Here is a 144,179-nt window from a genome sequence, read left to right on the forward strand (position 1 = left end):
AACAGCTGTGCCAATCTTCCTCTACTTTGTACGTGATTTGTCTCCACAGTATGGCTGATGAGGGGAGTAGGTCTGCACCAGGATCTGAACCCTCCAACCCTAGGCTGCCTAAGCAGAGCGCACGGAACTTTAACCCCTCCACCATGGGCCAACCTCAGGTCTTAGTCTTTTAGTCATTATTTTTGTTATTTTTGTGGGGGAGATGAATGGTGGCACCTCCTAGCTCTTCATCCTACTCTCCAGCCAACTAATACATTTTCAAATCACATAAATAATACATGAAAACAGCATTGTGAAAGGTCAAACAAAGACGATATATAGAGTAAAAATTTAAATTCCTGTCATTGGAAATTCAGTGTTTTCGTCCAGATTATTTCCTCTGTGTTTATACAAATTAAATATATTTTGTTTTATTTCCAAAGAAGAGTAAAATGCCTATTTTTTTCCTGGAACTTGTTTATTTAGCATTGTGACATGGAGAGCATTCAACAATGCTTCCAGTAGTATATCTGTTCTCTGTGATGTTGTATACCTTAAGGCTTTCACTGGAAGTAAATGTGTTCATTGACTGTCAGCCATTTAAGTGTTGAACATAAATGTGTGCATGTGTAACTGTTTCTGCATGACGAATTTCTCCTCTAGAATTGCAGAGTTAAGTAGTGTGTATGAATTTTATTTGAAAGTGTTATTCCCATTATGCTCCGTCAAAAGTAATTTTCTCAGATTCTGATGTTTGACAGATCTTCTGTGGGAAAATAATTAATTGATTTAATTTTCATTTCCCTAACTATCAGTGATTTGCCATCTTTTACATGTTATAGGTCACTTTTACTTCTGTAAATTTCCCCTTCATATCCTTAATCTATTTTCGTTTTGGACTATCTTTTTGTTTCTGATTTGTAGGATTTCTCACTATATAGTGAATACCAATCCTTTTTCTGTTACATGTGTTTCAGGATAGATTTGAGGAAAATTAATTCAACCCTATATGCATGTTTTAATATAATTGTGTACCATGGTACAACATTATTTATATTTTTCTTTGAAAATATATCAGTTTTCTAAATGAGATGTGTGGAAAAGTCTAATGTAAACTTTTCCTGTCGTTTCCTTACTGTCAAAGTTTGAATTCTTTCTAAAAATAAATTCACGCGTTAGACTGTTTGTTATGATACTTTGATGATGGTCTTCTTGGTCAATAAAGACAAATATGTTTTTCTCAACCTGGGCCATTTCAATCACAAAGTGATTCTCTGATGTGTTAGTTTCGGAGGGGGGGGCTTGAGAATCCTTGTGGTTTGATTTATCTATTTTCTCCCCAAATTGCAGAATTTTGTATTCTTTGTATTGTTATCAATTACGGTCAGTCACATGAGGTCTAGGTTTAAAAGAAAATGGTGATTGTATTATTTTTTGTCATACCAAAGGATTTAATGTTTTTATATCATGTTAATGGCAGAGATAGGACAATAGGCTTCTGAGGAAAGAAAGAATGAGACATGCTGATCTAGTATGGTTATAGAGTACAGTTACTATTATTTCAAATTGTCTTCAGCAAACAACTAATTTGCACAATGAATTCATAACATATCTGTAAGTAACGAAGTGATTCTGTCTTTTTTTGAAGGCAGTGGATATATGTACATACACACATCTGAAGAGAATGAATATTTAATAAATCCCTTTAGAGTATAGTCTCTATATTATCACAACCTAGAAATGAGACTTTACATTCATTATCAAAGATTGAAAGTGAGAGTGAAAGTAATGAGGTGAATCTTTTCAAAGGACTGTTAGGTAAAGAGTGTTAGCTAGTGAAACCAAAGGCTCTCCCAAACAACTTAAATTCATAGTAGAAAGCAGTTGGCAGTCACCATATTTCTAAATCCACGTACATTCTACCGGGAAACGACTTAAGCTGAATGAAAACAATGTTGTGCCTTGTCTTTAGGCTGAAATTGATACTGAGGCTGGATGCACAGTAAAGTCCAGTAGCATTAGTGGTCTCCCAAAAGTAAATGAAAGGGTGAGACTTTCTACACAATTGTAATTATTGAATCATTTCTTTAGCAAAAGGTAAAGCTACAAATTTCTGTATCCACATGAAGTGAAAATATTCTGAGTATTGGCAAAATAATATTAGTACAGTGAGTAGACACCTTATGTTCTTGTGTCCATGCACACTTTTAGAAATATAAGTAAGCTCAATAAATTTTTTTGGTATAAATTGTGAATTATAACTGTAAATTTCAATATAAACCCATATGGTTGCATTTGATTTTTATTTTCCCCCAGTTTTCTTTCTCTTGCCATGAAATATTTCTAACTCTTAAATGTGTATTAAATCCCTTGAAAACAAATTTTCTGAGAAGCTAAGTTTAGAAAAGTCATTTGGATATACGAGGAAGGGACCTTTACATCACAACTTCTTGCTGGAGTAAACTGGAGCAGTCCCATCTATGGGGCATATCAGCTTTAGCCCTCAGATACAACTATGCCCTTTTTTCCTTCTTTCCTAGTTTAGCCAACTTCTGGTAAGAAAACAGACAGGCTTTTGTGATGACAAATACAATAGTTGCTACACAGGTCAGCAGGAACCCAATCACATCCAAAGAGTGGTACTGGAACCAGGTGAGGTCATGGCTGCAACCCGAAGGTGTTTGGCTCCTTTGTGGTGCATGACAAACTCGATCCAGAAAACAACTTGATCTAGAGGCTTCACTGGCTGATCATGGTGAACTCTTGATAGTTTCATGGCATTCTCTTTATATCTAAAGCAGAAACACAAAGTTAGCAACACTGAAAGGAAGTCAGCTTGCCTAAACATATTAATCACATTAACAACAGTTCTATTCATTTCCTGGGTGAGTGCAGTTAATATTTATAGATCTCTACAGTATTCTTTGCAGGGGGTGAGACTCAGGTTATGCTGGAGGACATAACAAACCTTGGGGCAAAGGTGAGCCAAGGTATGTTTAGACCAGGCACATACAGGTCCCTACATCCTCTTATATAACTCTCACACTGAGACATCTGACCCTTTCACCCTCTTTCTTCGGCAGGGTTCTGGGGATGTTGAAGGAGTGTTAGTCAGAAGAGGGTCTTTCTTGTCTATTACAGTGGGATTCACCTTTCCCAGCAGATTCCCCTGGGTAAGCACAAGCGTTATGAAGAGAGCCAATACAGCAACTAGTAACAGCAGTTTGAGCAAGGAGGACCCTTGGCCTTTCCTGCAGGGGTTGCTTTGCAACTCCCGTGCTTTGTGAGCCCTGACTGTGTCACTGGGCTGCAGCAGTTGCAGGACGGCGTCCGGCAAAGACCCACAACTAAAAATGCACAACTGTGTACCGGGGGGCTTTGGGGAGAAAAAGGAAAAATAAAAAAATCTTAAAACAAAAAAGATGATAAACAAAAGACAAATGATCTTGTGCTTTTAAATACGGATAATAAACACTAGTATCATTGTAAATTCTACTGCCTCTAGACTAACAGGACATTACATTTCATGTAGGAAGTCTCCAGACAAGAGAGCAGCATTGTGTCAACACAAATCTATTCTGATTTATTTTGGCATTTTCAAATATGCTTTCTGTATTCTCTCCTCCATATTTTCAGACCTATTATATTAGCTCCATTTCATTATCTTTGCCTTTGTTTTTCTGACTTTAGGGACTCCTTCCCTTTTTCCCTTTTCATCCAAATATGAGTGACTGTCAAGTCACACTTTAATTTCTTCCTTTACTTGAAAACAGTGCCTTTAAATTATGATCCTTTTCTTTCTAGACATTTGCAACATTCCTTATGTTACTCTTCCTCCCTCAAAACTTACTCATAGAAAGTATATGTTCTCAAAGTTTCTTTTTTTTTTTTTGAACTTTGCTTTGTAGAATGCCTTCGTAATCCAGTTACGTCATATTTTTTTTTAAAAGTTTTTACCAGGAATTCTTAATCAAATTACAAGTAGGGAAGGTGAGATGAATACCATGGGATAGATTTGTTTTCACACTATTAATAATCTGTTGACCTGAAATGAGAGGTGATTCTTTCTGAAAAATAATTTGGACACAAATTCTAGGAAAGCACTGCCAGCAGAATTGCTGTATCCTTCGATTTTGGCAATACCCTTTTGATGGATCTTCTGATGTGTTACCTGGATTCTCCTTCTGGTCATATAAAAATTGTTCCCCAGCTGATGAGAAAACTGTCAACTGACACCTCTTGTTGACCAGGTTTCTTTGAGTGCTGCCTCTGCTGAAGAGAACTATCTAGTCTAAAATGATGTCTCCTTCCTGGGGAAACCCATATCCAATGCCTGGTCTCCTTATTTCAATTTGGGACCACTCTTAAAGGTGGTCTTAGCTTCAGATCTCCTAGTGGGTTGGTTGAGACCTATGCTGAAACTTTATTATGTCCCTATTTATGTCACTGTCCAACTTTATTTCTTACCCTTCACACTCACAGACTTCGTTTCCAAGAGCAGTCATTAATAATCTCTCTGTGAACTAATCTCCAGCTCAGTGTCTGCTTCTTGGGGGCACTCAACATTTGATAATGGATACCAAGGGTAACATGAGAGAAGACAATGAGATCAGATTTTGTAGCTTATCATTCACTACCAGTTGTAATGAGGACTCTATTGTTAGTGGTAGGTGGGACACAAATAGTCTCAGAACGACGTTAACTGTGAAATTATTACTGATGTCACCAGTGACGGTGAATTAGGACCATACATTTTTGGAAAGCAAGGCATTAGCAGTTGTGATATATCAGGTATTTGATAAATATGGGAAAAAGGAAATTATGAAGATAATGGAATTAGATGATTGCTTCTACTGAATTCATGTTTTGGAGAATATACTGGAAAAATGACAGCTATTAACTGTCAAAGGAAGACTAACTGTGAAAGCCACAGAGGAGTCCTTGGCAACATATAAAGAGATTCTCATCAATTACAGAAAGCCAAAAAGACCGTACCATTTTAAAAATAAAATTTTTGCAATTCTACTTAAATTCCAAACCTAGTCTGATCTCTTACCAAGGTTAGGGCCTTACTGGAGAAAGAGCAGAACCACAAGACATCTGATACATGGTTAATTGTACATGACGATTTTGAAATCCCAGATTCCCTTGAACCATCTGAGTCCACAGAAGTGGCCCACTTCTCACTGTGAAGGGATAGCCCTTCTCCATTGTTTGAGGATGATGTAGTGTCTTCTACCCACAGGACATCATGTGTCCCTCTCAGCATCTGCTCTTACCTCCTTTCTTGGCCATAGGCCAATAACCAGGGTTGAGTCACACTGTATTACAGCCAGGAATAAGCTGGACTACGGAGGGAGGAATGATATTATTACTCAAAGAACTGAATGTCTAACCAATATTTACCAGCTAGAACAGGGAGATTATTTAGGGAACCCTATGCTGAGCAACTGGATTATGGAAAATAGAACATTCAGTTGCACAGGGAAGCACAGTTTTATTTTGCAGCACTCTCTCAGGACACAGGATTTAATACCTGGTGTTCAGACTCCAGGAGATGGCAGTAAAAAGCTACTAAGATTCCATAGAAACTTGGAAAAGTGATGTCCCACACAAAGTGACCTGATGTGCTAGTAGTGCCATGGCAAACAGTGGAAGAAAGAATCAAAAGGCTTAGAACAGTGGATATGTTAAGATATATATGTAAGTCTGGAAAATCTAACAGATGGTTCTTTACTGAAGTGACAAGGAGTGCTCAGTGTGGCTGTCCTCTGAGGGACAGGTTTTTAGGCAGTTACAATATTGAGGTCACTGATGTTAATCAGAATCAAATCCAAAAATGAAAGAGACCAAGGGATGGCGCTCAATCATCAGAAGTCAGGTAGTCACAATGATCACAGTGAATGATAGGATCAGATTTGTATCCATCAGGCCTGACCCATGAAAAGCTATGGATATGGTTATAGAACAGGCAGCCATAGGGCGAGAATAGGCCACCAAAAAGGGCATTTCACAATCTACACTAGCTGTGTGGAATCTGTGGTAAGCCTAATGGGGGAGTCACAACACAGCAAGCCAATGCCATCTTGACTGAAAAATTACACGTGTTTGCAAAGACAAATCCTGGCATGCTATGGAGCCCTGTTAGGGATGGAACACATGACCATGGGACACCATGTTAAAGCTCACCAGAAAGCATGATCATGCAATAGGTGGTAAACAACAAAGTAGGCAGAAAGACTCAACCAGTTGTCATCAGCCACTCTGTAGCATCAGCTATCCCAGTTCTGGTCCCAAGAGTAAATTAGTAAAGTGTCCCTAATGACAGAGAGTGAGGCAATGCATGGGCCTAAATCTATGTGCTCTTTTCAACAAAGATGGTCTCATTACTCCTAAAACTGAAGTCAAGAGTATCAAATCTGTTAGCAATAGAATCAAACAGTGTCCCTGATATGGTGTCACTGTTTAAAAAGAACAACTGGAAGTTTGGGAACCAATTTCCCATATTGGATCCTTTCTATGTGGGTTTTTATGCTGACAGGATTAGCCACATATACTGGGAATCCCTTTATCTTTCTTATTTTTATAAATCAGATATGGAGATAAGAAAGACAAGGTCACATTCCATTAACCTGGAATTTTAGCAGTTTGAACATTTGACAGGACTGAGAGATGTAAAATTAGCATTAAAATCAAGACAATTTAAGGCCATATGTAAAACTGATTTTAGCAGGTAAAAACAAATTCTTCTCTGGGTTGCTTAATTTTCCATGGAAAATAGTGTAGGTCACTTTGAATTCTCAAATTATGCACATTCAATTCCAAATGTCCAGTCTTCTCAAATTCCACTTTATTTTTCCTTATAATAAATCAGAAATATTAGAGATGAAAGACACAGTGGAAGATATAAAACTAAAGATGGATTCCCTGAACGTTCGAGCAGACATGGTGGAGGACCCTTTCAGCATAATTGAAGATAGACATGTTGAAATGCTCTAGATAGAGGAGGAGGGAGAACTAAGACTAAAAATAAATGAAGAAAATCTCCAAGAAATATCAGACTCAATTAGGAAATGCAACATAAGAATTATAGGTATTTCAGGGGCTGGCCCCGTGGCCGAGTGGTTAAGTTCGCGCGCTCCGCTGCAGGCGGCCCAGTGTTTCATTGGTTCGAATCCTGGGTGCGGACATGGCACTACTCATCAAACCACGCTGAGGCAGCATCCCACATGCCACAACTAGAAGAACCCACAACGAAGAATATACAACTATGTACCGGGGGGCTTTGGGGAGAAAAAGGAAAAAAATAAAATCTTTGAAAAAAAAAAAAAGAATTATAGGTATTTCAGAAGAAGAAGAGAAGGAGAACAGAGTAGGAAAGTTATTCAAAGAAATAATAGCAGAGAATTTACCAAACTTAGGGAAGGAAATCCATGTGGAAGAGGCTGCCAGATCTCCTAAATACATCAATCTACATATGTCACTGTATAAAGACCTACTGCAAGGCATATAGTAGTGAAATTGGCAAAACTGAATGACAAAGAAAGAATACTTAGGGCAGGAAAGCAGAAGAAAATAACCTACAAAGGAACTACCATCAGGCTTTAAGCAGATTTCTCTGCAGAAACCTTACAGGTTAGAAGAGACTAGAATAACATATTCACATCTTTGAAGGACAAAAACTTTCAACCAAGAATACTCTAACCAGAAAAAAATATCCTTCAGATATGATGGAGAAGTAAAAAACTTGCCCAGGTAAACATAACCTAAGTGAGTTTGTAGCCACTGGACTCCTCTTAAAGGAAATCCTCAAGAAGGCCTTCAAACCTGAAAAGTAAAAGGGGGAAAGGGGTTGCAAAACATGGAGTAAGTATATAAATAGGTAGACAGAATCAGAGTAGGATAGCAAATACTCAAGTAAGTATTAAAGACAAAGGGAAAGAAAACACCAAAAACAAAAATAATCTTGTCGTTTTAACTACAAACTCATAACATAAGATGGGATAAGATGTGAGAAAAACAACTTAGGAGGGGAAGAGGAAAGGGAATGGATTGGTTTAATCTAAGGAAATTAGAGGCCATCAGAAAAGGGACTATCTTATCCATGATATTTTGAATACAAACTTCAGGATAACCACTAAATAAAAAATAAGAACAAAGATACAAATGATAAATAATGAGAAAACAAAGAAACACAACATAAAAAACTACATATCTCAATTGGCAGACCAAAACACACAGGATGAGAAACAAAGGAAATGCAGTAGAACCAGAAAATGAGAGTTAAAATGGTAGCATTATGCCCTCATATATCAATAATCACCTAAAGGTAAATGGATTGAATTCTCCAATAAAAAGACACAGAGTGGTGGGATGATTAAAGAACAAGACCTAACAATATGCTGCCTCCAGGAAACTCATCTCAGCTCCAATGATAACCACAGGCTCAGAATGAAGGGATGGAAAATGATACTCTAAGCTAATGGCAAACAAAAGAAAGCAAGTGTTGCAATATTTATATCAGACAAAGAAGACTTCAAGATAAGAGAGGTCAAGAGAGACAAAGAGGGGCAGTATGTTATGATTAAAAAGACATTCCATCAGGAAGAAATAACACTTATAAATATCTATACACCCAAAACAGGAACACCAAAGTACATAAAGCAACTATTAACAAACCCAAAAGAAGACAATAATAAGACAATAGCAGTAGGGGAACTCAATACTGTACTAACACCAATGGATAGATCATCCAGACAGAAAATCAATGAGGAAACAATGGAATTAAGTGAAAAGCTAGACCACTTGGACTTAATAGACATATATAGAACAGTCCATCAAAAAATAGCAGAATACACATTCTTCTCAAGTGTGCACAGACCATTCTCAAGAATACACCATATGTTGGAAAAAAAGGAAAGCTTCAATAAATTAAAGAAGATCAAAATAATAACAAGCATCTTTTCTGATCACAATGTTCTAAAGCTAGAAATTAATTAAAGAAAAAAGCTGAGAAAAGGACAAAGATGTGGAGGCTAAACAACATGCTATTGAACAAGCAATGGATAATTGAAGAAATTAAAGGACTAATCAAAAAATGTCTGGAGACAAATGAAAATGTAAACATATGAAACCAACTCATATGGGAGGCAGCAAAAGCCATATTAAGAGGGAAATTCATCACAATACATGTTCACCTTAACAAACAAGAAAAAGCCCAAACAAGCAATCTCAAACTACACCTAATTTAATTAGAAAAAGAATAAATAAAGCCAAAGTCAATAGAAGGAGAGAAATCATAAAAATCAGAGCAGAAATAAATGCTATTGAAACAAAAAAGGCAATATAAAGGATCAATGAAACAAAGAACTGGTTCTTTGAGAAGATAAATAAAAGTGATAAACCTATAACCAGACCATCAAAGAAAAAAAGAGAGAAAACTTGGATAAGTAAAATTAGAAATGAAAGAGGAGAAATAACAATGGATACAACAAAAATACAACGGATTATAAGAGAATACTACAAAAAACTATATGCCAACAAAATGGACAATCTAGAGGAAATGGATAAATTCTTAGACTTTTACAACCACCCAAAGCTTAATCAAAAAGAAATAGAGAATCTGAATAGACCAATCACAAGTAAAGAAATTGAAACAGTAATCAAAAGCACCCCAAAGAATAAAAGCCCAGGACCAGATAGCTTTCCCAGGGAATTCTACCAAATTTTCAGAAAGACTTTAATATCTTTCCTTCTCAAGTTATTCCAAAAAATTAAGGAAGATTGAACACTTCCTAACACATTCTATGAGGCCAACATCATTCTGATACCAAAGCCTAATGACAACAACACAAAAAGGGAAACTACAGGCCAATATCACTGATGGACAAAAATGGACAAAACCTCACTGATGCAAAAAACCTCAACAAAATATTAGCAACCTGAGTACAGAAATACATCAAAGAGATCATACAGGATGGTCAAGTGGGATTTATACCAGGGACACAGGGATGGTTCAACATCCTCAAATCCATCAATGTGATACACCATATTAAGAAAATGAGGAATAAAAGGCACACAATCATCTCAATAGATGCAGAGAAAGCATTTTACAAGATCCAACAACCATTTATGATAAAAACTCTTAACAAAATGGGGATAGAAGGAAATTACCTCAACATAGTAAAGACCATATATGACAAACCCACAGCCAACATCATACTCAATGGAGAAAAACTGAATGCCATCTCTCTGAGAACAGGAACAAGACAAGGATGCCCACTCTCACCACTTTTATTCAACATAGTACTGGAGGTTTTGGCTAGAGCAATTAGTCAAGAGAAAGGAATAAAAGGAATCCAAATAGGCACTGAAGAAGTGGAACTCTCACTGTTTACAGACGACATGATCTTATATATAGAAAACCCTAAATAATCCATTGGAAAACTATTAGAAATAGATAACAACTACAGTAAAGTTCTGGAGTACAAAATCAACTTAGAAAATTCAGTTGCATTTCTGTACTTTAATAATGAACTTACAGAAAGAGAGCTCAAGAATACAATTCCATTTACAATGGCAACAAAGAATAAAGTACTTAGGAATAAATTTAACTAAGAATGTGAAGGACTTAGTGAAAACTATAAGAAATTATTGAAAGAAATAGATAAGGACATGAAGAGGTGGAACGAGATTCCATGCACATGGATTGAAAGAATAAAGATAGTCAAAATGTCCACACTACCTAAAGCAATCTACAGATTCAATGAAATCCCAATCAGAATCCCAATGACATTCTTCATGGAAACAGAACAAAGAATCCTAAAGTTCATTCGTGGCAACCAAAGACCCCAAATTGCTAAGGCAATACTGAGAAAAAAGAACAAAGCCGGAGATATCACAATCCCCTACTTAAAAATGTATTACAAAGTCATAGTGATCAAAACAGCTTGGTACAGATACAAAAAGAGACACACAGATCAAAGGAACAGAATTGAAAGCCCAGAAATAAAACTGCACACATGCGGACAGCTAATCTTTGACAAAGGTGCTGAGAATGTACAATGGAGAAAAGACAGTCTCTTCAAAGAATGATATTGGGAAAACTGGACAGCCACAAGCCAAATAATGAATGCAGACCATTATCTCATGCCATACACAAAAATAACCTCAAAATGGATCAAACACTTGAAGATAAGTCCTTAAATGATAAAATTCCTGGAAGATAATATAGGTAGTGTACTCTTTGGTATCGAACTTAAAAGGATTTTTTCGAACACTATTTCTTCTTAGGGAAATAAAAGAAAAAATAAACAAGTGGGAGTTCATCAGGCTAAAGAGCTTCTGCAAGGCAAAAGAAACTAGGACCAAAACGAAAAGACAACACCCTGATTGGGAGAAAATTTTTGCAAGTCATATATGTGATAAGGGTTTAATCTTCATAATATAAAAGAAATGCACACATTTGAACAACAAAATGGAACAGTCCAATTAAAAAATGGGCAGAGAATACGAACAGACATTTTTTCCAAAGAAGATATACAGATGGCCAATAAACACATGAAAGGTTGTTCAATGTCACTAATCATCATGGAAATGCAAATCAAAACTATAGTAAGGTACAACTTTGCACCTGTTAAAATGGCTATAATCACTAAGACCAAAAATAGCAAATGTTGGAGAGGGTGTGGAGAGAAGGGAACCCTCATACGCTGCTGGTGGGAAAGCAAACAGGTGCAGCCACTATGGAAAACAGTGTGGAGATTCCTCAAAAAGCTAAAAACCAAACTACCATATAACCCAGCTGTCCCACTACTGGGTATCTACCCAAACAACTTGAAATCAAAAATCCAAATTAATATATGTATCCTTGTGTTCATCGCAGCACTATTCACAATAGCCAAGACATGGAAATAATCCAAGTGCCCATCAACTGATGATTGGATAAAGAAGATGTGGGATATATACACAATGGAATTCTACTCAGGCAGAAAAAAAAGACAAAATCATCACTTTTGCAACAACATGGATAGACTTAGAATGACTTATGCTTAGAAAAATAAGCCAGACTGAGAAATACAAACACCAGATGATTTCACTCATATGTGGAATATAAACAAGCACATGGACAAAGAAAACAGCTCAGTGGTTACCAGGGAAATGGGGATGGGCACATGGGGTGAATGGGAGCACCTATGTCGGGACAGACAAGAAATAATATACTACTGAAATTTCACAATGATGTAAGCTATTATAAACTCATACATATATATATATATATGAAGAAAACATATATATAAATATATATAAAATATGTATATAAAAGAAATAATACATGAGAATTTCCCAAACCTGGGGAGAGATTTAGATATCCAAGTTAACAAAGCTAATACATCACCCCAATACTGTGACTCAAAACAATCTTCTCCAAGACATATTACAAGGAAACCATCAAAAATCAAAGGCAAAGAGAGAATCTAAAAGCATCAAGGGAAAATAAAATTGTAACCTGCCAAGAAACCCCCACTAGGCTTTCAGCAGATTTTTCAGCATAATTTTTATAGATCAGGAGAGAATGGATGGATATATTCAGAGTGATGAAAGAAAATAATTGCCAGGCAAGAATACCCTATCTGGTGAGTTTCCCCTTCAGAAATCAAGGGAAATAAAAGACTTTTGTAAAGAAATGAAAGCTAAGGGAGTTTGGAACCCCATACCTACATTACAAGAAATGTCAAAAGAATTTCTTTAGCTGAAATGAAAATACACTACTAAGTAATATAAAAACATGTGAAAATACACAACACACTAGAAAACTTAATTATACAGTCTGATCCAGAAAACTCTAATTCTTAATATGATGATGTGTTAAACACTTAACTATAGTATAAGGTTAAAGGAAAAGGGAAGTAAAGACAAATACCACTACTATAATTTGTTATCAAAAAGATAAAATGAAACGAGGTAAATTGTGACATCAAAAATATAAAAAGGGGGGCTGGCCCAGTGGTGCAGTGGTTAAGTTCACATGTTCCACTTCTCCGTGGCCTGGGGTTTGCCTGTTTGGATCCCAGGTGTAGACATGGCAATGCTTGACAAAAGCCATGCTGTGGTAGACGTCGCATGTGTAAAGTAGATATATATAAAGTAGAGGAAGGTGGGCATGTATGTTAGCTCAGGGTCAGTCTTCCTCAGCAAAAAGAGGAGGATTGGTAGTAGTTAGCTCAGGGCTAATCTTCCTCAAAAAAAATAAAATAAATAAATAAAAATGTGTCTCAAAGGGTATAGTTTTTTTATGCAATCAAAGATAAGTTGCTATCAGTTAAATGAAATGTTTTATCTATAAGATGTTTTATGGACGCCTCATGGTAACAAGAAAGTAGAAACCTCTAGTAGATTCAGAAAAGATAAAGAGAAGGGAGTCAGAGTACACTACCATGAAAAATGACCAATTCATAAAGATAGGCAGAAAAAGAGGAAAAAGAAACAATAAAACTACAAAACAAACAGACAGAAATTAGTAACATGGCATTACTAATCCTTCACATATCCATAATTACACTAAATGTAAATGGATCAAATTCTCCAATAAAAAGGTACAGAGTGGATGGATAGATTAAACAAACAAAAAAAGAGACAAGACCAAAGTCTAGATTCCCACAAGAAATTGACCTAAGCTTCAAGGAAACACATGGGCTCAAAGCAAAGGGATGGAAAAGATAGTCAATGCAAGTGGAAACCAAAAGACAACAGAGGTAGATATACAGAGATGAAATAGATTTTAAGCCAAAAGTGGCAAGAAAAGACAAAGAAGATCATTATATAGTGATAAAGGGATTAGCTAACCAAGAAGATGTAACAATTTTAAATATATATGCAGCGAACTTCAGAGTATCCAAATATATTTAGTAAATACTGACAGAGCTGAAGGAAGAAATGGACAATACAATAACAGTAAGGGATTTCAATAACCCACTTTCTGCACTGGATAGATCATTCAGACTGAAAATCAGCAAGAAAACGTTGGACTTGAACTATACCTTAGACCAAACGAATGTAACAAACATATATAGAACACCCCATCCAATAACAGCAGAATACAAATTGTTACATCCATATGAACATTCCTAGTGTAGATAATATGATAGACCACAATACAAGCCTTAGCAAATTTCAGAAGATTGAAATCATTCCAAGCTTCTTTTATGACCACAATAGTATGAAATTGTAAATCAGTAACAATATCTGCAAAGTTCCTTTTGCTATGGATACTCAGATATTCACAGATTTTGAGGACTGGGGCTTGGATATCTTTGACAGCCATCATTCTGCTCGAAAGAGTCCATCCTCTGGGATCAAAAGATTCATGTCCGTGCAAAATATGTTCACTACATCATTAAGTCCCACAAAGTCTCAAGCCTTTGTTACATCATCTCAAAGTCCCAAATCTCATCATCCATATGATCTAAATTAGGTATTGGAGAGGCTCTTGGAATGATCCATTATGGAGCACAATTTCTTTGCTTTGAAACTAAACAAGAATTTATCTACTCTCCAAATATGATCGTGATAGATCCAGGATAATAGCTATAGATATTTTAGTTCAAAAGAGGAGAAAATTTTTAAAAACATGTTGATGGTTCAAGTCATTGTGAAATCCATCTGGGAAAATGTCACTAGACTTCAAGACCTGGAGATGATGGTTTTGTACTTCACAGCTCTGCCCTCTGGCCTTTTGACCCTCCCTTCTGGGCTGTCCTTCCTTTTTCATGGAAATAGCAGGTATTTGCAGCCAAGTAGATTCATTATCCCCATTCCCTGCATGTATAAATCTAGAGATCAGACAGTTTTCTTTCATTTTGTACTCTCTTTTGGTCGACACGGAGAGTGTTTCTTCTGGAACAAAATTCTCACTAACTCTGCGGGTCTCCTGTGTATGTCTTGGAGATTCACTCCCTTAGATAAGAGGCTCATGCTTTCTGAGCTAATCCTCTATCTTTTGACTTTTACTGAGATCACTGAGGCGTAACTTCCTAGAATTTCTCTGTCTTGATTGAGTCATGCTCCCAATCCCTTCAGTCTTTTGTGTGACTGAATACTCTAACCTTTGATTTTTCTGAAGAGTTAGCAAAATATTGAATAATAACACCCTCAACTTTTCCTCTAGAATATCTTGTTCTCACAGTGAATTTCTTAATATCAACTTCTTTTGCAATTTTAACAGACTATAAATTTTACAAATCATCAAGCCCAAGTTCCTTATTGTTTAAGAGTTCTTCCATGAATTTATCTCTCACCTCTCATATTTTACTATAAGCAGCAGAATAAAACCCAAATAATATCTTGAAACTTTGCTGGGAAATATGCTCAGGTAAATATATAAGTTTGTCACTTACAAATGCTGCTTTTCATGTCATTATAGGACACAATTCCTCAAAGATTTCTGAAACTGCAGAACGATGTTTGCCTTTCCTCCAGTTTCCAACAACATATTTTTCATTTCCTTGTGAGCCTTTGCTGGCAGCAACTTTAGTGCCTATATTTCTGCTTACAGTCTGTTCTTTGTAATTTAGATATTCTCTAATATAATTTAGATTTCTCTATCATGTTCCTTGTTATAATTTTAAAGGAAATAAGGAATGATTTGCCTATATTTTATTAAGCAAAGACATTTCACTGAAGATATATATCTTTCTATGTTATGGAGTCAATAATATAGTCTCATTGACTTGGGAGTAAGAAATAACATTTATTCTTAGAGAGGTAGTTAAACTTAATTTTTACTATATATTAGGGGGAAACATTGTTTCCTGTAATATTGTAGACAGAAATAGTTGGCTTGAGTCGAATATATTTTTGCCACTAGATGTCTAGTCAGTTGTTTTCTGTAGATTTGATGTATAAAGCAGACAATCCCATAGAATTGTCAGACATCATAATATTATCATTGACATACCCACAAGAATGAAGATCCCACATTATAGTCAATTGAACATCATTAGCTAAAATGTGAAAATTATCAGGTTATCCTATTAGGTGACCTAATGCCCCTTTATAATATAGAAAATATTGACTAGATCATGAGTCTAACTAGAGCCTGAGGAAGAGGAAGGCTTACTTCTATTAAACTTCAACTTAGGTCTTCAAGTTGAGTACAGGTTTCTCACCAACACTAGTTAACAACAAGGCTAAGTACTTGTGCCTGGTACAAAGCGTTTTGTTTTATTTCCAAAGAAGAGTACAATGCCTATTTTTTCCTAGAACTTGCTGTTTATTTAGCACTGTGACATGGAGAGCATTCAACAATGTTGCCTGTGATGTACCTGTTCTCTGTGATGGCTGTACATCTGAAGACTTTCACTGGAAGTAAATGTGTTCATTGACTGACAGCCATTTAAGTGTCGCACGTTAACGTGTGCATGTCTACCTATTCCTGCATGACAAATTTCTACTCGTAGAATTGCAGAGTTAAGCAGTGTGTTTGAATTTTATTCGAAAGTGTTATTCCAATTATACTCCCTCAAAAATAGTTTTTTCAGATTCTAATATTTGACAGATATTCTGGGAGAAAATAATTAATTGATTTAATTTTCATTTCCGTAACTATCAGTGATTTGTCATCTTTCAAACGTTAAAGGCCATTTTTATTTCTGTAAATTTCCTCTTCATATCCTTCATCTATCTTCATTTTGGACTTTTTATTTGCGATTTGTAGGATTTCTCACTAAAAAATCCTTTTTCTTTTACGTGTGTTGTAGGAGAGATTTGAGGAAAATTAATTCAAGCCTATATGCATGTTTTAACATTACTATATACTATAGCACAATATCAATTGCATTTTCCTTTTAAAATATGTCAGTTATCTAGATTAGCTGTGTGGAAAATTCTGCTGTAAACTTTTTCTATAATTCCCGTACCATCTAGGTTTTAATTCTTTCTAAAAATAAATTCATGTGTTAGGTTGTTTGTTATGATACTTTGATGATGGTCTTCTTGGCCAATAAAGACAGATCAGATTTTCTCAAGCTGGGCCACTTTGATCACAAAGTGGTTCTCTGATGTGTTGGTCTTTGGAGGGCCTTGAGGTTCCTGGTGGTTTGATTTACCTATTTCCCCCCAAATTTGCAGAATTTCGTGCTCTTTGCATTGTTATTGATTACGGTCAGTCATATCAGGCCTAGGTTTTAAAGAAAACCGTGATTGTATTATTTTTTGTCATACAAATGAGGTAATGTTTTTATATTATGTTAATGGGAGGGATAGGATAACAGACTTCTGAGGAAAGATGGAAAGCATGAGACATGCTGGTCTAGTATGGTTATATAGTACAATAATCATTATTTCAAATTGTCTTCAGCAAACGCAATGAATTTACACAGTTTACACAATGAATTCACACTGTAACTGTAAGTAACTAGCTTATTTTGTGTCTTTTTTGTAACCAGTAGCTATATGTATGTACACACATTTGAAGAGAATGAAAATTTAATAATTCTTTTAGACTACGGGCTCTATATTATTACAACCTACAACTGAGATCTTACAGCTACTATCAAAGGTTGAAAATGAGCTTGAAAGCAACCAAGTGAATCTTTTCAAAGGGCTGTGAGGTAAAGAGAAAAAGCTAGTGAAACCAAAGATGTTCCCAAACAGCTCAAGTTTATAGGAGGAAGCAGTTGGTAGTTGTAATCTTTCTAAATCCGTATACATTCTACTGGGAAATGACTTAAGCTGAATGAGAGCAATGTTTTGCCATGTCCTTAGGTAAAAAGCGATGCTGATACTGAGGCTGAGGCACAGTAAAAATCAAGCAGCATCAGTGGGCTCCCAAAAGGAAATGAAAGGGTGAGTCTTTCTACACAATTCTAATTGTTGAATCATTTCTTCAGCAAAAGATAAAGCTACACATTTCTGTACCCACATGAAGTGAAAATACTCTGAATATTTGTAAAATATTACTGGTACTGTGAGTAGACACCTTATGTTCTTGTTTCCGTGCACAAAGTTAGAAACACAGTTAGGCTCAATAAATTTTTTTGGTATAAATTGTGAATTAGAACTGTAAATTTCAATATAAACCCAGATAGGTTTATTTGATTTTTATTTCCCCCCGTTTTCTTTCTCTTAGCATGAAATATTTCTAACTCTTAAATGTGTATTAAATCCATTGAAAACAAATTTCCAGAGAAGCTAAATTTTGAAGTCATTTGGATATACGAGGAAGGGACCTTTACATCACAACTTCTTGCTGGAATAAACTGGAAGCATACCAGCTTTAGGTCAAGGATACAGCTTGGCCCTTTTTTTCTTCTTTGCTGTTTTAGTAAACTTCTAGCAACAAAACAGACAGCCTTTTGAGATGACAAATATAGCAGTTGCCACACAGGCCAGCAGGAACCCAATCACATCCAAAGAGTGGTGCTGGAAATAGGTGAGGTCATGGGCTGCAACCCGAAGATGTTTGGCTCCTTTGGGGCGCATGACAAACTTGATCCAGAAGACTGCTCGATCTAGAGGCTTCACTGGCTGATCATGGTGAATTCTTGATAATTTCATAGCATTCTCTTTATATCTAAAGGAGAAACACAAAGATAGCAACATTGAAAGGAAGTTTGTTTGTCTAAGCATACCAATCCCATTAAAGATTTTTGAAAAGTGTCGTACATATTATTCAAAATAAATGCTATAGGATTGCAGAAGTTAGTAAATCTTTATTTGGATCGCATAGAAAGTTTGGCTTTTAAATTGGAATTTTCCAATTGAAAAATATTTTAAAAAGTAAAAAAGGAAGGGCAGGTGAGAAAATTGTATCTTTTCTAGCGGAAAAAATGATACAAGCCATTCCAAGCGCTGTAAGGCAGAGGGCGGAAATGCAATTTTAGCATGATGCTTTTTTAATTTTTCAAGGAGACCAGTGTCTTGGAGGATGAAATGCCTCTTCACTAGTCCCTGTGTTTTTACTCTTCTACTTATACTGTCTATTTTCCATCGTGTAACCAGAATGATTCTTTTCAAACACATGTCAGCCTATTACACCTCCCTGCTCAGAATTTCAGCCTGGCTTCTCATCTCATTCTGAATAAACTCTAAATCTCTTCTTTGGACCTCAGGACCTCCATGGACAGAGCCCTGGCTCCCTCTTCTCCTATCACTTTGTCCCATGCACACTCTGTTGTAGACTCATTGGCCTTCTAGCTGTTCACTGAAGCTGCCCAAAGTTTTCCCACCCCAGTGCCTTTGCACTTTGTGTCCCCTCTGTCCCTCCGCTGGAGCACTCTTCCCTGCAACACCCCAAGCCTTGCTTCTCCCTTTCGAGGGAAGTCTTTGGCTCAGAGTTCCATCTCAGGGAGGCTTTTCCTGGCCACATGCTGACAGCACTCATGGGCATTTCTTCTATTGTTTTTTGCGAATTGTGCTTTCTACCATGTAGATATTTTTAAACATGTTATATATTCTAAAATAAACATTTAAGTATGAAACATATGAAAGCTGCAGATTTCCTAAGTAAGCAGCTCCAAATTCAAAATTAGCTAGAAAATTATGACAAGGTAAAACACTAATCTAACTGCTCTCCAGATCATCAATTAGACAATCATAAGCTCCCGAGAATCACTTCCTCCTTGTGGGCACTTTCAGCCACTGCTATCTTCCCCAAATTAAACACTAGCATGATTTCTAATGTCCCAGAGTAGTTTTGCTCATGTATATACTGGAATCATATAGTGTCTACTCATTCGTGTCTGTCTTTTATGTAGCAATCATTGGTTAATTCCATTGTTGTATAGTATTCCTTTGAGTGACAATACCATAAATTATTTATTCATTCTTTGATCAACAGATATTTGGGCTGTTAACAGTTTTCTGTCTATTACGACTAATGCAGTTATAATTCTTGTATATGTCTTTTGGTTTGCATACTTATACTTTTTTCTTTTTAAAGATTTGTGCCTGAGCTAACATCTGTTGCCAATCTCTTTTTTTCCTTCTTTCTTCTTCTTCTCTCCAAAGGCCCCCAGTACATAGTTGTATATTCTAGTTGTAGGTCCTTCTGTTTGTGCTGTGTGACACACTGCCTCAGAATGGCTTGATGAACAGTGCCATGTCTGTGCCCAGGATCCAAATTTGCAAAACCCTGGGCTGCCAAGGCAGAGCGCGCAAACTTAACCACTTGGCCTCGGGGCTGGCCCCTATACATTTTTGTTAGTCATATATCTAGGACTGGAATTTCTGAGAGAATAGTGCATGTATGTTTGGGTCTCATTGATATTACTAAACAGTTTTTTAAAGTTTTTTATTAATTCATCTTCCAACCAGTAGTACACGAGAGTTCCTATTTCTCCACATCCTTGTCAAAGACTTGGTTGTATCAGTCTTTCTAAAGTTTAGCTCTTCTGATGAATTAATAGGAGGTTCTAATTTACATTTCCCTGAGGACTAATTAAGAGCATAAAGCTGTATATTTTTTGCCAGTGATATAATATTCATTGTAGGTTTCCTTTTAGATAATCATTATCAGATTAAGGAAGTTTCTTTCTAGTTTGCAAAAGGTTGGGTCTTTTTGAATATGATGAACAGATGTTGACTTTTATCAAAAATTTCTTTAACCATTGAAATGGTTATGATATTTTTCTCTTTCATGTTGACAATTTATTGTATTATATTGATTGATTTTTCAAACATTTCAGCAAACTTTCAATCCTGGAATAAACCTAAACCTAATTTGGTCACGATGTTTTATTCTTCTTTAAATGTACTCTATTTAGTGACCCAATATTTGATTTCAGAAAGGAATTTTTTTCAAATTTTCTTTTCCTGTAATGTCCTTGTCTTATTTTTATAGGCCTCAGAAAATGACTTGAAAAGTATTAAATATGTTTGACATTATCTAGAAGAGTTTACGTAAACTTGGTGATATTTCTTTCTTAAGTATTTGGAAGTATTCACAGGTGAAGGCATCTGGGCTAGGAGTTTCCTGTGTTGGAAGTTTTAACAAAGACTAAATTGAAAGTTTTAATAGCTTTAACAAACATTCAATTTCTTTTCTCTTTTTTTTGTCAGGAAGATTGGCTCTGAGCTAAAATCTGTTGCCAATTTTCCTAGTTTTTCTTTTTTTTGCTTAATGAAGATTATTGCTGAGCTAACTTCTGTGCCAATCTTCCTCTATTTTATGTAGGATGCTACCACAGGGTGGCTTGACAAGTGGTGCTAGGTCCATGCCCAGGATCGGAACCTGCAAACTATGGGCCACCAAACCAGAGTGCACAAACTTAACTACTATGCCACTGAACTGGCCCCTAGTTTCTTTAATGGATATGAGGCAAATCAAATTTTCAATTTGTCCTGGGGTGATTTTTTTGTACAATTGTGTTTTATAATATTTTGTTCATTATATAGAATTCTGTTCATATAGTTGCACCTAATACACTGTTAGGAGAAATTTTAATGTCCAATAGCTCTAGATTAATGTCATTTCTTTATTCTTGATATTGGTAATTTGTACCTGCTTTATTTCTTTGTTGATCTAAGTTGCCAGGATTTTATAAATTTTGTTGGTCTATTTAAAGAGCCAGGTTTTGGACTCATTGATCGTCCTCATTGTACATTTGTATTATATTGATTCATTTTCCTATTGTATTCATTTCTTCCCTATACATTGGTTTAATTTGCTGTTGTTTTCCTCAGATCTTGAAATAGAAGCTAAGATCATTGTTTATTAGACTTTTTACCTTTGGCATACATGTGAATTTTAAGGTCCAAAATTCCATTTGGGTATAACCTTTGTTGCATTCCACAAACCTTGATACCTTTAATTTTCCTGATCATTTTTTTAGATGTGTTAAAATTTCCATTATGCTTTTTTCATTGACTCTGAATTATTAGAATAAAATTGCTTAATTTCCAAAATTTAGATTAACAATTTTTTGATGATTTCTAACCAAATTCCACTGCGACCAGACAATTTACTTTGTATGAGTTCAGTCTTTTCAGATTTTCTGAGTCTTGCTTTATGGACAAACATATGGCCAATTCTGATATTTTATTACATATGCTTTTTTTTTTTCTCCTGAGGAAGATTAGCCCTGAGCTAACATTTGCCAATCTTTCTCTTTTTTCTGAGGAAGGCTGGCCTTGAGCTAGCATCCATGCCCATCTTCCTCTCCTTTATATGTGGGATGCCTACCACAGCATGGCTTGCCACGTGGTGCCATGTCCACACTCAGGATCCGAACTGGTGAACCCCGGGCCACTGACGCTGAACGTGCACACTTAACCACTGCACCACCGGGCTGACCCCCACATATGATTTTGAAAAATGTGTACTTCCAGTTTATCTATCTATCTATCTATCAATCAATCTATCTATCTATCATCTATCTATCTTACCTAGGGGTATGAAGTCATGGAGACTGACTAAGGAGTATAACCTTTCTTTTTGGTGTGATGAAAAAGTTCTAAAATTAGATTATAATGATGTAGGGAAGGTTTCATAACTCTGCAAACATAATGAATATACTTGAATTTTACAGTTTAAAGAGGACAACTTTATGTTAAGTAAATTTTATCTCCTTTTATAACGTATTAAAATAATTATATTAATAAAAAATTAGGGGAATATTTCTATAGTTTTAAAACTTTTAAGTAATTAATTGAAATATTTCCAGATATTTTTTCACATTCATCAGTTTTTCCTTCTGTGGATTCAGTCACATTTTTTTTTTAAAGATTGTATTTTTTTCCTTTTTCTCCCCAAAACCCCCAGTACATAGTTGTATATTCTTAGTTGTGGGTCCTTCTAGTTGTGCTATGTGGGATACCACCTCAGCATGGCCCGATGAGTGGTGCCATGTCCGTGCCCAGGATTTGAACCAGTGAAACTGTAGGCTGCTGCAGCAGAGCACTCAAACTTAACCATTCAGCCACAGGGTTGTCCCCCAGTCACATTTTTAAAAATGTGTGCCTCTTACAATAAGCTATATAACTTAAATTTTTTTTTGCTTAGAAAATTGTTGAACTAATTGGTTACTCATTAAATCTATAGAATTAAAATGAAATTTTGAAATAACTGACTGCTTGAATGTAAAAGTGAATTTTAGATTGGTTATGCCATTTTAATTATTTAAAATTAGCCTCTTAATAATAGGACATATATATATATTCACTACTGAAAAGAGAACCTATCTATAAATACTGCTTGGTTAAAAAAAAATGCTATACTCATGAAGGGTCATTAATGACAGTCTTCAATGCATTGAGCAAATCTGTACTTGACATTGTGTTCAAGTCCAATCTAACAGCTGCTCCCTTGGCCACCATGTGAGCAATGTTATCAGGTTGATCAACAAACATGGGGAGGCCACCATGGGAATCCAATGGTAAATGGCTTCATAGGTGCATTGCCACCACCGTGAGTGACAAAAGCTTTGGTTTTTGGATGATGTAAGAAAGAGATCAAAGAAAACAGTAAATTCTGAGTCCCACGGGTAAAAATAGAAATTGACAGTATAAGCCAGTAAAGAAGGCAGCATTTTCTGCACAGGATTACTATGCTCATGGGATCGTATAAACATTTGTGGATTTCCAAAGGAAGTCTGTCTAAGGAAAAGAGAAAAAGGGTTACATTGAAGGAGATGTTAGTGTAGAGTTGTTTGTCCCATAGGCAAGTGTGGAAGTGAATGAAGATTCAAAGAACTTTGTATTCAAAATCATGGCGGTGAAGAAACATTGTCTCAATTGTATAGAGAGGGATCCAATCTGAAAATGTGTGGAGAATCTCAGGAAGTGTTTGGACATAAAGGACAAATGATGAATGAGTTGAACACAAGGTGTTTTGTGTCCTATTGGGTGTACTTTATTTTGTAGGCAGTGTGAGTCACTGAAAGTCCATAGGAAAGGAGTAATGTTTTCTTATATTTTTTAGGAAATGCATTACAACATCAATGAGAAAGATAGACTGGAGTAGAAGAGCATGGAGCTGATAAGACCTATCAAGAAGCAATAGAAAATTTATGGTTGAGAGAGAATTAGCACATGATTGTTGAAGTTTTCAAAACCAAATGTTGCATTACACTGGTATTCCATTGTTTTTCTTGATATTTCCTCTCAGTAGGATTTTATTTGTTTGCCACAGTCTTACCAAGAAGATCATTCTGTGGGATCCAATTGAAGAGTTGAGTATTGCGTCCTAAGGTACCTGGTTTCTTTCCACTGAATCTCCAAACAACCTATTAAGATGAAGAAAATGCTCTACACCATGAGAAAGATCACATAAGCATAGAGTATTTTTGAAATTAAAATCTAGCAAGGAGTCTTTTCCAGCTCCCTCCCATTAACAAATTTGGATATTTTTGCCCGGAAATGTTAACATATGAGTGCTATCAAATAGTTTAAAAAATCAAAGTACCAAAAATCTGGGTACCTATTTATCAACTATCTTTCTGTAGAGTTTGCTACAAATTATTAGTTTATTATTCACTATTATTAGTTATAAAGAGCTGAGGGAAATTAGTTTGTAAATGACATTTTAACATTAAAAGCTTTAAGGAATAACTCAGGACTTTAGTGTAAACACAACATTAACTGCAATTTCTGCAATTTTATTTCAAGTGACTATCTCATATAAGAAACTTGTGGTTTTAATCTAGGAAAGGCTTTGCTTGCTTAGCATTTTCTGAGCAGAATACATGAGGATTTGCTTATGTTCACTTTCTCCATAAAGCATTTTGATGGAAAGTTATACCTTTCTATTTTATATCGTCAGCAATATCATACTTCATTCTACTTAGGACAGAGGGTTAAAGTCCCTTCTTCTATAGAGGGAATATCAAATAATTTAGATTACGTATTGCAAGAACATTGCTTGCTATAATCTTTGAAGTAGGAATCTTCCAAGGCCTTATTTCAGTTTTTTCCCCCAGAAAGGGATTAACAATGGACTTATCCATCCATAGTTTTACATATTTTTTTTTTTTTACAAAAGTAGGAACTGCAGAATTAATAATAGGACAAGGGATAAAATTTTTTTAAAAGGTCTTTAATTTTCATTGACCATAATAAGCTAAAATAGGCAAATTAGCAGCTTATGATGTTAAGAGATCTACTTGCATTTTATAAAATAGAAAACACTAATTTAGAATGCCTCATGTATCAAAGATGCTGCAACCAGACATAGTGACTGATACTGAAATTCTCACTTCTAAGTGAGATGAAATCCCAAGGAATCCTAGGTTAGTGGGGCAACTTTTTAAAAGAATAGCAGGTGGCTGTCTATTACCTGTCATGGCAGTCAGCCTGATCTCAGGCTCTCTGCGATAAAAATATTGTGGATTGTTAGGGGCCAGTTTAGATCATGCCTGAAGGTGGAAAGTAGTCCACAACTAGTGAGAGAGCTCAGATGGATCTTGTAGTTTCATTAAAATAACTATAGGATTTTACAGGAGGGAGCACTTCTGGATTTATCTCTATGTTAAACCTGACTGCGCATGCTTTCCCAGTTTTTGCCTCTCTCTTTCCCCCCACCTTTGAGAAAGCAGTTGATCATCCAGTTTGTCAGAACAGTATTTGGATTAGACCAAGTTTTTAATGGGCTGGAATAAGAGGACTTAAAGTCAGAGCCTGTGTCCCTTCCTTCCTATTGCCCTTTCTGCTTTAACAGGAGACAAAGCCTGGCCCTCTGGGCCTGCTCTTTAATCTATCCCCACTATTCAATGCCAAGGGGAATCAGGAGGGCCAGGCTTCTCTCTTGTTCTTTCACATAAGGTTAGTTTTAAGATATATACTGTATTTATCTTAGGAGAAGGGGGAGCAGGAACAGGAGGAAGGGTCTGAATCTTTATTCTCCAACTCAACCTTTTAGAAAATTCTACTTTGACTATTGAGTGTTTATGCAGCTACCAATTGAATTATGATTTGATGCCTCTCTGATGCTCATAACTTCATAATCTCTGAGGAGATGTTTTTGGAGAAGCTTTGATTTGTGGGGTAAAATTTGGGCATTCTTGCTGTGTTACCGGCATACTATTATCATAATAGGAGCAAAACCTTACACAGAGTCTCTAATATATAAATATCTCAGAGAGCATAATGAAACTTAAAGTGGAATATTTAAGCAAATGTGTCCTCTCTGCACTATTTTAGAATTTGACTTCAAATAAAAACAGAGATACAAGTTCATTTTGATCTAATTGCATTATGAAATTTTTACTCCTTTCTAGTAACCATTTTAATGAACCCACTCTACAGATTGTAAAGAGACTTACTCAAGTACTTGTTCAGCATAAATGCAACTTATCAGACCTTCTGTGGAATCTGAGCAAGGGCCGATGCAATCATGTTAGCCTTTTCTTCTGGAAGGTTTTGGACCATTGACCATAAACTAAATGCTACAATGCCGTCTTCTCCAGAGCTCTGCACAAACTCTTCAATTTCCTGAAAAGAGATAGTTCATGGTAATATGAAAGGGCATCAGTGCAGAGAGATTTTTTTATTTCATTTGTTCTTTTTTTTAGTTTGCTTGAAGGAAATGAATACATACATTCCTAAACAGAGTAGAATTCTTAGAATAGTCTCATCTTCTAACATGCTAAACCATTAAATCCTTTTAGAAGGAGATGTGTGATATGAAATCCAATTTCTTTCCCAAATGTATATCACTGATTTCTAGGCAAATATGGTTCTTTTTTTTATCAATTCCCAGCAAGTGATTACAATACAGAGGAAGTGTCCTTTGAGAACCTTTCCCACTATGGCAACATAGGTTTAATTTTCTTATGTGAGTACTAAAAACCATATAATTTCTATTCCATGCATTAAACGTCACCAGGGCGAGACATTTTTTTTCTAATTCTGTGTCAAACGTTACTGAGACCTAGCAACAGTATCTTGGTTATTTGCCCCAGGATTACATGATTGTGCCCAACTAAATTAGTTTACTCATTAAAACACATAGCTTGCTTACCAAGATAAGAATCAACACCTCACCTACCTTTGTCCAGCAATCCAAAGTTACATCATAAACTTTGCTCACTTACAACCAACTGCTTACTTTACAAAGCCGTCCATGTATCACCAACCCAGGCCCCAACACCTCGGAATTATCTTGACTTCCTTTTTCTGGAACAATAATAAAACCCAGTCTGGAAGGTGTTGTTTCCCCTTCCTGTAATAAGTCAAATAAACCTAGCTTCGATTGATCAACAGTTTTGCTTTGTTTTTGGTGTTCTTTGAGGAAGCAACAGATGACTAAAGAATTCAAAGAATCTAAATTCCTATCAGAATTCCTTGAATAAAGTGAAAGACCATTTGCAACTAGACTTCATGAATTTGTATGTCATTCTATGTCCAATATATTTGTTACTGAATTGCTACACTTTTCATCTTGGCAGTTTTTCAGGAAGTCTCTTTTGGTGTAGGCTTTCGTGATGATGAAGGCTACATGTAATGTGGCCTGATTATGCGGTTATATATGCTTGCTTTGGTATAAGAAGGAAAGTGCTTTTGTTAAGTCAGCTTTACGTACATAAATAAGACCTTCAATTTATTAGCCACAAAGTTTCCTGGAGTTTCAGATTCCCACTACATAACGGATCCCTAAATTTGAGCCTCCGCTAAGACTCTGATCTATTAATTGTTTTTCTGGTGATATTTCATTAACTGACTGGAAGATTTATGTATTTATGAAATAATTTTCCCTTTCATAAAGTCTCATATCCTTTTTTTTCTGGCACATGCTCTGCTAATATTGGGTGTGTTGTACTAATTTCATCTCATATTAAGGAAATAGCTTTCCAAAACTTCCTGCAGTTTGTTTCTTCCAATTTTCATTCAAAGTCCTAATGAAAGTGCAATGACATGCATTAACATTATTTTTATATAGAGTTCTTCAGCCTGGGTACAAGTTTGTGTCTATCTTATCCTGGCCCAGATATTTCAAGGGAACTAAAGACATGACTGCTAATGAATGTGACCAATTTTGCTTGTAAACTATTTATTTCATGGGTTTTTACTCCTTGAGAGTGTGATTTAATGGGTAACATATTTAATCAGTGTGTATATGAACTAATTGAGATCCATGTCGCAAAATGATTGAAAACCATCATTTATATTTCTAAATCTGTGGCATGTTGTACAGGTTAATATTAAATCAGGCATTTCCTCTCTAATATCTTACTTAATATATTTGTTTTCAAGCCATCTTGTGAGATTAGGCCATTTAAAACTTTGAAATAGAATTATATCTAATCCAGTTTATACTCCACTGAATGATTTTTAATGCCCACTATAGCTAATTCCAGAGAAAGGCTGATTTCAACAAACTGTTATCATGGTACAATGATCTCTGCTCTGTTTTGTGATATGAAGTTATTTGATCTCATGTATGATGAGATCAAATGCTAGAAAGCATTCAGAAATATCTTTGGAAATGATTTCAGAGGTTTGCCAGTATACACTCATATATATACATATACATATCTCAGAAGGAGTCCCTCCAGTCTAGATACTGGTGAGGTTGTGTAAAGTTTCAAATAGATTTTAACAGTTTCATCTGCTCACTTTGTTTTCTAAAATGAATTTCTTCAGTTAAAAGAGTCACTAGTAAAACTGAAATCACAATGGTTAATATCTATTAAGTACTATATTCCTGGCACTGTGTAAGGGCTTTACATATTTAGTTGATTCTTATTATTCTAGGCAGTTTTGTTTTATGAAGTTGCTGCAAACATGGTATTAGCAAATACTGAATCATTGCCATCAGTGAACACAAGGTTAGTTTCCTGCAAGCTTCTTGTTACAACATTTTTACCATCTGATCAACTCACAGCCTTCTTTCATGTGTGTTTCTGATTAAAGGCACCATATTTAATATATATTGTTTGATCTCATCAAGATGGTGATGTAGGTGGACTCTGAACTCACCTCCTCCCATGAACAGAACCAGGTTCAACTATTCTTGGAAAAATTACCCTTGAGAGGGAACTGAAAACTGGATAAAAAGAACCCCCACCACAAGGGACAGTCCTGACTGAGGCAGAAGATGCAGAAAAATTCTTCTGGAAAGAAAAAAGCCACCTTTGTGAGCCACAGAGCTTGACTGCCAGGTGAGAGCAACCTTAAGGTAGGAAGCCTTCCCTGGAGGAGCAGGGACCAGAGCAAGTGTGTGTTAACACTATAAGCATACTTCAGACCCAGCACAACAGAGACAAGTGTCATAATACCTGGCTTTACTGGTTATTAACTACAATGAGGAATACCTCCAGAAAAGCTATCTGACAAAAGTAGAAAAACTTAGCTAATAAAGGGCCCATGCACTAACTTACCCTTCTCAGAAAGCAGCCTAAAAACATCAGAAAGAAAGGTGGACAGTCCTTTGGTGAAAAGGGACTCACCCAACAGTTTCGGGCACATCTCAGTGAGAAGTGAAACCTCTCGGGAGGCAGAGACATTGGTGGCAGCCATTGTTGTGACTTTGTACAGGCATACTGACACAAATGCTGACAGATGCCATTGGCGTTCTTCCCCTGGCCTCTTAGCCCAGGGATCTGCCACACTCACTAAGGCACCGATTTCATCCAGCTCTGCCAGGGCAGGCAGCCTGCCATAGGGACTGGGACTACCCAACAGCAAGCCCTCAGGCTATTTGTCAGCCTGCATAGATTGGGTGCCTGGATCCTCTGCAGGCAGGTATGTCTGCCTCTCTGGGGCAGGGCCTGTGCGAGGAGCAGGCAAAGTGTGGGGCCTCTGCAGTGGGGTGACTGGCTATGCTTCAAGGGGTCGGGAAGTGTACATGGGACAGGACTGTGCTGAAGGTGTGTGTGAACCTATGAGGGGGTTGGTGCTTATCAGTAGCAAACGACCTCTGCTTCACAAACAGCCACAAAGGGGATTGAAACCACATGCTAAAGCCTGAAACAATTGGGTTCTTCCATGTCTGGGCCAAGCCCCAATCAGCTGCAATCCTAAGAGAGCTGACAAGAGCCTTGCAGGTCTAAGGCCTATAGCAATTGTATGTCCCATTGTCTAGCAAGCAGCAACACTGGGTGCCTACTCACTTAAAATGAAAAAATGTAACAGGAATGTGCTATTAGACCTTTTAGCCAATAGTGCCGTGGCTCCCCAGCCCTATTTACAAACTGTCAAACAGTGCAGGAAATCCTAGACTCTCTGCATACTTGCAGTGAGAGCAAACTTTCTGCAGCAGAAGGACACACATAGCCCACACAGGGGTCACTCATGGAGCATTTTACTGGTGATGAGAGGGAAGCACACTGCTGGGCCTCAAAAAGTGTTTCTGACATAAGGCCACATCTCTAAATCAAGAGACATAGCTGACCCATCTAACACATAGATATAAGCATAGAGAAACAGGAAAAACGAGGAGGCAAAGGAACACATTTCGAGCAAGAAACCAGGACAAAACTCCAGAAAAAGAACTCAATGAAGCACAAATAGGCAATCTACTTGACAAAGAGTTCAAACAAAAACTCATAAGGGTGCTCACTGATCTTGGGAGAAGACTGGATGAACACAGCGACAACATCAACAAAGAAGTGGAAAATGTAGAAAAGAACCAATCAGAAATGAAGAATACATCACTAGAGGGACTCAATAGCAGAGTAGATAATACAGAAGAACAGATCAGCAAGCCAGATGAAAGACTACAGGAAATCACCCAAGCTGAAAAGATAAAAGAAAAACGAATTAGAAAGAACAAGAACAGTCTAAGGGAAATCTGGGACAATATCAAGCACACTAACATTTGTAATATAGGTGTCCAGGAGGATAAGAGAGAAAAAGGGGCAGAGAATATATCTGAAGAAATAATAGCTGAAAATTTTCTTACCCTAAGGAAGGAAACAGACATCCAAGCCCAGGAAGCACAGAGAGCACCAAACAAGATAAACTCAAAATGCCCACACCAAGACACATTATAATTAAGATGTCCAAAATTAAAGATAAAGAAAGAATCCTAAAAGCTGCAAGAGAAAGGCAACAAGTGACATACAAAGGAAACCCCATGAGACTATCAGCTGGCTTCTCAGCAGAAACTCTACAGCCTAGAAGAGAGTGGCATGATATACTTAAAGTGCTGAAAGGAAAAAAACTTACAGACAAGAATACTCTACCCGGAAAAGCTTATCATTCAGAATGGAAGGAGAGATAAAGAGTTTCCCAGACAAGCAAAAATTAAAGGAGCTTATCACCAAGAAACCAGGTCTACTAGAAATACTAAAAGTATTTAAGTGGGAGAGAGAAGACCAAAAATAGATATGATTTCAAAACACAAAATGTAGGAGGAGAGTGTGAAAGAATAAGACGTTTAGCAAGAGGTCAAACTAAAGAGACTATCAACTCGTAATAGATTGCTATATACATAGAATATTCTATCTGGACCTCATAGTAATCACAAACAAGAATCTATACTAAATACTCAAATGAGTAAGAGAAAGGAAATCAAACGTTTTAATAAAGAAAGCCATCAAAACACAAGGGAAGAGAGCAAGAGAAGAAGAAAGGAAAAGAGAAGAACTACTAAAACAGCCAGAAAAAAAGTAACAAAATGGCATTAAATGCATATTTATCAATAGCTACCTTAAATGTCAATAGATTTCGTGCTCCAATCAAAAGGCATACAGTGGCCAACTGGTCAAAAGCAAGACCTATATATGTGCTGCATACAAGAGACACACTTCAGACCAAAGACATTGACAACCTAAAAGTGAAGGGATGGAAAAAAGATACTCAATGCAAATGGCAAAGAAAAGACAGTTGAGGTAGCAGTACTTATATCAGACAAAAAGACTTTGAAATAAAAACTGAAACAAGAGGTAAAGAAGGGCATTACATAATGATAAAAGGAACATCCAAGAAGAGGACTTAACAATTGTAAATATCTATGCACCCAACATAGGAAAACCTAAATATGTAAAGAAAATATTAACAGACATAAAAAGAGAAATAGACAGTAACAAAATAAGAGTAGGGGACTTTAACACTCTACTTACCTGAATGGATAGGTCATCCTAACAGAAGTTCAATAAGGAAACATTGGCCTTAAATGATACATTTGACCAGAAGGATTTAGTAGATGTATATAGAACATTCCATGTAAAAACCAGAGAATACACATTATTTTCAATTGCACATGTAGCATTCTCCCGGATCAATCAAATATTAGGCCACAAAATAAGTCTCAAAAAATTTAAGGAGACTGAGATAATATCAAGCATCTTTTCTGACCACAAAACTATGAAACTAGAAATCTACTAGAGGAAGAAAATCAGAAAAGCCAAAAATATATGGAAAGTAAACAAAATGCTACTGAACAATTATTGGGTCAATGAAGAAATCAAAGAGAAATCAAAAAATACCTGGAGACAAATGAAAATAAAAATATGACATGGCAAAATCTATGTGTATGGAAAAAGCAGTTCTAAGAGGGAAGTTTATAGCAATTCAAGTTTACCTCAACAACAAGAAGAATCCCAAATGAACAATCTAAGAGTGCACTTAAAGGAACTGAAAAAAGAAGAACAAACAAAGCCCAAAATCAGCATAAGGAAGGAAATAATGAAAAGCAGAGCAGAAATTAATGAAAAGCAGAGCAGAAATAAATGAAAATAAGACTGAAAAATCAATAGAAAAAATCAAAGAAACCAAGAGCTGGTTCTTTGAAAACATAAACTAAACATTACTGCCAAACCCTTAGCTAGACTCACCAAGAACAAAAGTGAGAAACCTCAAATAAATAAAATCAGAAATGGAAAAGGAGAAATTACAATGGACACCTTAGAAATACAAACGACTATAAGAGAATACTAGGAAAAGCTATACGTCAACAAACTGGATAATCTAGAAGAAATGGATAAATTCTTAGAATCACACAACCTTCCAAAACTGGATCAAGAAGAAGTGTAGAACTTGAATAGACCGATGACCAGCAGGAAGATAGAAACAGTAATCCAAAACCTCTGAAAAAGTAAAAGTCCAGGACCAGATGGCTTCCCTGGTGAATTCTAGGAAACATTCAAAGAAGACTTAATACCTATCCTTCTCAAACTATTCCAAAAAATTGAAGAGGAGGAGAGGCTTCCTAACTCTTCTACGAAGCCAACATTATCCTGATACCAAAACCAGACAAAAACAACAGAAAAAGAGAAAATTACAGGCCAATATCACTGACAAACATTGATGCAAAAATTCTCAACAAAACAGTAGCAAATCGAATACAATAATACATTAAAAAGATCATATACTATGGTCAAGTGGGTTTTATTCCAGGGATGCAGAGATGGTTCAACATCCACAAATCAATCAATGTGATACATCACATTAACAAAATGAAGAATAAAATCACATGATCATCCCAATAGATGCAGAGAAAGCATTTGACAAGATACAGCATCCATTTATGATAAAAACTCTAAATAAAATGGGTATAGAAGGAAAATTTCTCAACATAATAAAATCTATATATGACAAACCAACAGTCAATATCATTCTCAATGCAGAAAAACTGAAAGCTATCCATATAAGAACAGGAAACAGACAAGGATACTCACTTTCACCACTTTTATTTAACATAGTATTGGAAGTACCAGACAGAGCAATCAGGCAAGGGAAAGAAAGAAAAGTGATCCAAATTGGAAAAGAAGTGAAACTATCACTATTTGAAGATAGGCTTGTATATGTTCAAAACCCTAAAGAGTCCACTAAAAAACTTAGAAATAATAAATGAATACAGTCATGTCACAGGATACAAAATCAACATACAAAAATTGGTTGCGTTTGTATACACTAACAATGAAGTAGCAGAAAGAGAAATTAAGAATACATTCCCATTTACAACTGCAACAAAAAGAATAAAATACCTAGGAATAGACTTAACCAAAGAGGTGAAAGATCTGTACACTGAAAACTATAAAACATTGTTGAAAGAAATTGAATAAGACACAAAGAAATGGAAAGGTGTTCCGTGCTCTTGGATTGGAAGAATTAACATAGCTAAAATGTCCATACTTCCTAAAGCAGTCTATAGGTTCAACGCACTCCCTAAAGTTATCTATAGATTCAATGCACTCTCTATCAAAATTCCAACAATGCTTTTCACAGAAATATAACAAAGAAACCTTCAACTTATATGGAACAACAGAATAGCCTGAATAGTCAAAGGAATCATAAGAAAAAAGAACAAAGCTTGGGTTATCACATTCCCTGATTTCAAAATATACTACAAAGCTATAGTAACCAAAACAGCATTGTACTGGCACAAAAACAGACACACAGATCAATGAAACAGAATCGAGAACCCCAAAATCAACCCACACATATATAGACAGCTAATTATCGACAAGGGAGCCAAGAGCATATGGTGGAGAAAGGAGAGTCTCTTCAATTAATGGTGTTGGGAAAACTGGCCAGCCACATGCAAAAGAATGAAAGTAGACCATTATCTTACTCCAGGCACAAAAATCAACTCAAAATGGATTACAGACTTTAATGTAAGATCTGAAACCATGAAACTTCTAGAAGAAAACATAGGCAATACACTTTTCAGCATTGGTCTTAGCAGCATTTTTTCGAATACCATGTCTGACCAGGCAAGGGAAACAATAGAAAAAATAAACAAATAGGACTACATCAAACTAAAAAGCTTGTGTGTAACAAAAGAAACCATCAATAAAATGAGAAAACTTAACAACTGGGAGAAGATATTTGCAAACCATCTATCACATAAGGGGTTAATATCCAAAATATACAAAGAACTCATACATCTCAAATTTAAAAAAACTAACCACTCAGTTAAAAAATAGGCAAAAGATTTGAACATAGATTTCCTCAAAGAGGGTATACAGATGGTCAACTGGTATATGGAAAGATGCTCAACATCATTAACTACCAGGGAAATGCAAATCAAAACTACAATGAGACATCACCTCACTCCAGTCAGAATGGCTATAATTAACAAGAAAGGAAACAATAGGTGTTGGAAAGGATGTGGAGAGAAGGGAACTCTCGTACACTGCTGTTGGGAGTGCAAACTGGTGCAGCCACACTGGAAAACAGTACAGAGTTGCCTCAGAAAATTAAGAATAGAGCTACCATATGATCCAGATATTCCACTGCTGGGTATTTATCCAAAGAACTTGAAAACACAAATGCATAAAGATACATGCACCCCTTTGTTCATCCCAGCATTATTCACAATAGAAAAGACTTGGAAGCAACCTAGATGCCCATCAAGGGACAAGTGGATAAAGAAGATGTGATATATATACACAATGGAATACTACTCAGCTATAAGAAATGATGAAATCTGCCCATTTGTGACAACATGGATGGACCCTGAGGGTATTATGCTGAGTGAAATAAGCCAGAGGGAGAAAGTCAAATACCTTATGATGTCACTCATATGTAGAAGATAAAAACAATGACAAGCAAACACATAGCAACAGAGATTGGACTAGTGGTTACCAGGGGGGAAGCGGGGAGGGAGGAGGGCAAGAGGTGATTAGGAACATGTGTGTGGTGATGGACTGTAATTAGTCTTTGAGTGGTGAACATGATGTAAACTACACAGAATTCAAAATATATTAGGATGTACACCTGAAATTTATATAATGTTATAAGCTAATAAAAACAAAAATAAACAAACTATAAGGAAATAATAAATTATATTCTTGACTCATTAGCATTGAGCTCATAGCCAACAACTATACTCATGGAAGTGAATGAAGCTTATGTAACAAACACGTTTATCCCCTAAGTCATGTCATTGTCATCTTTCTCCCTCTGAGGAACACCAGGAAGCCCTTCAGTATTATCCTTGGGGACCATTCTAAACAAAGCAATCACCAAAAAAAAGCACTATAATGCAAAAAATGTGACATTAAATACACTGGGAAAGGGACACTTGTTTACAGTATGAGAGCCTACAGCAAGACAGAGCATCACCTTGTGTGACCTCAACTGGGAACATACCTATAGGTGAATAGAGTTTTTGCTGCTCTGTGCATATCCTTGAATGTTATGAAAGCACTGCAAGTACAGATTTTGGAGTTACAAATAAATTTTAGTGAGCAGGCAAATTTAAAAATACGTAATCTTCAAACAATAAAGAATGTTTTAAAATTTTGCATTTTCATACAATTCAGTGAGATAAGTAAGTAAAATCTTTTTTTTTCTTTTCCTCCTTTTTTCTTTTACATCCATATTTTATAGGAAAAGTATTCCTGACAGGATCAGGACCTTTGTGTATTTGCTGACTACCGTAACGTCATGCATTAAAGCACCAGATCCCACAGCCTTGGAATACTGGCACATATTTTCACTTTGAATATAACATTATCATAATTTGATTCTTTTAATACCTGACTGCAGTTTACTTGAATACAATATGACAAGAGCTCCCACACCACCTCGATCTTACTCTTAATATGATTTATTGTTGATGTAAATAATTGTATATTATTGACTTTTATAGTCTTTCTGACCAACTAGCCTATAAGCTCCCCATGGGGGGTAACTGTGTCTGTCTCATTCACTTCTTCTTCAGTGCATGGTATACAATTTGGCATCTAGTAGACATAGAATATTCATTTGTTGAAAAAATTATCCTTTCTTATGTATTGGACAGCAAAATAATGTTTTATAGTGTCTATATCCACATGATCATGCATGTCTCTCATCCTTGTAACAACTGTTATGTAACCTAGAATCTTCATTGATAATTAAACATGAAACACATAATATGTGAAAGAATGGCATGAAGAAATTTTATGTATTACCCCATGTCTTATCTATAAGACAACATCATCTGGATTGGGAAAGAAAAGCTCTTTTCAAGATAGCAAGTTTTACCTTAGGCAAGGGTTTGGCAGGTTTGCACTGTAGTCCTCCAACATATTCAAAATTAGGTAAGAGTGGACAAGGAAATTCAAAATCCCAATAGGTTTGGATTAGCCAAATATCAGTTTTCCCCATCAGTTCACACAATGCACTGGGTCTTCCTGAGAAAGAAAATAGAGAAGGAAAAATATGTATATATCGGTGAATTTGTATCCATTTTTTCTTAGAAAACATAGGAGTAAAGACTCAGGTTTCTGTAGGTCAAGATTTTCAAAATATGCCAGTGATTTAAAATTTGAACAAACATTTAAACAACAAAAAAAGTGGAAAGAAAACCATGTAAGTGACAGACTTAATAGTTAATATACTTTCACCTCTGCACCCTTTCTAAGTTCAAATATTCATTAAAGATTCATTTCTCTTTTATGTATTACAAATTCAAGGTAACTGATACATTGTATTTCTAAGTCGATATTTCCCTGTAGGTTGTTTAAGCATATATGATGAATATTAAGTTCTAAATGATCATCATCTCATTTTCCATCTTCATGGCATTAGGTTTGTATCTCTTTTATGATATTTGTGATAGTTTTACTGAATCCCATGCTTTAAACATGTTTTATTTTCTTTGCTAACTCATGATTCTCAGTCTCTGGGAAAGGTCCACGTGACAGGGTTTCACATGGGACAAGGGCTCAGCTAAGAATCCACTTTGCTGCTCATTGAAGTGAAGAAATCCCCAAGATTGCAGTAAGTTGGTTGAATAAGAAATGGTTTTCTAAATATCATAATGATCTTCCACATTAAATATGAATCTGCAGCGTGAGGATTTGCATCGTTCACGCTTGTCTCAATCTGGTCTCGTTTCACCAGAGAATAATCAGGTTACACATGGGAAGCTGTATATCCTTTAGGGGTATGGGGAAATGTAAGCAGAGAAACCCTGGTGGCTTAAGAGTTCTCTCTGATGACACAGATCACACCGGGAAACAAGTCTTCCTTTCCACAGCTTAAAGACTCTTTTTTCCTTGTATATTTTGCAGAAGAAAGCTTATTGCAGGACCAAAGTCCCAGACCATCTGTGATCAGGAAAGTGCATGATGAGTGAGATATGCTATGAAATGATGTCTTTCACTTCCATCTCCATGTCATTTATTTTTTATTTCTGAGGAAACTTGAAACATTCTTACATGGATAGATTATCACGATTTAACTTAAAGGGAAGGTTGCTTGACAACTATAAGGAAAGAATGGGACCTGAGTGCTGTCCCATCATTCAGTCTATCAAGTAATTTCCCCTACCTAATTTGAGTCTCCAGCCTACAGAAGAATTATAAATACTGGAAAAACTAAACTAAGTATGACCAAGCCCTGAATCGGTGGTCAGAGAGATTCAGGGGAAAAAAGTTGAAAATTCTCCCTTTTAAGTTTTATGACTTGGGGGCTGGCCTGGTGATGCAGCAGTTAAGTGCGCATGTTCTGCTTCATTGGCCCAGGGTTCACCAGTTCAGATCCAGGATGTGGACCTACCTACCACTTGGCAAGCCATGCTGTGGCAGGCATCCCACATATAAAGTAGAGGAAGATGGCATGGATGTTAGCTCAGGGCTAATCTTCCTCAAAAAAAAATAAATAAATAAAAGATTATGACTTGGCCAAGGGATGTCCTTTGTCGGTTTCTATGCCTAAATAAATCAGCATTGTTGTCATGGGTGCCTGTTCAAGGAATGACATAAAAGTTCTGGAAAGCCAGGATGGAAAACTGACTTTGTTGTATAAGTTTATTTGCTTCAACCTTTTGTACCTGCATCCCCTTATTTACCTAAAATGTTCCCTGAGCTTCTTTGTGGCTTTGTATTATTTGCTTGGTCTTACAACCACAGACACATGAACCCACTCACACAATTGACCACCCAGCTTTCTATTTTGATTGTTTGCCATTTGATCCTTGTTTTCCTTCACATTACTGTGCATGCTCTGACTATGGAATCTCATCTAAGAGCTTATTTTCTATGACCTATGATTCCTGATTACTTTTTACCAGATTAATGTCAGAAACTTTGGTCTTTGGATTGTTTGTTTAGTCTTTTATTGTGAGCAAACCTTGCCTCCCTCCCACCTGACTCAACAACCAGCTTTCTGCTTTGATCGTTTCCCATTCAATCCTTGTTTTCCTTTACAGTACTTTGCATACTCTTGCTCTGGGATCTCATTTAGGAGTTTATTTTCTGTGACCTATGATCCTTGATTAATTTTCAGTAGATTTGTATTTGAGATTTTGGTTTTTGGTTTTATTCTCTAAGTCACTGCACCCTTATACAATATTTATATAGTCAAAGGTTAATGTTTTTGTGACTCAGATCTTTATTTCCCCTGTAATCTTAAATTAAACTTACATACCTTCTTATCTATTGATAATAATTATTACATTTATGTTAAGGATGGTTAAGTTCCATTTGAAAGGGATATGTTTTCTAAGTTTTCAGGTTTTACCATAGGGCCCAACAAAAAGCTACTTTATATAGAGGAGTAAATGCTGATGAGGGAGCGCCCCTGTTGGCAACACAAAGTTTGGCTAGTTGAAAGATACCTTCTGGCAATGAAATGTGTCTGTTAAAAATATCTCCCAGATCAAGAAAAACTAAGTTTCTTGGTCTTCTGTATTGTAATATACTTGGCGCTTAGCACAATATGTGGAGTTTTGAATTGAGACTCTCTGTTCTATCATTTAATGCAATATGCAAAGGAATTAGGCCCAGGGGACAGACGGCTGTGTTTTAATCCCATCCCCAACATTTTTTTTCCACTGAGAATTTAGGTAACTTACCTGAACTTCTGTACTACGGTTTCCATTCTGTAAAATGAGGAGAATAATAGCACCTATGAAATTATTTCTATATGTATTGTCTATGAGTTAATAAATATGAAGGACTTAGAAGATTTCCTGGAAGAGAGTAATTCTCAGTAAATGTTTACTGATTTCCTTCTCCCTCCTGGAGGCAAAAATCATAGCAAAAGCTCAGTAAATGTTTGTTATTGAATGAATGTGCTTACCAAATCATCTTTAGAAATATTTCAGATAAGAAAAATATACTAGACCCCTATAGTTTGCTTTATTTTTTAAATCAAGTGAAAGTATAACTGTAGATCAGAAAACAGACATGGATAATGCTAAAATAATCAAAAAAGTTTTAGGTTTACTTAGCAGATGATTTTTAATTCATTGAGAAGGGAGGCGTAATACTAGATAATGCTCAGGGATAGCTTATTCATAACTTAGCAGGGGCAGGCCCAGCGGCTCAGCTGTTAAGTTTGCACCTTCCACTTCTGCGGCCTGGGGTTCGCCGGTTCGGATCCTGGGTGTGGACTTGGCACCCACCGCTTGGCATGCCATGCTGAGGTAGGTGTCCCACATATAAAGCAGAGGAAAATGGCCATGGATGTTAGCTCAGGGCCAGTCTTCCTCAGCAAAAAGAGGATTGGCAGCAGATGTTAACTCAGGGCTAAGCTTCCTAAAAAAAAAAAAAGTAAAATGATGGAAAAAAGATTAAAAAAAAATTCACAATTAAGCAATTTTCCTCTTAATAGAGATATTAAATGATTAGACCAAAGAAACAGTTCAGGTGTAATAATAGAAAAATTGAAACTGGAAGAGAGATGTCAGAGACTTTGATTCTGAAAGCTGAAAGTTACCTTAGCTATGAGCTCATAGAAATATGTAATTTCAAAGACAAGGAAACATAAATTTTTCACAAAGCAGGCATACGTTCTTATACATAAAGTAAACTTTTTACTAGAACCAGATTGGTAAAATATATTTACTCATGGCTGAACTTCTCCTGGCTTTATAAATAAATTTAAGAAGTTTCTTACTGTAGTATATTAAAAATGGCAACCTATTCTTCGTAACTTCTTCTATCAAGAGATTGAGGCTATTTCTCCATGCTTTGAATGTGGACTTGCCTCAAGACCTATTTTACCAATAGCAGGGGGCAAAAGTGACATTGCATGACTTCCAAAGCTAGTCCCAGAACATTCACTCAAACTTTTCTGGAATTCTGCTACCTGAAAAAGCACAAGCTTGCCTGTTCAAGGGGCCACAGGGAGGAGACAACTAAAGTGTTTGGCTCTTGGGCCAAGGAAGACCCAAAGAGAAACATTTACTGAGTCCAGCTCAAATTGCTGGTGCACAGGATCATGAACAAATAATATGGTTGCTGTTTTAGAATGATTGGTTACACAGCAATAAATAACAAAGACATGATTTATGAAGAACATAGTACATATGTAGCTTTTTAAATAAACAAGCTTTAAGAATATTAATATAGTTGATCAATGTCAAATAGAGTTGCAGCTCCAGTGTTATGGAATTCTAGAATAATTTGCACAAGTTCTTGAATGATTGATAAATTTTGACTGAGAAATTATCGTATATCCATTTTGACACTAAACCTAAGAAAATAGAAATTCTCTTTAATTATATATACGTATATATATATATGTATATACACACACACGCACACACACTCTAAAACACACAAGAAAGTAGGTTTTTTTCCACCTACCGTAGGGAAAATATAATAAATAAATCACCGACTTACCTAATACTTCACTGTAAAACTTACCCCTCTTCTTCTTGTTAAAAGTCTCAAATGCAAAGTTGAAATACAGAAAATGCAACATATTTGTTATCCTCTCCATAAATGTCATTTTGTTGCTAAGTTCTGATATGACAACAGGTACATAGGAAGGAGGTAATGTAAGCCCTCCACAGAGTTTTTCATATGTATCGTCAGTGGTAAATCAAAGAGTGTAGACCAAAAATAATTTAAGTAGTTCAGACAGCAGCTCACCACAGGGAGCAACGGCATCTCCAAGAACAACATCAAATTTGGATTTTTGCAGTTTCTTGTTCAAAACTAAATCCTCACAGAGCTTTTGAACAGTATCAGAATATTCATAATATGTTTTTTGCATCTTTGAATCATATGCCCACAATGTACACTTTGGTAACTCGTATAACCACAACTTGAGCCATTTCATAAAATGTGAATCAAGTTCATTCTTGGTAAAAGATATAGGACAAACTTCAAATTTAAGAGCAGATTGTTTGCTGAGATCCACAAGAATGGAAGCTGAAGATACCAGCACAGTCACTTCATGGCCCCTCTGAGCAAGTTTATCCAAGATTGTTGTTAAGTAGATCCAATGACTGTATTCCGTTGGCCACACAAGCACTTTTCCACAGAATCCACAGCTGAAATAACAATACAGTGCAAGAAGAGAAGCCCATTTCTTAGACATCCTGGTAAAATTTATTCCTTCTTTATAAACTTCTTGTAACTTTGATGTGGCTCTCATTTACACGTGGGAAAGAATCAATTAAGTAGTTAAAATATAACTGGTACGTGTAAATTGCACAATGATTAAATAACTCCAATAGAGGATTTGGAAAGCAAATACAGAAAAGTTCGTGGGACTGTCCAGTGGTGTAGTGGTTAAGTTTGCACATTCCACTTCTACAGCCTGGAATTCTCAGGTTCAGATCCCCAGTGCAGACTGAACACTGCTTGTCAAGCCATGCTGTGGCAGCATCCGACATAAAATAGAGGAAGATTGACACAGATGCTAGCTCAGGGCCAGGCTTCCTCACAAAAAAACGAAAGAAAAGAAAAGGAAAAAGAAAAGAAAAGACCAAATGATCTTGTGCTTGTGACTACGGATAATAAACTCCAGTATCATTATAAATTCTACTGCCTCTAGGCTAACAGGACATTATCTTTCATATAGGAATTCTCCAGACAAGAGAGCATCATTGTCTCAACACAAATCTATTCCTGATTTATTTTGACATTTTCAAGTAGGCTGTCTGAATTCCCTCCTCCATATTTTCCCATCTGTCATATTAGTGCTATTTCATTATCTTTGAGTTTGTTTTTCTGAGTGTAGATACTCCTTCCCTTCTTCTCTTTTCATCCAAATATGCAAGATTGTCAAGTACCACTGTACTTTCTTTATTTGAAAATGTTGCTTTAAATTATGATCTTTTTCTTTTCTGAACATTTGCAACATTCCTTATGTTATTCTTCCTCCCTTGAAACTTACTCTTAGAAAGTATGTATCCTCAAAGTACCTGCTTTTGAGCTTTGCTTTGTAGAATGCCTTTGTAATCCAGGTAAGTTGTATTTTTAAAAGAACTTTTACCACGAATTCTTAATCAAATTACGAGTAGGAAAGGAGAGATGCATGTCATGGGATAGATTTATTTTCATGCTATTAATAATCTGTTGACCTGAAATGATGGGTGATTCTCTCTGAAAAAGAATTTGGAAATAGATTCTAGCAAAACATTGCAAGCAGACTTGCTATATCCTTGGATTTTGACGATGCCCTTTTTGGTGGATCTTTTGATGTGCTTCTGCTGAAGAGATCTATCTAGTCTAAAGTGCTGTCTCCTTCCTGGGGAAACCCATATCCAATGCCTGGTCTCCTCATTTAAACTTGGGCCAACACTTAAAAGTGATCTTAGCTTCAGATATCCCAGAGGGTTGGTTGAGACCTATGCTGAAACTTTATTATGTCCCTAGTTTTTTTCACTTTCCAATCTTGTTTCTTACCCTTCACACTCACAGATTTTCTTTCCAAGAGCAGTCGTTAATGATCTCTCTGTAAACTAATCTCCAGCTCAGTGTCTGCTTCTTGGGAGCACTCAACATTTGATAATGGATACCAAGGGTGAAATAAGAGAATAGACAATGAGATCAGATTTTGTCGCTTATCATTCACTACCAGTTGTAATGAGGACTCTATCGTTAGTGGTAGGTGGGACACAAATAGCCTCAGAACTGTGGTAACTGTGCAATTATTATGACTGCACCAGTGATGGTGAATTGGGATCATAAACTGTTGGAAAGAAAGGCACTAGCAGTTATGATATATCAGGTATTTGATAAATATCAGAAAAGTGGAAATTACGAGGAAAATGGAACTAAATGATTGCTTCTGCTGAATTCATGTTTTGGAGAATATAATGGAAAAATGACAGCTATTAACCATCAAATTAAGGCTAAGTGTGAAAGCCACAGAGGCCTCCTTGGCAGCATGTAAAGAGATTCTCATCTATTACAGAAGGCCTAATAAATTCTGTATCATTTTAAAAATAAAACTTTTCCAATTATACCTAAATTCCCAACCTAGTCTGATCTCTTACCAAGGTTAGTGCCCTAGTTGAGAAAGAACAGAATTCCAAGACATCTAATAAATGGTTTATTGTACATGATGATTTTGAAATTCCAGATTCCCCTGAAACTTCTGAGTCCCCAGAAGTGGCCTACTCCTCTCTGTGAAGGGATAGCACTTCTCCATTGTTTGAGGATGACCTTCAACCAATGATGAGGTATCTTCTACCCACAGGACATCATGTGTCCCTCTCAGTATATGCACTTACCTCCCTTCTTGGCCATAGGCCAATAACTAGGGGGTTGAGTCACATTGTAATACACCCAGGAATAACCTGGACTACCAAGGAGGGAAAGATATTATTACGCAAAGAATTGAACAATCTAATCAATATTTAACACCAAGAACTGGAAGATTATTTAGGGAACTGTATGCTGAGCAACTGGATTATGGAAAATAGAATATACAGTTGCATAATGAAGCATAGTTTTATTTTGCAGCACTCTCTCAGGACATAGGATTTAATACACGGTGTTCAGACTCCAGGAGATGGCAGTAAAAAACTACTAAGATGCCATAGAAACTTGGAAAAGTGATGTGCCACACAAAGTGACCTGATGTTCAAGAATTGCCATGGCAAAATATGGGAGAAAGAATCAAAAGATTTTGAGCAGTGGATATGTTAAGATAGATAAGTAAGTCTGGAAAATCTACCAGATGGTTCTTTACTAAAGTTATAAGGAGAGCTCAGTGTGGCTATCCTCCGAGGGACAGGTTTTTTGGTCATTATAAAATTGAGGTCACTGATATAGATCAGAATCAAATCCAAAAATGAAAGAGACCAAGGAATGGTGCTCAAGCATCAGAATTCAGGGGGGCACAATGATCACAGTGAACAATAGGATCAGATTAGCATCCAGCAGGCTAACCCATGAAAAGTTATGGATTTAGCTATAGAGCAGGTAGCCCTAGGGACAGAATAGGCCACCAGAAAGGGCGCTGCACATTCTACACTAGCTGTGTGGAATATGTGGCTAGCCTAATGGGGGAATCACAACACAGCAAGCCAATGTCATCTGGACTGAAGAATTACATGTGTTTGCAAAAACAAGTCCTGGCATGTTATGGGACCCTGTTACGGATGGAACACGTGACCATAGGACACCATGTTAATGTTCACTAGAGAGCATCCATCATGCGATCGGTGCTAAACAATAAACCAGGCAAAATGACCCAACCAGTTGTCTTCAGCCATTCTCTGTCTTCAAACACCCCAGTTCTAGTCCCAAGAGTAAATTAGTAAAGTGGCCATAATGGCAGAGAGTGAGGCTGTGCATGGGCCCAAATCTCTGTGCTTTTGTTTAACAAAGGTCATGTAATTACTCCTAAAATTGAATGTCAAATGTATCAACTCTGTTAGCAATAGAATCAGTCTGTCTCTGATATGGCACCACTGTTTAAAAAGAACAACTGAAAGTTTTAGGGCCAATTTCCCAAATTGGATCTTTTCCATCTGGCTTTTTACCTTGACAGGGTTAGCCAGGAATACTGGGGATATCTTTACCTTTCTTATCCTCAAAAATCAGATATGCAGATAATAAAGAAGAGGTCACATTCTATTAACCTGGAATTTTAGCAGTTTGAACATTTGACAGGGCTGAGAGATGTAAGATTGGTATTAAAATCAAGTCAGTTTAAGGCCATATGTGAAAACTGGTTCTAGCAGGTCAAAACAAAGTCTTTTCTGAGTAGCTTAATTTTCAGTAGAAAATAGTGCTGGTCATTTTGAATTTCCAAATTATGCACATTCAATTCCAAAAATTCACTTATCATCAAATTCCATCTTTTTTTCCTTATGCAGCAATACCCCCAGTTCATGCTGGATATCCTGTTCCTTGCAGTGTAATCCGGAAAGTGACTATACCCAGAAAGCTGGAGTGATCTTAGGGTTCACCTCATCAAGTTTCTGTCCCTTAGTTATCACGTTCTTGTGATACCTAATCTTCAATGTCTGAAAAAAGTTGTTATATAATATTTGTCCAGTTTACTAGTTGTCTATGGTATACGGCTAGTGTGGCCACAGTCACACCATGAGGTCTAGAAATGGAATTCAATACTCAATTCCAAATATCTTGGAATAGTTGAGTAGAAAAATTAAAACAGAAAGTGAGGAAGTTTTGTAACAAGAATTGAATCTTCTTAATACAGATGTTAGTGACTAGCTGAACTTATATCTTAGAGAAAAATACACCGTCTTGTTTTTCCAGACTTACCAAAATTCAAAGAATAAAGTAAGCATCTTTTTGTTTCTGATAAAGAGCAAAATGATTAACACTTCGGCCAGGAAGCACCCAATAACATTGAGAGACTATTATTGATAAGAGATGAATCCATTGGCTGTGGGTCAAAGGTTTTCAGCTATTCCGTGCTTCATCACAAATATAATTCAGAAAAAATGCTTGATTTAGGAGATTTTTAAAATAATATAGTAGTATTATTTTAAAATAAAAAAAATTCACGTAGAAATAAATACATTATTTTCCTCTCTTTCGTTACATACAAGTTTTAATTGGCACAAAGACATATAAATGTGAAAGAAGAAAAAGATGATTCTTTTCTTGAATGATTTTCACATCTTCTCCTTGTAGAAGAGGCAATACTTTATATTAATGGGGAAATAAACTTATTTCTAACAACAAAAATAGCGTGAGCAAAAGCACAAAGTTGGAAAAATAAAATAGGTGATTTGCAATGCTTCACTTCATTATTACAGTAATAATTGTTTCACCTTTTTAACCCCAGTTTTATGGCACAGTGCTTTGACATGTCAGGTACGGGCTGGTCAGTAAGATCCATGGTCATGGTCCTGTAGAGCTCTTCAGATTATCTGACTAAGAGAAAGAAGTCAAAACCACAATACCATGCAGAGATGTGTGTGTGTGTGTGTGTGTGTGTGTGTGTGTGTGGTTGAACACAGGTAAGTAGGGTACCTTATTTTTTTCTGAGTTTTATGCCTATTTTGTTGTCTCCTGTATATGGAAAATCTTATGTTAGATATTGTCAAATGTAAGTACATTTGTTATTAAATGTGCTAGTTCCTTTGATTTTGGAGTTTATATTCTTTTTTTTTCCCTTGAGGAAGATTGTCACTGAGCTAAGATCTGTGCCAATCCTCCTCCACTTTGTGTGTGGGATGCCACCACAGTATGGTTTTATGAGCAGTGTATAAGGCCACACCCAGGATCTGAAGCAGTGAACCCCAGGCTGCTGAGGCAGAGCACATGAATCTAACCACTGTGCTACCAGTCTGGCCCCTGGAGTGTATATTGTTCAATAAAGAAAATAATTTTGCATAGACTTCTCATTCAAAACTATTTCTTAAAGCGTGGAATTGGAATTTTGCCAAATGTCTCATCACTTTAGAAAGACAAGAAATGTTAAAGGATGACTCGTTAAGAAATAATCTAATGACAAATTGACATTTAGAAGACTTTCTTAGGGATAGTCATTAGAAAGATCTTTAATGATCTTAATTGCAAAGAAAACAATAAGAAACTATCCTGCACCTTATGGATTTTATTATAGTTCATGCTTGAATGAAATTATTTTTACTGACAATTTTAATTAGGAAATATAGCAAATATTTTTTGCAGTTTAAATATGTTATTTTTCTCTAAAATTATCCCATCATTTTTAGAGGTACTCATGCAAATCCTGTTGTAAAGTTTCCTGGCAGACACATCTCACTAGAGTTATATTTAAAATGAATGGCTCTGGGAGATTAAGACAGTCCTGTTAGCCTAGATTTTAGATTATGAACTTCTTGATCAATTGAGATATTTACATTTTTCTCATTATAAAACTCTCTTATCATAAAATGATTTTTTTTTGCGGGGAAGATTAGCCCTGAGTTAAAATCTGCCACTAATCCTTCCATTTTTTGCTGAGGAAGACTGATCCTGAGCTAACATCCATGCCCTTCCTCCTTTACTTTTATATGTGAGATACCTGCCACAGCATGGTTTGACAAGCAGTACATAGGTCCACACCTGGGATCCAAACTGGGAACCCCAGGCAGCCCAAGCGGAATGTGTGAACTCAACCGCTGCACCACCAGGCTGGCTCCATAAAATGACTTTTGTCAGGAATTGTTAAAACTTTGTGAGATGGTCTCTAAGTTTTTTCCATACTAGGAGTCTACATTTATAAGTTTCTATTTTTTATTGATTACAGATATATGGTTTCCTAAATTAAAATGAAGGGGAAAAGATATTAATATCACCTCTGCTGAAGGACTCAATGTCTATGTATTAAAGAGATGAGAGAGAAGAAAGAAAGGTCTTTGAGAAGATATCGAAAGAACAAGAAAATATCATCTAAATTTCTTTATGGGAAGTAATAGCTTCATATACCACTGTCTTTCAAAAACACTTTCAATAACACAACAAATCTTAAAGAAATTAGACATTTCTCTTGTTCTAGCATGGGAAGATATAAGTACATAAATATTTTGAAAGAATAAGCATTCAAAGACATCAACCTGATTAGACGAACTACATTTGAGAATATGCACAATTAAAGGTTATGCATAAAGGGAGAAAACCTTAGGAAAAAATCTTCAAAGCCCTTAGGAAAAATTACTTTAGGTTGTGAAACAAATCACCTTCCCAAATACCTCTAGTTTGTTCTAAAAAGCAGTCATGTACTATAATAAAATTTAAAATCCAATGTAAATTTTCAGAGGAAGTGATTTATTCTTTAAACACAAAATTCTGGCCATTCTCTTTGAAGGGATTTGCCCGGATAAAGAGTGATTCCAAGGAGGGATGCAGCACCATGAATCTCTGTAAACATAATGGAGGCTGGACTCTTAACACTCAACTCCAGAACTTCTTCTTTCAATGAGTGATGAAACTATAGAAAATGAAGCCAAATTTAATTAAAATATTTCAAACACCTGTCAAGAAATGTTTTTAAACTAATTAGAGTATTTATACTTCAATAATCAAGACAAGTTGAGACTTGAAATCCTTTGATTTATTCATTTTTAGTTATTTTTTTAAAGCTCCAAGTGCCAACCTTACGCCTCCCCCAACCCTGCAACCAGCTCATTGTGCATACTCCTGAGGGCAGCAGTGAGAGCAACTTCTGGTAAACAAAGATTATGCACAGAAAACAAGCCAAGCTCCATGGGCAAGGCAGAAATCAAAATCTGGAGCTTCAGTGCCACCTTCTGGAAAACAAAAGAGAAGTTTCATACAGCTGCTGTAGTGAGTTGTAAGATCAAGAGAAGACATACAAGCCTAAGATTTCTGCCATAAAATGGAGCAAAAATGTGGAGCAGTAGCATCTATACAAGGTTGAGAAAGCCTCAGACATAAATGGTACCAATGAAAAGTATTTCCTACCTGTAGGCAGTTGTAAAGATTAGAGGAGACTGATACTTCAAATGCAGAAACAACAATGCTAAACTCCAAGAAACATGAAGAATCAAGGAAACACGACATCACCAAAGATAACAATAATCTTCCAGTAACCAATGAAAAGACTCAGAATTCTGTGATTCACCCAATAAGGATTTCAAAACGGTTGCTTTTAGGAAACTCAGTGAGCTAAAAGAAAGATAATACAACGAAATTAGAAAAATAATATATGAACAAAATGAGAAATTTAACAAAGTGATAGGAAATCTTAACAAAGAACCAAATAGAAACTCTGGAGCTGAAGGAATGAATTGAAAAACGTGATAGAATCCATAGCAGGATAGTCCAACAGAAGACAGAATCAGTGTGTTAGAGAATAGAAACTTTGAAATAACTCTGTGAAAGGACAACAAAGAAAAAAAATGAAAAAGATTGAAGAATTTCTATGTAATTCCTGGGACATCATCAGAAAACTCAATATCTGAATCATTGGAGTTCTAGAATGAGAAGAGAGGGAAAAGGGGGCAGAAAGTTTAAAGAAATAGTAGCCAAGATCTTCCAAACCTGGGGACATATTTGGATATCCAAGTTAACAAAGCTAATAGATCACCCCAATACTGAAACTCAAAACCATCTTCTCCAAGACATATATTAATGAAACCATCAAAAATCAAAGGCAAAGAGAGAATCCTAAAAGGATCAAGGGAAAAGAAAATTGTAACCTGCCAAGAAACCCCCATTAGGCTCTCAGCAGACTTTTCAGCATAATTCTTACAGGTCAGGAGAGAGTGGATTGATACATTCAGAGTGATGAAAGAAAATAATTGCCAGCTAAGAATACTCTACCTTGTAAGTTTATCCTTCATAAATGAAGGGAAAATAAAGACTTTTGTAGACAAATAAAAGGTAAGAGAGTTTGTTACCCCATATCTACATTACAGGAAATGCTGAAAGGATTTCTTTAGCTAAAATGAAAAAGCACTAATTAGTAACAAGAAAACGTATGAAAATATACAACACACTGGAAAAGGTAAATGATATACAGTCAGATTTAGAAAACTCTAATTCTTAATATGATGATAAGAAAAATATACTAGACCCCTATATTTTGCTTTATTTTTTAAATCAAGAGAAAGCATAACTGTAGATCAGAAAAAACAGACATGGATAAGTTTTCTCCTATTATTAAGAGGCCGATTTTGAAATCATTAAAATGCTATAACCAATCTAAAATTCACTTTTACATTCAACCAGACAGCTATTTCCAAATTGCATTTTAATCCTATAGATTTAATGGTTAACTCATTAGCACAACAATTTTCTGTGCAAAAAACTTTAAAAGCCATATAGCTTATTGTAAGAGGAATTCACAGAAGGAAAAACTGATGAGTGTGAAAGAAATATCAGAAAATACATCAATTCATTACTTAAAATTTCTAAAATTATAAAAATATTTTTGCTAAAAAATTATTTTTTAATATCACTATTTTAATAGATTATATAGTGAGACAAAATTTACTTACCATAAAATTCACCTCTTTAAAATGTAAAATTCAAATGAATTCACTGTGTTTACAGAATTATGAAATCACTCCTACTTTTCTGTGAACTTTCAATGACTCACACAGAAAAGTAGAGGTGTTTTCCTGTATATTTTAGGAAAAAAGCGTTATAACAGCAGTGAGAAAGACAGATCTGAGGTACAAAGGCATGGAGGTGAGAAGACCAATCGAGAAGTTATTGAAAATTTATGGATGAGAGATAATTACTACCTGGTTGTCGATGTTTTCAAAAGCAATTTTGCATTACATTGCTGTTCCACTATTTTTCTTTAGATTTTCTTTTAATTAAAATTTAATTTGTTTGCCACAGTCTTATCAAGAAGATCATTCTATGGGATCCACTTGAAGACCTGAGTACTGCGTCCTAATGTATCTGTTTTCTTTCCACTGAATCTCCACACAAACATGAAGAAAATGTTCGACTCCATGAATAAGATCACACAGGCACAGAGTATTTTTGAAATTAAAATCTACTAAGAAGTCTTCCCCAGCTTCCTCCCATTAACAAATATGAATATTTTTTTCCCAGAAATGTTAAAATATGAGTGCTATCAAATAGTTTAAAACACCGAAGTACCAAAAATCTGGGTAACTATTGTAGGGGAGGAAGACATTTCCTCTACCCTCTCTGGGTTTGTCTGGCTGGAGAATGAATTAAATTCACATGAGACAGAATAATAGGAGAAAATTAAACAAAGCTTTATGACATGTATACATGGGAGAGGCTCAGGCAAGCTGAGCAACTTGCCAAAATGGCTGAAGCCACCACCTTAAATATCATATCCAGCTAAAGACAAAGGAGGATGTCGGGGGTAGGGAGAGTCAGTTACAGGAGGTTACCAGAAACAGGAATAAGATTATTATGCAGATTTAAGTCCTTGCATTCTGTATTGATAGGAGTTTCTAGAGATAAGGTCATCCTTGTTCTTCCGGGTATAGAGAGGGGGACAACTTTACAGATGGAGATTTCCCTTACAAATGCAAATGTCTCTTAACAAAAGGGTAAGTAAATTCTACTTTTCAGTTGCTTTCCTATCTGCAGTGTATTAAAAGCAACCAGCCCCAAATAATCCTCATGCCAAAGAGACATATCTTGGGGTGGCCAATTCCAGGCCCCCACACTATTTATCAACTATCTTTTTGTAGAGTTTACTACAAATTATTAGTTTATTTTTTGCTATTGTTAGTCCTAAAGGACTGAGTGAAATTAGTTTGTAAATGACACGTTTTAATATTAAAAGTATTAAGGAATCACTCAGAACTGTAGTGCAAACACAACATTAACTGCAATTTCTGCAATTTTATTTCAAGTGATAATCTCATATAACAAATTTGCAGTTTTAATCTAGAAAAGGCTTTGCATTTAATGCACTTTAATATTAAAAGCATTAAGAAATAAATCAGAACTGTCAGGTAAGCCCAATATTAACTGCAATTTCTGAAATTTTATTTCAAGTGACTATCTCATGTAACAAACTTGTGGTTTTAATCTAGAAAAAGCTTTGCTTGCTTAGCATTTTCTGAGGGGTATATGTGAGGATTTGCTTATTTTCATTTTCTCCATAAAGCATGTTGATGGAAAATTATATCTTTCTATTTTATGTTGTCAATAATATTATACTTTCTTCTACTTAGGGCAAAGGGATAATGTTCCTTCTTCTTATAGAGGGAATATGAAATATTTTAGATTTTATATTGGAAGAACACTGCTTCCTATAATCTTTTAGGCAGAAATTTTCCAAGGCATTATCCCAGTTTGTCTGTCTCTCAAAGGTATTAACAATGGAATTTTCCATCCATAGTTTTATATATATATTTTTACAAAGGTAGGAATTGCAGAATTATTAATAGTACGAGGGATAATATTTTTTAAAAAACTCACATTAGGGGAATGACATCACCATCATGTCATAGGGAGCTCTCTCAGTGAATTGTCTTTCCCACAATACAATGAAAAATACATTCATATTCCAACAGAGAACATCCACACAACACAAAAGACATCTGAGAGTGCCACAAAGCTATACATCAGAAGGTGGAGAGGCTGAATTCCCCCTCAGAAGAGGTGGAATGGGGTAAGAGAATGTGTTACTCCCTCCTTGAAAGATTGCAATCTAGAGATTGCCAGCACCTGTGAGAGGGAAGGAAGGGGGAGGGGTTGCCCCTTTGCAGGAACATCAAAGATCCCTGAGGTTCCTCTTAGCCTAGAGGAAAGCCCCCTATGGAGGGGAAAGCTATTGTGGTGCTAACTTCATCAAGCCAACACCTCAGGAGAGCAGATAGTGAGGGCAGAGCAAGAAAATCCCAAGAGCACGCAGAATGAGCACCCCTCCCCCTACTACTCAGCACCAGCCCTAGTGCCTTGGATTCCAGCAGAACAGAGAGGGCTCTGAATACACAGCTCTTGACTCCCACCCAGTGGCGATAAGTGGTAACTATGACCAAATAATACCACTATGTGCAAGAACAGAGCCGTGCCCTCTAGCAGTATCAAAAATTATATTAAATCTCCAGAACAGAAACAAAATGACAAATACCCAGAAATCAATCCTGAAGACCCAGAAATATGTAACCTTAATGACAGATAATTCAAAATAGCCATCATCAAAAAGCCCAACTAGTTAAAAGAGAATGTAGAGGAATAATTCATGTAGTTCAGGAGCTACTTCAAAAAAGCGGTTAAAATTATAAAGAAGAACCAATCAGAAATATTGGAGGGGCTTGCCCAGTGGTGTAGTGGTTAAGTTCATGTCCTCTGCTTTGGCACCCTGGTGTTTGCTGGTTCAAATTCCAGGCCCAAACCTAGCACTGCTTATCGAGCCATGCTGTGGCAGGTGTCCCGCATATAAAATGGAGGAAGATGGGCACAGATGTTAGCTCAAGGACAGTCTTCCTCAGCAGAAAGAGGAAGATTGCTGATGCATGTTAGCTCAGGGCTAATTTCCTCAAAAGAATAAAATATTGAAGATGAAAGACACAATGGATGAGGTAAAACAAATATGGATTCCCTGAACATTTAAGCAGATATCATCAAGGAGCAAATCAGCATAAGCCAGTTGGTCACAACAGTATACTGATTAGGCCAAGTTACTGATGGGCAGGACCAAGAGCACTTAAAGTCAGAGACCATGTCCCTTCCTTCCTATTGCCCTCTCTACTTTAACAGGAAACAAAGCCTGGCCCTTTTTGGGCCTTCTTGTTAAGTTGTCCCCACTATTAAACACCAAGGGGAATCCGGAGGCCCAGGCCTCTCTCTTGGTCTTTCACAAAGGGCTAGTTTTAAGATATAGGCTGTTTTCATCTTAGAAGAAGAGGAAGGAGGAACAGGAGGAAGAGTCTGAATCTTTATGCTTGTGCTCAGTTATTTTGTGAATTCTGCTTTGAATATTGAGTGTTTATGCAGCTCCTAATTAAACTATAACTTGATGCCTCTCTGCTGCTCATAACTTCACAATCCCCCAGGAGCCCCATTTGAAAATGCTTTGATTTGTGGGGTAAAACTTGGGCATTCTTGCTGCGTTACTGGTATACTATTATCATAGTAGCAGCAAAACATCACACAGAGTCTCTAATACATAAATGTCTCTGAGAGCAAAATAAAAGTTAAAGTGGAATATTGAAGCAAAGGTGTCCCCCTTGCACTCTTTTAGAATTCGACTTAGAAAGCAAAACAGATACATGAGTCCGTTTTGATCTAATTGTATTATGAATTTTCACTCATTTGCAGAAACTGTTTTAATGGACCCACTCTAGAGATTATAAAGAGACTCATTCAAGTAGTTGTTCATCATGAAGGCAATTTATCAGAACTTCTGTGGAATTGGAGCAAGGGCTGATGCAATCATGTTAGCCTTTTTTTCTGGAAGGTTTTGGACCATTGACCCCAAACTAAATACTACAATGCCGTCTTCTCCAGAGCTCCGGACAAACTTCAATTTCCGGAAAGGAGATAGTTCATGATAATATGAAAGGCATCAGTGCAGAGAGATATTTTTGTTTATTTGTTGTTGTTTTTTTTTAGTTTGCTTGAAGGAAATGAATACATACATTTCTAAACAGAGAAGAATTGTTAGAATAGTGTCACCTTCTAACATGCCAAAGCATTAAATCCTTTTAGAAGGAGGTGTGTGATATGAAATCCATTTTCTTTAACCAACATATATCACTGATTACTAGGCAAATATGGTTTTTAATTATCACTTCTCTACAAGAGATGACAATAAAAAGAAAGTGTCCTTTGAGAACTTTTCCCACTGTGGCAACATAGGTTTAATTTTCTTAAGTGAGCACTAAAAATGTTATAATTTCCATTCCATGTGTTAAACAATACCAAGACAAGGCACGTTTTTCCTAGTTCTATGTTAAACATCACTGAGACCTAGCAACAACAGCTTGGTTGTCTCAGGATTAGAGGACTGTGACCAACTAAAATAGTTTACTCACTAAAACACATAGATTGCTTACTAAGACAAGAGTCAAGACCTTACCTCACTGTGTCCAGCAGTCCGAAGTTATATCATAAACTTTGCTCACTTGCAACCAGTTCCCTACTTTACACAGCCCTCCTTGATATCGCTAACCCAATATCTTGGAGTTATCTTCCCCTCACTTTCCTTTTCTGAAACAGTAATAAAACCTTGTCAAGGAGGTATTCTCCTTTCCCGTAATGAGCCAAATAAACCCAGCTTTGTTTGATGAACAGGTTTAGTGGGGGGCTTTTTTGTTATGCTTTTGAGAAAGTAACAGATGATGATGAATGAAAAGGATCTAAACTCCTAATAGAATTCCTTGAATAATGTGAAAGGCCTTTTGCAATCAGGCTTCTTGAATTTGTATGTCACTCTTCATCCAATATATTTGTTACTGAAATGGAAGTGATCCACTTTCCTTCTTGGCAGTTTCTCGGCAGGTCTTTTTTGGTGTGTAGGCTTTCCTGATTACAAAGGCTATATGTGATATAACCTGATTATGAGGTTACATATATTTGCTTTGGTAAAAGAAGGGAAGTGGTCTAGTTAAATCACCTTAATGCACATAAATAAGAACTCTCAATTTATGAGCCACAACCTTTCCTGGTGTTTCAGATTCCCACTACCAAAAGGCTCCCTAAATTTGAGCCTCAGCTAAGACTCTGATCTATTAACATTTTTTTCTAGGTGATATTACATTAATTGACTGAAAGATTTATGAATTTATGAAATAATCTTCCTTTTCTTAAACTCTTATATCCATTTTCTTTCCGGCACATGCTCTGCTACTATTGGGCGTGTGATGCTGATCAAATCTCATATTAAGGACATAGCTTTTCAAAACTTCCTGCAGTTTGTTTCTTCCAATTTTCATTCAAAGTCCTAAAGAAAGTGCAATATGTATTAACAGTATTTTTATATAGAATGATTTAAACTTGAGTACAAACTTGATTCTATCTGATCCTGGCCCAGATATTTCAAGGCAACTAACACCTTAACTGACAATGAATGTGACAAATTTTGCTTGCAAACTATTTATTTTGGGTGTTTTTACTCCTTGAGGATGTGATTTAATGGGTAAAACATCTAATCAATATTTCTATGAGCTAATTGGGATCCAAGATGTAAAATTACTGAAAACTTTCACTTGTATTTCTAACTCTGTTGTGAAGGTTAATGTTAAACCAGGCATTTCCTGATGTCTTATTTATTGTATTTGGTTTCAAGCCAGCTAGTGAAATCAAGCAATTTAAAAGTTTGAGTATAATTATATCATATCTTATTTATGCACTACTGAATGATTTTAAATGCACCACTACAACTAATTCTGGAAAGAGGCTGATTTCCACAAATTGTATTATCAGGTTACAATGATCACTGCTCTGTTTTGTGCTGTGAAGTTTTTTGATCTCATATAAGACCAGATCAAGTGCTGGAGTGCATTCGGATATGTTTTTGCAAACAATATCAGGAGTTTGCCAGTACACACTCCTATACATCCATACTCCTACATAGACCTCAGAGGGAATCCCTCCAGTCTAGATACTAGTGAGATTGCTTAAAGCCTCAAATAGATTGTGACATTTTTGTGTGCTTATTTTTACTAAAATGGATTCTTTCTGTTAAAAAAGGTTACTAATTAAATTGAAATCACAATAGCTAATATTTATTAAAAACTGCGTGCTTGGCTCTGTGCAAGGGCTTTGCATATTTAGACGATTCTTATTATTCCCAGCAGTTACGTTCTGTGAAGTAGCTGCAAACATCATTAGTGAGTATTAAATCATTGCTCCCAGTGGATGTACGAGGTTAGGTTCCCGAAGCCTCTTGTTACACATTTTCATCAACTGATCAACACATAACCTTGTTTTATGTGTGTTTCTGCTTACGGACACCTTGTTTAATATATATTGTTGCTTCATTAGCATTGAGCTCATAGCCAACAGTGTTATAACTCATGGAACTGAATGAAGCTTATCTAACAAGCATATTTTCTCCCTAAGGCATGGCATAGTCATCTTGCTTCCTCTGAGGAACACTAGAAAGCACTTCAGTACCATCTTTGGGGGCCATTCCAAACAGTGCAATCACCAAAAAATCACAAAAATGCAAAAAATGTGGCATTAAATAGACTTGGAGGGGTCGGCCTGGTGGCGTAGAGGTTAAGTTTGCATGTTCTGCTTCTCAGTGGCCCGGGGTTCGCTGGTTCGGATCCCGGTGCGGACATGGCACTGCTTGATACGCCATGCTGTGGTAGGTGTCCCACATATAAATTAGAGGAAGATGGACACGGATGTTAGCTGAGGGCCATGCTTTCTCAGCAAAAAGAGGAGGAGTGGCAGTAGTTAGCTCAGGGCTAATCTTCCTCAAAAAAAAAAAATAGACTGGGAAAGTGACACATTTATAGTATGATAGCTGTACAACGAGGCAGACCATCACCTTGGCCTTAACCGGAAACATGCCTGTCAGGTGAATCAATGTTTTTGCTAATCTTCACACATCCATGAAGGATTATGAAAGCACTGCATGTATTGATTTTTGAGTTACAAGTAAATTTTAGTGAGTAGGTAAATTCAAAAATCTGGAACTCGCAAATAATGAAGAATGACTGAATTAGAACTTTTTATCCTCACATCAATTCAATGAGATAGGTAAGTAAAACCTTTATTTTTTGCTTTTTTCTTGCACATCCATATTTTGTAAAAAGGGTATTAAAGGCCAGATTGAAGCCTTTGTATATTTGCTGGCTATCATGATATCACGTATTAAAGCACCATATCCCACCACATATTTTCACTTTCAATTTAACTTTGTCAGAATTTGATTCTTTTAAATACCTGATTGCAATTTACTTTAATAAAATACAAGACAAGAGCTCCCATACCACCTCCATCTTACTTATAACATGATTTATACTTTACTGTAAATAATTTCATGTACTTAACATTTATAGTTTTTTGACCAACTAGTCTCTAAGCTCCCCATCGAGGGTAACTGTGTCTGTCTCATTCACTTCCTCTTCTCCTCCAGTGCACAGTGTAGAATTTGGCATCTAGTAGACAGAGTATGCTCATTTGTTGAAAAAATTGTCCATTATTATGTGTTGGACACCGAAAGACTGCTTTATAGTGGTTATATCCACAAGATTCTGCAGTTCTTTCATCTTTTGAACAACCATCTGTATCCCAGAATCTTCTGTGATAATGAAAAACATAATATGTGAGGGAATGCTGTGAAGAAATTTGTATATTCCCCCATGTCTTTTCTATAAGATAATATCTGGATTGGGAAAGAAAACGAATTTCAAGACACCAAAGTTTACCCTTGGGGAAGAGTTTGGTAGGTTTGCACTGGAGTCCTCCAACAAATTCAAAATCAGGTAAGAGTGGATGAGGAAACTGAAAATCCCAGTAGTTTTGTATCAGCCATATATCAGCTTTCCTCATCAGTTCACGCAAGGTAGTGAGTCTCCCTGAGAAAGCAAGTAGGGAAAGGAAAACAGATATATTTGTGAATTTATATCCATTTATTCTTAGAAAATATAGGAATACATTTTCAGGTCTCTGTAGGTGAAGATGTTCAAAATATGACTGTGTTTTAAAATCTTTAAGCAACAAATGTTTAAGCAACAAAAATAGCAAAACGAAAACCATGTAAGTGAGAGAATTAATAGCTAAGAAGATACTCTTACCTCAGCAGGTTTTCAAAGTTCAAATATTTGTTAAAGACTTATTTCATCTTTTTCTGTATTACAAATTCAAGATAACTGATACATTATATGTCTAAATCAATATTTCTCTGTAATTGTTTAACTATATAGTGAATGTTACATTCTAAATGACCATCTTCTTGTTTTCCATCTCCACGGTTTTAGGTTTATATATCTTTTATGATATTTGTGACAGTTTTACTGAATCCTGTGGCATTTTAAATGTATTATTTTCTTTGCTAACTGATGACCCTCAATCTCTGCAGAAGACCCCGTGTGACAAGGTTTCACATGAGACCTGGTACCCACTGAGAATCCACTTTACTGCTCACTGAAGTGAAGAAATGCCCTATGATTGATGTAAGTTGGTTGAATAAGAAATTGCTTTCTGGGGCCCGCCTGGTGGCACAGTGGTTAAGTTCCCAGGTTCCACTTTGGCAGCCCGGGGTTCACTGGTTCAGATCCTGGGTGTGGACGTGGCACTGCTTATCAAGCCATGTTGTGGCAGGCAACCCACATATAAAGTAGAGGAAGATGGGCATGGATGTTAGCTCAGGGCCAGTCTTCTTCAACAAAAAGAGGAGGATTGGCAGCAGATGTTAGCTCAAGGCTACTCTTCCTCAGAAAAAAAGAAAAATGCTTTCTAAATATCATAATGATCCTCCACATTAAATACAGATCTGCAGTGTGAGGATTTGCATTGTTCACACTTGTCTCAATCTGGTCTCCAGTTGCACAAAGAATAAACAGGTTACACGTGGGAAGCTGAGTATCCTTTACAAGGATAATGAAAGGCAGGCAGAGAAACCTCAGTGGCTCAAGAGTCCTCCCTAATGATATAGATCTCACCAGGAAAAAATAAACCTTCCCTTCTAAGGCTTAAAGTCTCACTCTCCCTTGAAAATTTTACAGCAGAAATTTTATTTCAGGACCAAAGTCCTGGATCATCCGTGATCAGGAAAATACATGATGAATGAGAGATACAAAATGAAATCATGTCTTTCACCTCCATCTCCATGTCATCAATCTGTTCTTTCTGAAGGAATTTGAAATATTCTGACATGGATAGATTATTACTATTTAATCTAAAGAGAAGATGCTTGAAAACTGTGAGGAAAGAATGGTAGCCTGAGGTACTAACCCATCATTCAGTCTACTGAGTATTTTTCCATACCTAATTTGTGTCTCTAGTCTATAGAAAAGTTATAAATATAGAAAAACTAAAGTAAGTATTGCCAAGCATATAGGAATGGGTGGTAAGAAAGATTCATCTGCAAAAAGTCAAACGTTCTCCCTTTTAAATATTTATAACTTGGCCGGGAAACTCCTTTGTCAGTTTCTAGCCCTAAAATAAATCAGCACTGCTATGATGAGTGCCTGTTCAAGGAATGACATAAAACCTCTGGAAAGTCAGGATGGAAAACTGACTTTATTGTAAAAGTTTATTTGCACCAACCTCTTGCACCGGTGTCCTCTTATTTACCTACAATGATCCCTAAGCTTCTTTGTGGCTTTGGATTATTTGCTTGGTCTTACATTCTCACAGGCCCTCCAACCCAATCACTCACCCCACTCACTGTTCAGCTTTCTACTTTGTTTGCCACTTGATCCCTGTTTTCCTTCACGTTACTGTGCATGCTCTTACTATGGAGTCCCATCTAAGAGCTTATTTTCTATGACCTATGATTCCTGGTTAATTTTTAGCAGATTAATCTTAGAAACTTTGGTCTTTGGATTATTTGTTTAGTCTTTTATTGCGGGCAGACCTACCCACCCTCCAACCCATTCACCAATCAGTTTTCTTCTTTGATTGTTTGCCATTTGATGCCTTACTTTCCTTCACATTACTTTCCATACCCTTGCTCTGGAATCTCATCTAAGAAGTTATTTTCTGTGATCTGTGATTCTTGATTAATTTTTAAGAGCTTTGCTTTGGAGACTTTCGTCTCAGTTTTATTCTCCAAGTCACTGCCTCCCATACTCTCACACAGTACATAATATATAGTCAAAGGATAATGTTTTTATAGCTCAGATCTTTATTTCCTCTATAATCTTAAATTCACCTTATATACCTTCTTATACATTGATAATAATTATTACATTTATGCTACACATGTTTAAGTTCCATTTGAAAGGGATATTTTTTAGAATTCAAAATTTTTACAAGGCTCAACAAAAAAGGTGCTTTATATATATGTGTAAATGGTGAAGCGGGAGGACTCCTTTGGTCAAAGCTAAGTTTGGGTAGTTGAAAGATATATGTTGGCAATGGGAAGTGTTGGTTTAAAAGTTCTCCCAGATCAAGAAAAACTAACTTTCTTGGTCTTCTTTATTGTAGGATACTTGGTGCTTAGCAAGATGTCTCTTCAAGTAATATTTTGAGTTTTTGAAGTCAGAGCCTGTCTCTTTTCTATGAGTTAATGCAATATGTAAAGGGGTAAGGTCCACGGGCCTGATGGCCGTGTTTCAGTGCCCACCCCAACCCATCTTCCCCATGAGAACTTGGGCAAGTTACCTGGACTTTCTGTCCTTCAGTTTCCACATCTGTAAAATGAGGAGAATAGTAGTGCCTATAAAAAGGATTTCTACGTGTATCTTCTGTGAGTTAGTAAATATAAAGAATGTAGAAGATTTCCTGGAAAAAAGTAAATTCTCAATAAATGTTGCCTAAATTTCTTCTTTCTTCTGGAAACAAAAATCATAGCAGAAGCTCAATAAATGTTTGTTATTGAATGAATGTTGTCACAGAATCATGATTAGATACCGTTTAGATATGTAAAGTATACTAGACCCTCATATTTTGCTTTTTTAATTTTTAAATGGAGGGGAAGTAGCAATTGTAGAATCAGAAAACAGGCATTGATAATTTTAAAGTAATTCCCCAAATTTTAGATTTACTTAGCTGATGATTTTTAATCCATTGAGAAGGGAGGAGTAATGCTAGATAATGCTCAGAGACAACTCATCCACAACTAAGGACTTGCCCTCTTAATAGATGTATTAGATGATTAGATCAAAGAAACAATTCAGATATAATATAAAAATTGAATCCAGGAGAGAGATCAAAGACTTTGATTCTGAAACCTGAAAGGAATCTTAGCTGTGAGCTCCTAGAAGTACTTAATTTTAAAGAAAAGTCAACAGAAAGTTTACACAAAGTAATCATTCTTTCTTATACATAAAGTTGAGTTTTTACTAAAACCAGATTAGTAAAACATATTTCTTCATGGCTGATTTTTGAATATATTTAATAAAGTTTCTGAAGTATATTAAAAGTGGCTATGTATTCTTCACAACTTCTCCTATCGAGAGCTGGAAGCTATTTTTCCATCCCTTGAGTTTGGATTTGCCTCATAACCTGTTTTACAAGTAGACAATGGTAAAAATGACATTCATGTTCTAGGCCTGGAACGTTCATGCAAGCATTTCTGGAATTATGGTATCATCTGTAAAAGCACAACATGTCTATTGGAGATGCCACATGGAAGAGACAATTAATGTGTCTAGCTAATCTGCCAAACCACAGCCATGTGAGTGTCACTTTCTTGGACCATGCTGCCCCAGCTAAGCTGATAGCTACTTGTAGCCTAATGAGTGAGCCCTAGCAAGGCCCAAAGAAGAGCCATTTAACTGAGGCCAACCCAAGTTGCTGGTCTGCAAGATCGTGAGCAAATAATATGGTTGCTGTTTTAAACTCTAAGTCTTAAGATGGTTGGTTATACAACAATAAATAACTGAGACATTATGATTTATGGAAAACATATTGCATATGTAGCTCTTTAAATAAACAAACTCTAAAAATATTAGTATGGTAGATGAACGTCAAATGAAATTACATCTACAATGTCACAGAATTCTAGAATAGTTTGCACAAGCTTTCTTGAATGAGTGGTAAATTTTGGCTGAAAAATTATCTTACATCCATTTTGACACTAAACCTTAGAAAATATAAATTCTCTTTAGTTGTATATATATATATACATATATTCTGTAACACACACAAAGAAAATAAGGTTTCTTTCCATCTACTGTAGGGAAAATGTAACAAATAAACCACTGGCTCACTTAATACTTCTCCACAAAACTTACCCCACTTCTTTTTAAAGGTCTCAAATGCAAAATCAAAATATAAGAAATACAACGTATTTGTCACCTTCTCCATAAATGTCATTTTGTCGCTAAGTTCTGATAGGACAACAGGTACATAGGAAGGAGGTAACGAAAGCCCTCCACAGAGTTTTTCACATGTAATGCCAGTGGTAAATAGAAGAGTATAGACCGAAGGAGGTTAAGTAGTTCAGACAGTAGCTCACCGCAATGAACAATGGCATCTCCAAGAACATCAAATTTGGCTCTTGCAGTTTCTTCATTAGATCTTGGTCAAAACTGCATCCTCACAGAGCTTTGGAATAAAGTCAGAATATTCATAATTTAATTTTTGCATCATTGAATCTATTTTTTTATGCAGTTTGTTGAATGTATTGTTCTAAGCTCAGTAATAAAGCCCCTACTTGTCTTTCAGAGTTAGTGCTTCCCTCAACATGAAGTTCTTGGTGACATTTATTAGGTGTCTCGTGACTTCTCAGGGATCCATAGGAATCACTTCTTGGTTGCTGTGATCATATCCAGTGCCCTCTGCACCCTCCACTCCCACCTAAACCCTGTTTGACTCTATTGTATCTGCTTTGTTGTCATTTCTGTTAATCTGCAGTTATTAAACTCATATAGTTCTGGGAAAAAAAAGAAAAAAATGCCCACAATGTACACTTCGATGACTCATATGACATCCTGATCCATTTCATAAAAAGGAAATCAAGTTCGTTCTTAGTAAAGGATGTAGGATGAACCTCAAATTTAAGAGCAGATTGTTTGTTGGGATCCACAAGAATGGAAGCTGAAGATACCAGCACAGTCACCTCATGGCTCCTCTGAGCAAGTTCATCCGAGGTTGTCTTTAAATTGATCCAATGACTATCTTCCACTGGCCACACAAGCACCTTTCCACAGAACCGACGGCTGAAATAACAATACAGTGCAAGAAAAGAGGCTCACTTCTTAGACATCCTGGTAAAATTCAATCTTTCCTTATAAATTTCTTTTAAATTTGATGTGGTTCTCATTTCTATCCAGGAAAGAATCAATTAAGTAGTTAAAATATAACTAGTACATATCAATTTCACAATGATTAAAAGAGCTCACAGTAGAAGTTTTGGAAAGCAACTACATAAAGAAAAGGGTAAATGATCTTGTGCTTATATGTGCATATAATAAATCCCAGTATTATTGTAAATTCTACTGCCTGCAGGTTAAAAGGATATTACCTTGCATGTACAGAGTCTCCAGATAATAAAGTAGCATTGTGTGAACACAGATCTATTCTGATTTATTTGAGACTCCAGCCTGGCTTTCTGAATTTCCTCTTCTGTATTTCACACCTGTTATATTAGCTCCATTTCATTCCCCTTGGCTCTGTTATTCTGACTGTAGATACTCCTTCTCTTTTTTCATTTTTGTCCAAACAAGGGAGATTATTGAGTACCACTTTGGTTTCTTTCTTTTATTTGAAAGTATTGTCTCGAAATTGTGATCATTTTATCTTCCGAACATTTGCAATGCTCCTTATGTTACTCTTATTTCGTCAACATTTAATCTTAGAAAGTATTTATCCTTTAACAATCTTCTTTTCAACTTTGTTTTGTAGATTGCCTTTGTAATCCAGTTAAATTGTATTTTAAAAAAATTTACCAGGAATTCTTATCAAATTAGAAGAAAGAAGGGAGAGATGCTTGTCATGGGAAAGCTTTGTTTTCATGCTATTAATAATCTGTGGATCTGAAATGAGAAGAGAATCTCTCTTAAAAAGAATTAGAACATAGATCCAAAGTAAAACATTGCCAGCAGAGTTGCTGTATTTTTGAATCTTCATTTTGCCTTTTGGAGGATGTTTTGATGTGTTACCCAGATTCTCCTTCTGGGAGTATAGAAATTATTCCTCAGCCGATGAGAAGATGGCCTGCTGACACCTTTTATCTACTAGGTTTCTCTGAGGATTGCCTGAGCTGAAGAGAATTATCTAGTCTATAGTGACATCTCCTTCCTGGGAAAGCTCATATCCATCACCTGATTTCCTCATTTTAATTTGTGCCTATTCTTAAAGGTGATCTTAGCTTCAGAGCTCCCAGTGGGGTGGTTGAGGCCTATGCTGAAGCATTATTATGTCCCTATTTTTTTCACTATCCAATCTTGTTTCCTACCCTTCACACTCACAGACTTTGTTTCCACCAACACTCCTTAGTAATCTCCCTGCAAGCTCATATCCAGCTCAGACTCTGCTTCCTGGCAGCATTCAACCTTTGATAACGGATACCAAGAGTGAAATAAGAGAGTACACCATGAGATCAGATTTCAGAGTTGGATCGTTCACCACCAGTTGTAATGACTCTATCACTGGTGGTAGATGGGATACAAATAGCCTTGGAAGTGTGGTAACTGAAGTTTTTACTAGTTTCAGTGATGGTGAATTGGGACCATATAGTGTTGAAAGGGAAGTGTGCGGTGGTGTGATATATCAGGTATTTGATAAATATGGGAAGAGTAGAAATTATGATGACAATGGGGCTGGATTTTTATTTTTGCTGATTTCAAATTTTGAAGACTACAATGTAAAAATGGCAGCTATTATCCTTCAAATTAAGGCTAATCATGAAAGCCAGAGAGGACTTCTTCACAGCAAGAAAGAGATTCTCATCCTTTTCAGAGGCCAAAAAAAAATCTGTATCATTCTAAAAGTAAAACATTTCCAGTTCCACTTAAATTCCCAAACTAGTCTGATCTCTTACCAAGGTCAGGATGCTAGTTGAGAAAGAGCAGAATACCAAGAGGTCTTATAAATGGTTAATTGTACATGACAATTTTGAAATCCCAGATTTGTCTGAACCCTCTGAGTCCTCAGAAGTGGCCCATTCCTCTCTGTTAAGGGAGAGCACTTCTCCATTGTTTGAGGATGGTGTAGGGTCTTTTTCCCACAGGACATCACGTGCCCCTCTCAGGATCTGCTCTTATCTCCCTTCTTGGACATAGGCCAATAACTAGGGTTGAGTCGCATAATAATACTACCAGGTATAAGTTGTTCAAACAAGGGAGGAAAGATATTAAAATTCAAGGAACTGAATGATCTAGCCAACATTTAACAACAAGAACTGGGAGATTATATAGGGAACTGTACACTGAGCAACTGAATTATGAAAAATAGAACATAGAGTTCCATAAGGAAGCATAGCTTTATTTTGGAGATGTCTCTCAGGACATAGGCTTTAATACCAGTGTTCAGACTCCAGGAGCTCGTGGTAACAGACTACTAGGATGTTGCTGAATCATGGAAAAGTACTGGCCCAGACAGAGTGAAACTGATGTGCTGGAAGTGCTGTGGCAAACAGTGGGAGAAAGAATCAAAAGGCTTAGCAGTGCATTTGTTAAGATAGATATATAGGTCTGGAAAATCCACCAGATGATTGTTTACTGAAGTTATAAGGAATGCTCAGTGTGGCTGGCCTCTGAGGGATAGGCTTTTAGGCAGTTATAAAACTCAGCTCACTGATATTAATCATAATCCAATACAAATATAGAAGAGACCAAATGATGGTGATCAATCATCAGAAATCAGGTGGTCACAACAATCACAGAGAAAAATAAGATCACATTTGCAGCCAGCAGGCCTAACTCATGAAAAGCTATGGATATGGTTATAGAACAGGCAGCCCTAGGGAAAAAATAAGCCACGAAAAAAGGGCATTACACAACATATACTAGCTGTGTGGAATCTGTGGAAAGCCTAATGGGAGAACCACAACACACCAAGATGATTCCATCTAGACTGAGGAACTACATGTATTTGGAAAAACAAGTCCTGGTATACTATAGGGCCCTGTTAGAGATGGAACATTTGACCACGGGACACCATGTTAATGTTCCCCAGAGAACATCCATCATGGAATAGGTACTAAACAATACAGTAGGCAAAATGACTCAGCCAGTTGACATCAGCCAGCCTCTATCATCAGCCATCCCATTTTCACCCCCAAAAGTAAATTAGCAAATTGACCATAGTGGCAGAGAGTGAGACTATGCATGGCCCAAATGTATGTGCTCTTGTTTAACAAACATGATCTAACTACGCCTAAAACTGAATGTCAAGACTATCAAATCTGCTAGCAATAGAATCAAACACTGGGTCCCTAATATGGCACCATTGTTTGAGTAGAACAACTGGACGGTTGAAGGGCAGTTTTCCAAATTGTATCCTTTCTGTCTGGTTATTTACTCTGACAGGATTAACCGCATATGCTGGGAATCTCTTTATCTTTCTTTTCTGCATAAATCAGATATGCAGATAAGAAAGAAAAGGTCATATTCTGTTAACCTGGAATTTAAGCAGTTTGAACAGTTGACAAGGCTGAGAGGTGTAAAATTGGTATTAACATCAACATAGTTTAAGGCATATGTGAAAACTGATTTTAGCAGGTCAAAACAAAGTCTTCTCTGAGTAGCTTAATTTTCAGTAGGAATAGCTTGGGCAACTTTGAATTGCCAAATTTTGCACATTCAATTGCAAGTGTATAGTCTTCTCAAATTCTCCTTTTTTTCCCCTTATGCAGTGATACCCCCAGTTTCTGGTAGAGATCCTGTTCCTTGCAATGTAATCTAGAAAGTGACTATACTCAGGAAGCTAGAGAGATCTTAGAGTTCGCCTTTTCAATTTCCTGTCTCTTAGTTATCATGTTCTGGATCATGTTGAATTGATACCAGTTCAACATGAGGTTAATGTAAGAGAAGTCATCTTATAGAAAAGAAACCATATTCTAACTTTGAATGACCTCTGATTAACTAATTTAGCTGGATATGCACTCTTGAGGAGATGTACATGCTCTGTAGCTTTTAAGGCCTCTCTCAGCTGCTATAAGGCAATAACTTTGTAACTCTTTTGAGTTCCTTAGGAGTGTGATGACCCCCAGGGCAAAGGGTCTATGCTGACAGCCACCGTCAATGACAACTGAAAGATCAGGGTATGGGGCATCGCTCCAGGATCTGATGCATATCCAGTAAAACAAAAGATTACTGGGAACTAAGACAAGATGTCTTCCCCATCTGGAGACCAGATGCCTCCTAGACCCAGAGACCAGCCCCCTGTATAACTGGCCTGCAGTCTTTGTTCTGCAAGACGGTTTTTTCCGACATTAGTGAGCCATCTTCCCCCTTACTAACAAACTATAATGAAACCCTTTCTCTCCTACCACCCTGCCTCTCGACTATTGGGATGTCTTGAGGTGGGGAGATGACCTCCCTGGGTTGGTAACAAATTTGGCAACTCTGGTGGGACACTAATTCCTGCTCGTGGCTGGTTGACCTTGGATGGGCAACCTGTCAGGTAAGTCTCTAGCAGCTACCGAGGCTTTCTTTGTCTTGGGGATCTGCCTTTCCCACTTTCCCATATCAATACTGGCTGCCTCCTCATGTTGACGATGGTAGGAAGAAACAACGTTACATCTGGTGAATTCGTGGGCTTTATCTGGAATAGGCTAAGTTGCTTGGAAGATGCCTGTGAACTCCCTCCTCCTCCATCTGAGGACCTTCTGTTTACAGCAGAGCTATCTGGGATCCAATAGGACCATCTGGGCATGCACTCAGAGTAGGAACAGTTGTAGGACTTTTTACCCTAAATCTGTGAACTAGTTCTCTGGTGTCTGGTTTTTCTGTCTGTGTCTGTGTCAGTAAACAGCTTAAAATTGGCTATTTGGGGACTTAGTTTCTCAGTGATTGTAACAAACTCTCTTTAGAAAACTACCATGTTTGTTGTGACCACCTTGGGCAAAGCTCCCTAAAATGGGGATAGCTATAAATAGCTGTCAAGATAACCCAGGATAATTTAAAATTACAGTGGACACTTTGGGCTCCTTTTGAGCTTTGGAACCGAGAAACAAAGAAATCTTTAAAGAGTCAAAGGTTCTACCTTTCAACCTAAAGGTTCCAGGAGCTGTATATGATTACAAGAGAACAGCAGAACTTTAACACGCTTGTTTGCTGTCCTGAGGGCTTTACTTGATCATCATTAGGTTGGAGGATCCCAAAACTACAGTGGGAAAAAAAATGTAGTTGCATTCCATTTTGCAGTTGGAGATGGTTGGGGAGAAATGCAGGTTGCACTCCTGTTTGTGGCTAACAGTCCTATCAAACTGCTGTCAGTCTCAGGGAAATTACATTGGCCATTAGAAGGAAGCCTTGGTTTGGCCTTCATTGTGACAGTCTTGGTTTCAGGGACACCTCAAAATTTTCACAATCTGGTTATAGCTGCAGTATAAATATACTTTTGACTGGCTATGTCTAAATTCTGAAAACAATGGGAAATGCTAATTCTATTCCCACCTGTAGCGCCTTAGGCTGCATATTCCGAAATTGGCAAATTTATAGCTGTGAGTAAGTAGTATGAGCTACTGAGTACTCCTTGGTTTATTGATCCTTTTCCTCCCAGAGATGGTCACTATGTTTCCTGTTTCTGTCTTTTGTATCACTTGCCATAAAAAGGAAAAATCGTAGGGCAAGAAGAAGGCATCTCTATAAGCCTGTTGTCTGGGAATATGTGCAAGAGGTGAAAGCTGTTACTAAGAGACATCATGGAAGTCAAAAAAGGTTGCAGTATTTGTGGGTGTGAGTCAAGCAGTTAAGATCCATTAAGGCACTTGCCATCTCAAGAAGACTCCCATGATAGGATAAGTTGGTCATGGAACAGGTTAGATGACAACAGGTCCCCTTACCAATCTCAAGAAAATGTCCATCCAATGATGAGGTACTCTGTAAAGCAAACACAATCCCCAACCCTATGGGACCTTCCACTTATGTATTAATCTGGCTCCAAGCTACCCAAGGTTTAGCTAATGCTGTTAATGTGCATATAAGATGAGGTTTTCTGTTTTGTCTTCTATGTCTTGAGAGCTTGGCTTTGTGAACTCTTTGGTCTCTGCCATCTGGGGGATGCATGTACTGGTGTGTATCTTGGTAGTCAGTCAAAAAGACTGGGCTTCCTAGAGGTACTCTCTTTGTCTGGCTATGTCTCCTCTCAGGAGAGTTTGTCATAAGGAGTCCCAGTTTTTTTCATAAGAGGTCTTTGTTGTCTCAACCTTCATTGCATGTTGGTGCACTACCTTCTGTGCAGTGGAAGTCTTTGTTTTCTTGGACTATGTTTGGGAGTGAACTTGCTGGATCTTGTGAGAGCTTCTTCTTTTACATTCTCTTTTGGGGACATCTCTCATGTCCACGGTTAAGCCATAAAGTCTTATTGATTTGAGTGGCTTCTAAGATCCTATTCATCATTGTGGCCAGATGATGGATCATTTAAATTGGAAAAACTTCTACATTGGGCAAAATTTTTAAAGAGCGCTCATCATAATTGTTTTATTGCTACCTATAAAAATAAAAAAGAAATACAAAAAAATAACCACTAGCCTTAAGACTCTACCTCAGCCTACAATTAAATTGAGAACATGTAAAAGTATAAGTGTTGATAGGATTATAGAGTTTGGAATGTTTGAGTTAATTTTACATAAAGAGGTTATACCAACTTTGCCTAAGTGTGTTATGTTTGGCTGGGAATGCTTCCTCTATCCAATATTATAAGACCAAGACCTATTGATAAAGTCCTAGTGAAAGCTGTGATTAGAGGTGTGAGAGTTGATGGAATTCAGATGAAATTTTGTAGGAAAATTGATAACAATTATGGGCCTTATGTGAAGCAATTGCATCTCTTTTTTTGCCTCATTATTTTATAGATTGTATGGGGGGGTAGACATTGTGTCCTACTAGGGAATATTTCCCCTTCCTGATTGTAAGACAGCATGTAAATATGCACTTCAAACAATGTTAATTCAACATGCTAAAGGGAAGTCAATAACCTTGCCTGAGTCCACACACTATGAGATACTAAGTAAAGCTAATATCAGATGCTAATAAAAAGATAATAAAAACTCCCCCTTCCAGAGAGTAAATTTGTATAGGGTTAAACTGTATACTTAGAAAGAGGACCTTTGTTATTAAACACTCTGGGCAGACTTTTTAAGAGTGAATACATTGTCCTGAAGTTTTAGAACATAAAAATCTTTTGATTCACCTCTTAAGTTAAAAATTTCCCTATATAAAGAAGTAATTGAAAAAATATAGCTGGAAGGGTGGGTCAACCTCATTTGTCATTCAGACTATAATCCAGATCTTTGTGTGACTGGAAGCAATGATATTTATCTTGTAAATCTCTGTCAGGTTGAAGGTATGGCTCTAGAAAACAGTTCAAAATTCATTTGTCCTTTTGCCAATCCCAAAGCCTCCCCTGTTCCCAGATATTGGGATGTTAGAAACTGATAAGGGAAATATGCCCCAGAAACTCCAACTAGGAGAAAATTTTTCTGCTTTCTCTGTGTCTTTATGATGTAAATTTTCTGCTCCCATTTTCTCTAGACCTGAGAGCCATTGTTTGAAATTCAAATGTTTCTCAAACTAGTAAGTTTTGTACCGTGATTCATAAAAACTTAATGGAAGCTATAAGGTCTCTATGTCTACCTGTGTGCTCCTATATGTCTATACGTATATGTTGTAAATGTGAGATATTTCTCTACCTCTGGATGACATGGCCAAAATTAAGAGCTTTATCGAAATTGACTTAAAGTAAGTGCCTACATATTATTTCTAAATGTAATAGAAACTAACTCAAATGTCTTTCAAGTTAACATGATATAAATTAGCCTTTGGTAAATGAAAGCTTGCTTAAATTTGTTGGTTTGACTGAAGTAGACATGTCCTCAAAGCTGTCAGTGCTTGGATATGATGCACACATGCCGCCTGGGTTTACTGGTCAAATAAGCTCATGTTATCTCATCAGTAAAATAACAGCTTTAGATGATAGCTAATTTTGTCTAATGTCTCATGAAGTTTTTGTGGGTAATCTCAACATATTTATTGGAAACAAATGATTTAGATAGATGAAAATGGGTAAGAGTTTTTGAGTACAATAATTATGTTTTATAAACTGTATACTTAAAAAACAGCTTTTAAATTGCTTTTGGTAATTTAAAACTTTAGGTTTTTGCTAAATTAAGGTAAATGATAAAAATTTGTTGAGTATCTAGGTCATTTCCACATAAGATAAAATATTAGAAGTTGGTTATTAAGCAAAGATTTGTCTACCTTTGGTTTCTTATTGCAGAGAAACTAAAAAATGCTTAGGTTGGTTGATAGACATGCTATGTATATGCTGAGGAATTTTCTATAAGAAAGCGTGTATTTCTAGAAATTTTGTGTACACATGTATCTTTTTGGTAAAGAAGGTATAGGAAATAGAGATATTTTTGTCTGCTTTGAAAAGAAAGACAAATTTGTCTTAAAGTACTAAGAAAAAACAAAGAATACCATGGGACAAATTCTGAATATAAAAATAATAAGTGACAGAGAGTTTGTGAAAGTAAAACCCTGAGGAGTTTTATGCATGATCAAGTTAGCTAAAAGTAAATTATGTTCAATTAAGTAAATGAATGTCAATGTCCAAAGTAAGCTGGTTCAAAATTAGGATTTGTTCTTGTCTCTCTTAAAAGATAACTTTCTTGAACTTGAATCTTTAGTCTTTTCTTGATAAAGAGATTATGAAGGGTTTCATCTTTGAGTAGTCTACCAGAAGGGTAGGGATTTTATGTTTTATCAAAATAAATTTCCTGTATTTTTATCAGGTCTTTAATAACAGGCACTAAGGTTTTTCCTACAACTATTTAATTTGCCTTTGCCTGAAAATCTTTAATTGTCACCGTGTTAAATTGATATGTAAGCATTATTTCAAAGGGATCTATCATATTCTGTTGGTAAATGTTACTGATATAAGTGTTTTAAAATTATATAACATTCCTAAAATTCTGATCTGTCCTGGTTATCAGTCATATTTCTAGTTATTATTTTTAAATGTTTTATGTCACAAATTAACTACATTTCTTTGTTAATTGCCATTTCAAAGTCTTTTGTCATTTATACGCAGTTACTGTTTTACTCTGATGCCTTTTCAAACTGTGTTTCATCTTCAGAGAAGTTCATGGAAAGGGCTCTTACTCTAGAATACAGGTTTCTGATAAAGTTTCAGATCCATAAATGTAAACTGGGTAAAAAAAATTACAAAACTCTAACAGAAAAACTAACTTCATGAAACTGCTAACAGAAGGTCAAGATAAAGCATCGATTACATGGGACTAAATGAACTGATGAGAATGATTATAATTCTAATGAATTTTTGTTTGAACTATTGCTTATTTTTTCTCTTTTCTCTCAAGCTAACTATGACTTGTAGCAATTTGGTAATTGTACGTTTGTGAGCAGAATTGAAACATTTATCTCTTTCTTCCTATATTATCCCTCCAGAATTTGGAAAATCTTACTGAGTATTGCTATTTTCATGGCAATATAGTTATTTCAATAAGAATCTGTTCTCCTTGTAACAGGGCACAATTGGAAACACTGGTTATTTTACAGAAGAGCTAACCACCTTTGACCTACAACCAATGAATTCACACGTTATCAATAATATTCTCATAATGTTATTGGGTGCTTCCTGTCCCGAGTGTTGATCAATTTGTTCTTTATTAAGAAAAAAAATTATTAAACTAATTAGAGTACTTATACTGCAATAATCAAGACAATTCAGCCTTCAAAATCCTTTCATTTATTTATTTTTAGGTTTTTTTTAATGGCCTGGTGCCAACCTCATGCCTTAAAATATTTCCAACCATCTTTTCTGAGCACAATGGTATGAAATTAGAAATCAGTAACATCTGCAAAATTCCTTTTGCCATGCATGCTCACAGAGCCACAGATTCTGAGAACTAGGCCTTGGATATCTGTGACAGCCATTATTCTGCTTGTAACAGTCTGTCCTCTGGACCTCAAAGATTCATGTCCATCACAAATGCAAAATACATTCACTGCATCGTAATGTCCCTCAAAGTCTCAAAGCATTGCAACATCAGCTCAAAGTCCAAAATCTCATCATCTGTATCATCTAAATGAGATATGGACAAGGCTCTGGATATGATCCATTATGGAGCATAATTCTTTCTCCATGTTTTTAGAAAAAAATAAGATTTTAGAGTCTTTACTTTTTTTCTAGGTTAGACTTGATTCTGCTCACTTTTTTCCCAGTGCATGCCTGTCCACTCTTACCTCATCTGAGAAAGTTTGAGTTGTTTATCTGATTATTTAGAAGCAATTAGATTCATTGTCACATGCTGAATGTACCAGTAAACAAACAGATATCAAATTTATGAACCTATATCCCAATGTTTCCCTTGCTATTTCACACTTGAAACTAGAAAACTTCAACTGGCTTTTGATCTCTCTCCTCTACTCCACCAGCAGAGTGTAAGTAGACTCACGGTGGCCCATGCCATTTCTCTCAGGAAATACTTTAAATATTCTATTCTCAAATTGTGCACTGTAGTCAGTTTGGAAAAAGAGGGAATCAGAGCAAGGACAGGAGTTACAGATCATTTTATACCTGTAGTCAGAGCTTGTCACCTCAAACTTTACCAATTCTATACTAGGTAACAAGTGGTTGGAATGATAACATGACTCCACCTGACACTACTTGCAGTTCCCACACTTAATTTAGAAAATCCATTGGAATAAAACCTGGTTGATGAATGAATCTAGAAATTCTTTTGTTCTGGGCCATAGTATCTAAATCTCATCCTTAATTTTTATCCATATAACTTTCTGAAAGCAATGTAAAACAAGATTTGCATAATTTAAGCAAATATATAAAAATAATGAATAATGGAAATAAGATATTAGGATATACATATATTTTGAAATTCTACCTCCTTTTGTGGAAGGCAATTTATAAATATGATGAAGAGATTAAAGTTTATCTGACTCTCTATGGGATCTGGTCAAGGGCCTCTGTGATCCTGTTTGTGCTTTCTTCTGTGAGATTGTTGATCATTGTTCTCAATGAGAACAATACAATACCATATTGTCCTAAGCTCTGGACAAATTCTTCCATTTCTTGTATAGAAACAATTTGCTCACCCATGAAAGAAATGCATTATAGGGTTTTTAAAAAAATTTGATGGCTACACTTGTACATAGAGATAAATTGTTAATACATTCCTGCCTTCTAATATGCCAAACCATTAAATACCTTCAGTTGAAAGGATTGATGTCAAATCTGTATCCCTCAAATTATGGATAAACCAGGCTAATAGAAAAATTATGGAAATGAACAATATTCACCAGGAATTCATAAAGATGGCTTCGTTTTTTCTTATTGTGGTCATAAAATGTTATAACATTGTGAGATTTAAGTTGTATAATATTGTTTGTCAGACACCATATAAATGTGCCCCTTCACCTCTTGTGCCCACCCTTCCCACTAGTAACCGCTAATCTGTTCTCTTTGTCTGTAAGTTTGTTTATATTACACAAATGAGTGAAATCATACCATGTTTGTCTTCCTCTGTCTCTCTTTTTCACTTAACATAATACTCTCAAGGTCCATCAATGTGGTTGTGAATAATGTTGCAATGAACATAGAGGTGCATAAGTCTCTTTGAATTGTTGATTTCAAGTTCTTTGGATAAATCCCAAGTAGTGGGATAGCTGGGTCATATGGTATTTCTATTTTTAATTTTTTGAGAAATGTCCATACTGTTTTCCATAGTGGCTGTGCCAGTTTGCATTCTCACCAGAGTGTATGAAGTTCCCCTTTTCTCCACAACCTCACCAGCATTTGTTATTTTTTGTCTTGGTGATTATAGACATTATAGCGGATGTAAGCTGATATCTAAGTGTAGATTTGATTTGCATTTCCCTGAATATTAGTGATGTTGAGCATCTTTTTGTGTGTCTATTTGCCATCTGTATAGATAAAGATGAGTTCTTTATGCTTGAAAACAGAGACAAGAGATCATCCATAGTCTGGACCCTAGAATCACTTGTGGGCCATTCTATGTCTAACAAAATTATTATTACACTGATTTATTTTTCTTCTGGGTAGACTTTCAGGATACTTTTTCAGTGAGTACCCCTTACATATCTCTCCAAATAATGAAAACCACAGAACTTACAATTATTTGCTTTGTTTTAAGAGGAAAATTAGCTTTGTTAAATCACACACGCAGTAAATCAAAACCATATTCACAATACTCTTCCTGATGTTTCAAAGATTCGAGATTTGAGTCTTACATCCCTGTCCTGTTTTTGGTTTACTTAGTAACTTATCTTTCTAAGGAAATAAATACTTAAGCTGTAAGTGCTTACTATGTTGTTTGTGTGGTTTCCTAGATCTACAGCTTTATGCTACATCTCAATTAATTTATTTTTTGCTGCAACCTGAATAAAATTAAAATTGGAACCTCGATGCCCTACTTGTATTCAGACTAGCTAGTCCATTTTCATGCTTCCTGTGTTGTAAACTGTTCTCCCTATTCATAAGTGATGTGTGGTGTACCATCACAAGGGAAAAGGCAGTCACTAAGTTCATGAATAGTGGTCTTTGGAGAAAATCTGAAGGTAGGGAAGGGAAAATATGTACTCAGAATAAGTATATCACCCTGTGAGGACCAAACACTGCCCCTTTCAGGTGGAAAGGAGGCCAATACTTACTCACAGGAGTTTAATATTCACTGCATGGCTGGTTTCCTCAGGAAATAATGATCAACATTAGGAGCTCAATATTGGCTGTAACTATTAGACGTATGCAATGGCAGCAGCTAGTTCAGATCTAAAAAGGGGAAGTGCATATTATGTAACCCATGTTCCCATTGCCATTTTGTATGTGGGCCTATCTGAAAGAAGCAGGGAAGCCTAGGAAAGAAGCTGACTGAAATCCACAGGATGAGTTGTCACATCCATCTAGTAACTGAGTTTCTTTTGTAGTGGATGTCCTCTGATAAGCATTTACATGGATCACAAATATCTTCACCCTCTGAATATTGTATATTGGTATGAATTGCCACATGAAATAAAGACACTTATTATCTTTGTTGATAGGGATAGGATAGAGAAGCATTTTCCAGATTAACACCTGAGTACCTGGTGTATGGATTTCCTTCACTAAAGATAGCACATCCAGGGCCAGGCCCATGGCCAAGTGGTTAAGTTCGCATGTTCTGCTTTGGTGGCCTGGGGTTAACCAGTTCAGCTCTTGGACGCTGACCTGAACACCACTCATCAAGCCATGCTTTTGCGGCATCCCACATAGAAGAACTAGAATGGCATACAAGTAATATGTGCAACTATATACTGGGGCTTTAGGGAGAAGAAAAAAGAGGAAGATTAGTAACAGATGTTAGCCCAGGGTCAAACTTATCACTAAAAAAAATAAAAGATTTCACATCTGCTCTTGCACCTGTGATTGGCTTCACTAACCAATTAAGTTTGTGATAAATTACAGTCATTTTGATAACCCGTCTAACTTTTAGTTCTCCAAACAGGTGTGTTAAATGAGATTGTGATAGGGATCATCACCTCTTTATCTTCCAAGTCTGTGATGGTAGCACTAATATCTGAAAAACCCTGAGTTATGACAGTGCTTGTGATGTATTATCTTTGTTGAAGGTGTGGAGAAGTCAATTCTAGTGGCCTCCACTTGGTCTTTTGTGAAGATGTCTAGCTTGGGACAATAGAAATGACTCACAGAACTCCACAGAAAATACTTTTGTAATGTTTTTAATAGAGAAAAAATAGAGCTTGTTGGGTTACAGTAGGAGAAAGAGAGTAAAGGTGAGCATCAAGAGTAGAAGAGATGTCCCGGAAGATCTCTAGAGTCCTTTCTTCTTTGTACAGGACACACTTTGTCGCAGGATAGGAAACACCAGGATTTGTATGATGAATTTTGATTGGTTGTACAAGACAAAAATGACTAATGGGGTCTTTTGTGCTCCTCTAGTCCTTTACCTAAGCCAGCCTATCTCATGCATTACAGCAGTCGTAAGCCATCAGTAAACAAACTGGCATTGTTGGCTAATGGAAAAGGAGGGGAAGACTTTCAAACTGTAAATGACGTCATAAATCATTAGTTAGCCACTCTTCCTTATTGTGGCCCAGTGTTAGCACTAGACTCTAGACATCCACAAAGATAACCATAGAGTTGTCACCATCTAAGTGAGGTGACCCACATGGAGACTATGTCAGTTACTAAGTGTTTCTACATTCAGGAATCAGAGAAATAATGTAGATGCTTCCACAATCTGCATGGATCCATTGTAAGAAGAATTGAGATAAACTTTTACCTATCACTTGACCTTTTTGAACTCTCACTCTTCATTTTGTACCATAGTAGTATTCTAGGTCTCCAGAGATTAATGTCAGTTCAAAGTAATTAACAAAAAATCTTTAGATATTTGTCTTTCTCCCATTGCAAGTACCATGGTAAATAGACTCCATGTAATTTAATACAGAGATCTCATCTGGGACTGTAATTGGAATCAGCTTCTGATTTATGTTGAGATAAATTACTGCATCACGAAGGAGCTAAGCAAAAGGAGAGAGATGTCAGGAGAAATGCTCAGAGGAAGAACGTGGAAGATGTAGGTCAAGATTGCATTATATTTTCCAATAATAATAAAAAAAAAATGAATAGTACCTCATAGCAAGCTATCATCTGGACCCAGGAATGAGTATCAAGTCCGAGATCAAGTCTGCTTTCATAATCATTCTGGGATGGGCATGTTTGGGTAGTGGAGCCATTGCTCTGTAATAAACTCTAGCAAATAACGCACTCAAATTATGGCTTTGAGGCTCGAAGAGTAGCTACTACTTGGGGATGAGCATCATCATCTGGTCTTGTAAACATATAAAAGTACAGATGAATTAACATTTCAAATTTTAGGATTCTCCAGACATATGGCATTAGATTTTGTGAAGATCTGGAATGGAAACTCGCCACTAACTGGAAAGTGATGGTACAGGAGTAATTATAACAGAAGTGGTTTCTGCTACCTCTCAGACAAGCAATATGCCACCGCGACACCTGGAAAGTGAATCCTCCTTCAATTCGTACTAGTTACTGATGAAATCGTAGTTTTATATCAAGAAATGAAGAAAGATCTACTATTGCAAACTCTCAGAGAGGTTTGGGACGCCTCCCCTTCATCATTAACTGTGTGATGAGATCTTATGCCTAGGAGTTCCTGGGAAAGAGACAGGAACTATAATTAGTCATGCTAATTAGAGCAAAGGATCTCCAGGACCATGGGGTGGCTTCCCTTCATGGAACAATCATGCTTTTATGATCTAACAGTTGCTTTAAGAGTGAAACAGAAGTGCCTGCATTTCACGGTGTCATATGGATTAACTGGTATCATAATATGAGAGTATTTCATCTGACTGGGTGAAAGGACTGTCTTTGGGGGAAATGATTTGCAGGAACTGAAAGTGAGAGATTAGAATTTCAGCCTCTTTGTCTAGGTTTAGATCCAGAATCCGGAACAATGGCAGAACTAGAGTGGCATTTAGAAGCCAAGAACCCATGGAGAGAATGAAAGTGAGAGGCAGAAGGTTGGTGGTGATTCAGTGTGCACTGCAGAACTTACATTCTCCATTCCATAGGCAGCAGACTCTTCTCAATCCCAGTTGTATAATAGTTTAAATATGGATACTATTCCATTAATTTAGGGATTATGGTAGATCTGGGTCTGCAGGTGAATCATTATTTTTGGTAAAATATGTAAACCTTAACAGAAACAAATACTTCTCTCATTGTAAAAGGCAAGCAAGTTAAAAAATCAAAACATACAGCAATATGAATCACTTCTTATTCATAATGTATAAAACATCGCTTTTTGTTCACATATATACACATGTGTGTATGTACAAAATATTTGCATCTACCTATTAGATTTTAAATTAAGTTATGATACAGACTAAACTTAGCAGAGCTTCATGATATAGTCACATAGGAATTATAAGTAGTTTAAAAATAAACTATTTTAAAATGTGTTATTTTAACTGACTAGGAAACCAGAGATCATTAAACTCTTAAGACGTGTTCTTATTAAGTATTCAACTGGAAAAATGTAATGTTTTACAAAGGTTTATCCTCTGCATACGAAAAATTATTACCAGAATGTTAATATATTTTATATAATGATATATAGGTGATTTAAATAGATAGTTTTTTTCTTCTTTTTGGGAGGAAGATTGTCCCTGAGCTGACATCTGTTGCCAATATTCCTCTTTTTGCTTGAGGAAGATTGTGCCTGAGCTAACATTCTTACCAGTCCTCCTCTATTTCGTATGTGGGATGTTGCCACAGCATGGCTTGATGAGTGGTATGTAGGTCCATATCCAGGATCTGAACCTGTGAACCAGAGACCACTGAAACAAAGCATGAGAACCCAACCACTGTGTCCCTGGGCTGGCCCCACATTAAATAGATCTTAAACCCATGCAACACTAGTGTTTAAGCTTTTTAAACTCTATACTTGAAAGCATTATGATTATTTATTTCAAAACCTTATAAAATTATGAAAATATCTTTTTCCTCCTATGTTTCTTTATAGTTAAATTCCCATCTAAGAATAAATTATCTTTCTCTTATTTGCCCAAGTATTCCTGTAAAAAACAGATAACCTCCTTACGATTTACACTGTCCTATTATAGAACTATAATTTTAGGTCTGCTAAGCTCGGGTTATACATATCAAACTCTGTGGTAAATCTTTTACTGAACTTGCTTAATAGATAATGCTATCACAGTTAGACTGAATAATTGTTTGACCTCGAGGACAAAGAATTGGCAAATATAATTTGAAGACAGTCTTTTCAGAAAACAAAGGAAGAGAAAGTCCTACTTCTAGTAAAATTCAGCTTATGTCTTCATGTTGACTGTAGATTTCTGGCTAATACTAGTTAACAAGAATCCTGCATACTTGTTTCTGATGTAGCGGTCACAGTACAGTTCGTGAGAAGACCAGGAGAAGTGATTGGGGTAAGGAAGAGGAAGAAACAGGCAAACTCACTGAGTTCCTGATTAGATGGAGAAATCATCCCCATAACAAATACTATTTCTGAGAAATGCATTTTTCCTCCAAAGTATCTGCAGTGTAGCTAAGTAGTTTTGCTTCTTCTTTCCAAATATGGATATTGTAAGTAAAATTAATGTAGGAAAGAATTATTTAAAAATTTTAAGTTACTTAAAGGGTAGGTGTTATATTCCCATCATTTACTTTTGCTCCACCATTCCATCAATCATGCTAAGTTGTCAAAATCAACTAGTTATCTGAAGCCACAAAGTGTTACAGTATAAATCAGAAAATATGACTATTAATTTCAAAACAAAGCCAATCTTCAAATCAAAGACATAAACAAAGCTATATATTACAAGGAAGATAAAGGCAGATGTGTCATATAAAAGGAAATTTGTGGCATAAAACATGTCTCAAATGGGCTTGCCAGGTAGCATAGTGGTTAAGTATGCAGGCTCTGCTTCAGTGGCCGGGGTCTGCAGTTCACATCCTGGGCATGACTTACACACTCTTCATGAAGCCATGCAATGGTGGCATCCCACATACAAAATAGAGGAAGATTGGCACAGCTGTTACCGCAGGGACAATCTTCCTCATCAAAAGACACACCGTGCTTCACAGCAGAGTAGAAACCCTGACGGTCTCTTGATATTTCTAGTTGCAAAGGAAGTCTAGTGACTTTAGAGAATATGGAGTAATTATAGCATGCAGGAACAAAAATGATGTTAAATACTTAGAAAATGTTCACTATGATTAATACTGAATATAGAATTAATCATTCCTATGGCCTCAAACAACATCTCAATTTGTTGAACTGAAACAAATGAATAAATTAAAGCACTAAGATTTCAATAGTAGCAACTTCCGTGTGCTTATAGGTTTATCTTCTCTTTTTACAGACTAGATTACTTAACACCTTAATTCTAAATCATGCAGCCAACTCCTTGGAAGAGTCTTTAATCCCTGACTTGATAAGCAAAGGGATGGAAAATAACTTGGAAGAGTAGGAGAGGAATCTGTTCAAATTAGTAGACGGATTAATTTAGATGAGCCCTCAAGATTTCCAGCCAAACTCAAAGAAAAGTACTCTATCTTTTTTCTTTTTTCCTGTCTTACCAAATTTCCAGCAACAAAACAAGCCGCATTTTGTGACCAGAGACATTATAGTTCTCACACAGGCTAGCAGGAACCCAATCACATCCAAAGAACGCTACGGCTACCAGGTGAGATTGTAGGAGGCTGGCCGTAGGTGTTTGGCTCCTTTGTGGCGCATGACAAACTCAGTTCGGAAGATTGTTCGATCCCGGGGCTCCAGAGGCTGGTGATGGTGAATTCTTGATAACCTCATAGCCTTCTCTTTACAGCTAAGGATTGAATATATGGACAGCAACTTGAAAATTTTTCAAGAGCATGATATTCATAAAATTGTGTTACATATTATGAAATGTATACTACATAATTATGTAATAAATATGTCATACATTATATCACCAAGAGCCCAGAATATATACAACAGTTTTTTTCCTCTTGAGAAATTTCTAGGTAATTCGGCCCATCAGCTGGAATTTGTTGGATGTTTCATAGTCTAAGTAATAATTGGAGGTATGGGCAAAAATAATTTCTGATTGGAAACAGCATTTAAAAATTCAGAAATAATAAAGTAGATTATGTAGGTTAAGAATACAGAATTTTTATCTCATTTGATAAACGTGGTTTTAGAAACAAGATAATGTCAAGAAGTAGCATTGAGGAGCAGATCTATGATAAAGAGATGCCCTCCCGGTCCCCAGGTTTGCTCTGGCGTATTAGTGGTAACAAAAGCCAGTCTTCAACAGTAGCAGGTAATGTTTTTTGTCTATGATCTTCCTGGCTCTGATATTTCATACCAAACCAAAAAACTTAATGTGACCCTACGAGCAAAAAGTAGGGCCTGAGAGTGAGTAGAGACTGGAATCTTTGCTTCAAGCTACAGAGGGATGCAAGTGCCAGTGGTGAGAAGGGACAATGGCAATAGCGAGAACACAAATCCTTCTAACTTTACTCAAGGAACAAAAGACCAGGCCAGACTTTTGGTTTAAGGTTTTGGATGGCTGATCCTAGAAGAATGATTTCCTTGAATTTGTGAAGGAGGTGAAGGAGGGAAGTAATTCTTCCACACTGAAGTGCAATCGTCATTTGAGGAGAATATAGAATATCAAATTGTAGAAAATAGTGGAATACATAGAAAGTTCTAAGGAAGATAATTGTGCATCAAAAAACGTACACAAAGGCCTGTTGCCCTTTGCTTTTAAAAGAATAAGGCAGACTTTTTTTTTAATATGAAAGAATTTAAGGAATAAGTACTTCTGGATATATCTCAGGAAAACAAGGAAACCACAGAAACAAAACCTCCAAGACACATAAACAAAACATTTGTCAGAGAAATTAAGAAAAACGAAATCCCTCAGGAATAGAAAGACTGAGGTAAAACATGAATGGCATCATTTAATACATATAAATACCAAACTAAGGCTAAACAGTACTGGAAAATGTGGTGATAGACAAGAGGTGTATGCTATAAGCCTCAACAATGACATAATGATAATGTCAAACAAAAATTAAGATGAGAGGTATAAGAGACATGGATGGGAGGTTAAGGAGTGACTTTATAGTGAAAAGTCATTCTATATTGATCAAAATTGGAAGCATTTAAAAAATAATTATTCTGATCCTTATGTCAATATTTGTTATGGATTTATATGCTCTTTTGGGTAAGTGATTTATCTATTAAAGAAATATTTATCCACAGCCGGGCAGTTCTTTTAATTTCACTCTAATTTTCCCTGAACATATTTAATTTATTTGAAATAAAATAACATAATAAATGTAATCATTATTGTTGAGAGTTTTATTTATTTACTATGATCACAGTTATTTTTCTCTGAAAGGAAATAGTATTGCCAAGTAACATCAAAATGAAAAGATTTTTTTCCAGCTTTATTGACATATAATTGAAATACTACAATGTGTAACTTTAAATGTACTGTACGTAGATTTGATGTATATATTTATATATTGCAATATGATTACTACTGTAGCATTAGCTAAATACCTCCATCACAACACATAATTACCATTTATTTTTTGCGTTAAGAACATTTGGGATCTACTCACTTCACAACTTTTGACTATATAATGCAATATTATTAGCTTTAACCACCATGCTGTACAACAATTCCTAGAAATTATTGATCTTCTAACTGGAAGTAGGAGACCAAGTGATGGTGCTCAATCATCAGAAGTCAAATTGTCATAATGATCACAATGAGCAGTAAGGTAAGAGTGACAGCCAGACAGGCCAAATCCATGAAATCTATGGATACCATTATACAGCATGCAGCCCTAGGGACCAAATAGATAAGCCACTAAAAAGAGCACTGTTTAGTCTATACTACCAGAAGAGTTCCAGGATAGGTATCTGAAGGTTGAGAGTAATATCTCCCATAAAATCACAATTACTTGCCAGGTTTTTGGACCTGAGCATTTTCAGACCTGGAACTCAATGACTGATAAAGCGAATAGGTCTACAGAGGAAGAATCCTGTAACATCGTAGTACATGTATATGCTGATAATTCCCTCAATTCTTTCCCAAAGAGACATTAGCATCTTTGGAACAACTGATGATTGTCTCAGTTCCCAACACACATAACTGAATAGATACTCTTTGTCATTCACATAAGTCTCAAAAGGCATTCGTGGCCTATGGGATAAAGCCTATCACAGAGGGAAAGGCCAAACAGAAGCACTTTGCATTGGATTCTCAGGGCTGCTGTATCAAATTACCTCAAACTCAGTGGCTTAAAACAGTAGAAATTTATTGTTTCATAGTTCTGGAAGCAAGAAGTCTGAAATCAAAGTGTTGTCAGGATCAATTCCTTCTGGAGGCTTTGGAAAAGAATCCATTCCATGCCTCTCTCCCACCTTCTGGTGGCTGCTGACAATCCTTGGTGTTCCTTGGCTGTGACTTCCCTCTAATCTCTGTCTTCACATCATCTTTTCCTTTGCGTGTCTCTAGTCTGCCTCTACTTTTCTTCTATTAGGAGAAGTGCCATTGGATTTAGAGTCTATCCTGAATCCAGAGTAAACTTATTTTGATATCTTCAGCTTTAGAATATTGCAAAGCCCCTTTCTCCAAATAAGGTCACTTTCATAGGTTCTGAGGATTAAGACTTGGACGTATTTGAGGGGATACCACTATTCAACTCTCTACATCCTTGAGACAACTTCCTCCTATCACTTCTCTGACTTCGTAGCCAAAGTGCAAATAGAAAATAAAATCACATTTCTGAGGACAGTGGAAGTTAAAGATCTTAAATATTTAAAGTATATAGGATGATAGACTCTATTATATCTCCATTAATTAACAGTCTTGCCACTGCAAAAACAACTGATTCTGGAGACTGATGTTATACCCCTGAAAACTCTAGCATGTAGTCACTCCACTCTCAGTCTCTGTGCCGGATGTAGGATCTCTGCTAAACTAGACTAATTCATTTTCATGGACATACATGGTATGAGGCCATTACTTTGGTGACTGTGTTCCTATCTGAAAAGATAATCAAAAACAGTTCTCATTCTCTTGGAGCACACAATGGAAGACATTTACAGTTTTGCCTCAGGACTACATAAAACAAACTTTCTTATCTTCTCTCATATGATAGCCCAAAGAGATATAGATTTTCTGGACACTCTTCAGAAAATGGCACTAACCCACCATGTTGATGTTATTATGCAAATCAGGAAAGATGAGTAAGAAATGGCTAGTATTTTGGAGGCCTGTGAAGACACATGAGCTCCAGAAAGTGAGAAATAAACTCCATGAATATTAAAATATTTACCACATCAATAAAATTGAGATCCAGTCATCAGGGATATTTGAGGTTATCATTTCCATATAGAGAATAGATTTTCACATTTTGCCTTTCTCTCCACAAAGAAGGAAGACAGTGAATTGTAGGCCTTCTCAGGAATCAAACGAAGTATATTCCTTACTCTGGCTCGTATACCAGGTAACACAAAAGACTACCAGTTTTGAGTGGGCCTAGAGCAAGAAAGGACTCCGCAGTGGGTCTAGCCTGTGAAGGACTATATTACTACATAGACATTATGATATTAAAAATATCAGTGGCGAGAGAAGATGCTGTGTGGGTTTATGGCAGCACAATAAGACAATCACAGCACAATAAGACAACGCCATGTGAACTGGAGGATTACATGCATTTGGATTAAACAAGTCCTCGCATGCTACAGGGGCCTATTAAAGATAAAATACTCAATCCTGGGACACTATGTTAATGCTCACCAGAGAACATCCATCACAGAACAGATGATAAACAATATATGCAAAATAGTTCAGCCAGTTTACTTCCTCCAGCTTCTATCATCAGTTATCTTAGTTTTTGCCACAAAAACAATTAGAAAAGTGGTCATAGTGGCAGAGTGGCATTATGCATGGGCCTAAATGAATGGGCTTCCATTTACCAAAACTGATCTAACTACTGCCAACACCAAGTATCTAGAGTATCAAATCTACTAGCAGGGGCCAGCCCAGTGGTGCTGCGGTGGCCCATGGTTCCCTGGTTTGGATCCCAGGTGCTGTGGCAGGTGTCCTACATATAAAGTGGATGAAGATGGGTACTGATGTTAGCTCAGGGCGTATCTTCCTCAGTAAAAAAGAGGAGGGTTGGCGGTAGATGTTAGCTCAGGGCTAATCTTCCTCAAAAAAAAAAATCTGCTAACAATAGAATCAAACACAGTCCTTGATATGGCATCATTGTTTGAATAGAACAACTGGACGCCTACGGGCCAGTTTTCTAATTGGATCCCTTTCACTCTGAATATTTACCCTGACAGGAATAAACACATAGTTTGAGAATGGCTTTATCTTATTATTTGCATGGGTTCTGCAAAAATGTCACATTCTGCTAAACTGGAATTTTAGCAGTTTAAATAGTTGACAAGGCTGAAAGTTATACAAGCAGTACTACAGTGAAGATAGTTTAAGGCCATGCTTGAAAATTGACTTTGACATATAAAACAAAGCGCTCTTTGAGTAGCTTAATTTTTCAGCATAAAATAGTGTGGGCTATTTTGAATTTCTAATTTATGCAGATCCTATTCCAGATGTATAGTCTGCTCAAACTCCACTTTCTTTTCCTCATTCAGAGATACCCCCAGTTTCTGATAGGTCCCATTCTTTGCAATGTAATCTGAAAGGTGGCTATGGTCACAAAGATGGAGTGATTTTAGGATTCACTTCATTATTTTCCCTTCTCTTGGTTGTCATCTTTCTTTGATGTCTAATGCTCATTATCTGAAAATAATCGTTGTATATAATTTGTCTAGTTTTCTAGTTGTTTATGGCAGAGGGTTAATCTGGCTCCAGTTACATCATCATGTCCAGAAATGGAAGTCAATATCTTAATTCTTAAGCAGTACAAACAACTTGGAACATTCTTTGAGTAGACAAATTAAAGCAGAAACTGAGGAAACTATGTAAAAAGAGGAATTTTCATAATGTAGACATGTAGTGACTACCGAACTCACATCATAGTGACAGCAAATCTTATTTTTCCAGACTTACTAAAACTATGAGAACAAAAATAAGGACCACTTTTTTTCCTAATGAAGAACAAAATGGTTAACACTCAGGCCAGAATGTACCCAAAGCCATTGAGAAAGTAATATTGATAATGAATGAATTCACTTCTGTAGGTCAAAGGTCTTTATCTCTTCTGTGGTGCATAACAATTACAGCTGAGAAGAATGCTTGATTTAGGGGATTTTTAAAATAATATTCTAGCATTATTTTAAAATCTCAAATTTTTTTCAGCTTTATTGAAATATATTTATATATTTTGAAATATATTTATTTATATATCTGTATATTTTGGATATTAACACCTTATCTGATATATGATTTGCAAATATTTTCTCCCTTTCCAACTGTTGCCTTTTCATTTTGTTGATTAATTCTTTTGCGGTGCAGAATTTATTAGTAGAACATAGTTCTCCTTGTTTGTTTTTGCTTCTGTTGCTTATGCTTTTCGCATCACACCCAAAAAATTATTGGCAAAACTAATTTCAAAGAACTTTTCTCTGTGTTTACTCTAGGAGGTTTCCAGTTTTTGGTGCTGTATTTAAGTTTTTATTCACTTTGTGTTAATTTTCATGAGTAGTGTAGTATAGGGTCTAGTTTCATTCTTCTGCATGTGGTTATCCAATTTTCCAACCCTATTTATTAAAGATACTATCTTTTCCCCATTGAGTATTCTTGGCACCCTTGTCTAATATTAGTTGACCATAGATTAGAGGCTTTTTTTTTTTTCCTGGACTCTATTCCATTCCACTTGCTTATGTGCATAATTGTTAAACCAGTACCATACTTTTTGATCACTATAGAATGGAGGTATAGTTTGAAATCAGGAAGTGTGATGCCTTCAACTTTATTCTTGTTTCTTAGGATTTCTTTGGCTAGTCAAGGTGTTTTTGGTCTCCATACAAATTTTAGCATTGTTTTCTCTATTTCTGTGAAAATGCCTTGGAATTTTTAAAGGGATTGTATTTAACATAGATGGCTTTGGGTATGGACATTTTAGCAATATTAATTCTACTGATCCATGTATCATTTCTTCTTTTGTGACTTCTTCCATTTCTTTCATCAAAGTCTTGTATTTTTCAGTAGAGACATGCATCACTTAATGATGAGATGCATTCTGAGAAATGCATCATTAGGCAATGTTGTTGTTATGGGAACATCATAAAGTGTACTTACACAAACTTAGATGGTACAGCCTACTACACACCTAAGCTATATGGTACTAAACTTATGGCACCATTGTTATATATGCAGTCCATTATTGATCAAAATGTGGTTATGTGGTGCATGATTGTATACAGATCTTTCATGTACCTTGTTAAATTTATTCCTAAGCATTTATCATTTTTGATGCCATTGTGAATGGCAATGTTTTCCTTCCTTGCTGGGAGCCGTGGCTACATCATTTGATCAGCTGTTTGACAGGGTCCAGCCGATTAACGCCGAGGGGTGCAGGGTCGCCCCTTGGTGAAGAATAACCGGCCAGCCCCTCACATAGTTCTGAAACCTGTGCTGCTTCTAATTGCCCTTCATTCCTTTTCCTTTCTTAACCTCCAGTTTTCACTCCTTTGGGTGGCTGCTTGGGAGGCACTACCTCCTGGGAAAATTAGATATAGTAAGAGAATGTGACCACCTGTAGGTAACTTTCAAGATATTTTTCAGTTAATTATTGGAGGAGCACACAGTCCCATTTGAGACAATCAGAAAGGAATCCTGCCCAGATAAGATGTCGAATTAGGTTTATGGCCTCTGTCTGCTTAATGTTTCCTTCTCCCTCCAGTTCTTTGTCTAAATATACATATGCATCATCCTTCTAAGTTTGCTGGTTAATTGGATGATCAAGAAGTATCTATATATTATTCTTGACCTTCTGCTTTCTGTTAAAATGTTATAGAGGTTTTCTCCTAAAAGCAATAAATAATAAATAATTGGTGAGTAGAAGGGCCGAGGGGTGCAAGAATGCCCCTCGGTGAAGGATGGCCGGCCGACACCCCTGATATTTTCTGAATTATATGCATGCTTTCTATCAAGGTTATGTGTATACTTATTTCTCTTTTTTATTCTTGAAGATATATAGTTTAGCTTAGCTTTTCAGCCCTTTACTTTACTAACAATATGATACTTTCTCCGGCAGTGTACTTAAGGGACTGTTAGCTCTACAATCTAAAAGACAAAGGAATGCTTCCACGCCCCTAAAGGGCGCGAAAATGTAAAGATGTTTAACTGCCCGCTGAGAATGCAGATAGCCCTGGGGATAAGACACCCTGGAGTCGCCTTTTGTTCCCATTAACCATCTACACTAATGGCGTAAATGATTGAGGGAGGCAGGGATGGCTCCACCAGGATGCAACCAGACGGACTGCTGTCCTGTCCGGAGGCCTGGACCTTCTCTCTTTGATTTAACTTTACCATGAATTTCAACAGACCCCTAGGTACCTATCTCCTTTAGCTTAGAGACAACAAACACTAGTTAATTGCGGAGAAGACGATCATTAACCTTATGCTCTATAGAATGGAATGCTAATAAATATTCTTGTGCTCGTTTTTTACTTCCTTATCTCTCTGAGAATATTTGTAAAACTATTTCTGTACTAATCCTGAAAAATATATAAACGACACTTGTGCACAGTAAAGTCGGACTTGCTAACACCAACCCAAGTCTCACGTCCCCTTTATTTTCCCCCTCCCTCATCGCGCCGACGCCGTCCATCCCTCAGGAACCTGGACTCCGCCGGGGCGGGACCCCGGCACTTCCTTCCTTCTTCCTTTCTTTCTTTTTTTTTTTTTTTTGTGAAGAACATTTGCCATGAGCTAACATCCGTTGCCAAACCTCCTTTTTTTTGCTTGAGCAAGAATATCCCCGAGACCACATCTGTGCCAATCCTCCTCTACCTTGCCTATGGAATGCGCCTACAGCATTGCTGACAAATGGAGTAGGTCTGCACCTGGGATCCAAACCTGCAAACCAGGGCCACCAAAGTGGAGCACACAGAACATCAACCACTCAGCCACAGAGTCAGCCCCCTACTTATTTATTTTTTAGAGGTTTCATTATCAGTGTACAGAAACACAGCTCATTTCTGTATGTTGATTTTTGTATTCTGAAAACTTACTGAGTCCATTGATTAATTCTAACAATTTTTTGGTGGAGCATTTAGGATTTTCTGTATGTAAGACATATAATCCGCAAAATAAGTATAATTTTACTTCTTCCTTTCGAATTTGGATGCCTATTATTTCTTTTCCTTGCCTGATTGTTCTTTCTAGGACTTCCAAGACTATGTTGAATAAAATGGTGAGAGTAGGCAGGTGCCTCCTTCCTGATTTTAGAAGAAAGCTTTCAGCTTTTCACCACTGAGTATGACGTTAGCTGTGAGCTTGCCATATATTACCTTTAATATGTTGAGTTATGTTCCTTTTATACCCAGTTTGTTGAGCATTTTTATCATGAAAGGACATTGTAGTTTTCAAATACTTTTCTCACATTTATTGAGATGATCATTTTATCTAAGCTTTCATTCTAATAATGTGGTGTATTAAATTTATTGATTTGTTTATGCTGAACCATCTTTGTATCCCAGAAACAAATCTCACCTGATCATAGTGTATGATCTTTTTAATACACTGTTGAATTTGGTTTGCTAATATTTTGTTGAGAATTTTGCTTCTATATTCATCAGGGATATTGGTCTGTAGTTTTCTTTTCTCCTCTGACTGGATAATTTCAATGATTTGTCTTTGAGTTCACGGATTCTTTCTCCTGCTTGATTAAGTCTGCTGTTGATGATCTGTATTCATTTTTATTTCACTCATTGTATTCTTTACCTTCAAGATTTCTGTATGTTTGTCCTCATCTAAACAAAATAGGCTCTTTAATATTTTTTCAGATTTATGTTTGATTCTTTTTATGACTTCTGTCTTTTTTTAACCTCCCATTTCGTACATATATTGTTTTCCTGATTTCATTGAGTTCTTTATCTGTATTCTTTTATAGCTCACTCAGCTCCCTTTAAACAATTTAATTTAAAATCTTTTCAAGCAATCCATCAATTTGCGTTTCTTTACTGTTGGTCACTAGGAAATTATTGTATTTCTTTGGTGGTGACATATGTCCCTGATTTTTCGTGTCTGTTGAAGTCTTGCATTGGTGTTCACATTTAAAGAAGCAGTCTCTTCCTTCAGTCTACTGACTGGTTTCGGGAGAGAGGTACCTTCATCTGTCGGTCTGACTAGGAATTCTGAGGCTTTCTCAGAACTTTTCCATGGATATCCCTGCTCCACACTTCTTGTTCTCACTTGAGCAAGATTACATCAGATTATATGCCTTCTCTCAATCCCACAAAGACCCACTAAAGTTTGAGAGTGTGCCATTTGCTTTCCCCAGGGAAGAGGTGTGAAATGTTCCCGTTTATGAGAATTCTCCTAAGCTCAGAAATTTGGGCTGGCCTTCTGCACTTGCTCACTAGCTGTCTCCAAAGGCTCACTCTCACTATCAGTGGGAGCACACATCTGGAGTGATCAGGGTAATGGCAGTGAAGTGTATGGAGTGTATGGGGCAACTGTGGGCCAGTTGAGGGTGGTCTGCAAGCAAGGTGTCCCTAGTGGCTTGTGGGCATGTTTCTAATGGAATCCATAAATTATTTAGTAGGAGGAACCATGAAGTGGTTTGTAACATCCCTTTGATGGTTTCTGAGCTCTGGCTGTGATCCTAGCCTCTTCTAGCCCCTCAGCCTTGCAGATCTCCTCAGTAATCTGAGTAAGACAGAAAGAAGTGCACCTCTTGGGCAGCATCCTTCTTGACTGGGGAAACTAGGCATTCACTCGCATGATCACAGTTTCTACCATAGCAGAAACCACAGGTCAGTGTGTTGTCTCCTGGCACTGAGTCATGCTGCCTTGGGGGAGGAAGAACACAGACAAAGTGAAACTGTTCCTTTTGCCCTCTTCAATGCATCTGTTCTTTAGAATTATTTGTTCTATTCTGGGTTGAAACTTCTCCATTGGACTCCCAGAGTCCCAAAGTACTATTATCCCTGGGTGACTGTGAAAACCAATTTTCTGTCAGGGGGATGACAGTAGAGAACACCAATTCTGCAATCTTCTGACGTTATTCCACAAAATAATTTCTCATAACCACAAAGCTCAAAGTAAGGTGGTATGGATTGGAGGACAAAAGTGGAACAACATAAGGTTAGAAAACTAGCCAGATTCTTAGGGGCCATTTCAGACAGGGTACATTTTAACATATATAAAAACAAAAGCTATTAAAGTTTTTTGCTCAGGAATGACATTCTCTGAAGTAGATTTTTTGAAAATCTGAAAATTCCTTTGCAGAAAGTGGGTTTCAGATGTGCTAAAGTGAAAGCACGGAGATCAGAGGCTGCTGTAGTTAGTCTAGGTTAGATATGAAAATGATTAGGATTTGATCGATGTGCGTGAAGACTGATAAATGGGAATAGATTGATATATAACTTGGGGGTAGAATTTATAGATATGATGATCGATTGTATAATTGTTCAATCCTATTTTTTATTATCCAATTATTTTATAATAAAAATGATAATGATATTATCATCATATATTCCTATTGATTAATTATTTGAGGCTGAAATCAACTTTTTAAGGAAAAATTATAAATGAAGTTATTGTTGTAAATACCATTGAATCCATTTCTACATGGAGTAGTGGCTTCCATGTACAGGGATCCAAGTGAAATAATGGAATTTTACTTTATAAAGTCTCTTAGAAGGGCTGGTCCCATGGCAAGCTAGTTAAGTTTCCATGCCTTCCACTTCAGTGGCCTGGCTTTGGGGGTTTGGATCCCAGGTGCGGACCTACTCCATTCATTAGCCATGCTGTGGAGACATCCCACATACAAAGTAGAGGAAGTTTGACACAGATGTTAGCTCAGGGCTCATCTTCTGCAAGCAAAAATTAGAGGAGGATTGGCACCAGATGTTAGCTCAGGGTGAATCATCCTCACACACACACAAAAGTTCTCAGATTGAAAAAGCAAAGAAAATAGAATAGATGTGACGTAAGGAAGGAAAAAATTATTTTTATTTTCTTCATGACTTGCTTTTTCTATTCTAAGATAGCTCTTCTCATTATAATATTAATCTAAGCTAGAATCAAAACTTGAACTCATATCTACAGTAACAGAAAAAAAAGAATACTTTTTCTTTTGAAGATAGGTGTGATTTAGCAGAAAGAGCAGTAAATTTAGCAGTAGAATATTGGATTTAAATCTTCTCTCTGCCTTAATACTTCTTACGGTGCACATATTATCTCATTCTGGTAGTAGATGGTACCCTCCTTTCCACCTAGAATATCTTGCAGTGTTATGATTAAGAGAAATACTAGAGGGACAATTCTGCTCAAATGAAAATCATATGTAACCAGAGAAAAAGATTAAGTTCAATCCTAATTGAATATGCATCACATGGTAATGGATTTTCTTAATAGAATTTACAAATTATTTTTGATCTGTAAATAACTTTAAGCCTCTTTTTATTTTCACATCCTCTACAAGGAGTTTTGAATCTCTGGTTCTGAGGATTTCCTTTCTAATTCATTTTATTGACTTTACTGACCTTTTCTTTATCAAAGCAGTTGTTTTAATTTTAATCAGTGACACAAAGTATGCTGTTCAAAGTTCAGCCCAATCTACTATAAATAGGTTGAGAAGGTCAAAGAAGAGTTCTCTGCATTGCGAACTTCATGCACTTCGTTTAAGTCCAGGTTTTGACAGAGCGGGAGCTGATCATGAAGACTGTGAAAGGCTTCTGTGTCCTTTTCATGCTGCATCTGTGTTTCCTCGACTCTGGAAGGACTGGGAAAGTACTTGTATGGCCCACAGATTTTAGTCATTGGATTAATTTAAAAGTTATTCTGGAAGAGCTCCATCTTCGTGGGCACGAAATAACCCTCCTAGTGCCCTCATTTAGCCTTCTGATGGATCATACCAAGATTCCCTTTAATGTAGAGGTCCTTCAAGTTTCAGTAACTAAAGAGACTTACATGGAAGAGCTCAATACCTTTCTCTATATAACTACTTCTGAACTGCCGAAAATGTCCTGGTGGGACAAGCAAGTAAAACTGCCAGAAATGTTCAAGAGTTTTTTAAGGACACACAAAAGAGTATGCGACGCTGTTATCACAAATACGGAGTTACTCAGCAGGCTTCAGGCAGCTAAGTTTGATATCTGTGTTGCTGATCCTTTAAGCTTTTGTGGGGAGTTGTTGGCTGAGCTTCTCAGTATTCCATTTATATACTCTTTTCGGTTTTCTGAGGGGAATGCCATTGAAAGACTGTGTGGTGGGCTTCCCGCCCCTTCTTCATATGTTCCTGGAAGCACAACAGGACTGCCAGACAACATGACTTTTGTACAGAGGCTGGAGAATTGGTTATTGCACGTAATGAGTGATGTGATGTACTTATATTATCTGTTTCCAGAATGGGATGAGTATTATAGCAAGGTTTTAGGTAAGAGAAATTTGCATGTAGTAAGGATTCTTATTTAGTACGTAAAATGTAAATATTTATCTGAGTGTATAAAAACTTTAAAAAGGTATTTCTAAGTGAAGACTCAAACTCCTGTGGGGCGTGGAATTGCGAAATTGGGGTTAAACAGTGACTGTGCTGTTTTAGGCCAAAGAAATGATTCTTTTGTTTGTTTGTTTTCGATGTTAGAGTACTTATAATATATCAGAGAAAGGAATATTCTTTATATTTATACATAAATCCTACTTGCTGCTACTAATTTTTTAAACATTGGGAAAACCTACATCTAACAGTGTGATTTCCCACAACTTGATCTCTTTCTCTCTTGTTTATTTCTTTTAGACATTCTGCTTTCTTTCTAATTAACTTACTATTTCTTAGGTTTTCTCTTTGCATACTACCTAGGCTTGGTTGCTTCATTGCAGGAATTGTCATGAAGCGAGCACAATACTAGAAAATAAATAAGTATATCTTGGTTTCGTCTGCTCTTGTCTCTCAAAGAGGAAAAAATAGATTTTTCTCTGAAGGACCATGTTTCCAGATTTTTTAACTTATCTCGCTGTTTTGTTGTTCTCGTTCTTTTCAAAAATGAATGAGAGGGCATCTGCTGAGCTTTGGTCCTGAGCGCAATGTTTCTCTTGATTTCAGCAAGTCTTTTACTCCTTCTTTTTTCCTTTCACATAATTGATTTTTTTATTTAAGAAAGTGTTCGTATAATTGTATTAAGAATGATTTTGCATAATATATTAATCTTTGAGGAAATAGTATCCTGCCTATGTTATTTAGGTTTTTTTATTTTTGTGAGACATAATTGACACCTAACATTATGTTAATTTCAGGTGTACAGCATAATGATTTGATATTTGCATATATGTTGAAATGATCACCACTGTAAGTCTGGTTAACATCCAACAACATATATAGTTACAAATGTTTTTTCTTGAGATGAGAATTTTAGGATCGACTTTCTTAACAACTTTCAAATAGACAATATAGTATTACTAACTATACTCACCATGCTGTACATTACATGCATGGACTTCCTTATTTTAGAAATGAAATTCGTATCTTTTGAACAACTTCACCTGTTGTATCCACCCTCCATACCCCAATATGACAACCACCAATCTAGTCTCTGTATCCATCAGTTTGTTTTGTTGGTTTTTTTTAGATTCCACCTACAAGTGATATCACACTGTATTTGCCTTTCTCTGTCTGACTTACTGCGCTTACATAATTCTGTCTAGGTTCATCCATATTGACAGAAATGATAGGATTTCCTTTTTTCTCATGGCTGAATAATATTCCATTGTATATACAATGACATTCTCATTATCCATTCATCCATCAATGTACACTTAGATTGTTTCCTTGTCTTGGCTATTGTCAATAATGCTGGAATGAACATGGGAGTACAGACATCTCTTTAGGATAGTGATTTCCTATTTTTTGTACATATACCCAGAAGTGGAATTGCTGGATCATATGGTAGTTCTATTTTTAATTTTTTGAGGAAGGTCCCTAATGTTTTCCATAGTGGTTGCTCCAACTTACATCCCCATCAACAGCGCACAAGGATCCTTTTTACCCAGCATTCTTGCCAACTTTTGTTATCTCTTGTCTTTCTGATGATAGCCATCATAACAGGTATGAGGCAATATCTCATAGAGGTTTTGATTTGCTTTTCTCTGCTGATGAGTAATTTTGAGCATCATTTCATGTACTTGTTGCCCATTTGAATATCTTCTATGACATTTCAGAAAATTTTTGCATACCATGTATCTGATAAGGAGTTAAAATCCAAAATATATAAGAAATTCATACAACTCAATAGCAAAAAAAACAAATAATCCAATTATTAATTGAGTATATTTGCATCGATTTATTTTGAGGCTCTTGATTCTGTTCCATTGGTCTATGTGTCTGTTTTTATGCCAATACCAAATGGTTTTAATTACTATAGCTTTATATTATAGTTTGAATTGAGGAAGTGTGATTCCTCCAGGTTTGTTTTTCTTTCTCAAGATTACTTTGGTTATTTGTAGTCTTTTGTGTCTCCATATGAATTTTAGAATTGTTTTCCTTGTAACTAATTTTTTTAAATTTTAAAAATTTTGTTTTTATTTCAGTAACATTGGATTATAACATTATATAAATTTCAGGTGTATATCCTAATATAGTTCAAATTCTGTGAAGATTACATCATGTCCACCACTCAAAGAATAATTATAATCCATCACCTCACATGTGGGCCTAATCACCCTTTTCACCCTCCTCTCTCCTCCCCTTCCCTCTGGTAACCACCAATCCAATCTCTGTTGCTGTGTGTCTGTTTGTCATTGTTTTTATCTTCTACTTATGTGTGAGATCATATGGTATTTGACTTTCTCCCTCTGACTTATCTCACTTAGCATAATGCCCTCAAGGTCCATCCACGTTGTCACAAATGGGCAGATTTCATTATTTCTTATGGCTGAGTAGTATTCCATTGTGTATATATGCCTCATCTTCTTTATCCACTTGTCCCTTGATGGGCACCTAGGGTGCTTCCAAGACTTGGCTATTGTGAATAATGCTGCAATAAACATAAGGGTGCATGTATCTTTATGCATTTGTGTTTTCAAGTTCTTTGGATAAATACCCAGCAGTGGAATAGCTGGATCATATGGTAGCTCTATTCTTAAGTTTCTAAAGAAACTCCGCACTGCTTTCCATAGTGGCTGTACCAGTTTGCACTCCCACCAGCAGTGTGAGGGTTGCCTTCTTTCTACATCCTCTCCAATACTTGCTGTTTTATTTCTTGCTAATTATAGCCATTGTGACCAGAGTGAGGTGATACCTCATTGTAGTTTTGATTTTCATTTCGCTGATTCCTAATGATGTTGAACCTCTTTTCATGTGTCAGTTGGCTATCCATATATCTTCTTTGGAGAAGTCTCCGTTCAGCTCTTTTGCCCATTTTTTAATTGGGTTGTTGGTTTTTCGTTGTTGAGACATATGAGTTCTTTGTATATTTTGGATATTAACCCATGTGATATATGGTTTGCAAATATCTTCTCCCAATTGTTAAGTTGTCTTTTCATTTTGTTGATGGTTTCATTGGTTGTGCAGAAAATTTTTAGTTTGATGTAGTCCCAATTGTTTATTCTTTCCTTTGTTTCCCTTGCCAAGTCAGAGATGGCACTTGAAAATATGCTGCAAAGACCGATGTCAAAGAGAATACTGCCGGTTTTCGTCTAGAAATTTTATGCTTTCCGGTCTTACATTCAAGTCTTTAATCCATTTTGAGTTGATTTTTGTGCATGGTGTAATGTAATGGTCTACTTTCATTCTTTCACATGTGGCTGCCCAGTTTTCCCAACACCATTTACTGAAGAGACTCTCCTTTCGTCATTGTATGCTCTTGGCTCCCTTGTCAAAAATCAGCTGTCAATATATGTGTGGGTTTATTTCTTGGCTCTCATTTCTGTTCCATTGATTTGTGTTTCTGTTTTTGTGCCAGTACCATGCTGTTTTGGTTACTATAGCTTTGTAGCATATTTTGAAATCAGGGAGTGTGATACCTCCAGCTTTGTTCTTTTTCCTCAGGATTGCTTTGGCTATTAATGGTCTTTCGTTGTTCCATATAAATTTTAGGATTCCTTGTTCTATTTCTATGAAAAATGTTGTTGGAACGTTGATGAGGATTGCATTGAACCTATAGATTGCTTTAGGAAGTCTGGTTATTTTAACTATGTTAATTCTTCCAATCCAAGAGCACAGAATATCTTTCCATTTCTCTGTGTCTTCTTCAATTTTCTCCAACAATGTTTTATAGTTTTCAGTGTACAGATCTTTCACCTGTTTTCTTAAGTTCATTCCTATGTATTTTATTCTATTTGTTGCACTTGTAAACGGGATTTTGGTCTTAACTTCTCTTTATGCAACTTGGCTGTTAGTGTATAGAAATGCGGCTGATTTTTGTATGTTGCCTTTTCATCCTACAAATTGACTGTATTCATTTATCATTTCTAAATTTTTTTAGTGGATTCTTTAGGATTTTTTATATATAAAATCATGTTGTGTGCAAATAATGATTTCTTTTTTCTTTCTTTTCTTTTCTTTTCTTCTTTTATGATTTGGATCATTTTTATTTCTTTTTCTTGCTTCATTGGTCTGGCTAAGACTTCCAATAGCATGTTAAATAAGAGTGGGGAAAGTGAGCATCCTTTCTTATTCCTGTTCATAGAGGTATAATTTTCAGTTTTTCTCCATTGAGAATGATATTTGCTGTGGGTTTGTCATATATGGCATTTATTATGTTGAAGTATTTTACTTTTATACCAATTTTATTTAAAGTTTTTAACATAAATTGGTGCCGTATCTTATCAAATGCTTTATTGACATCTATTGGGATGATCATGTGATTTTTATTCTTCATTTTGTTAATGTGGTGTATCCCGTTATTGATTTGTGGATGTTGAACCATCCCTGCATTCATAGTATAAAACCCAGTTGATCATGATGTATGATCTATTTAATGTACGGTTATATCCAATTTGCTGGTGTTTCGTTGAAGATTTTTACATTGATGTTCATCAGCGATGTTGGCCTATAATTTTCTTTTTTTGTGTTGTCCTTGTCTAGTTTTGGTATCAGGATTATGTTGTCTTTGTAAAATGAGTGAAGAATCCTCTCTTCCTCTTCAACTTTTTGGAGCAGTTTGAGAAGGATAAGCATTAAGTCTTCTCTGAATGTTTGGTAGAATTCACGAGGAAAGCCATCTGGTCCTGTACTTTTATTTTTTGGGGAGGTTTTTGATTGCTGTTTTGATCTCCTTACTGGGGATTGGTCTATTCAAATTCTCTATTTCTTCTTGATCCAGTTTTGGAAGATTATATGATTCTAATAATTTATCCATTTCTTCTAGATTATCCAATTGGTTAGCATATAGGTTTTCATAGTATTCTCTTATAATCCTTTGTATTTCTGAGGTGTCCATTGTAATTTCTCCTCTTTCATTTCTGATTTTATTTATTTGAGCCTTCTTTCTTTTTTCTTGGTGAGTCTAGCTAAGCTTTGCCAATTTTGTTTATGTTTTCAATGAACCATCTCTTGCTTTTGTTGATTTTTCCTATTGCTTTTTTAGTCTTGTTTTTGTTTATTTCTGCTCAGATTTTTATTATTTCCTTACTTCTGCTGATTTTGGGCTTTGTTTCTTCTTCTTTTTCCAGTTCCTTTGGGTGCACTGTTAGATTGTTTATTTGGGATTTTTCTTATTTGTTGATGTAGGCCTGAATTGCTATGAATTTCTCTTTCAGAACTGCTTTTGCTGTACCCCATAGAATTTGGCATGTCATATTTTCATTTTCATTTGTCTCTAGGTAATTTTTTATTTCTCCTTTGATATCTTCATTCACCCACTTGTTGTTCAGTAGCATTTTGTTTAATCTCCACATTTTTGTGGCTTTTTTGATTTTATTCCTATTGTTGATTTCTAGTTTCATACCATTGAGGTCCCAAAAGATGCTTGGTATTTTTTTAATCTTTTACATTTATTGAGACTTGTTTTATGGCCTAATATGTGATCAATCCTGGAGAAGGTTCCACGTGCATTTCAAAAGAATGTGCATTCTGTGAATTTGGCTGGAATGTTCTACATCTATCTACTCAGTCCATCTGGTCCAAAGTGTCATTCAAGGCTAATGTTTCCTTATTGATCTTATGTTTGGATGATCTAACCATTGGTGTAAGTAGAGTGTAAAGTTCCCTATTATTATTTTGTTATTGTCTAAATTTCCTTTTATGTCTGTTCATAATAGCTTTGTATATTTAGGTGTTCATATGTTGCATGCATACATATTTACAAGTATTATATCTTCTTGTTGGATTGTTCTCTTTATCATTATGTAGTGCCCTTCTTTGTCTCTTGTTACAGTTTTGTTTTAAAGTATATTTTGTCTGATATAAGTATTGCTACCCCAGCTTTCTTTTCTTTGCCATTTGCATGGAGTATCTTTTTCTATCCTTTTGCTTTCAGTTTGTGAGTGTCTTTAGGTCTGAAGTGTGTCTCTTGTATGCAGCATATATTTGGGTCTTGTTTTTTTAATCAAGTCAGCCACCCTGCACCTTTTCATTGGAAGAACTAGTCCAATGACATTTAAAGTAGCTATTGATAAACATGTATTTATTGCCATTTTGTTACTTTTTTTCTGGGTGTTTTAGTAGTTCTTTTCTGTTCCTTTCTTCCTCTCTTGCTCCTCAAATTTGATGACTTTCTCTAGTAATATGTTTGACATCTTTCATCTTACTTCTTTGTTTATTTATTATAGGTTTCTGGTTTGTGATTACCATGAGGTTCCTATATAATATTCTACATTGAATTGATAATCTCTTTACCTTGACTTCTTTCTAGAAGCTCTACTCTTTTATTCCCCTCCTCCCACATTTTATGTTTTTTAAATCTCTATTCTCTTGTTTTGTGTGTGCCTATCCATTACCCTCTTATCATTGAAATAGGTAATTTTAGTAGTTTTGTCTTTTAACCTTCATATTATCTTCATACTTGGTTGATCTGCTACTTTAGCATATTTTTTCCATTTTTAGGGATTTTATTGCCTGGGGCTTTTTTTTTGATAATTTTCTTATCCCTATTTGTGATCATCACTTTTCACTTAAATAAGTTCCTTCAGCATTTCTTGTAGAACTGGTTTCTTGGTGATAAATTCCTTTAGTTTTTGCTTGTCTGGGAAGCTCTTTATCTCCCCTTTGATTCTGAATGATAACCTTGCTGGATAGAGTATTCTTGGTTGTAGGGTTTTTCCTTTTGGCACTTTAAATATATCATCCCCTTCTCTTCTAGCCCTCAGGGTTTCAGCTGAGAAGTCTGCTGATAGTCTTATGGGGTTTCCCTTGTATGTCACTTGTTGCCTTTCTCTGGCACCTTTTAGGATTCTCCATCTTTAATTTTGTACATTTGAATTATAATCTGTCTTGGTGTGGGCCTCTTTGCATTTATCTTTTTTGGTGCTCTGTGCTTCCTGTAGTTGTATGTCTGTTTCCTTCCTTAGGTTATGAAACTTTTCAGCTATTATTTCTTCAAATAGATTCTCTGCCCATTTGTCTCTCTCTTCTCCTTCTTGGACACCTATAATATGAAAGTTAGTGTGTTTTACATTGTCCCTGAGTTCCCTCAGACTGTTCTCATTCTTTTTTCTTTCATCTGTTCAGCTTGGGTAATTTCCTCTAGTCTTTCATCCAGTGCACTGATCCATTCTTCTGTATCATCTAATCTGCTATTGAGTTCCTCTAGTGAATTTTTCATTTCCAGTGTTGTATTCTTCATTTCTGATTGATTATTTTTTATATTTTCCAATGCTTTCTTGATGTTCTCACTGTGTTCATCCAGTCTTCTCCCAATATCAGTGAGCATCCTTATGAGTTTCTGTTTGAACTCTTTGTCAGGTAGATTGCTTATATCAATTTCATTTAGTTCTTTTTCTGGAGTTTTGTCCTGTTCCTTTGCTTAGAACATATTCCTCTGCCTCCTCATTATGCTTCTTTGTCTGTGCTTATATCTATGTATTAGGTGAGTCAGTTATGTCTCTTGATCTTGGAGAACTGGGCTTATGTAAGATATTCCTTTTGAGGACCAGCAGTGTGCTTCCCTCTCATCCCCAGCCCAAATGATCCAAGAGTGACCCCTGTGTGGGCTACAAGTGTCCTTCTTCTGTGACAGGGTTGCTTTTTCTGCAGGAACTCAGAGAATCTAGTCTTTCCCTTCTTGACTAGCTACTTTAAATCAGGTTTGGGGAGCCCCAGAACCATTGGCTGCAAGTTCTAATAGCACACTCTTGTTGCAGTTTTCCTGTTGATTGGGCAGGTACCCAGTGTAGCTGGTTACTAGGCTTATGTGCTTACAGTTGCTGTAGGTCTCATGCCTCCAAGACTTTTGACAGCTCTCTTAGGATTGCAGCTGAGTAGGGCTGGCCCTAAGCATGGGAACATCCAGTTGTTCCAGGCATTGGAAGGTGAGGCCAATCCTCTTTGTGGCTGTTTGTGAAGCACAGGTCTTCTGCCACTGATAAGCCCCACCACCCACAGGTCCACACACACCATCATCACAATCCTGGTCCATGAACACTTCCAAAATCCCTGGAGTATACCCAGTTGTCCGACTGCAGAAGCCCCCACCTCTCCACCAATGACCCCCACACTTTATCTCATGCAGGCCCTGTGCCACAGAGACAAGAGACAGACACACTCACCTGCCTGTAGAGGATCATGGCCCCCAATCTAGGCAGGCTGACAAGTAGCCTGAAGGCTTGCTGTTGGGTGGTGCCTGTCCTTCTGTCAGGCTTCCTGGCCTGGCTGAATTGGATTAAATCTGCATTCTAGTGGGTGTGGCAGGCCCCTGGGCTAACAGGTCAGGAGAAGAACTTCAACGGCATCTGCCAGCATCAACATGCCTGCACTAGGTCACAACAATGACTACAGTCAAAGTCTCAGTCTCTGGAGAGGTCTCACCTCTCACTGTGATACACCCAGAGCCTACCAGGTGAGTCCCTTTTCACCAAAGGACTGTGCAGCCTTCTTTCTGGTGATTTAGGCTGCTCTTTGAGATGGGTGAACTTGTGCATGGGCGCTTTAAGAGTTGGGTTTTTTCGGCTTTCATCTGATAGCTTTTCTTGGGGTATTCCCTATTGCAGTTAACAACCAGTGAAGCAAGATAGTAGGACACTCATCTCAGTTGTTCTGAGTCTGAAGGGTGCTTATAGTGGTAACAGGCAGCTACTCAGGTCCCCACTCCTCCAGGAAGGGCTGTGTACCTGAGTGTGGCTCTCACCTGGCTGGCTGTGAAACTTCGTGGCTCACGAATGTGGCTTTTCTTCTCTTCAGAAAGAATTTCTGTCTCTTCTGCCTCAGTCAGGACTGTCTCTTGTAGGGGTTCTTTTCATCCAGTTTTCAGTTTTCTCTCCAGGATAATTTTTCCAAAAATAGTTGTAACCTGGCTGTGTAGTGGGAGGAAGTGTGTTCAGAGTCTGTCTATGCTGCCATCTTCTCCTTGTTGCTAATTTTAGCAGAAGTATTTCTAATACCTTATCATTATTAAGGTTAAGTTTATTCCTTCAAATATTAAAACTTTCCTTTAGAGTTGTGGTCTCTTATTTTATAAAGCAGCAACTCTTTTAGTTTTTTCTGGTATCTATTCTAACTTTTCTCTGAGAAATCATTCCTCACAACTCACACAAAAAAATGAGTGTTTTCAATAAAATACGCTGTCAAGGAATATGCCACATGTTCAAGGAGGCATATGACCTCATCAAGGCCGACACATTGCATTGAGACTTTTCTAGGTGTTCTGTGACAGAAGCAGGTGCTTATTTCTTCAAGACTTGATCCTAAAAGAAATGTAGGCAGAGACTGCTTCACCCATCACTTATCCATGGTCAGAATCAAGCAGCAAAAGGCAAAACTGAGAAAAGATAACTTAGAATCTCATCTTGCAGACATTTTCTGAGTCATGGATTAGGGAGTGACTGATCAACGGCTGGATCAAAATTGTTTATTTACTTCTGGTTTTAACAGTTTGGTACTCAGTTTTGGAACCTCTTACACAGTGAAGCATTAGAGATAAGGTATGACTCTGTCTCTGACTCTTTCCCAATTCTTGACCCGCTAGAATATTCTTTGGGGAGCATATCAATAATCTGAGAAAGAATAATTAAGACTTGATAAATAGAAGGAAAATATTTCTTTGACTTTCATAAAGTAAAAAAGTACTGTTAGCGGGGCCTGCCTGGTGGCGCAGTGGTTAAGTTCGCACGTTCCGCTTCAGTGTCCGGAGTTCACCAGTTTGGATCCCGGGTGCAGACATGGCAGCACTTGGAAAGCCATGCTGTGGCAGGCATCCCACACATAAAGTGGAGGAAGATAGGCACAGATGTTCGCTCAGGGCCAGTCTTCCTCAGCAAAAAGAGAGCATTGGCAGCAGAAAGCTCAGGGCTGATCTTCCTCAAAAAAAAAAAAAAAAATGCTGTTAGCTATAGATTGTCATTTGGTTATTCAGGACCCTCACTTTAAAATGTATTCTACATAGAGGCCGACCTGGTGGCACAGCAGTTAAGTGAGCATGTTCTGCTTTGGTGGCCCACGGTTCACTGGTTCGGGTCCCGGGTGTGGACATGGCACCACTGGGCAAGCCATGCTGTGGTAGGCATTCCACATATAAAGTAGAGGAAGATGGGCATGGATGTTAGCTTAGGGCTAATCTTCCTAAAAAAAAATGCACTCTACATATATTTTTCTAATGTTAAAAATATAACTTGTAACTCTTAAATAGTTATTAAGTGAATTATACCATAGATCAATCCAAATCACTGAGGAAGAAATCAGTAAGATGCAAATTAGGTTCAAAAAATATTTTTAAGAACTATTTACAAACATTTTTGGGGAATAAAAGGAATGTTAAGATAATAGTACTAGGTTACACATAACAGTGGTTAGTATACTATAGGACAATAAAATCATAATTTAGGAGGTGATCCTTTCTACTACACAGAAATATACAAGTTAACACAATGTTACTGTATCTGGACTCAAAAGTTTGTAATAAATCAATAACAAATGACTGAGTAAACCATAGACACAATCTTCTAAAATTTAAACAATCCTTTTTTGCTTGCTCAAAATTCTGCAGCATGGAATCAAAAGGGCATACCATAATTTCTTTTGATTTCCAAATTTGGAACATTTTCTCATAACGTCTTATCCAAATCCATTACTTTTTATTCCTCTTGTACTATATTGTCTTCATTTCAATAAGATACATTAAGCACATTAGATATCATCTCAGGAGAAGAGATTTAAGATGCAAAAGATATCATCTTGTTAAGAAAGAGAGTCTATAAACTACATGATTCTGTAATTCTACTCCATACATACAATGTATACATACAAGATAAATGAAAACATATGCCCACACAAATATGTACATGAATGCTCATAGGAGCATTATTCATAGTAGCCAAAAATGGAAAGAGCCCAAATGTTCATCAACTGATAAATAAACAAAATGAAGTATAGACATACAAAGAAACATTATGCAGCAATAAATATGTAGGGAAATACTGATAGATACTACAACATGGACGTACCTTGAAAATATTACGCTAAGTGAAAGAAGGTAGCAATAAGAATACATAGTGTATAATTTCATTTATATGAAATGATGTAAGATTATTCTGGAATAGGCCAATAAAAACAGAGTGTAGATTAATGTTTGTCAGGGGCTGTGAAGAGGGAGAAATAGAGGCTGACTGCCAACGGACATGAGATTTTTTGTAGGGAAACGAAAATATTCTAAAATTAAATAGTGGTGATGGTTGTACAACTTTACCAATATACTAAAAACTACTCAGTTGTGTTTAAAAGGAAGGCTTGTATGGTATATAAGTTATATCTCAAAAAAAATACTGTCGTACAAATGAGGAGGGAGTGAATATATCACATGAAGAGAATAAGATTATACCCATAGCCGACTCCGATGAGGTACCAAAATGAGATACATACAGAATATAAAACTGGATTTTAAATATCATTGTCATTATCATGATCAAACCCATAAATTATGGATATTTGCTTGTGATCTCTTATACAGATAGATTGTCCTGGTAAGTTCAAAATCCCTTATATTTTTTGATCAAACCTTAGTGCACTTAGAACATCAAAGAGAATATTCAAAAAGCCATATGTTGGGAAACCTTGTAGTAATTATGATTTCCTCTTATCAATAGTACTGAATATATATTTCGGAAGGACACCAAATGTCTGAGTAACCTTCCTTATTCCACAATAACTGAACAGAATTTAGAAATGAAGCTCTGGCTCCTAACTAAGGGAAAATGATTTAATCAGAGTCCCTAATTTGAGTTCTTGTTGTGTTAATGCTTAATGGTTGCCACTTCTTTGAAAGGTGACCTTTGCACTATTAAACAACTAAATATGTCGGAAGAGCAAATATTTTGCCTCCAGATTATCATACAGTGCTATATCTTCATCAAAGAGAACAAAGTTTTCTGAAACAGGAAATTTCATTTTGGATAGCAAGAGGATAATCACTTTTGAAAAGTTTGTCAAAAGATTTCCAGTCCTGGTAAGATGTAATTAGTTATGGCAGCACACTTGGAAACACCAGAGAAAGATGGATAAATTACAAAAGTCCTTTTTCAAAGATATCAAAAGCCTTTTGGAGCACCAAGGGTGAGATAAACTGGAATTGGAGAAGAGGAGGAGACACTGCCACCATGAGCTGAGGATCACTGCCTGAGTTTTTCCTGCTGGGAGCATTTGACAGCTTTGAGCAGGGACTAGGGCTCAGGCTTACCTCAAGCAGAGAGACTGTATTATCAGTAGACTTTTTCCTTGTTCTGGACTTTGGTTATTCATAATCTCACTATGGTATACTTTTGATGAGTGGGAGGCCAGTTGATTTCTCATGCGTTACATAGGCCTCAAATTGGGTCTTTATGAATTTTTCTTAGAAAATTGGATGGTAAAACATTTTGCACTTAACAAATCAGTTTGTTTTTCCCCTATTACCCTTCCTTTTTATTCAGGAAAACCTACCACAATATGTGAGACTATGGGGAAAGCTGAAATGTGGTTGATTCGAACTTCCTGGGATTTTGAATTTCCTTACCCTTATTTACCTCACTTTGAATTTGTTGGAGGACTACACTGCAAGCCTGCAAAGCCCCTCCCGAAGGTAATTAAATGTCCTTATGTTTGCTTCCTTGAGTATTTGTCTTTTGGAATGATTTTTAGTTTATTATTTAAAATATTTGACCTCAAACTGAAAACATAGACACAGGAATTAATGGACAGTATCCTCTTAGGCTATTATACTGACGTAGGGAACTTTTAACATTAACATGGCAATCATTAGTTATCCTCATCAAGTATACCAAATATTTAATACCAATGAAATTCCTAGCCCTGCGTTTAGTGGAAACGTGAAGTACTCTCTGGGCAACGACTATAAACTAAGTGTCTTTGATCATTCAAGGACCAACACCTAATTGGCGGGTCCAGATACTCCAGAATTTTCTTTTCCTTTGTTACCTCAACAGGCTGTGTTTCAAATATGGGCTATTCTGTCAACCTGAGTTCTGGATTAAAAAATATATGCACCAACTGCAGCTCGTTAAATGGACATACAGCATGAGAAAGAAAGTGTTGTTTTAAGGCACTGAGTTTTTGTAGTTGCATGTTATTTAGCATCACTTCATCTTAGAAATGGACACCTGTGAGGAATTATAATAATTTGAGAACAATCAAACTGAGATATGAAGGTTTATCCAAAAGATCTGGCAGAAGTGCAGTGATGATGAACAGTTTTGTTTTAATAAAGGAGAGAAAATAGACTAGAGAGATAATCAGCGGATAGGTTATAAAAAATAATGGGCACTACTAAGTATTCTTTACTTCAAATTTAAGGTCAGTGAAGGATCAATGCAAAATTTTTAAGCAGTAACATGATGCATCTTACCCTTTCATAAAACTTGGCTATTAAATTTTTTGGAATGGAGCAAGATTTGAAGAAAGGAAATAAGCTAAGATACAGTTGCAATGCTTCCTGAAAGAGATTATAGAGATCCAAACTACAATATGATAGTGATTTGAGTGGAAGTGCAGAGATTTAAGAAGTATTTACAAAGAAATTCAATAGGATTTGGTTATTGGCTGGAAGTGGAGATTAAGGGAGAGAGTTCAAGAACAAATCCTTGGCTTCCATTTCTTTGTATGTCTTTCCTCTATTGTTTCTTTTTATGGGCACTTTAGTTAAGCACATTGGCATTTATTAAGGTGAGGAACAGTTGTGAGGGAAAATAGTGTTTATATTTGGGCATGCTGAATTTGATGTGCCAATGCAGTGTCTAGTTGCAGTTACTGAATTCAGCATTCTTAATCTCAAGGGATATGTTTATGTATTGTTTGTGATAAACTTTTTTTTATATCCATTTACATTCACAGAAAAATTGAACAGAAAGTACAGAGAGTTTGACCTATCTCCTGTCTTCTTCCCACTCACAGCTTCCCCCCACCATCAATATCCCACACCAGTGTGGCACATTTGTTACAATCAATAGACTAACATTAACACATAAGCATCGCCAAAGGCCACAGTTTTCATTAAGGTTAACTGTTTGTGTTTTACTTTCTATAGGTTTTGATAAATGTAAAATGAGATGCATCCACACTGATAGTATCATATAGCAAAGTTTCTTTGCCCTAAAAATCCCCTGTGCTCCACTTATTTATCCCTCTCTGCCCCTAAATCCTGGGAAATAACTAATTCTTTTACTCCCTGCATTGTTTTGCCTTTTCCATAAGCAGTGATTTAAAATAATGATGTCAAGGAATAAGAAGACATGATTTTGTATTGGTTAAGTCACCCTGGGTAGACGTAGAATTTGGGATGGACCAGAAGACTGTGACCCAGATGGCAAAGGCTTCTCTGAACAGGGGTGTTGCTGAAAGTCTGACAGGTGGCATACTGAGCACGGGTAGTTGATAATACAGATTAAACACATAAAGACAAGGATATTTTTTGAAAGTATAGAGAAAGAAATGGTTGGAAATTCAGTCAGGAGAGGGAAGGACACAGATCAAGCCTCTGTCTGGCCCCTGATGCAGGTAGGATAAAATCAGTAGAGTATAGTGAAAGGATTATAGGCCAAATCCCAAGTTTCAGATAAGACCAGGAAGTACATGAAATACTCATTAAAGAGTCTGAAATATTTGGGAATTTTAAATCACGTAAGAAATCTTTACTTTATCTTGTTATATGAACACAGTAATTTAATTTTGACAAGTTAAATATTACTGGAATTTCATTCTTTATTGTTCTAAACCATTGCTCCTGCTCAGAAAGTAGTCACTTAAATATTCTGAGCCACCTTCATATTACTTCATACTTTTTGGATAAAAGATCTAAGCACTGTAAGGATTCAATTCTTTTTTTGTTTTTTATTGGCATCTGAGCTAATATTTGTTGTCAATCTTTTTTTTTTTCCTCTTCTTCTCCCCAAAGCTCCCCAGTACATAATTTCATATTGTAGTGGTAGGTTATTCTGGCTCGGCTATGTGGGATGCCACCTCAGCATGTCTTGATGAGCAATGCTAGGTCAGTGCCCAGAATCCTAACCAGTGAAACTGTGGCCCGCCCAATGTGAGTGTGTGAACTTAACCATTTGGCCATGGGCTCAGTCCCAAGATTCAATTCTAAAAGCAAAGAAGTCAACTGTTGGGATAGTGTGAGACTTGCTTATATGCTATATGCCATATCTTAATAATTCAAACATATTCAGAAGCCTGCTATTGCCTTATTATTCATCCAGTAACACACCTATGTGTTTGTGTGTATTTATGTATTTATTTATTTTACCAACAGTGTGGCATGGAGGGTCTATCTGATGTTTTTCATATGAGCTTTAAGAATACCCAGAAAGGGGGGCTGGCCCAGTTGGACAGAGGTTAAGTTCACACATTCTGTTTTGGCAGCCCGGGGTTGGCGGATTCAGATCCTGGGTGTGGACCTACACACCACTTGTCAAGCCATGCTGTGGAAGGTGTCCCACATATAAAGTAGATAAGATGGGCATGGATGTTAGCTCAGGGCCAGTCTTCCTCAGCTAAAAAAGAGGAGGATTGGCAGCAGAAGTTAGCCCAGGGCCAATCTTCCTTAAAAGAAAAGGGATACCCAGAAAGAGTCAGAGCTTTAACGTATTTCCAGTGGAATTTTATGTCCCCTGTCTCCTCTCACCAAAGTACAGTAGGCCCTTGAGGACATTACAAAGCACAATCCCAATCTCTATTCAAATAATGCACAGGCTCTCATGCTTGTGAAAAAATTGATTCCTAAGTCTATGATGACAGTAAAGTGTCTTTAATATAGAAAGTATTTTCATAATATTTAATTTTTTGAATAATTCATGTTAAATTTTGGCATTAAAATGTTTCAGGATTTTCAATAATATTCCTAATAATTAAAAGCTGATTAAGGACACTAAATCTATGTTACATACAAATATAAGAACAAATGTGAACGTGCAAAGTAACTCATATTGAGGGTGAAAAGCAAAGTAATCACGAGGTTGAGGCTTTAGTAGAAACAAAGTGGGAGAACCTGGTACAATTTGAATCTTTCCACAAACAATAACCATATTTGTGTGCTGTGTTTGAGTTAGTGTACGTACAATGGCAAATGATTAATAAGTGTAAGCTCTTTTATTAACTACATTCGTGCCTTAATCTCTATGTAGTAAATTATTCTGGATCTTTTGTTTAGACTCAACTGTACATAGCTTCAGCTTCCTTTAAATCAAAGTGTCATCAGTAATCAGGTAGCTATGTCAGAGTAATGAGATCAATTAAGCATGAAAAGAAGAAAACAGGATCCAAAGCCTGTCTTGAAATACTTCTTTTCTTCTTAAACTTTTGGCCTCATCTACAGAAGAAGTAGGGAAAGAGCCACACTGACCCATGTCTAGGTGTTCTTGCCACACTCAGTAAAACAATCTCCTAGAAATGTGACCCAATCAGGGTTCTACAGTAAGAACCAAACAGGCTTTCATTTCTTCCTTCTAAGAGAGACATAGGGACAGGTTAGGAAGAGGAAAGAATGATTTCCCTCCCACTACAATGTGGAAAAAATGTCAGTTTGATTTTGAATGCTAAAATCTATGTTTGAGGAACCATGGATTTTAGGTTTTGTTTTTGTTTGTTCGCTTGAACCTCAGTCCTCAGAATGTGTTAATCACACCCTCAACTCATGCCATTCCATAATCAGCCCATATCAAGCACCCCTTTTGATTTATTTTCTTGCATGTTTCCTTTGCCTTCTTCTCTTCCATTACCCACAACCAGTAGACAGTTAGTCAAGTGCACGTAATATTTATTCTCATTCCAATTTATACAGATAACTGTGGATCTTTGAAAAATATATAGCATTGATTTGAGCTTAATTATGTAAATGGGGTTATGCTATAATTCACATTTGCCTTCTTTTATTCCTCTAATTTTTTAATGTGTATCCAAGTTTCTATTTTTAAATATATTTCATTAATTCCGGCTGCTGCAGAGATTTTTGGTGCATGTATTTACAACATTTTGTTTATTTATTTCCCATAAAGGACAATTAGATGTCTCCATCTCTATCCTACAACAAAGAGTAGAGTGAAGAAAAGTTTCAAATGTGTTCCTTTATGGTACTTGCATATATTTCAGATACACATCCAACAGTGGGGTTGTGGAGTCATGTATACATGCATACTTAATTTCATTCTGCATTTAATTTCACTAAAAAGCCATACAGATGTATAGTTTCTTCGGGAGTGCTTGAGTGGTCTTATCTTCCATATCGTATCTAGCCCTTTATAGTTTTCTATTTTCTAATATGTGTCAGTTTCATAAGGGTAAAGTGGTATCATATTGTTGTCTTTTATTGATAATTTCAATTAATAACACAGTTGAACATCTTTTCAGAAACTTATCAGTTATTCTGATTTTCTGTGTTAAACTCACATACTTGGTATATTTTTCTTTCGGATAATATATTGTTTTTCTTTCCATGCAATACAAATTCTTCCCATAGTCTAGAATATCCAGGTATTAATTCTTGTTTTAGCCATTGCAAATATCTTCCTCTATGAATCCATATATGTGTTATGTTACCTCTGACTTCGTTCTTTAAAAATAAAGTACTAAATTTGATGTAATCAAATCCGTCATTTGTACTTTATGATTTGTACTTTTCAAGTCTCATTTAAAATATTTTTCTCATTTCTAACATTATAAAGCTACTGTTTTATATTTTATTTTAAAAATTATAATATTGTACTTTAATATGGATTCACTTAACCTATTTAGATTTTATATTAATGTATAATATGAGGTAAACAGTCCCCTCCCTTTTATGTCTAAGTAGTGAATATATTTTTATAGCTTTACCTACTAGTAAATAATCTACTCAGTATGAATTTTTCTCACTGGTTGTCTCAATGACTTGTGATATCACCTTTATATATAGCAGGCTTTTACATACTCATGGTTCTTTTTCTAGTCTCAATATTTTGTTCTTTTGTTCACTTTGTCTGTTAGGAGGTTAGTAGCACCAAATGTATTATGTATTATTATCTGATTTAAGAAGTTCCTAGTATTTCCTTTTCTTTTTCAAATTTCATTAATTATTTATAGACAGATATTCTATATAAATTTTAAAACGTTTGCCAATTTATCAAGAAAATTATGCCATAATTGAAAATTAATATAAAAAATTGATAGTTTTATATATTAAGTCAATCCACCAATAACCACAGTATGATGGTTACTTTTATGTGTCAACTTGCCTGGGCCAGGTACCCAAATATATTTCCAACATTTTCTGGATGCTTCTGCAAGGGTATTTTTGGATGAGATTAACATTTAATTAGTGAGCTTTGAGTAACACAAATTGCTTTCCATTATGTGAATGAGCCTCACTCAATTAGATGAAGACATGAATAGAACAAAAGACTGACCTCTCTCAGGCTAAGGCAGTGTCTGACAGCAGAAGGCCTTCTGATTTGAGCAACATTGGCTCTTCTCTGGATCTCCAGTCTGATGGCCTACCTGCAGATTTTGGAGTTACCAGGCTCTATAATCACATGAGCCAATTCCATAAAATAAATCTTTCTTGATTGATAGATAGGTAGATAGATAGAGAAAGGGGGGAGGAGGGAGAGAGAGAGAGATGGATAGACAGATTGATATAGATCGATATGTATACACACATAGTATTGGTTCTGTTTCTCTGGAGAACACTGACTAATACACACAATACATCTCTCTATATATCAAGGTCTTGTTTTACGTCATTTACTAGAATTTGAAACTTTTTTCAATAAAAGTACATATTTATACTCTTAAAACAGTTTACATTTTTTAATTACTACTGTGAATGATGACTCATTTTAAACGTTGACATTGGTTATTGCTGTTGTGAAGAAATATTATTGATTTTTGTGTAGTGATTATGAATCTGACCAACTGTCATTTACAATGGTTTGTGTTATTGGTTATTGCCATTTCCCCAATATTGTCATGTACATGTGTGCAAAATTTATGTCTTCTCATTTAAATCCAACACATTTTTTCTTGTCTGATTTGATTGGCTTATTTTGGTTAGTACTTAAACGTAGGGTGAAAAATTTCTTTTTACTTCAACATGATTAAACATGCTATTTTTGTTTTCAATGCAAAGCAATACATTCCCATAATATTACTGTTCTCTCCTGAGTGTGCATCATAGGTATTTCTACATCACTTATTTAGTCAGTAAGTTATATGGCTACCTCATTCCTATATGTGTTTGTGGAAACTTATATAAAGTACGAATGGAACCGCAATAAAGAGAAACTTAAAAAACAGAAAAACAATGTAAATGTACCATTCCCATGTCATTATACTGACTGACTCAGCATAAAAGTTAATGATAATCTTCAAAGTATCCAAGGTTAAATATGAAGTGAAGTACCAGAGCTATTTATTATAAAGTAGGAGTCAAGTATTCATTTGGAGCATTGAGGAGAGAGTTGGACAGCAAAAGAGAGCATTAAATATGGTCATTGGCTTTACAGTCAACAAGCTTAACTTAGAAATTTGGTGCTGCCATCTACTGCTGTATATCCTTGAAGAAAGTGCTTAATCTCTCTGAGACAGCCTTCTAATCAGCAAAAGTATACATATCCCTTAAGATCACTGTGTATTTAAGTTCAATCATACATGTAAAGAGCTCAGCACCTGGTAGAAGGTAACTAGTAGTCAATAACTTGTAAACACAAAGACACACCTGAAAAATGTTTAGACATGCTTGATAGAAAATTTCTGTTTAAACCATTTTTAATTTGCCTAATAACCAGTGATTTCAGGTCATATTTCATACTTTAAAATGGTTAATGTACGAACAGGTAGAACTGTATAATAATTGAGACTCATTGAGAAAAGTGTATGACTATTGTATTCTCTTAACTCTAGAGTTTCATATTACAAAGACTGTTTTCTTTACAGGAGGTAGAAGAGTTTGTCCAGAGCTCTGGAAAAGATGGAGTTGTGGTATTTACTCTGGGGTCAATGATCCAAAATCTCACAGAAGAAAAGTCTAACATGATTGCATCAGCCCTCGCCCAGATTCCACAGAAGGTCAGGTAATCTTATTTTTGAGGGGCAACTATTCTAAAATCCATGAACGTCTCCTTAAAAGTGTACTTTACAAGTGTAGAAAAAGCTATTGGTATCGTTAGCATCAATTTAACTGATCCTTAAAGAAAAAGTATTAAATGTCAGAAGAAGGTAACTAAAAACCTTTGACTGCTCTCTTGCTTTAAATCTGGCATTACTATCAGGAAAGCATGCTGCAGTATTTTAAGTAGTGGACTACAACTAAATCATTCACTGATCTTAAACAATCTATCAGCTTTATGGCTAGGTTTTAAGGTTTCCATGTAATCAATCTAATCTTGTTTGGTTGTTCTGCTTTTTCTTTCCTGGGAAGATTGACCCTGAGCTAACGTTTGTTGCCAATCTTCCTCATTGTTGATTTTTTCCCCTCCCTAAAGCCCCAGCACATCGTTGTATACCCTAGTTGTAAGTCATTCTTCTTCTTCTCTGTGGGATGCCACTACAGCATGCCTTGATGAGCAGTGTGTAGGTCTGCACCCAGGGTCTGAACCAGTGAACCCTGGGCCACTGAAGTGGAGCATGCAAACTTTACCACTCGGCCACGGGGCCAGCCCCTCTTTTTTTTTCTTTAAGTCTGAGGCATACATACAAGGTACAACTAGCATGACAGAGAGTAAAGGAAAAGATATTCAAAAACACGGCCTCAATTCACAAGGTCCTTGGGACTATATTTCCTTATAATTAATGATTTTGGACAAGGCCTTGATTGAGCCTGGTACTGATAGCTTAGATTCTTGGAGTACTTCTAAATAGTGATTCTTCTGTTTAAACAGTTAAAACTTTTAGTAGGGGCTGGCCCAGTGGCCAAGTGGTTAAGTTCGCATTCCCCACTTCCACAGCCAGGGGTTTCACTGGTTCAGATCCTGGACATGGACATGGCACCATTTGTCAGGCCATGCTGAGGTGGCGTCCCACATGTCACAACTAGAAGGACCCACACCTAAAAGATACACAGCTGTATACTGTGGGGATTGGGGGAGAAAAATCAGAAAAAGAAAAGCAAAATTGGCAGCAGTTGTGAACTCAGGTGCCAATCTTTAAAAAAAGAAGCTTTTGGTAATATAGCAAAAGATTTGTGCAGTTCACTCTATGATACTCCTTTAAAATATGATTTTTTTATTAATATCATTCTAGATTATAACTGAGTAATGTTTTTCTTATACTAGCAGGAATAATTTTCCTTTCTAGCTTTAGTCAAAATACCAGAATATATGTCATTTAAGTTCTAAATGATTGTAACAATCTTGTACTTATAACCAAATTTCTTTCACAGGTTATTTGCTGCAGTAGTACTCATTTAAATATTTGAGATAGAAAGGATCTTCATAAAAATATTCAATGTTCTATTACATTAAAATACAATGATTAGAGGTGACATCAGGATGGTGTAGGCAGCACCAAGGATATGCCACTTAACCTAAAAACAATTATACTGGCAGAAACTGTCTGAAGTCACTATATCAGAACTCTGAAGTCCATCAGAGCACTCACAACTTCCAGCGGAGAGCTTGGCTGGTACATAGGGATTAATGAAAAGTCAGTCAATTTTTATTCAGCTTTTAGCAGAGCAGCAGCTTCAAATTCCTCATCTCCTAGCCCCAAGGCAGGCTAAATGCCTGTATTCCTTGCATGATTTTGTGGAGCCAAGGTTTAAAATAAGGACCATATCCTCCAAATATTGTGCTTCTGCATTCTATTGTTGATTTCTGCCTTTCATCACTGAGGTAGAGGCATGGAAGTTGGTCAGTTTTTCCACAACCCTCTAGCTAAAACAGCTTTCAGGAGAATTAAAGGAGCAACGTTGTCTTTTTTTTTTTTCATTTTTTCTTTTTTCTCCATTTGGGAGAAAGACAATAAAGAATTGGACCACTTTAAAACACCCTCACAGAGAGTAGAATTTAGAAAGCCATGTGCATGTCCAGCAAGAGACACAGGCTACAAAAAAATCTGAGAAGATGTAAAGCTTTCGCCTCAGGCTGATTCCTGGCAAAGAGATACCCTTCAACAACCGAAAAAAAAAAAAAAAAAAAAAAGAAAAATCAAACCACAACGAAAAAGGAGAATCTGAATTCCACAGTTAATACATTATAAGAATCAAATGTCTGGTTCTCTACAAAAATCTCAAGGCATACAAAGATACATGAAAGTATCTTTCACTCAAAGGGCCAAAATAAATTGAGAGAAAGTATCCCTGAGGAAGCTTAGATATTGGAATTACTAGACAAAAACTTTAAAACAATTGCCTTAAAGATGATCAAAGACCTAAAGGAAGATATTGATAAAAAGAAAACACAATATAGGAACAAAATGAAAAGATCAATAAAGAGAAAGAAACTACGAAAAGAACAAAAAGAAATCTGGAGCTGAGAAGTATAATAATTGACATGAAAAATTCCTCCTGGATTGCAAAGCAGATATGAACAGGCAGAAGAAACTGGCAAACTTAAAGACAAGATGACACAAATTGTTGAGTCAGAGGAACGGAAAGAAAAATAAATGAAGACAAATGAACAAAGCCTAAGGGACTTCTGAGACACCACCAAGTGGAGGAACATACACACTGTGGAAGTGCCATAAAGAGGGAAATGGTCAAAAATAATATTTTAAGTAATAGTGGTTGCAAGTGTCCCAGATTTAATGGGAGAAATGAATATAGAAATCCAAGAAGATCAAAAAACATTAAATAGGATAAACTCAGGGACGCACACTAAGACACATTACAATCAAGCTTTCCAAAAGCAGAGAGAATGGTAGAATCTTGAAGACAACAAGATAGAAGCAACTAATCACAGAAATGACCTTCAATAAGATGATCAGCCAATTTCTCATCAGAAACCTTAGAGGTCAGAAGGCAGTAGGTTGATATTCTCAAAATGCTAACAAAAAATTCTCAACAGAGAATCTTACATCAGGCAAAAATTTCCTCAAAAATTAAGTATAAATTAAAATATTCCCAGGTAAATAAAAGTTGGGGGAGATCATTACCACTAGACCTGCACTTCAAGAAAGACAAGAGGGAGTCTTTCAGGTTAAAATGAAAGGGTACTAGATAGCAACACAAAACCATAAGATCTGCAGTAAAAGTAACTACAAAGGCAATTATAAAAGCTAGCAGTATTACACTTTTGGATGTAACTCCATATCTTCACTTTCTCACTGATTGAAAAGAAAAATGCATAAAAAACAATTATTATCTGCATTATTAGGAACACAGTGTATAAATATGTAATTTGTGACATCGTTAATAGAAAGGGGGATGGAGCTATAAAGGAGTAGAGTTTTTGTATGCTATTGAAGTTAACAACCAGATGGTCAAAGAATAAATCACAAGGATAGTTAAATAATACTTAAAATGAATGAACACTGAACAGACTGAAACTTATGAGATGCAGTGAAAGCAGTTCTCAGAGGGAAATGTACAGCGGTAATGCCTATACTGAACAAGAAGAAAGATATAAAATCATAACCTAATTTATATCATAAAGCATAAGAAAAAGATGGCAAACTAAACCCAAAGCAAGCAGAAGGAAGGAAATAATGAAGATTAGAGCAAAGATAAATAGATCAGACAATAGAAAAACAATAGAGAAAAGTAATGAAACCAAAAGTTAGTTCTTTGAAAAGATCAACAAATTATCAAAACTTTAGCTAAAGTGGCAAAGAGAAAAAGTAACTAAAATCAGAAAGGAATATGAGGAGAACACTACTGAATTTAAAAGATCAAAAGGATTATAAGGATATTATGAACAAGTATATTCCAAAAAATTGGACAATGTAGAAAAAATAAATTCCTTGAAACATACAAGTTGTTTAAACTGACTGAAGAAGAAATGGAATATTTCAAATGACCTATAACAAATTAAGAGATTGAATTAGTAATCCAAAATCTCTCAACAAAGAAAAGTTTTGGACCAGATAGCTTCACTGGTAAATTGAATCAAACATTTAAAGAAGAATTAAAGGATTAAACTAATCTTTTTCAATTTCTTCCAAAAATTTGCGGAGGAGGAATCACTTCCTAAATGGTTCTGTGATGCCCAATTTATCCTGATACAGAAGCCAGCTGAGGACATCCCAAGAAAATAAAATTACAGACCAAGATTCCTTGTAAATGCAGCTATAAAAATCCTCAACAAAATATTACACATCAAATCCAACAGAATATTGAAAGGAGTATTCACTATGATAAAATGGAGTCTATCACAGGAATTCAAGAGTGGGTCAACACAAGAAATCTATCCATGTAATACCTTACATTAATAGAATGAAGGATAAAAAAAAACACACAATCATTTCCACTTGCACCCAAGAAGGGAATTTGACAAAATCCAACATTCTTTCAAGATAAAACCTCTTAGATAACCAGGAATAGAGGGAATATTCCTCAATATGGTGAAGCACATTTTTGGAAAACCCACAGGTAACATCTTACTCCATGGTGGAAACTGAAAGCTTTCCTCCTAAGATAAGGAGCAATCCAAGGACATCTGCTTTTACCGATGTTATTTAGCATCGTACCAGACCTTCTAGCCTAGGATCTTACACAAGAGAAAGAAATAAAAGGCATCCTAATGGGAAAGGAAAAGGTAAAACATTTTCTATTTGCAGATATCATGATCCTATATACAGAAAGTCTCCAAGAATCCATAAAAAGCTACCAGAACTAATAACCAAATTCAACAAATTCTAATGCACTACAACACGAATGAAGCTAAAGAACATAACGCTAAGTGAAATAAGCCAGTAAGAACAAGACAAATACTATATGATCTCACTTATATGAAGTACCTAGAATTGTCAAATTCTCAGAGACAGAAAGAAAAATCGAGGTTACCAGGGACTGGGGAGTGGGGGAACAGGGAGTTATTGTTTAAGGGTGCAGTGTTTATGTTTGGGATGATGAAAACTTCTGAGGTGTAGAAGGTGGTGATGGTTACACACATTGTTGATATACTTAATGTCACAGAATTGTAACTTATAATAGATTAAAATGATAAATATCATTATGTATATTTTACAATAGTAAAAAAAAAAGACAATGTTTGCCTTTACGTTACTGCCAAATAAGTAACAGAAGTTCAAAACACTAATTCTTAAAAGAACTGTAAGTAACATCCCTCCCTCTTGCTTCTGATAACTCCACTTAAAACTTCCGTTTACCAGAATGGCCTAGTAACACCAATTTGTAAATATTTCAGATATAGATTGTTTTGTTTCCTTTATCTACCAAATGAGAGTTGTCCTGTTGATGACAGCCTGTCTATTAGGACAATTGCAAGCAATTGAAATATAGTTGCAGTTTGAATTTAAAAACACCCATTACTTAATCACTTAAGGCCTCAGTTTGGCTATCTGTTATATGGAGGCATTGAACTAGATTAATTCTAAGTAACTGAATTCTGTGATTATGAAAATCTTTTAATAGACTAAAGGTATTTATCTTAACAGGTTCTGTGGAGATACACAGGAAAGAAACCAGATACGTTAGGGCCCAATACACGACTATATGACTGGATTCCACAGAATGATCTTCTAGGTAAGACCAAAGAGAAGCAAAACAAAACACAGTTGAATGAGGGATAATCTGAATGATTACTCAATAACAAATATATACAACATATTTGTATTCAAAACAAGCTAATAAAACACTTCATGTCTTCTTCACATTTTTTCTGAAGTTTCTTAAAGAAAAAAGTATTCATGACTCTCGTTAAAGACTGCAAGGCAAACTACTGAAGACCATCATGGACTTTTGCAGTGAGGCAGAGAGATTGGCCTCAACTCTGAATACAAAAAGGAAAAGTAGGGATTTTATAGCCAAGGAGCAGAGCAGCAGAGGGAGCAGGGGGAGGGGGGGCGGTCACTGGATGGAAAATTACTCTGAGGAAACCTCAGGGGCATGGAGGACTCTGGATAAACTAACCTAAACAGATGTTTGTTGAAGGTAGGTCAAGGTGATGAGACATCACCTAGCAGATGCTGATGGATTAGGAAACTGATCAGATATAAATGGTGATCAGATATTGAGTCTGGGAGAGTCTAGCTAAACTGACGGGAGGATTCTTGCTAAAATTTGACAATGCAGAGACAACACATAGAAGCCAAAATAATAGGGTCTAGTTGAGAAGAATGTTCAGAGGAGCCTGACTAGAGTTTGGTCAAGGAGAGAATTTTTGTCAAGCTCTAACATTAATATGGAATTTATAATCTCCATTTGCTATACAATCTCCTTCTTTTCAGATCAGAGTCAACATACTTTTAGGTCAGGCTCTCATTAACTGGCATAGAATGTTGCAGTATCTCCTGAGTCTCTGCATCTGTTTTCAACTGCCTCTCTTCTCTCTTCCCCACGATAACTATTTGAAAATAAAAATTGGGTAATTCTATTTATCATTTTTAATATTATAAATGACTCCATGTTATAAAATCAAGTGCAAAATCCCATTTTCTTAAACAGAGTACTTCATGAACTTGTCCTAGTCTATCTTTCTAGCCTGTTAGTCCAACATCCTCCCGCTGAAACACTACACGTCTTGCTTCCCCTTCCCCCGCCATACAAGACTTTTGTTTCTTCAATGTTTCCATTATTCTTATTAATGTGTTCCTTACCCCAACACCTTGTCCAGCTGACAACTATTCTCCATCATTTAAACTCCACAGAAACCTTCTCAGAGATTTAGGGAATGACCTAATTGCTGGAATAACTAACTACTGCTTTGTTTAGAGTTTATGGGAATTTATATACGACCTCATGGCACAGAGTTGTATAGAAGATGTTGTCTAATTGAATCAATGTTTTGTGCAGTGGTCATTATTTTCTGTTTCTGAAAGTCTCACAACTTAGAATAATGATATATTTTTTCCTGTTAGGTCATCACCAAACCAGAGCATTTATCACCCACTGTGGAACCAATGGAATGTATGAAGCTATTTACCATGGGATCCCTGTGGTGGGAATTCCAATATTTGGTGATCAGTTTGGCAATATTGCTCGTATGAAGGCCAAAGGGGTAGCTGTTGAAGTAGACTTGCATACAATGACCCGTTCCGATCTGCTTAACGCTTTGAAGGAAGTTATTAACAACCCTTCGTGAGTATAGAATATATTCTTTACTGAGAACCAAATAGCATTTTAAAAGAAATAAACTTTCATTCAATTTTAAATTGGTTACTTTTAAATAAACACCAACACCTTAATTGATATCAAATATAATTTTCTTATACTTCTCAAATCTGTGATGACATTTTAATTCATGTATTGTTAATGAGTAATTGATTACAACCTGAAAGAAACACTAAATTTATGTAAAGAAAATAAGCTATTGTTAAAGAGGCACAAAATGTGACTTTTTATTAATAATAATTATTGTTTATTTCTCACAAATTGCTGGTAATAGCATTATAGAGAATTTAGGTTTACAGCACAAAAATAGAGAAACAAAAATTAAAACTCACTTAACTCTCCTTGTGCAGCTGTAACGAATTACCAATACAGATTATTACTTCAAATATTTTATTTTGCTAATCCATAAGGATAAAGAAAAATGTAGAAATAATTTTATAAAAATGGTATCATGCTAATTTTTAGCCAAAAATATTCTATATTGCTATATTTTAACTTAAAACGAAAGAAAATAAAGTAGTGGCTGCCTCAGTTGCGCAGTAGTTAAGTGCGCACGTTCTGCTTTGGCGGCCTGGGGTTCACCGGTTTGGATCCTGGGTGTGGAGGTGGCACCGCTTGGCACATGACACTGTGGTAGGCGTTCCACATATAAAGTAGAGGAAAATAGGCACGGATGTTAGCTCAGGGCCAGTCTTCCTCAGCAAAAAGAGGAGGATTGGCAGCAGTTAGCTCAGGGTTAATCTTCCTCACAAATAAAAAAAGAAAAGAAAGTAAAATTGAGAGGTCAAAATGGGGACATAGAAGTACCAGCCTCTCTGTCTCCTGACAAACATCAGTAATTACATAGCTATCCATGAACAAAATTAGCTCTGGGAGAGCTCTTGACTCCACGCAAGAAATTGTAGCAAGAAAGTGAAAAAAAAAAAAAGCCTGAAAACAATCACCAAAGAAGAGAAAGAAGATAGCTTCCTTTTGCCTGCATCGTCCCATCCCCAAGCCAGCACTGCTTACTGCCAGGAGGAAACTACTCAGCTAGAAAGAGTCCCTAAAAGAAAGGAAGAGCTGGTTGAGCGACAGCTTCTCAAGCCTTTGGGGCACAGAAATAGAAAAAAAAATCTCCTAAATTGATATGGAGCCACAAAGGACCCAAAATAGCCAAGGCAGTCCTGAGAAAGAACAAAGCTGGAGACATCACACTTCCTGATTTCAAACTATACTACAAAACTGTAGCAGTAAAAAAAGTAATGATACTGGCAAAAAAAAAAAGACACATAGACCAATGGACAGAATTGAGGACCCCTAAATAAACCCTTCCATATATGGTCCACTAACTTTCACCAGGTAGCCAAGAATATTCAATGGCAAAAGAAGAGTCTCCTTAATAAATGATGCTGGGAAAACTGGATAACACATGCAGGAGAGTGAAACTATACCCCTATCTTACACCACTCACAAAAATTAATTAGAAATGAATTAAAGACTTAAATGTAAGACCTGAAACCATAAACCTCCTATAAGAAAACATAGGGGAAAATAGCCTTTATATGAGTCTGGCAATGATTTTTTGGATAGAACACCAAAAGCACAAGGAATAATAGTGAAAACCAACAAGTGGGACTGCATTGAATTTAAAGATTCTATAAGCAAAAGAAATGACCACAAAATGAAAAGCAATCTATGGAATTGGTCAAAATATCCACAAATTATATATCTGGTAATGGGTTAAATCCAAAATATGTAATGAACTCATATAACTCAATAGCAAAACAAACACACAAGAAAAACTAAGTAGATAAAAAAATAAGCAGGAGTACTGAATAGACATTTTTTCAAAGAAGACATACAAATGGCCAAGAGGTACAGGAAAAGGGGCTCAACATCACCAATTATCAGGAAATGCAATCAAAACCACAATGAGATATCACCTCACACCTGTTAGAATGGCTGTCATGAAAAGACAAGTATAATAAGTGCAGATGAGGATGTGGAGAAAGGAGAACACATACTTTTGCAGGGAATGTAAACTGCTACAACCACCATGTGAACAGCAAGGAGTTCCCTCAAACAATTAAGAAGAGAATTACTATATGATTCAGCAATCACACTTTTGGGTATAAATCCAAAGGAAATGAGAATTGGACATGGAAGAGATATCTGCACTCCAATGTTCATTGCAGCATTATTCACAATGGCCAAGATAAGGAAACAACCTAAGTGGCTGTCAATGGATGAATGAATAAAGAAGGTGTGGTATATGTATACAGTGGAATATTATTTAACCATGGAAAAGAATGAAATCCTGCCATTGGTGACAACTTGGATGACCATAAATGCATTATGCAAAGTGACATCTCAGACAGAGATGACAAATACCTTATGGTATCACTTATATGTGTAATCTAAAAGGCCAAACTCACAGAAACAGAGAGTAGACCCTGGTGGCTACCAGGACCTAGGGGATCAGGGAGTAGAGATATATTGGTCAAAGGAAACAAACATACATGTATAGGATGAATAAGTTCTAGGGATCTTTGTAAACCATGGTAATACATGCTTGAGAGTTGCTAAGTGAGTAGATCCTAAATGTTCTCACCACAACAACAAAAAAATGGTAATTATATGATGTGATGGAGGCATTAGCTAATGTTACAGTGGTAATCAAATTGCAATGTATAAGTGTATCAAGCTATACATCATACACCTTAAACTTACACATTTTTGTATTTAAATTATATCTCAGCAAAGCTGGACAAAGTCCTTTCATTTTGATCTTACTTGGTAACATTCTTTCATTTCAAGATAAACATAGCTGTGAACATAAATAAATAAATGTAAATTCTCAATAATAAATGATTACATTAATTGTGTTATTTTATTTAAAATAAATCAAAAAAATATATTCAGGGAAAGAAAGAAGCTATAGTGAAAGTAAAAGAATTGCCAGGTTTTGGATAAGTATTCTTTAATAGACAAATATCTTACAAAAATTTGCATATAGATCCATGAACAAATATTGACATTAGAGATTAGAATAATTATTTTTAAAATGTTTCCAATTTTGGTGAATATAGAATTTCTCACTCTAAAGTCACTTCTCAACCTCTCATATTTATTTCTTAAACCTCACATTTTAATTTTTGTTTGTGGTCTTATCATTACTTCATTGTTTTTTGTTTTTCTTTTTGAGGAAGATTAGCCCTGAACTAACTACTGCCTGTCCTCCTCCTTTTGCTGAGGAAGACTGGCCCTGAGCTAATATTCATGCCCATTTTCCTCTACTTTATACTTGCGACACCTACCACAGCATGGTTTTTGCCCAGTGGTGCCATGTCCACACCCAGGATCCAAACCGGCCAACCCCAGGCCACCAAAAAGCAGAATGTTCGAACTTAACCGCTGTGCCACCAGGCCGGCCCCCCTCATTACTTCACTTTTAAGGCTTACAGCATATACATCTTGTCGATGACCACAATTTCCAGTATTGTTGAACCCTGGTTTGGTATTCATATGGATTTATTAATATCATTTGTGTTTTACCTCAGTCTTTCTATTCCTGAGAGGTTTTGGGTTTCTTAGTTTGTTCTCTAACAAATATTTTGTTTATGGATCTTGGAGCTTTTGTTGTTGTTTCTTTTTTTTCCTGAGATATCTCCAGAGGAAATTATTCCTTAAGTTCTTGCATATTAAGAAAAGCCTGCCTTGCTGTCTTAAAACCAAAGGATAACAGGGCTTTGTATAAGTTTTATGACTCCCCATTCTCTTCCTCAGAACTTTTTACACATTGTTCCACTATTTTCTGCAATTTAATGTTCTATCTTCTCCTCAAATGATGATTGCACTTCACTGTGGAAGAATTAACTCCTTCCTTCAACTCCTTCGCAAATCCAAGGAAATCCTTCTTCTAGATCAGCCACCCAAAACCTTAAACCAAAACTCTGGCCTGGTCTTATGTTCCTTGAGTTAAGTTATAACGGTTAGTGTTCTCACTATTGCTATCGTCGCTTCTCACCACTGGCGCTTGCATCCCTCTGTAGCTTGAAGCAGAGATTCCAGTCTCCACTCAGTCTCAGGTCGTACCTTTTACCCATAGGGTCCCATTAACTTTTTGGTTTGGCCTCAAATGTCTAGACCCAGGAGAATCATCAACAGAAACCAATGCCTGCTACCATTGAAGACTAGCTTATTGTTAACACTTACACTCCAGATCCAACCTGTGGGGGAAGAGGGAGGTCTCTTTATCATAGTTTTGCTCCTCAATGCTACTTCCTGTCACTATCTTGTTCCTAAAACACACTTAGCAAATGAGATCAAAATTCTTTATTCTTAACTGAAATGTCTACATTCTTATTTCTGAACATTTTAAATGCTGTTTCCAATCAGAAATTATTTTCTCTCCTACCTCCAATTATTACTTAGTCTACGAAATATTGAATAATTCTAACTGATAGGCTGCCATATCTAGAAATTTCTCATGAGAAAATAAACTGTCATATACATTCTGGGCTCTCAGTGATATCATCTATGGCAGGTTAATTATATAATTATGTAGTAACCTTTAATAACATTACATAATTTAGTATATCATGTTCTTCATGAACTTTTCAAGTTGCTGACTATGTATCCAATCTTTAGCTATAAAGAGAATGCTATGAGGTTATCAAGAATTCACCATGATCAGCCCATGAAGCCCCTGGATCGAGCAGTCTTCTGGATTGAGTTTGTCATGCGCCACAAAGGAGCCAAACACCTGCGGCCAGCCTCCTACAATCTCACCTGGTACCAGTACTGTTCTTTGGATGTGATTGGGTTCCTGCTAGCCTGTGTGGCAACTTTTATGTTTCTGGTCACAAAATGTTGCCTGTTCTGTTGCTGGAAGTTTGGGAAGACAGGAAAGAAGAAAAAGAGAGAGTAGTTTTCTTTGAGTTTGGCTGGAAATAGTGTTAGGGCACATCAAGTTAATCGAGCCACTGAGTTGAACAGATTCCTCTCCTACTCTTCCAAGCTCTTGTCCATTCCTCAGCTTATCAAGTCAGAGATTAAAGACTCTTCCAAGGAGTTGGTCTCATGATTTAGAATTAAGGTTTAGGTAATCTAGTCTTTAAAAAGAGAAGATAAACATATAAACGCATGGAAGTTGCTACTATTGAAATCTTAGTGCTTTACTTTATTCACTTGTTTCAGTTCAACATATTGAGATGCTGTTTGAGGCCTTAGGAACATAATGATTAATTCTGTATTCAGTATCAATCATATGGAACATTTTCTAAATACTTAACATCATTTTGGTTCCTGTATGTTATAATTACTGCACATTCTCTAAGGCAACTATTCAAGAAGCAGGATAGAGGAAGCTGTAACAAGAGCCTCCCTTCCAATTAGAAATATCAGGAGACTGTTAGGGTTTCTACGCTGTTATGAAGCACGTTTATACCATCAGTTTCCTTTTATATGAGACATCTGACTTTGTCCTCCTTGGAATATAAAACACTATTTTTTGTCTTTGATGTGCCTGTTGCCTTGATTTGGGAATTAATAATAATAGTACCTGATTTGTATTGTAACAATTTGTGGCTTCAGAGAACTAGTTGATTTTGACAAGTTAGCAGGATTGATGGTATGGTAGAGTGAAAATCAATAATTGGAATTTAATATTTAACTTTTTAAGTAATTTCAAATTTAAAAAAAATTCCTTTCTACACTAATTTTACCTATCTGTATTTGGAAAGAAGAAGCAAAAGTACTTAGTTACACTTCAGATACTTCAGGGGGAAAATGCATTTCTCAGAAATGCTATTTGCTATGGGAGTGATTTCTCCATCTAATCAGAAACTCAATGAATTTGCCCATTTCTTCTTCTTCCTTTCCTCCCTCACTTCACCTGGTCCTCTCATAAACTGTAACATGACGACTATACCAGGCACAAGTACTTAGGATTCTTGATACCTAGCGTGGGCCAGAAATCTTCAGTGAATGTGAAGATGTAATTTGAATTTTAATAGAAGTAAGGCTTTCTCTTTCTTTCTTTTCTAAATACATTCTCTTAGAATGTATTTGCCAATTCTTTGTCCTCAGGCTCATGGAATTATTCAGTCTGTGATAACTTTGTCTATTAAGCAAGTTTAGCAAATGATTTACCACAGAGTTTGATATTTATAACCCAAGCTTGAGAGACCTAAAATTATGGCTCTCTCTTAGAACAATACAAATCATTGGGGGGATATCTATTTTTTACAGGAATCGTGACACAAATAAGACGAAGGTAAACAATACTTAGATGGGAAATTAGCTTTAAAAATATAGGAGAAAAAAGATATTTTCTCTATTTTATGAGGACTTGAAATAATTAAATAGTTATAATGATTTAATGCGTTGAGTGTAAAGATGCAAACATAAATGCTGTTTGCTTTAAGATATAATTAATGTAATCAGAGCAATAATTTAAAATGGTGTTGAATTATTTATTTTGGCAATTGGATTATGATCTTTCCTATCATAGTCTTTAAAATCAGTGTAATCTTTGGTCATTTTATGTCGAAGTCAAGATATCACTTCACTTCTTCATTATTATACAGCATAACGAGTTAAAGTAAACTCAAGATTGGATATTTTGTTAGCTATTTCTGCATTTATTCAAAATAATTACTCGGACAAATAGATGAATATATTCTATCTTGTAGAGACAAATGCTTTTCTTAGGAACATATATTTATGTATTTAAATCACTTATAGATCATTATATCAAGTATAGTAACATTCAGGTATTAATTTTGGGTTTGCAGAGGCTAAACCTTTGTAATTTACTGTATTTTTTCCTGTTTAAGTTGTAATAAGAACACATTTTTCAGGAGTTTAATGACTTCTGGCTTTCTTAATCACTTAAAATAACAGTTTAAAATACTTTATTTTTAAACTATTTACAATTCATATGTGACCATGTTATGAAACTCTGCTTAATTTTCTTCTGGATCATAACTTAATTGAAAATATAATAAGTAGATGCAAATATCTTGTGCCTACTCTCATGAATATATATGTGGCAAAAAGTTATGTTCTATATCTTATAAATAAAAAGTGGTTCATATTGCTGTATGTTTTTATTTTTGAACTTGCTTGCCTTTTACAATGTGAGAAGTATTTGTTTCTGTTGTTTTAAATATTTTACCAAAAGTAAAAGATTCATCTGCAGACCCAGATCTACCCTACTCCCTAAGTTAATGGAGTGGTATCCATGATATTCAAACTGTGATACAGCTGGGACTGAGAGGAGTCTTCTGCCTATGGAACAGAGATCCTAAGTTCTGCAGTGCACACTGAATCACTGTCTACCTTCTACTTCTCACTTTCGTTTTCTCCCTGGATTCTTGGCTTCTAAGTCCCACTCCAATTCTGTCATTGTTCTGGGTTCTGGCTGTAAACCCAGACAAAGAAGCCGAAATCCTAATCTCTCACTCTCAGTTTCTGCCAATCATTTCCCCCAGAGACATTCCTTACATCCATTCAGTTGAAATCCCCTCATATATGACACCAATTAATCCATATGACATCATGAAATGCAGGCACTTATCTATTACTCTCAAAGCAATTGTCATTTCATAAAATCATGCTCCTACGTGAAGGGAAGCCACTCCATTGTCCTGAAGATCGTCTCCTCTGATAAACATTCGTTCTTATAGCTCCTGTCTCTTTTCAAGGAACTCCTATACATGAGGTCTCATCACCCAGGTAATGATGTGGGTGGGGATCATAAAATTCCCAGAGAGTTCAGAATAAACTAAATCTTTCTTCATTTACTGACATTAAACTGCTATTCCATCAATAACTAATAGGAATTGAAGGAAAACTTGCAGGTGTCATAAAGGTTTTAGCAACTGACAGGGTCTCCATTTCAGTCACCTCAACCGGATGATGACAGGCCCATGGTTGTCTTCATGGAGGTCCAGAGTCTAGTATTAACTCTGGGACAAGATAAGGATGTGTGGCCAACTAATTGTTTAGATTTGGTGTTTATGTTTCAAAGTCTTCCTCTCCTTTTCCCATCAACATCCAAGGCCAGTTTGTTTACTGATGGCTTACAACTGCTGTAATGCATGAGATAGGCTGGCTTAGTTAAAGGACTAGAGGAGCACAAAGGACCCCATTAGTTATTTTTGTCTTGTATAAAAAATTAAATTCATCATACAAATCTCAGTGGTTTGTTTCCTGAGACAAAGTGTAGACCGTACAAATGGGAAATGACCCTGGGGATCGTGCCAGGAAGTCTTTTGTACCCTTGATGCTTACTTTCTCCTACTTTAACTCCACAAACTCTGATATCCTGTATTAAAAGCATTACCTGAGTATTCTCTGTGGAGTCTTGTGAGTCCTTTCAATTACCCAAGCTAGAGATCTTCACAAAAGGCCAATTGCAGGCCACTGGAATTGCCTGCTCCTCACCTTCCACCAAATAATACATCACAAGCACTGTCTTAACTCTGGGTGATGTTCAGATATCCACATACTGTCAAAGACTTGGAAGATATGGAGGTTATGATTCCTATCAAAACCTCATTTAACAAACTTGTTTGGAGTGCTAAAATTTAGGTATATCATAGAAATGACTATAATTTATCACAAACTTAATTTATGAGGCTAATTATAGGTACAGATATTATATCTATACCAAAGCAAATCAACACATTCCCTGGCATCAGGGACTTAGCTACTAATTTGGAAAAGGCTTTTCTCCTCTATCTCTACCAACAAAGAGAATAAATGTCTGGATTTTCTGTGGCAGTAGATACCATATACAGTATTCAGAGTTTGAAGATATTTGTGGTCCAAGAAACATGTATTAGAGGGCATCCACTACAAAAGAAACTCAGTGACTAGATGGACTTGAAGGCCTACCCTGTGGATTTCAGTCGACTTTTTTCCCTATCCTCCCTGTTTCTTGTGAATAGGCCCACATGCAAAACAGCCAGGGAAGCATGGGCTGCATAATATGTACTTCTCCCTTTCAGGACTGAACTAGCTGCTGCCATTGCATGTGTCCAATTTTAGCCCCCAATCTTGACCATCATTTTCGGAGTGGACCAGCAACATAGTTGGTATCAAAATGATACACCGGCCTCCTTCCATTATGGAAGAGGCAGTTTCTGGTCCTCACAAGGTGATACACATATTTAGACTACATATTTGCCCACCCTACCTTCAACTTTTCTCCCAAGACCACTATTGGTGAAGTTAGTCACTACCTTTCCCTTGTGATGGTATACCACACATCACCTCTGAATAGCGAGCACAGTTTAAAACAAAGAAAGCATGAAAATGACTAGCTGGTCTGAATATATGGGTGGCATTGAGGCTTCAATTATAATTTTACTCAGGTTGCAGTAAAAATTCAATTAATTGCCTGAAGCAGTACCTCTAAGAGACCACACCAACCACTCAGTAAGCACTAACAGTTTAAGAATTTACATCCTTAGAAAGCTAAGTTGTTATATAAGGGAAAAAGATGGGACAGGGGTGTAGGACTCATATCTTCAAATTAGTCTCTCTGCTTTGACTGACACCAGGTGTCCTGTGCTTACTGATGCTTCCTAGAGAGACACAGGGAGCCAAGTACGTGGACCTCTCAATGGGAATAGCTTTTTGATATTGTGGCTTGTTGGGTTTTCATACTAGTTAGGCACTGGGTGTTGTTGTAACATGTCATCTTCATGGTTCAAAATTGTTTAATTGAGTTGCCTCATTAAAGTTGCATCATTATTCTTAAATGCGACCGTGCTTATCATATTCTTAACTGCCCAGTGAGAGGTGGTCGTCTATTTATCAGTATAGTCAGATTCTCTTGGGGGGATATAAATAAGTAAATGATCTTAAGGCAAAATTAAATTCACTTCTAAGCAATATTTCAAATAAGGCAATTATAAATAAAGATAGCAAGCAAACAAGATGAATTATCCTTTGCAATATTTTGAAATACACATACCATAATATTTCAATTAACTTAAAACAATTGACTAAATACATTTTTGGAAAAGTCAATTAAAAGCTGAAAGATGGCATCTTCTGGAGGTCTATCATACAGGAATTGGTGAAGACCTTACTCTTGGGGTCAGTATAGGACGCCATTGCCTCCAAAACCAGAATATGTAATTCTGGGACCAAGGCGTGAAAGCAGCCCCGAATGCTATTACGAGAAATAACTCTTTCAGCAATTTTTGCTTCCAACCTCCATGACATTAGGGCTCAATGGAGTTTAAGATTCTATTTCTTGAAGAAGGAATGCATTTATCAGAAATTAATTCTGTCAAATTGAGCCTGTCCTCTCTCCTTTGACTGAAGCAACAGACAAAGAAGGGCAATTAGGATGTTGCTTAGCAATGAACAAAGAGCACTATTTTGAGAATCCAGGAGATACACTGGGATGCCTTTTAATACTACCATGCCTGAGAGTACTTGTGAATGGGAAGCTGTAGCACCCGGTAAAGACAGTATCACTAAGAACTGGCTTCTGATAACCACAACCTTCTCCTGACCTTTGGATTCGACTTAGTAATAGCACTCTCAGCTGCTAGCCATAAAATTCTGCATTATCACTTGACGATTCCCCTAAACCCTCCTCCTATGTCCAGAAATAGTTACATAATTAATATTAAATTTTTGATTGAGTACATTTGCAATCAGAGTACTGAAAAGAAGAAAATGCAAGAAGATATTAATATACTATGTGAACTTATGTCCTTTACACAAAATGTGTATTTATAGCTAAAAACTCTACTATACATTATCATGTGTCTAGTGCTCTGTTAAATGCTAATAGGACCCAAGTATGACCAGTGGATGCAACAACCCCAAAATCTAACCTTGAACCATAAATATCTCCCTGTGAGCACAGGGGATGTCAAGGCAATATGCACAAGAAAAAACAGTAAAATGAGAAAGAAAGAAAGATCATCAGGTGTGTTTGGGCTTATAAACCCAAATACATACTCTCTGTGAAAATGATGAGTGTCTATGGTCCAGATGTAACTGCTTCTCACTATCCCTAACATACATCCAAATTACCAGAGACCAGGGTACTGAACAAATCTGTGGTGGTGGCAACATCAGTGAAGGTATTTGTTAGTAGTTATTTAGCTGTAGACACATATGGGTGCATTTTATCATTTTTAAGTTATAACTCAACAAGATAATAGAAAGAGTAAAAATGCTTGCATTAGAAATTATTACCATGTATGCTTGTAAAATTCATAATAGATCTTCAAGCTTTAAACTACACAATCTCACTGGTCAAACTTGGAAACATAATGCTTTAGTCTTTGTGGAGGAAATGTCTAGTTAAATATTACATTGTCTATAAAAGTAAATCTTAAGTGAGAAATACAGTGCAAGTTTCCTCTACCTTTGTCTTATAAACTCATATTAATGCAGAGATAAAATTCGCTAGATGATTTATTCTGTAGTTCAAACCAAAAGAGTAAAATCCACCATACTGATGCTGTACGGACAAAATGTGTCAATCATTCATAAGCATAGGTCTCAGATACTTGTGATAATTAGGCCAATCATGAGATATATGGTCAAATTGTTATCACATTAGTGATCTGAATGAAACAAACTGCTGAGTTTTTAAAAACAATTGCCAAATGTGAAGCAGTTATTAAACGGCATGCTCATTTTTAACTTTTCCACCTGCATAAAAATCGTTTTCAAAATTGTCTCTCTCTCTAAGGTAATTGATGTCTTATCATAAGGAAATAGTGAATTGAACTCAACATAGACAGAAATGCAGGGTGTTTAATGTACGAGTAATGTGGAAATTTGAAACATCAGGAAGAACATTGTGAATAAGGTTCTTATTTATATGCATCAGAGTGATTTAACAAAGCTACTTTTCCTATTAAAACAAAGCAAAGAGATGTAAATTCTTTGGTTTTGGTTATTTGGAGAGATACGTAATAACTGCTCACTAAAAAGGAATCCGAAAGCCTACCCAGAAGACAAATAAATCAGTTATAATAATTTTATCAGACATAGAATGTTATAGGAGGGAACCTAGTGGTCACACTATGGACAATTTCTTGTTCTTGCTTTTAAGGAAGAAGAACTCATCTTTACCAATTCCTGGTGAATATACTTCATTTCCATAACTGGCCCACTAGTCTTATTTATCTGTAGTTTAAGGGATAGAGTTTTGATATCACCCATTTCAACTGAACGTATTTAATGGTTTGGCATGTTAGAAGGCAGCAATGTATTAACAATTTATCTCTATTTACAATTGTAGTGATCCATTTATTTAAAAAAATCCCTCTAATGCATTTCTTACCTGGATGAGCAATTTTTTTCTTTACAGGAAATGGCAGAATTTGTTTAGAGCTTTGGAGAGTATGGTATTATGGTGTATTCATTGAGATCAATTACCAAAAATCTCTCAGAAGAAAACATTAACGTGATCACAGTGGCCCTTCTTCAGATTCCACAGAGAGTCAGGTAAACTTTAAACTCCTCATTATATTTACTTTCTACAAAAGGAGGTAAAATTTTAAAATACACATGTAGTCAAATATCTTCCTATGTCCATTTTGCATTATTTTTACACATTTTCTTAAATTTTGCAAATTTTGCTTTGCATCGCTTTCAGAAAGTTAAATGAATATAAATTAAGGATAAGATTTTGATATTATTGCCAAGAACAAAAAATTTCTAGATTCATTCATCAACCAGGCATCATTCCACTGCATTTTCTAAATAAGGTGTGGCACCTGAAGCAGCATCAGAGGGAGTCATGTTATCATTCCAAACACTTGTTACTCAGTGTAGAATTGGTAAAATGTTGAGTGGATAAGCTCTGACTTCAGGTATAAAATGAGCTACAACTCCATTTCCTGCTCTTATTCCCTCTTTTTCCCAATTGAGTACATTAGACAATTTGGGAATAGCATACTTAAAGTATCTCCTGAGAAAGATGGCCTGGGCCTCCAGGAATCCTCTGTTACTCTGAGTGTGCATTAGAAGACAGGGACCAATATCCAGTCCAAAACTACAGACTACTTTTTCTAGTTTAAATTGGGAAATAGCAACAGAAAAGTTGGGATATAGGTTCGTAAATGTAATGTCTTCTCACTTGCCCATTCAGAATGTGACTTACTCAGTAGAATTGCTTCTGAATAGTCAGAGAAACAACTCCAACTTTCTCAGATGGAATACGAATAGACATGTATAAACTTGAGAAAAAGTGGGCAGAATCACGTCTAACCTTTAAAAAAGTAAATAAGTCCCCTTCTTTTAAAATCTTATTATTTTTCTAAAATTATAAGATCAGCTCTGCCATGGTTTTGAGCTACAGGCTAGATTCATGCCTGATCCTGAACTGTTTCTGAGAAATCTACATTATTTTCATCACAATGCTATTTGAGAACTGACCTGGCATATAATACACAGCAACCTGCCCTAAAAAACATATTCCAGTTATCTAGGATTCTTTGGAATTTTATCCCATAGATATGGATGCAGAATGAAGCTCGAAGTAGATTCATGATCTATTCAATATTTTCTATATTATAAAGTGGGATTAGATCACCTAATATGATAAACTGATAATTTTCACACTTTAACTAATGATAGCCAATTAATCAATTGAAGAATTTGAGATCCTCATTCTTGTGGCTATATCAATGATAATATTATGATTTCTGACATTTCTATGGGCTTTTCTTCTTTCTACATCAAAAGTACAGAAAATGAGTGACAGGTATCTAGTGGCAAAAATACTTTAGACCCAAGTCAATGATTTTCTGTCTATAATATTCTGGGAAACAGTGTTTCCTCCCTAACATATATTAAAAATTGTTATACTGTCTCTGCAAGAAGAATACATGTTATTTCTTACTCTCAAGTCAATGATACTGTATTATTGACTACATAACATAGAAAGATATAAATCCTCGGCTAAATATCTGTGAGTAACAAAATGTAAGCAAATTACTCCTTATTTCTTTCAAAAGAATGGTGTACCAAGGATCGTGGTAGAGAAACCTAAACTGCCTTAGAGAATATCTAAATTATAAAAACAGACTGTAAGCAGAAATACAGGTATTAATGTCGCTGCCAGTGAGGACTCACAAGGAGATGGAAAATATGGTATTGGAAACTGGAGGAAAGGGAATCCTTGGTCTTTAGTGTCAGAAAGCTTTGAGGAATTGTGTCCCATGACAACATGGAAATCAGGAATTGTAAGTGATGAACTTACATGTTTACCTGAGGATATTTCCCAGCAAAGTTTCAAGATACTACCTGGGGTTTCTTTTTCTGCTTAGAGTAAAATGTGAAGGGAGAGAAATAAACTGATGCAAGAACTGTTAGCAAGGAACTTGGGCTTGATGATTTATAAAATTCATAGTCCGTCTAACTTGTAAAAGATGCTAGTATTAAGAGAGTCACTGTGAGAAAAACATGCTCTAGAGGAAAAGCCAAGGGTGTCGATATGCAATCTTTTGCTAACACTTCAGAAAACCCAAAAAGTTTATACTATTCAGTCACACAAAAGACTGTTCGAAGAGATGAAAGGTATGACTCAATCTAACAAGAGAACATCTAGGAAGTTATTCCTCAGTAAAAGTCAAAGGAGACAGAGAGGATTAGCTAAGAAAGATCTCTCTAAGAAAGAATCGCTCCTTATCTAAGGGAGTGAATCTCCATGACATACAGGAGACACACAAAGTTATTAAGAATTTTATACCAGAAGAAACACTCTCTGCTTTGACCAAAAGAGAGTAGAAGATGAAAGAAAGCTGTCTCATCTCCAGATTTCTGCACACAGGAAATGGGGTTAACACATCTACTTGGCTGCAAAGACATGCTATCTTCCATGAAAAATGAAACATGGCCCAGAAGGCAGAGTCATAAGGCCAGAAGGCAGAGGAATGAAGTACAATCATTCTCGGGTCTTGAAATCTAGTGGTGTTTTCCCAGGTGGATTTCACAACGGCTTGAACCAGCAACTCCTTTTTTAAAAATGTTCTCCTCTTTTGAAACCAAATGTCTGTAACTATTTTCCTGGGTCTATCGTTATCATATTTTGGGAGTAAACACATGATTCTTTAGTTTCACAGAAAAGAAATTGTGTTCCATAATGGATTATAGCAAGAACCTCTCTGATACCTGACTTAGATGATATGGATGATGAGATTTGGGACTTGTGAGCTGATGATATTTTGAACTTTGAGTTGATGTTGCAATGGTTGAGACTTTGGGGGACCCTAGGATGTGGTGAACGTATTTTTCCTATGTGATGGACATGAATCTTTGGGGCCCAGAGGACAGGCTCTAATGAGCAGAATGATGGCTGTCAAAGATATCCAAGTCTTAATCCTCAAAATCTGTGAGTATGTGAGCATCCATGGCAAAAGGAAGTTTATAGATATATTTTCTATTTTCATATCACTGTGGTTGGAAAAGATGCTTGGAAGTATTTCAGTCTTCTTAAATTGCTAAGACTTGTGTTGTGGCCTATCATATGATCTATGCTGGGAATGTTCATGTGCATGTAAGAACGTCTGTTGTTGGAGGAACGTTCTATGTATGTTTGCTAGATCCATTTGGGCTAACGTATAATTCAAGTCCTAACATTTTCTTGCTGATTTTCAGTCTGAATGGTCTATCCATTGTAGAGAGTGGTTTACTGAAGTCCCTTACTACTTTTGTGTTGTCCATTTCTTCTTTCAGATCTGTTAATATTTACTTAATATACTTAGGTCCTCTCATGTTGGGTGCATATATATTTACAGTTGTGATATCTTCTTGGTTAGTTGACTCATTTATCGCTATATAGTGAGCTTCTTTTTCTCTTACTACCATTTTTGGCTTAAGGTCTATTTCGTCTGTTATAAGTATAGCTACTTCTGCTTCATTTGATTTCCACTGCATTGAATATCTTTTCCATTCCTTTCCTTTGAGTCCATGTGTATCCTTAAAGCTGAAGTGAATCTCTTGTGGGCAGCTAGAGATTGGTCTTTTTTTTTAATTATTATTTTTAAACCATCCATTCCCTCTGTGCCTTTTAATTGGAGAATCCAAACCATTTACATTTAGAGTAATTATGGATATGTAAAGATTAATAATTTCATCTTATTAATTGCTATCTGGCTGTTTTGTAGTTTCATTGTTTCTTCTTTCCTCTATTTCTGCAGATATTTGTGAAGTGGTGATTTTTCATGGTGGTGTTCCCTGCTTTCCTTCTCTTTATTTTTTCTGAATCGCTAGAGGTTTCTGCTTTGTTGTTACCATGAGGCTTCCATAAAACATCTTATAGATAAAACAGTTCATTTAAACTGATAACAACTTAACTTTGTTTGCATATAAAAGCTCTACCTTTTAGACCCCATTTTATGTTTTTGATGTCACAATTTACCTCCTTTCATTTTGTCTATTTGATAACTAGTTATAGTAACTATATTAATTTTAATTCTCTTTTCCCTTAATCTTATACTATAGTTAAATAGTTAACACACCATCATAATACAGAATTAGAGTTTTCAAAATATGACTCTATATTTAACTTTTCCAATATGTTTTATATTTTCGTATGTTTTCATGTTACTAATTAGTGTCTTTTCATTTCAGCTAAAGAAATCCTTTCAGCATTTCTTGTAATGTAGGTACATTTCTTGTAATGTAGGGGTAACAAATTCCCTTAGCTTTTATTTGTGTACAAAAGGCTTTATTTTCCCTTCATTTCTAAAGGATAACCCTCCCAGATAGAGTATTCTTGGCTGGCAATTTTTTTCTTTCACCACTCTGATTATATCTTTCCACTTTCTCCAGGCCCGTAAGATTTCGGCTGAAAAATCTGCTGAGGACCTAATGGGGGTTCCTTTGTAGGTTACAATTTTCTTCTCCCTTGATGCTATTAGGATTCTCTCTTTGTCTTTCACTTTTGATGGTTTCCTTATAATATGTCTTGGAGAAGACTGTTTTGAATTACAGTATTGGGGTGCTCTATTAGCTTTGTTAACTTGGATATCCAAATCTCATCCCTGGTTTGGGAAGGTCTTGGTTATTATTTCTTTGAATAAACTTTCTGCCCCCTTTTCCTTCTCTTCTCATTCTGGAACTCCAATGATTCAGATATTGAGTTTTTGATGATGTCCCATGGATCACATAGACTTTATTCACTCTTTTTTTTTTCATTTCTTTTCTTGTTGTCCTCTTGCAAAATTATTCAAAAGTTTCTATTCTCTAACTCACTGATTCTATATTCTTTTTGGCCTATTCTCCTATTTATTTTATTACATTTTCCATTTCATTCATTCAATTCTTCAGCTCTACAGTTTGTTTGGTACTTTGTTATGATTTCTATCTTTTTGTTAAGTTATCATTTTGTTCCTGTACTATTTTCCTAATTTCATTGAATTATCTTTCTCTCCATTCTTGTAGCTCATTGAGTTTCCTCAAAACAGCCATTTTGAACTCCTTGTTGGGTAAATCACAGATTTCTGAGTGTTTGGGTTTGTTACTGGAAGATTATTGTTGCCTTTGGTGATGTCATGTTTCCTTGATTCTTCATGTTTCTTGGAGTTTAACATTGTCGTTTTTGCATTTAAAGTATCAGTCCCCTCCTCCAAACTTTACAGCTGCCTGCAGGTGGGAAATACTTTTCATTGGTCCTACTTATGTCTGGGGCTTTCTCAACCTTGTATAGATGCACCTGCTCCACATTTTTTCCCCCTTTTTATGGCAGAAATCTTAGGCTGTGTGTCTTTTCTTGGTCTTACAACTCACTAGGCCAGCTGTTTGAAACCTGTCTTTTGTCTTCCAGAAGGTGACACTACAGCACAAGATTTTGTTTTCTCCCTTACCCATAGGGCCTGGCCTTTTTTCTATGTACAATCTTTGTTTACCAGAAGTCGCTCTGACTGCTGCCCTCAGGAGCATGCACAATGAGCTAGTTGCAGAGTTGGGGAAGGTGTAAGGTTGGCACTTGGGGCTTTAAAATAACTAAAAATCAATAAATGGAAAGATTTCAAGGCTAAATTTGTCTTGGTTGTTGAAGTATAGTGCTTTAATTAGCTTACCAGTATTTGTTGGCAAATTAAATATTTTAATTACATGTGGTTCATTTCCTATAGATTCATCACTTACTGAAAGAAGAAATTCTGGATCTGGGTGTTAGTGTCCAGCTTCCATTAGGTTTAGGGAGCTTCATACATCCTTAGAATTGCTCTTTTTGTGGAAAAATCCCTTCAAATTAATGACCAGAATTTTGTGTTTAAATATAAATCACCTCCCATGAAAATTTATATTAGATTTTAAATTTTATTATGATACATGGCTCATTTTTATATCAAAATAGAGTTATTTGGGAAAGTCATTTGTTTCACAACTTAAAGCAATTTTTCCTAATGGCTTTAAAGATTTTTTCCTTAGGTGTTCTCCCTCTATACAGAACCTCTCATTGTATGGATTCTCGAATGTAGCTCACCTAATGAGGTTAATGTCTTTGAATGCTTATTCTTTCAAAACATATGTGTACTTACATCTTCCCACACTGGAACAAGAGAACTCCCCACTTTCTTTAAGATTTGCTATGGTATTGGAAGTGTTTTTGAAAGACAGTTATATATGAAGCTATTATTCCACATAAACAAAATTTAGATGATCTTTTCTTATTCCTTCTGTATCTTCTTAAAGACCTTTCTTTCTTCTCTCTCCTCACTTCAATACATAAACATCGACTTCTTCAGAAGGGGTGATATTGATAATATCTTTTCCTCTTCATTTTAAGTTTAGGTAACATATATCTGTAATTAATAAAAAAATATAAAATTATAAATGTAGACTGCCAGTATTGGGAAAAGTTAGAAACCATCTCAGAAAGTTTTAACAATTCCTCATAAAAATTGTTTTATAATAAGAGAGTTCTATAATGAGAAAAATGTAAATATCTCAATTGATCAAGAAATTCATAATCTAAAATCTTTACCAACCAGTGTTACTCTCACAGAGCAATTCATTTCAAATTCAACTCCAATGAGATGCATCTGCCTGGAAACTTTATAACAGGATTTGTATGAGTACATCTAAAATGTATGGTGTAATTTTAGAGAAAAATAACATCTTTAAACTGAAAAAATATTTGCTATATTTCCTAATTAAAATTATCAGTAAAAATTATTTGCCTAAAACATAAACTATAAAATCCATAAGATACAGGAGAGTTTCTTAATATTTTCTTTACAATTAAGATCACTAAAGATCTTTCCAATAATTATCCTTAAGAACGTCTCCTAAATATCAGTCATTAGATTATTTCTTAACTAGCTATCTTTTAACATTTCTTGTCTTTCTAAAGTGATGAGACATTTGGCAAAATTCCAATTCCATGCTTTAAGAAATAGTTTTGAATAAGAAGTCTATGTGAAATTGTTTTCTTTATTAAAGAATATAAACCCCAGGGGCCAGGCTGGTGGCATAGTGGTTAGATTCATATGCTCTACTTCAGTGGCCTGGGATTCCCTGCTTCAGATTCTGGGCATGGCCCTATGCATTGTTTATAAAACCATGGTATGGCAGCACATCTCATAAAAAGTGGAGGAGGATTGGCCCAGATGTTAGCTCAGTGACAATCTTCCTCAAGCACAAAGAGGAAGATTTGCAACAGACATTAGCTCAGGGCCAGTCTTCCTCAAGGGAAAAAAAAATAAGAATATAAACTCCAAAATCAATGGAACCAGCACATTTAATGAAAAATGTACTCACACTTGAAGATACATTACATAAGATTTTCCATAAGAAGAGAAAACAAAATAGGCATAAAATACAGTAAAGAATACAGTACCCTATTTCCTTCTGTTCAACCACACACACGCACACACACACACACACATCACTACATGACATTATGGTTTTGATTTCTTTCTCTTAGTCAAATAATCTGCGGAGCTCTAAAGGACCATGACCATGTATCTTGCTGATCAGCCCACATCTGATATGTCATAGCACTGTGCACTAAAATTGGGGTTAAAAATGTTAAACAATCATTACTGTAATAGCCAAGTGAAACAATTCAAATCACCTATTTGATTTTCCAATATTGTGCTTTTGCTCACATTATTTTTGTTGCTGGAAATGTTTATTTTCTTATTAGCATACAGTACTGCTTCATCTACCAGGAGAAGTTGCCAAAATCATTCACGAAAAAAAATCTTCTTTTTCTTCTTTCACATTTATATGTCTTAGTTTGTGCCATCTAAAACTTATATGTAATGAAGAAGAAGAAAACAATGTATTTCTTTCTACATGTATTTTCCTTATTTTAAAATAATGCTAGCATACTATTTAAAAAATGTCCTAAATCAAGTATATTTCTGAATTATGTTTGTTATGAACCACAGAAGAGCTAAATACCTTTTGACTAAAGCCAATAAATTTATCCATTATGAATAATAGTCACTCAGTGTTATTGGGTGCTTCCCGGCCTGAGTGTTAAATGTTTTGCTCTTTATCAGAAAAAAAAAGGTGCCTATTTTATTCTTTTAATTTTAATAAGTCTGGAAAAACAAGAGGGTGTACTTTCTCTAAGATGCAAGTTCAGTTAGTCACTAAAAATCTCTATTAAGAAGATTCCCTTCTTGTTACAAAACTTTCTCAGTTTCTCCTTTAATTTTTCTACTCAAGAATATTCCAAGATGTTTGGACTGCTTTAGAATTGAGTATTGATGTCCATTTCTAGCCCTCATGGAGTAACTGTGGCCAGACCAGCCCTCTACCGTGAACAGCTGGAAAAGTGGACAAATTATGTACAATGACTATTTTCAGACATTGAACATTAGGCATCACAAGAACATGATAACTGAGAGAGAGGAAATTGATAAGATGAATTCTAAGGTCACTTCAGCTTTCTGAGTGTAGTCACTTTCCAGATTACATTGTAAGGAACAGGATCTCCATCAGAAGCTGGGGGTATCACTGCATAAGCAAAAAAAAACCTTGGAATTTGAGGAGACTAGACCTTTAGAATTGAATCTTCATAATCTGGAAATTCAAAATGGCCCACACTATTTTCTCCTGAAAATTAAGCTACTCAGAGAAGGGTTTGTAGGGACCTGGTAAAATCAGTTTTCACATCTGGCCTTAAACTATCTTGATTTTAATATCAATTTTATGTCTCACAGCCTTGTCAACTGTTCAAACTGATAAAATTCCATGTTAATGGAATGTGATCTTTTCTTTCTCATCTGCATATCTGGTTTAATCAGATAAGAAAGATAAAGAGATTCACAGTATTCCTGGCTAATCCTGTCAGGGTAAATAGCCAGATGGAAGGGATCCAATTTGGAAAACTGGCCCCCAACCATCCAGTTGTTCTATTCAAAAAATGGTGCCATATCAAGGACACGGTGCTTGATTCTATTGTTAGCAGATTTGATACTCTTGACATTTAGTTTTAGGAGTAGTTAGATCACCTTTGT

At 36.1% G+C, this 144,179-nt stretch overlaps 1 protein-coding gene and 2 pseudogenes across 1 annotated transcript; 1 reads left to right on the plus strand and 2 right to left on the minus strand.

The window, feature by feature from the left end:
* Positions 1-18,025: 18,025 nt before the first annotated feature.
* Positions 18,026-42,217, minus strand: LOC100068076 (UDP-glucuronosyltransferase 2B17-like; annotated as a pseudogene).
* Positions 42,218-58,066: 15,849 nt separating this feature from the next.
* LOC100068056 (UDP-glucuronosyltransferase 2B17-like) lies at positions 58,067-64,519 on the minus strand (annotated as a pseudogene).
* A 30,010-nt stretch (positions 64,520-94,529) lies between these two features.
* Positions 94,530-129,805, plus strand: LOC100068041 (UDP-glucuronosyltransferase 2C1-like). The gene is made up of 6 exons (XM_070262385.1): positions 94,530-95,324; positions 107,939-108,087; positions 115,431-115,562; positions 121,050-121,137; positions 122,472-122,691; positions 127,357-129,805. The coding sequence occupies exons 1-6, from the start codon at positions 94,604-94,606 to the stop codon at positions 127,634-127,636; spliced, it is 1,590 nt and encodes a 529-aa protein (XP_070118486.1). The 5' UTR covers positions 94,530-94,603; the 3' UTR covers positions 127,637-129,805.
* The last annotated feature ends 14,374 nt before the right edge of the window (positions 129,806-144,179 follow it).

Source organism: Equus caballus, chromosome 3, assembly GCF_041296265.1.
Source record: "Equus caballus isolate H_3958 breed thoroughbred chromosome 3, TB-T2T, whole genome shotgun sequence".
Lineage (NCBI taxonomy): Eukaryota > Metazoa > Chordata > Mammalia > Perissodactyla > Equidae > Equus > Equus caballus.

Bases quoted from the DNA above. Each gene is read 5' to 3' on its own strand.
- LOC100068041 (XM_070262385.1), top strand. From the start codon at position 94,604: ATGAAGACTGTGAAAGGCTTCTGTGTCCTTTTCATGCTGCATCTGTGT. The intron at 95,325-107,938 runs GTAAGAGAAATT...CTTTTTATTCAG, and splicing joins GTATTATAGCAAGGTTTTAG to GAAAACCTACCACAATATGT. The intron at 108,088-115,430 runs GTAATTAAATGT...TTTTCTTTACAG, and splicing joins CTGCAAAGCCCCTCCCGAAG to GAGGTAGAAGAGTTTGTCCA.